Source organism: Platalea leucorodia, assembly GCF_965183815.1.
Source record: "Platalea leucorodia genome assembly, contig: HAP1_HAP1_SCAFFOLD_167, whole genome shotgun sequence".
In the NCBI taxonomy this organism is placed as follows: domain Eukaryota; kingdom Metazoa; phylum Chordata; class Aves; order Pelecaniformes; family Threskiornithidae; genus Platalea; species Platalea leucorodia.
The window spans coordinates 1,931-143,386 of NW_028121382.1; the positions used below are offsets into that span (position 1 = coordinate 1,931).

The window sequence follows — 141,456 nt, forward strand, 5'->3', positions numbered from 1 at the left end:
TTCTTCTTTTGTAATAAATGCCTGCAGTAGCTTGAATAATCAAAACAGGGGAATGGCTTCTATGGGTGGGGTGCGCATGGCATGCTGCGTGTGGGTCAGAGGCCTGTTCAATGCTACACCACCTGGGGTTCCCACCATCTAAATGGGACCTAAGATGATCTGCATGATTTTCTCTTCATAGTGTTAGTGCTTATGAACAGCATGTTAAATGATACCTTGCAGAGTCTGGCTGCCTTTCTTACTCGAATTACAATGAACCAGTGGTGAAAAACACTCTCTCGGCACCCTTGCATGCAGCCCCTCCAGTCCCATGGACTGGTAAGGGTGCAGTTTGCTCAAGGAACCCCTGGCTTGATCCCCATCCACTGCTGGTTGCCCTCATCCAGCGTCCTGCCGCAAAGCACCGAGGCCCGGGAGACCTCGCTGGTGGTTGCTGAGGCAAAGAGGATGTAGAGTATCTCAGATCCATCTACACCTACTCTTACTAAATTTAGCAGTGGTCTCACAGTATTTCTGACTCTTCCTTAGCTCTTCCTGAAGTAGCAACAGCTCATCTTAATGCCCTTGGATTCCCTTTGCAGCTTCAATTAAGTTTTGAGATGAACGCTGGCAGTGCTTGGATTATGCTGTCCTTGAAGACAAGATGTATCCAGGCACGCTCTTAACATGATTGGCCTGTTCCTTGATCGAATCGCCAAGGGAGGGAGTAAAGACCCCGGTGTGGGGTGCTTTGTGTTCATGCAATGCAGGCAGCTATTGCGTAGAGAAGGGACAGACCTTGGCACCTGATGGCTGATGCCTCTGACTGATGGCATCAGCCAATGGCACACAGGCACCAAATCCCACTTGCTGCGATGCCGTCAGGGGTGTCTGTCACACACCCGCCCTGAATGGGAATTGCTTTCCTGTAGGTGCTGTGCTGTCCCTGCCAGCCCCGGTGTCTCAGGTTGCTCTGTGGGCCTGGGTTTGAAAATTAGATTGACTCGACACCCAGAATTCTGTAAGGCAATGTGAGGATGAACATGAGGCAACTGCCAACACAGTGAGTGGAGACCTAGTAAATACAGCTCATGGAGAAGAGAAAGAGAGAGCCTGAGCTCTCCCTACGGCACATGACTCCATTCCATCATAGGAATACCTCCATAGGCCACCCTGAACATAATGAGTAGGGGCAGGTTCCATTGCCCTTAATTTGGGCATCAGCTGTCATTGTAGTTGGCCAAAGAAAACTCCCAAGAGCCTCCAAGAAGATGCTGTCAGTGTCTGATGTTGTCCTGTCTCTACATCTGCCAGCACCTATCTTCAATCCCTCTCTATTGCTTGCACCTATCTTTGACCACCTCTAGCACCTCAGCTGTGACCACACATTTGCACCTGAACAGCTCACTCCTGGCCTCCGCCACCATTAATGGGAGCTGAGGCAAGGAGCTCACACGCAGGTGCCTCTTTAATGCCCACCTGAACAGAGGCAAGAGGAATCCCACCTCCTGTGGGTTGGTGGTGTGCATGGGAGGGAGCAGAGTCCCCTGCCAGCCCCAGGACTACAAACCATGGAGAGGATGCCTTGCCTGCCTCAGTTGCATCCCTTCCCTCAGCAGGGGTAAAGGAGAGCCCTGTCTCCTGTCCTGTCTAATGATGGGCCAAGAAAAGCTGATATTTGCACCTAACTCTGTCTCTCAGCAGGGAAATGACACTGCTGGAAAGAAGTGTCCCTCCCCAGCTGAGGGAGGGAACATCAGTGATGCCTTCGGCCTGTTTCACAGCAGGTTCCCCTGGAGCCCCAGGGACAAATCAAGGGAGCCCAGAGGGGGCAGAGAAATTGCCACCTAGGGCTGGTCCTTTGCTGCTGAGCTGGGCCAGGCTCCTGGGACACAGGGAGCTCATGGGAAACAGCTCTGCCCAGGAGCAGCAGCTCTGCAAAGTGCAGCAGGGCTGAGGGCACTGCCTGTAGGCACCAAGGGGAGAGGGGCAGGGCAGGGAGAGCTTAAAGGCAGTCTGGGGTGTAAGGGAAGTTGAGAGCTCACTGGGGGAGAAATCTTCACAGCCCTCTACGTGGTAAGTACCTGCAGGAAGGGCAATGTATCTGCAGCTGGTGGAAAGATCTCCAAAAGCTGGCGCAGCCCACAGTCAGGAGGACTGCCCCAGTTTCTCTAGTGTAGAGGAGAAGGACGTGCTGCACAGCAGGGCTTCCCTGCTGCACCCTCAGAGGGACAGGGCATCACAGCTGCCTTCTCCCAGGGACAGCTGCAGGGGGTGACTGTGTGAGTGCAGCCAGGGGTGCCCGGGGCTGTCCTTCAGAGCAGGGTCCCTGTGCCCCAGGGGGCTGTGTGCCGGGGCAGGGACTCTGCTGCCTGCCAGGGTCAGCACTCAGCCTCCCTTGGCAGCTCCCCACGGCGCTGCGGAAAGAAGCTGTGGGTGGAAGGAACAACTTCTGGCAGGGCAGGGTCCTTCTGTTGTCGAGAGGGTGCTGCGTGGGTCAGGGCTGCTCACAGCTTCAGATCACCACCAGGAAACTTCCAAGGGGCTGTCTCAAGGGGAAGGTCAAGGCAGAGTTTGCTATAAAGAGATTTCCCGAGCCTGTGTTTTCATTTCCCTACTCTGAGGGCAGGGAACAGGAGCAGGGGTGGGGCTGGGGAAGGGAAAGAGAAATAGAAAAGGACCTGTCAAGTTTGGACAAGTCATTGAGAGTCCTGAGCTGTAACTTGGAGTGGCCAGTAGGTCATCTAACCGCCTCCTAAAGTGCCTTCAGCCCCTCCTCTGCCTAGGGACAGCACCAGCATCACCTCTGCTGCACCCCTCAGGGCTGTTCTGACCTGCCCTTCTGAACCTCCCGACAGGAACATGTGCCCAGCCAGTGCCCTGCAAACAGGCAGGTTTCTGTAGCGCCAAGGGGAGTGCACAGAGGTTGGCATGGGATCTGTGAGCACTGACAGGGAAAAGACATGGCACAGGGAATCACTTCCCAGGAGGAAAATCTCCAGGCAGCAGGGTTACGATCAGGGAATGAGAGGAAACTTACTTAAAAGAGCAATGTTGTGGGAGGGAGAATTCAGAAAACTCCATATCATCCCCTCCAATGCAGACCCCTGCCTCTGAGCAAGCCCCCTTGCCTCCTCTCCCACCCACCAAAGCCTCTGCCCTCAGGGCTGTGGGGTCCAAGCCATGAACCACCTCCTCTGCAGCCAGAGCTCCAGCAGAGCCGTGGTGCAGCTCTGCAGCCACGGGCCCAGTTCCCTCTGCAGAGCACAGGGGCTGAGAGCAGCTGCCCAGCAATGTTGGGGTCTGGGAGGTGGCGTGCACAGCTGGGGAAGGGGAACGCTGTCTGAGTGCCCCAATGCCTCTGCCCTGGCCTCTCTCAGCCAGACCCTCACTGTGTTTTTCCTTCTTTCTCCACTTGTCTGTGTGATTGCTCTTGTTATCCCAGTCTTGCTGTCACGCTCTCTGGGGGTGGCAGTTTCAGCTGCAGAGTCACACGCTGATCTTGTGGGGCCTTTCGTGCAGCTGTGTCCCTGGGAACAAGTGTCCCAGCCTTCCTCTCATCTGTGAGGCTGTGGACAATGCAGGCTGTGGGGCTGGGGCATGAGCTGGTTTGCCCTTAGTGAGATACCATCATGAAAAAACTGAGGTATCTCCTTGAGGTATCCTTCCAAGCTGTGAGCTGCCCTCCAGAATGCACATCTGTCCCATAGCATCTTTGTGTTACCTGAAAGCCCCATGGAGAAGCACAGAGATGCAATGGCCAAGGAAATGCTCTTGGGTTGGTGAAATGAGCCCTGTGTGTCCTTGGCTACAAGTGGGCTGCTGAGACCTTGAGAAAGGGTGGGACATTCAGTGGTCTGCACTGGATCCCTCTGCTCTCAGCAGTGTCTGCTGGCTTTTCACAGGAACACAGCAGTGTGATCGCCCTCAATCTCAGAAAGGTGCAAGGCCAGGGCCTCTCGGACTGAGGGACAGACCAGCTCCCCTCACTCTGCTCTAATCTCAAGGCAATCCTCTTGCCTTGCAGGATTTGCTCTGTTCTCCCTGAGTGCAACAGAAATACTGAGGGTTTCTGACATCCCAAAACAATCCTCAAAGAAGAGGGGAGAAATTATGTTTTAAAAAAACTTTTCAGTCTGCCTTCTGCAATCCTCATTCCTTAGCACTGGGAGTGCAGATGCTGACAAGCCCTTCTGCATTAGAGATGGTTTCATCTGACAAAGCTGAATACTAGGATTGGGCCGTGCTTCCACCGTTGCCATGAACTCACTGCTGCACAGCAGGGCTGACACCTCAGCAGCCAGAGGGCAGAGGCCCAGCTCCTCACGGCACATTCAACCAGCACCAAAGCACAGCTTCAGCCATGGAGCTGAAGGAAGGTCTCCTAGAAAAGGGAAATGTGTGTGTGTTTATGTGTGTTTGTGTGCAGCAAGGGGAGGGTCTGTAGGAAATGGCTTTTAGTTTTGCTCAGAAAAGTCTCCCCTAACTTGTCAATGACTTCTCCTCCTTGCACAGGTCCCCGTGCCCAGAGGCAGCAAATGTCCAATGCCAGCTCCATCACCGAGTTCCTCCTCCTGGCATTCACGGACACACGGGAGCTGCAGCTCGTGCACTTCTGGCTCTTCCTTGGCATCTACCTGGCTGCCCTCCTGGGCAACGGCCTCATCATCACCGCTGTAGTCTGTGAACAACTCCTCCACACCCCCATATATTTCTTCCTCCTCAACCTCGCCCTCTTCGACCTGGGCTCCATCTCTACCACTGTTCCCAAAGCCGTGGCCAATTCCCTCTGGGACACCAGGGCTGTCTCCTACCAGGGATGTGCTGCCCAGATCTTTTTCTTTCCCTTCTTGATGGTAGGGGAATATTTTCTTCTCACCATCATGTCCTACGACCGCTACGTTGCCATCTGCAAACCCCTGCACTATGGGACCCTCCTGGGTAGCAGAGCTTGTGTCCACATGGCAGCAGCTGCCTGGGGCGGTGGTTTACTCACTTCTCTGCTGCACACTGCCAGTACGTTTTCACTCCCACTCTGCCAAGGCAATGCTGTGAACCAGTTCTTCTGTGAAATCCCCCAGATCCTCAAGCTCTCCTGCTCAGATGCCTACCTCAGGGAAGTTTGGGTTATCATGGTTAGTATCTTTGTGGAATTTGGGTGTTTTGTTTTCATTGTGGTGTCCTATGTGCAGATCTTCAGGGCTGTGCTGAAGATCCCTTCTGAGCGGGGACAGCACAAAGCCTTTTCCACATGCCTCCCTCACCTGGCCGTGGTCTCCCTGTTTATCAGCACTGCCATGTTTGCCTACCTGAAGCCTCCCTCCATCTCCTCCCCATCGCTGGATCTGGTGGTGGCAGTTCTGTACTCAGTGGTGCCTCCAGCAGTGAACCCCCTCATCTACAGCATGAGGAACCAGGAGCTTAAACACACATTGAAGCAGCTGATTCAATCAGCTCTTTTCAGCAGCATTAACAAGCTCGTGTCTCTTCAGAAGTGATTTCAAATTCAGCTCCGGAACCTCCTGCGCTTTGGGCATTTTGCCTGTGATAACCGTGTCTGTCCATGTCTGCATCCACTCCGCCTCACCAGAGGCCTGAACGCAGCCTGTCTGACCCAGAGGCCTGTTCACATGTGGCTGGCACAATGGTACAGCTCACCTCCCATGTCGCATCTCTGGAATAAAAGGGGATTTCCTCAGTGCTGGTGCCTGGAGGTTGGGCTCTTCTGCCAAAGCTGAGGTCGGGCTGAACAAATTGCCCCCACAATGCCATGCTGCTTTGCTTGGCTTCTCCATGGGATGAGGGGAGGAGGGCATGGGGCAATGCGTTAGAGAATGGGCCTGGGCTGAGCCTTCACCTGTGGGTGCCCAGTTCCCCCAGAGATGGTGAATGATCGACAGGGATCTGCCTGGGACATCACCCCATGGCTTTCAGGCACCACGGCCCACTCGCTCTGCAGAGCAGTACCAACAGCCTGGGGCCCTGTGGAGAGCACGGGGAGGGGGTAGGAGCGGCAGGTCAGGCCAGCATGGACAAACTTCCCTGGTGAAAGGCTCTCTGGGGGCAGGGACATGCCTGGAGAAGAGCAAAGAAGATACTCCCTGCTTCCAGGGGGTTATAAATGGCAAAGAGAAATCTATTTCTGAATGCACCAGCTCGGGCAGGCTTTTCTATTGCTTGGGCAGCCGGAGCAGCCTGAGGATCCTCTGGGCCAGGAGTCTTTTCCTGGGAGAGGGGCTGGCACAGAGTGGCTTGCTGGCAGTGGACAATAAGGATGTCTTGGAGACAGGAGCAGCCACTGGCTTCCATCTCCTCATGCCATGGCTGGCCCTCAGCCCTGGGGCTGATGGGGAGGCTGAGACACCTCTCTGCCTCCCAGGAGCTACTGTGACCTTCAGAGGGGCTGGGGCTGTGGGGTTGAGTGTGCAGAGCTCTGCAGTACCCATCAATGGGCACTGCCATGGGGTCAGCCCAGAATGGGCTGCTTTTCTGGGCTGGACAGGGGGGAGATGGGTAGGGGGCGGGAAGTGATGGGGAGAGCCAGAGAGGGACTGGGCTGGGCTGGGAAGTGCTCAGGAGAGGAAGACACTGAAGTTAGCTGAGCTGCCTGACCTTGCAGGGTGAGGACTCACACGAGGGGGTTGGTGGTACAGAGCCAGGGCTCGTGGAAGGGAGCTGAGACTTGCAGACACAGGAGAGAGGAGGCTGCTCTGTGCCTTTGGTGCCATGGAGATTTGGGGCAGGTGCCCCAGGGCATTTGTAACCCCCCAGCCTTTCTCCCTGGCCATTTCCAGCACTGGCAACACACCCCAAGTTTATGGGTGAATTGTCCTGTTTGGCCATTTCCAGCCTCCTGCTGGGCTCAGTGCTTGAATCCCTCTGCTTGAAGCAAAGGACCTCCAAGATGGTCAGGGACTGGAGCACCTTTCCCCTGAGGAGAGGCTGAGGGAGATGAGTTAGTCCAGCCTGGAGAAATGAAGGCTGAGAGGACCTCACTGTGGCCTGCCAGTACCTACAAGGAGTTGATGGAGAATAGAGAGACAGGCTTTTCACCGTGGGGCATGGTGGGAGGACAAAAGACAGGGGGTGGAAGGTGAAAGAGGAGAGGTTAAGCCTGCAGATAAGGAAAGTCTGTTTCAGCGTGAGCTGAGCCAAGCGTTGGAGCAGGTCACCCAGAGATGCTGTGCAGACTCCGTCCTTGGAGGTTTCCAGACTCAGACTGGATCAAGCCATGAACAACCTGGTCTGACCCTTTTTTTTCTGGCAGGTTGGACTGCAGAAGTCCCGAGGTCCCTTCCAAATTGAACTGATCCTATGGTGTCAGGCCCTTTCTCTGAGAACTACAGAGCAAATGTTTATGGGGCAGGAATCTTCCTGTGCTGTATGTGACCACCTAAACTAACATCTCAGCCAGCGAAAAGAGTTCGATACCCCAGTGTGACTCTCTCTCGGCAAAGACTGAGGGGTATCGCTGACAGTCCTGGGCAGGAACTGTCTTGGGGGCACAGGGCTCTGGGCAAGACACAAAATGACCTTTTTTTTAAATGCTGCTAGCCTGAAAAGAAAAATGTTTAGAAAATGTGAGTAAACATAAAACAAAGAATTAAACACAAAGATGCAAAGCAAAGAAAATTTTTGAAAACACTTTTCAGCTTCTACATTTTATTGTGGTTGGATGTAGGACACAAATGCCTTCAGCTACAGGGACACAAACACCTCCTGCCAGTGCAGATGCCCTGGGAACCCCCTGCCCAGCCTCTGCCTGCAGATCCCGAGGGGCTCTGCTCTCCCACACGTCCTGCCTGAGAGCTGCCAGCCAGGCAAACACCTCAGGTACACGGAGGCCTCTAAAAGCCGCCCTGGATGTTTTATGGTCAGGCAAACAAGGTCTGCCTGGAAAGGTGAACAAATCTGCAACACTGAGAAAAAAATAGGAGCCCATTTTCACCAGCTGAAACAATTGAGTACTTTTAATATAGTGGCAGGGTTTTCCCATCATGCCAGAATGGGAATTTGCAGGGAGTGCATTAATCATAGGAGAAAAAATATTGATCTCCTGTACTTGCATTATGGCTGCTCTATCTATTATATTATGCTGCGTATTCCATCTCTCTTATCTTTCAGGTCTTCCCACCTCTCTTGATTAAATGACCATGTCTAAGGGCATCTTCTCAGCACAGGATATTGGGACATTTGCCCTTCCCATTGCTCTCCAGGCTCCCCCCTCCCCCTGCTTTTTGTTCATTCACATGCCTCCCAATTATCTCGTCGATGCTTTGAGCTTCAGGGACTTAGAAACTCGCCCCATCTTTCAGGAGTCAAATTCACTGTTTCATCAGCTCCTTCCTTGCATTTATATCTATCCCTTCCTATCTCTCTGTCAAAAACAGTTCTTGTATGGCTATCGTCATTGGCCATCTCCACCCCAGGATGTCCTACGCTGTCCCACGCCTGTGCCTGTTTCCCTGCAGGCTGTAGACACACGATCCACTTCCCCACCTTGCTCTCATCCTCCCATGTCCCTGCCTGTACCAATATCTCTGAAACAGAAAGCCACGGGCTGATCACAGACAAACACCACCACCACCAGTGACCCGTTGCACCACGCCACTACCCTTCAAGTGACATTTCATCTTCCTCATGCCCAGGCTCAGACTCCAAAGCTTTTCCTTCCTCATGCTGTTTCCTCTACAAAGGAAATCTTCATCTTCCCTGAAACCACCTCTCAAGCGATTGCAGGCTACTACAACCTTGCCCTTGGCCTCTATGCCATGAGGCCAAAGCAGCCCAGGTCCCTCAGTCTCTCCACACAAGCCATGTGATTCAGCCCCTTCAGCCCAGCTTGGCAGGCCACCTCTGGACCTTCTCCAGTTCCTCCCCACTCCTGCAGAACATGGAGCCCCACACCAGGACAGATTATTTCAGATGTGGCCACAACAGCGCTGAGTCAAGGTAACTCCCCTTCTCTGGGTGGTTACGCTCATCCTACTTCAGCCCCGTGTGCAGCTGGCCTTACTCATGGTCAGCATGCTCCACTGGCTCCTATTGCATCCCTTGTAGCGACCACAGCCTTCTCCGCAGGCTCACTCCTCAGCTGGTCAGCTCCAACCTTGCTCTGATACATGGGGTTATTCTTCCCCTGATGCAGGACTGGCCACTTCTCCTTGTCAAACTTGATGAGTTTTCTGTTGGCCAAATCCCAGAGTTTGATCCCAAGGTCCCCATGAACTGAATCTTCCTTGTGTCAGCTGTTCCTGTGTGCGTGTAGGTGGCTCACCCTGTCCTGTGGTGCCTCTAACAAGATGACAGCATGAGGAATTGAAGGCCCTGATGGATAATAAAAGGAGGTAGCAGTTTAACGGCCTTGCTGACCAAGGTAAGAATTCCCAGTGCTGGCAGCCCAGAAACACCAAAGGAGGGCAACAGGCAAGCAAAGCCAGGGCCAGCAGGTAAAGGGAAATCAGGGGTGGGCTTCTTGAATGAGAGGGATTGAGGATGACCAAAGGAAAGAACTCGGGATGGGGGACACAGGGAATAGGAAGGTTGGAGGTGAAGCAAAGTGTACAACCATGGCTGCTTGTGGGCACCTGTCAAGTAGCCCTCAGTCTCAGCAGGGAATCAGCATGGCTGGGCACACCTCTGATGGGCCTGCACAGGAATGCAGACGGCTTGGGGAGCAAACAGGAGGAATTAGGAGTCTGTGGGCAGTTCTTGAGCTGTAATCTCACTTAGGTATCAGAGACATGGTCAGATAGCTCACACCACTGGAGCGTGGCCATGGATGGAAGCTGCCTCTTTAGGAAGGATGGGGCAGGTCAGTGAGGAGGGGAAGGTGCCCTGTCTGTGGGTGAGCAGAAGGAAAGCATGGAGCTCTGTTAGTGATAGGTGAGGAGCCAGATGAGAGCCGATGGATCAGGATTAGTGGGCAGAGCAACATTACCATGGGTAATGTAGTTGGTGTCTGCTGTGGACCAACTGGGTTAGGAAGAAGCAACAGATGAGGCCTTCTTCTGATGAGTAGAAGCAGCTTCTCATTTGCAGGCCCTGGTCCTCATGGCAGACATTACCCAGCTGGACATCTGCCGGAGGGGCAGCACAGCAGGGCACAAGACACTCAGGAGGTTTCTGGAGGGCACCAAGAACCTCCCGAGCATTCAGAGAGGGTGTTAGGAAAGCCAAAGCCCATCTCGATCTCAATCTGGTAATTCCATCTGGACAGGAAGGGCATCAAGAAAGGATTTAACAACGATGCCAGCAGCAAAAGGAAGGCTCAGGAAAATGTGGGCCTGCTGCTAGATGGGGTGGGACCCTGGTGACAGAGAACACAGAAGAGGCCAAGGTACTCCATGCCTTCTTCCCCTCTGCGTTTACTGGTAAGACCAACCTTCAGGAATCCCAGGCCCCCAAGACCAGAGGCAAGGAGCAAGGAAGACTTACCCTTGGTGCAGGAGTCTCAGCTTAGGGAACACTGAAACAAATGGCACATGCATAAGTCCTTGGGACCTGAGGGGATGCACTCGAGTGCTGAGGAAGATGGCTGATGTCCTTGTAAGACCACTTGAAATCATGTTTGAAAGGTCAAGAGGATTTGGTGAGGTTCCTGAGGACGGGAAGACAGCAAATGTCTTGAAGCACGGCAAGAAGGAGGATGCAGGGACTTAGCAACAATGTAGCAACACCACTTAGCAACAACTAAAACATCAGTGTGTTATCAACATTACTCTCATACTAAATCCAAAATGCAGCACTATACCAGCTACTAGGAAAAAATTTAACTCTTTCCTATCTGAAACCAGGACACCTGGTATTTTTGTCTCTGAGGCAATTTCTAGCCCAGGTCATCTCTGCTCTGAGCTCTCCCTAACCCTCCTCTCATCCACCTGGCCGTTCCTCGCCCCCTCCCCACCACCCCCGCAGGGCCCCGAGCTGGCGATGCTGCTCTGCAGGGTGATTTGGCTGTGGTGCCTGCGGTCACAGGGCGACTCCACACTGGCCTTGCTGCTCAGGGTGTGGAGCAGCTCCAGCTGGATGGGGATGGCTGCTGCTCATCTCCCCACTGCACTGGGGAGATCCCGTTTTATTACAGAGAGGATATGGGGCAGTCAGCTCTGCCCCGGTGTTAGACACACTCTTACCCAGGCTCCAGGTGAGACAGAGCAGGTTCATGCCTCTGGAGAAGCGAGACAAATCCAAACATTTCTCTAGGAACATCATAACCACAAGTAACAATAATGGTAAAGTTAAATGATAATGACAAAAACAATGATAATACACCAAAGCACCAGGTTTGGATGGGATATCCTGGGAGTCGTTTGTGGAGAGAGATGGAGAGTTGATCACTATTGCAGAAACTTTCATGTAATCCTAATTCCACCCTTGAGCTCCTGGTTCCTCATGCTGTAGATGAGGGGGTCACTGCTGGAGGCACCACAGAGCCGCCGTCACCAGACCCAGGGATGGGGAGGAGATGGAGGGGGGCTTCAGGTGCTGACAAACAGGGAGACCACGGCCAGGGGAGGAGGCACGCAGAAAAGGCTTTGTGCTGTCCCTGCTCCCGGGGGATCCTCAGCACAGTTGTGCACATTTTCCCATGAGACCCAGGAGGGTCCCGCAGCGGATTTTTGGAGAAGGGTTGTGCAGCCTGGAAGCACAGGGAGGCGGGAAAGTTCTCACGTCAGGCACAGACACTGAAGCTGTGACACCGCAGTGACCCGTTCTCTGACAGTGGTTCAAAGGAGCATTTTTACCTCACCATGAGCCTTCCTTGTGCTCATTTGGGTAATGGCCCTGTGTCCTGGTTTCAGCTGGGATAGAGTTAATTTTCATCTTGGTAGCCGGTATGGGGCTGTGTTTTGGGTTTAGGATGAGAACAATGTCGATGATACACTGATGCTTTGGTTCTTGCTAAGTAGTGCTAAGCTGTTGTTAAATAGGTGCTAAGTGGTGCTCACACTGGTCAAGGACTTTTCAGCTTCCCCTGCTCTGCCGGGGGCACAAGAAGCTGGGAGGGGGCACAGCCAGGGGGGTGCTGACCCAGACTGGCCAAAGGGCTATTCCATACCATATGACGTCATGCTCAGTATATAAGCTGGGGGAAGAAGAAGGAAGGAGGGGGGACATTGGGCATGATGGCATTTGTCTTCCCAAGTAACCGTTACGCGTCATGGAGCCCTGCTTTCCTGGAGATGGCTGAACACCTGCCTGCCGATGGGAAGGAGTGAATGAATTCCTTGGTTTGCTTTGTTTGTGTGCACAGCTTTTGCTTTGCCTATTTAACTGTTCTGATTTATTTTACTTCAGTTCTTAAACTGTTCTTATCTTAACCCACGAGTTTTCTCCCTTTTACCCTTCTGATTCTCTCCCCCATCCCACTGGTGGGGAGTGAGCAAGCGGCTGCGTGGTGCTTAGTTGCTGGCTGGGGTTAAACCACGACACCCTGGAACACGCCAGGAGCACAGGCACCACCGCCACCGGAGGGCAGACACGCGCCATGCCCCGCCCACCAGCTGCCAGCAGAAGTCCCGCCCCTTCCCAGCTGCCTCAGGGGCCATTTGCCCCGGAAGGCACTCCCCTCTACGGGTCACATGCTTGGTTGTGATTGGCTGGAAGGAGCAGCCAGCCCTTCTGGTTGACCCAGAAGTACATCTGACCCAGAAGGCTCTTCCCCTGCATACACAGGGGCTGCCATTTTGTTTTGGCCACCATTTTGTTTAGGCTGCCATTTGGGGCGTGGTGGTGCCATTTTACGACGTGGTGCCACCATTTTACGACAGTGAGCTGCCATGATCTTAAACATCACACTGCTCTGTGATTGGCTGACAGCAATTGCTTGAGAGCAGCAAACCCACGTCTTCTCAGGAAATCCTGTGATTGGCTGGCAAGAGGAGCCTCCCCTCCCGCTGCGCCCAGAAGCAGTCGGCAAGGGAAGCCCCCTGTCATTACGTACAGGGAGGCCGCCACTTGTGACAGCCTCATTCCCCACGTGATCTCATACTGCACTGTGGTTGGCTGGCAGCCATTTCTTTGACACCGTCAGACCCATGCATTCCCATGCATCCCTTTGATTGGCTGCCTGCCTCCTTTGGACAAGAAAGTGCTCGGATAGAAAAAAATGTACATTTATGTACAATAGATACATTTTTAGAAAGATATCTAAAACTGAGTGGACAAATAAGTATATACTATATTTTTATTTATTTATGATTAGAGACAGTATTTTAAATACATATACTTCTATACACATAGACATGTGTATGCATTTATATATAGATATATGTTAACATTTATAAAGGCAGAGAAATTGAATCTATATAGCAATTGCAACATAGGTATAAAATGGATAACACCTTCTTTAATAAGAGCTACTGGAATAATCAGAGTTTAAATGTGAATAGACAGCAAAGTACAAGTGTGGTCAAGGTCCCCCACTTTACCAGGCGGCAGAAGCAGCCCAGACATGTCTGGGGTGGGGGGAAGCTCAAGGGGGTGGGGAGGACACAGACAAGCTGGAACATGCCCGAGGGCTATGGCCCCCTCCCAGGAGGCCACCAAGGGGCCCTTGGCCCAAATCCTGTCAGCATACAAAGAAGAGCCCAGTACTGTGAACTGGCTTAGGAGGACCCCACATCCCAGCCCGGCCCAGCAGGATCGCCACACAGGGTGAACTGGGGAAGACTCTCAGATTTTCTCTCTGCTGCAAGACACAGGCAAAGCTGTCTGCGAACATGAAAAAAAAAAAAAACGGACAAAATGCCAACTTCAGAAGAATATGTGCATGGGGACCATATGGAAAAGACCCACAGAAGATCTGAGCAAAGACCATGTGAACGAGAGGAACTAGCCAATGAGCCCATGAACAGCAAACTGGATTTTGAGGTGCCAAAGAGAGGGGAAGGGTGCTGGTGGGGAACTCCCTTTCCCCAGGGTTGTGGGGGATCTGACAGCTACCTGTAAGACCAGTGTGGGGTGTGGGCTGATGATACATGTGATTCCTTGTCCTGAGGTTGATATCCTGGTTGAATGTTTCAAAAAAGGTCTGGCTGACTGAGTGAGGGGAGAAGTCAGGAGTGCGCTGGGACTTGTCCAGGTCCACCTGAGCCAGACCAGGCAAACCCAGTATGCTGTGTCTATGTCCTGTCAAAGGATGGGGAAGGGAGTGGTGGTGGTGGATGGAAATGTATTGAATACTGTAGGAGCTGAGCGGGATGCACACAGTATGGAATAAGGGGTGGAGATTGTACTGGGTCCGGCTGGGATGAAGTTAATTTTCTTCTTAGCAGCCCCTGTGGTGCTGTGCTTTGCCTTGGTAGCCAAAACAGCTTTGACAGCACACCGACATTGTAGCTATTGCTGAGCAGTGCTTGCACAGCATCAAGGCCTTCTCTGTTTCTCGCTCTGCCCTGACAGCGAGGAGGCTGGCTGTGGCAAGAGGCTGGGAGAGGACAAAGCCAGGATAGCTGACCCCAACTGACCAAGTTGATATTCCATGCCATATGATGTCATGGTCAGCAATAAAACTAGGGAGGAGGGTGTGTTCTCCAAAGTATCCTTTACTCAGAGACTGTCCAGGCATCGATCTCCTGCTGTGAGTGCTTACTCCTCCACTTATTAAACTGTCTTTATCTCGACCCATGAGATGTGTTTTCTTGCTTTTGCCCTTCCCGTTCCCTCCTCCATCCTGTTGATGGGGAGTGAGCAAGTGATGGGGTGGGGGCTGCCACATGAGGTCACTCCACCATGTCAGCACATAGCAAATAGGTTGGTATGTGCTTGAGTAGATGATAGGCTGAGAGCTGGGACGTGGCTTGTGTAAGTGGTTGTGAGATTACTGATGCCTGAGTAGCTGATAGGCCAAAAGCATGCACGTGGCTTGTGCCGGAGCTTGTGAGGTCACTTGTGCCTTCGTATCGCATAGGCGAGTGGATAGCAAGTAGGTGGATATGTGGTGGTCAGGACACTGGTGCCTGAGTAGCTGCTAGGCAAGAGGGAGACACATGGCTTGGGTATGTACTTGTGATGTCACTCTTGGCTGAATAGCTGATAGGCCAGGACCAGGTGCATGGCCCTGATAGGTGCTTGTGAGGTCGCTGAAGGCTGAGTACCCCAACAGCAAGTACATGGCAGATAGATAGGTGTACATGTTCTTGTGCGGTCATTGGTGCCTGAGTGGCCGATAGGCCAGGAGCAGGCCAACATCAGAGGTAGATGCTATGACATCATCTGTGGCTGAGCAGCTCATAGGCCAGGGGCTGTGTATGAGCTTGTGATGTCATTAGCTCCTGAGTAGCTGATAGGCCAGGAGCTGGCACACAGCTCAGGTAGGTGCTTCTGATGGCACCAAAATAATATTTAGACCACACCCAAATACGACTTTTTGAAAGAAACATCAGCAGCCGAAGGCCATACACCGCACACACATGTGACAGTGTAACTCATGCGCACGCAGCGTTGGCAGGAGGAGGGTGTGAGGTCACTGTCAGTATAACCCATGAGCACACAGAGGTGGCAGTAGGAGGGTGGCAGTGGTCACATCACCAATGGCACCCCATGGCTGTGGGGCTCGGTGCAGAGCGGCCGTGTGCTGTCCCAAGGGCATCACAAGGGACGGGAGCTGCCCGGCCCCGTGTCTGCGAGGCCGAAGGAGCAGCCCCTGCAGCCCTGGCTGGAGCAGTCGGGGTGGGGGTGGCTCGGGGGCACCGCAGGGATGTGCCTGGGCACGGTGCCAGGAGGAAACCACAGACTTCCTGCCTGGGCGCTGCAGGGGGAGCGCGGGGAGCGCTGCGAGGCCACAGGGGCTGTGGTTTGTGCACCTGCAGGCTGGAGCTCCTGATCCGCCTGTGGGGAATAACGGCCCCTTGGTGACAGGCTGAGAGTCAGGGACATGTCTGAGCCTCTGGGCTGTGGGTCTGCTGCCAGGGCAGGGACATGAGGGACCTTCCATGGGGCTCTCCAGGGAAGGATGGGTGAGCCAGCACTCCTGGGATGGGGCTCTGGCCTGGGCTAAGGCCCTTTCCCAGCTGCTGCTCCCAGCACAGCGGGGTCTGTAGCAGGGTCAGGGGCTCCTTCCTTCCCTTCCTGACACAGCCTCCGGTGCAGTCCCAGCCCTGTGGTTCCCATGGCACGGGCATGGCTGGACACTCTCACCTTGGGCTCTTGGCTGTGCCTGGCATAAGAGATGCTCAGTGCTCCTGGTCAACACAGCAGGGTTCAAGGGATGAAAACCCCATTTTCCTCCCCCACAACCAGCCCTGTCCTGTGACAGCCCCCCACCACAGTGACGTGACACCTGCAGCAGAGCCGTCTCTCATATATGGTCATGAATGGCACTGGAGAAGTTCACTGGAGGGCTGGGCTGTGTCGGAGGGGAGATAGCTCCCGATAATGTCTAAAAAAGTCCTGCTGCTTTGATTGGCTCGTCCTGTAGCTGGGCTGGGATCTGCAGAGATATATTGCCCTCCCGTCATCATTGTCCCCATGAGTCCCCAGGAGCTGTGGCAGGGAGTGTGGCGCGGCAGAGATGTGCTGTTAGGGCAGGAGGCTCCGGATGGGCCCAGAGGGACTCCTGTCCCCTCAGATGCTGTGGCTGCTCCTCTGGGTACAGCTGTGCAGAGGTAAGTGCCAGTTCCATTGTCCCACAGCCCAGGGCCAGCGGGTACCCGCATGGTCATTGGGATCTGTCTGGGAATGGGGTTGCTTTGCAGGTGCTACTGAGATGAGGGTCAGAAGGTGCTCAAGTCCATGGACCCCGTGCCTGCCTGTCTGGGTTGGAGAGTACCTCCTTTCCAGGGGTCCAGTGTTGAAGGCAGACTGTGCCTGGCTGGATTCACAGAGAGCCTGTCCTGGGGTACCCTTTTGGGACCCCCCGTTTGCCCAGCACTGTGCCTCTGGAGGCAGTGGTGGCCTAGCTGGTGACGGCAGCACCCAGAGATCCCCAGGGCACTGCCAGCCTCTGGGGTACCCCGGAGGGTTTGTGTGCTGCTGACTGCCCCCTTGTTCCAGGGGAGCCCTGACCCCATGAGGGCAGTTTGTGCCCCGCAGAGAGAAGGGGACGGGGGCATCTGCGTAGAGACATCCTTCCTGGGGGGCCCGGCCCAGTGCAGAGGCTGGGCTTACACCAGGGGCAAGGAGGGGATGTGGGTGGGGGCATCATCGGAATTGTCTTGGTGGGAACACAGAAAGCCCTGGGGGTGGGGGTGGGTATGGATGGTGCTGGGGCTGGCAGTTTGCATGGGAAGCTGCAGGCCTGGGTACACGGGGCTGTCGAGGGGGTGCTGGGCTGGGGAAGAGAGGGTGCCCTGTGCAGGGCTGGGCACAGTGTGCAGGTGTGTGTGGGCAGGGGGCAGGTGGCCGTTGGGGTGGGAAAAGGTGCCTTGTGTGGTGGGATGGCAAATGACCCAGCGGGGCCAGAACTGCACACAACCAGCCTTGCGCAGCCCATGGGGATAGAAGGGACCCCTGTACTGTCTTGGGGACAGCCTGGGGGGGGAGAGGGCTCCCACCCTGGCACCTGTGACATGGCCTGGGCAGGGGCTTCCCCCAGATCTGCAGTGGCTTGGTGCTGTGCCTGACTGGTCCCATTTTGTTTTTGAAGGTGCTGTGGAGGTGAGGCTGGTGAATGGCAGCAGGCACTGTGCTGGGAGAGTGGAGGTGAGACACGGGGGCCAGTGGGGGACCGTGTGTGGTGACTACTGGAGCATGAACGATGCGGCAGTGGTTTGTAAGCAGCTGGACTGTGGGTCTGTGTGGGAATAAATGAGATAGTGTTTTACTTTGACGAGATGCAGCTGTGGCCTTGAGGCTTGTTACAAACAAGTTGGTGAAACTCAGAGGCAGAAAAATAAGGATGAGATTGGATACATCCCTGAAAGAGGAATTCGCATGCACCAGCTTGAAGAACCAAGAAGTAACGCTGAAGAGACGCATGGACGCAAGACAGTAGCCAATGAGATGGGTTTTGCTTGCTCGTGAACACTAGATCATATTATAAAAGGGATAGATTGTAAAAATAAAGTGTCATCGTCATTATCATTGCCATTGTCATTGTCATTGTCGTCGTCGTCGTCTTCTTCACTTGTCTTCGCTTGTCTTCCCCTAAACTCATACGCGGAGTCCGTGATTAAGTGCCACAAATGGTGACCCCGACGTGATTCGATCCTACGACGTGATTCGATCCTAAGAACTGCAGACCGGAGAGCTGAACTTTATTGCAGCGGACCAGAGAGCTGAACTATATTGCAGCGGACCAGAGAGCTGCTTGTTGACAATCAATTGCCTTGGGAAAAAGAGGTGAGCAGCTGGGAACGGGAAAATGGGGGCACAAATGCCCTCGGAAGAAAAATCTATTTTGTGTATATTTTTGCGAATTCTTGAAAAAAGGGGCATAAATTATGATGAAGGAAAGGTTTGGTTGTTGTTAACTTGGTTGCAAAAAAATGGGCAACAAGCGAACGCAGTGACCGCGTTCCAGGTGGAGACTTGGGAGGAGGCAGGAAAAGTGTTATGGGAAGCGGCCACCAGGGGGGACAGTAATGCCACAAGTGTTTTGACAACATGGCGTTTATTGAAAGACTCTTCAGAACAATTAGAGTCAGACCGAAAGGCTGCAGCTTCTGATACCACTCCGGAGCTAACCCCGCAGGGCACGCCAGAAACACCGACATGGGGTTCGTCCTCCGACATGCCCTTGCTAGTGGGCGCTCAGGCTGCACAACCCTCCACCCCCGCCGCGCCGCCGCTACCCTCTGCGCCGTTTTCCCCTTCACCTGCTCCTATGGCTTCAACACCTCTGCTAGGCCTCCCGATCCCTGCAACGAGTACTCCACTTCCCCGCCTACCCCCGGCCCCTGCTGCGTCGGCACTCTTACTGCCTTTCTCTACCGCTTCTAATGCCAATACTCCACAAACCCATAATCAATTGCCACTCGAGGAATGGGAGGCATCAGCCGCTGCTGCGAGGTGGCAAAAGATGAGACACCAAGCATTGCAAGTGGGGGATACAGCTTTTTGTTCAGCGATAGCGTGTCCTGTCATATGCAGCAACGCAAATGTCCCCAATGAGCAGGAACCTTTTGGCTATAATTTTTTAAAAGATCTACGACAAAGAGTTGCCGCACATGGACTGGATTCTCCTTTTACACAATCCCTGCTACGGGGAATATTTACAAATGAAATAGTATCATCATTTGATATCTGCACGCTTACTAATCTTATATTGACCCCAACGCAAAAGGTGATCTTTGAAAGCACCTGGCGTACCGCCTGCCAAAACGCCACAATTATCAATATGCAGCGACAACAAGGCGACCCTTTACAAGGGGCAGGACTCCCCCAGCTTATGGGGGATCCGCTGTTAAATCACCCAACGTTACAGGCACGATTACGACCAGAGATATTAGCACAAGGCAGAGACCTTGCTTTACAGGCATTACTAAAAGTGCCAGATGCCGGAAGAGCGACAAAATCATTTACATTAATAAAGCAAGGGAGAGGAGAGGGATATATCTCATTCTTAGATTGTCTTAAAGAAGCTTTGGAAAAACAAGTCAAAAATGCAGAAGCAAGAGAGGTCCTACTCTTAAAATTAGCCTTTGAAAATGTGAATATGGACTGTAAAAAAAGTGCTTTTGCCTCTAAAAAATCCCTCCTTAATGGATATGATAGAAGCTACCCAAAAGGTGGAGTCAATGTCCCATAATATGGAAACATTAGCTACAGCTTTTGCCACTGCAATGAAAGTACAGCAATCATGTTTCTCCCGTGGTAAAACTGGACATTTTAAAAGAGATTGCCCACAACTAAGAAAAAGAGATACGACGAGCTCTAAACAGATATGGCCTTGAAATAGCCCCTGAAAAAGTGCAAAAAACTGAGCCTTGGAAATATCTGGGCTGGAAAATCCTGCAACAAACAATTGAACCTGCAAAAACAAAAAGGGGGAATGCCAGGAGCCACTCCAGCAGACAGACAAAGTAAAGCCGTGTATGCGTTAAACTACCTGAATATGTCTGAAAATAATATTCCCGTTATTATCTCTCATTTTCTGTCTCTTCAATCAAAAGATTTAATAGCCACCGCCACAAAGGGCTTGATTGGAGTCGGCAGCCTTTCTCAAACCTTTCAAAGTACCCACCTGCTCAATATCAATACCCAAGAAGGGTCTACATTTACTGTATGGTCATATGTGACAAATTTGCCCATGAGCCTGTTGGGGCGAGATGTAATGTCCCAATGTGGCTTCACCTTAAATTGCCCTGAAAATTTTCAGTAGCGGCCATTGATGAGCGACCGACAATGTAACTTATTTGGAAAAAAGAAACACCCATTTGGATAGATCAATGGCCGCTCCCCAAAGAAAAGGTCGCTGCCCTTCAAGAACTGGTCAAAGAAGAACTTCAACAAGGACATATCACTCCTACAACCAGCCCCTGGAATTCTCCTGTATTTGTTATAAAAAAGAAGAGTGGAAAATGGCAACTGCTACATGACTTGAGACAAATAAACGAAGCTATGGAAGAAATGGGAGCGCTCCAACTCGGCTTGCCCTCGCCAACAATGATACCCCGAAATTGGGACATAATCATAGCAGACTTAAAAGACTGCTTCTTTACTATCCCACTACATCCTACGGATGCACCGCGTTTTGCGTTTTCGGTACCAAAAATTAACTGAGGCGAGCCAATGGATAGATACCTCTGGACTGTCCTGCCTCAAGGAATGAAGAATTCTCCAACAATCTGTCAAACATATGTGGCTAAAGCCATACGTCCTGTACGACTAAAATTCCTGGAAATGTATATCTATCACTATATGGACGACATTTTACTAGCAGGCCCCACGAACACCATGGTGCGTGAAGCACTACCTGTTTTAAAATATGCTTTGCAAAGCAAAGGACTGCAAATCGCACCAGAAAAAATTCAAATGGAAGCACCATGGAAATATCTTGGGTGGAAAATCTTACAACAAAGTATCCAACCTCAAAATGTGATCATTTCAGCAGACATAAAAATCTTGAATGATGTACAAAAACTATTGGGAAACATAAATTGGATTAGAGCGCAGTGCGGTATTGATAACTACACATTAACACCCTTATTTGAGCTACTTGAAGGAGATACCGATATTAACGCACCACGCCAATGGACGACCGAAGCAAAAAACACACTGAGAATCATAAATGAAAAGCTCTCACTGCAACAATGTCACCGATGACTTGAAAATTTACCCATACAATTATATATCTGCAAGCAAAACCAACAGCCTCTAGCAATCATCGGACAATGGGAGAACAAAGGAGTAGACCCTCTCATAATGTTGGAATGGGTGTTTTTGCCACATCAACCTGCGAAAACCCTGGCTACTCGTATTGAAATGTTCGCCACCTTGATAAAAAAGGGCAGAGAACGGATTGTAGAAATGGCTGGAGAAGAGCCTCATCTCATTGTCCTTCCTGTCATAAAGGACTACTTAGATTGGTGCTTACAAAATAGTCTAGAACTTCAAATGGCCTTGACAGGGTTTAGTGGAAGAATTGATACTCATCACTCCCCCCCCCAAATGTTCACCTTTTACAACAATGTGAAAATTGAAGAGGCGCCACTATACCTGTGGCAACCGGTTAAGGGTCAAACGGTGTTCACCGATGGCTCAGGGAAAACAGGAAAAGCAGTCATCACATGGCAAAAAGAAGGTCAATGGTTCACCTCAATTAGTCGAGTTGCATGCCATTACCATGGCTTTTAGAGAATGGCCTCTAACTCCATTAAATACTGTATCAGACTCACTATACGCTGTAGGAATTGTGCAACGCATTGAAAGGGCACAACTAAAACATATACTGAAAGAAGCCTTGTTTTTGAAGTTTAAGGAGCTATTATTCTTAATAGAACAACAAAAACACCCCTATTGTGTAATCCACATTAGAAGCCATACAAACTTACCCGGGTTCTTTACAGAAGGAAATGCATGAGCCGACTACCTAACAAACATTGCATTACATACCCCAGTACCAAACACACTTTCTCAAGCTCAATTATCGTATCAATTTTTCCACCAGTCTGCCAAAGCTCTTGTGAAACAATTTGCAATCTCTATGGGGGATGCAAAACTCATTGTGCAAACATGTCCAGACTGTCAGCAACCACCATCCCACCCATGTTTGCGACAAACCCTAGGGGACTCTCTTCCGTTCAGCTCTGGCAAACTGACGTGACTCATGTACCGGACTTTGGTCGGCAGAGATATGTTCATGTTTCCATAGATACCTACTCCCATGCAATCTGGGCCACTGCAATGACAGGTGAAACTAGCCGGCACGTACAAAGCCATTTCCGAGCTGCCTTTGCAGCGCTTGGTATTCCAAAAGAAAGAAAAACAGATAACGGCCCTGCATATGTCAGCCATGCGACACAAAAATTTTTCCACACATGGGGTATCACTCATAAGACAGGGATACCCCATTCCCCCACAGGGCAAGCTATTATAGAACGTGCACACAGAACCTTAAAAACTCTATTGCAAAAACAAAAAGAGGGGGAAGCTCAGGAATCTCCCCAAAACAGATTAGGAAAAGCTATATATGTACTAAACCATTTATCGCTGCCTTTTCAACATGAAGATGTCACACCCATAGTCAAACATTTTAAAGCTATGGAGTCGGGAATGGCACATATATCAGAGGAGAAGGCGATGGTAATGATGAAAAAATTTAAATACTGGGTGTTGGGAAGGGCCATATCGGCTACTGACTTGGGGTCGAGGGTATGCTTGTGTCTCAACAGATGTAGGACCTAAGTGGGAACCTGCAAGGTGCATAAGACCGGCTCTTGCATCGGATAACAAGAACGAACAGCAGAAGACACTGAACTCTGAGAAGACTGATAGGGAATGACTTATTAGATAACTCCAAATTAATCCGTAAAGCAATCAGAGATTTGAAGTTAGCAAATTACAAGTGAGTGATGGATTTGATTGGCTGAATCACTTAGTAACAAGCTGGGGAATTGGCGGGTGGGTAATACCTCTAATCGAAATGGTTTTTTTCTTGTTACTAATATTTTGCACTATAATAATGATAGTTTCTTGTCTAGTGTCTTGGGTATAGAAAATGCTATAGAATATGATTAAACAAGCTTTTGTGATAGAAAAACAAAAAGGGGGATTTGTGAGATTGTGTTTTACTTTGACGAGGTGCAGCTGTGCCCTTGAGGCTTGTTACAGGTTCGCAGGAATGCAGCTGTGCCCTTGAGGCTTGTTACAAACAAGTTGGTGAAACTCAGAGGCAGAAAAATAAGGATGAGATTGGATACATCCCTGAAAGAGGAATTTGCGTGCACCAGCTTGAAGAACCAATAAGTAACCCTGAAGAGACGCGTGGACAAAAGACAGTAGCCAATGAAATGGGCTTTGCTTGCTCGTGAACACTAAATCATATTATAAAAGGAATAGATTGTAAAAATAAAGGGTCTTCGCTTGTCTTCGCCTGAACTCATATGCAGAGTCCGTGTCTCATTCCCTTCATCCAACAGCAGCTCCATCACTGAGTTCCTTCTCCTGGCATTCACGGACACACGGGAGCTGCAGCTCTTGCACTTCTGGCTCTTCCTGGGCATCTACCTGGCTGCCCTCCTGGGCAATGGCATCATCATCACCGCTGTAGCCTGCAACCACCGCCTCCACACCCCCATGTACTTCTTCCTCCTCAACCTCTCTGTGCGTGACTTCGGCTCCATCTCCAGCACTGTCCCCAAACCCATGGACAATTCCCTCTGGAACACCAGGGACATCTCCTACGCAGGATGTGCTGCCCAGGTCTTTCTCTTTGCCTTCTTGGTAGGAGCAGAGTATTTTCTTCTCACCATCATGGCCTATGACCGCTATGTGGCCATCTGCACACCCCTGCACTATGGGACCCTCCTGGGCAGCAGAGCTTGTGTCCACATGGCAGCAGCTGCCTGGGGCACTGGGTTTCTCCATGCTCTCTTGCACATTGCCAATATATTTTCCCTCCCCCTCTGCCAAGGCAATGCTGTGGACCAGTTCTTCTGTGAACCTATGCAGATCCTCAAGCTCTTCTGCTCACACTCCTACCTCTAGGAGATTGCACTTCTTGTGGTTAGTTTCTGTGTGGGCTTTGGGTGTTTTGTTTTCATTGTGGTGTCCTATGTGCAGATCTTCAGGGCCGTGCTGAGGATCCCCTCACAGCAGGGACGGCACAAGGCCTTTTCCACGTGCCTCCCTCACCTGGCCGTGGTCTCCCTCTTTATCAGGACTGGCATGTTTGCCAACCTGAAGCCCCCCTCCATCTCCTCCCCATCCCTGGATCTGGTGGTGGCAGTGCTGTACTCAGTGGTGCCTCCAGCAGTGAACCCCCTCATCTACAGCATGAGGAACCAGGAGCTCAAATATGTAGTGAAGAAGCTCATTCAATCCGTAGTCTTTCAGCAGCAATAAGCTGCCCATGTATCTTCACAAGTGATTTCCAATGTATCTGGGGAATCTCCTGTGCTTTGGGCATTTTATTTGTGATAATTCTGTTTCTCCAGGAATGTCTGCATGCTGTCCACTTCTCCAGAGGCATGAACCCAGTCTGTCTGACACAAAGATCTTTGCACATCTGCTGGCACGATGGTACAGCTGGCCTTCCGTCTCACATCTTTGTAATAAAAAGGGGATTTCCCCAGTGTCAGTGTCTGGAGGTTGGGCTCTTCTTCCAAAGCTGAGGTCAGGAACAGGCTAAGAAAGTTGTCCCCCACGAGGTCATGCTGCTGTTCTGGTGTTCTCCATGGGCTGAGGGGTGGAGGGCATGAGGCGATGTGTTCGGGAATGGGACTGGAGGGAGCTTTCAGTGGTGGCCCTCTCCCCAGCCCAGCCCCACAGAGCAGCCCAGCCTGGGCCAGCCCCACAGCAGTGCCCCCCACAGCCCACAGCCCCAGCCCCTCTGAAGGGAGCAGAGAAGGGTCAGCCTCCCCATCAGCCCCAGGGCCGGAGGCTCACCATGGCATGAGGAAATGGAGGTTAGGGAAACGGCAGGAAGCATGGTCTCTGGTCCAGGAGATGCCACAGACTGACCATGCCCCATCATTGCCAGTCCCCCTCCCCAGGCCAGCACAAGAGTCCTGGCCAGGGCACAGAGCAGCGTGCCCCAGGTGGGTGCCTGCAGAAAGAGGTTTCTCTTTCTCATGGATTCCCCCCTGCAGGCACAGAAATGCTCCCTTGCTCTTTTCCCTGGCCATCCCTTTCCCCTGGCCAACTTGTCTTTGTTCCCACCCCGCGCTCTCCACAGGCCCCTGAGCTGGCAGTGCTGCTCTGAAGAGACCAGGTCCTGCTGTTGTCCACAGCCATGGCTCCAGGGAAGCAGCAGCCCCAACATGAAGGTGGCAGAAAGGATCTGTCCACTGAGGCAGCGAGGGGCAGCCCCGACGTCCACGAGTGCCTGCTCTTCCATGTGGCAGCTGGGCTTGTGGCTCCTTGACCCCTGCTGTATGCTGGGGCTGCACCCCCAGCTCCAGAGGAGTTGTATGGGATGGAAGCAGAGTCAAAGAATTTTCTGCTGGATTCTTTATTGTGTTTACTTAGACAGGGAGCCTGGCTCCATATCTATGTGAGGTCTTTTGCGTCAGAAAACACTGGCAGAGGGGTAATAATAGTATTATTTCAGTGGAAGTAATATATGACGTAAAATAAACAAAGAGAAAACCAAGAAATATATGATGCGATAAGGCATCCTTGATTTCCTTCTTCCTCATGCTGTAGATGAGGGGGTTCACTGCTGGAGGCACCACCGAGTACAGCACTGCTGTTACCAAGTCCAGGGATGGGGAGGAGATGGAAGGGGGCTTAAGGTAGGCAAATGTGGCAGTGCTGACTAACAGGGAGACCACAGCCAGGTGAGGGAGGCATGTGGAAAAGGCTTTGAGCCTTCCCTGCTGTGAGGGGATCCTCAGCACGGCCCTGAAGGTCTGCACATAGGACACCACAATGAAAACAAAACAAGCAAAAATAAAGAAGGTGCTAAATATGACAAGCCCAACTTCCCTGAGGTAGGCATCGGAGCTAGAAAGTTTGAGGACCTGCAGAGGTTCAAAGAAGAATTGGTCCACAGCATTGCCTTGGCAGAGTGGTAGTGAAAATGTATTGGCAGTGTGCAAGAGAGCATGGAGAAACCCAGTGCCCCAGGCAGCTGCTGCCATGTGGACACAAGCTCTGCTGCCCAGGAGGGTCCCGTAGTGCAGGGGTTTGCAGATGGCAACGTAGCAGTCATAGGCCATGATGGTGAGAAGAGAATACTCTGCACCAAACAAGAAGAATACAAAGAAGACCTGGGCAGCACATCCTGCGTAGGAGATGTCCCTGGTGTCCCAGAGGGAATTAGCCATGGCTTTGGGGAGAGTGGTGGAGATGCAGCCCAGGTCGAGGATGGAGAGGTTGAGGAGGAAGAAGTACATGGGGGTGTGGAGGCGGTGGTTGCAGGCTACAGTGGTGATGATGATGCCATTGCCCAGGAGGGCAGCCAGGTAGATGGCCAGGAAGAGCCAGAAGTGCAGGAGCTGCAGCCTCCATGTGTCTCTGAATACCAGGAGAAGGAACTCGTTCATGGAGCTGCCATTGGACGTCTGCTGCTTCTGGGCATGGAAACTGCCAAAGGAGATAAACCAGAAAAATTCAGAGAAGCTTCTCTGAGCAAAATTTGATTCCTTCATTGTGAAATACCTAAGGGAGCTTTTCTTTCCTGGGGGACTGTTATGCAGCTCCAGGGCTTCAGCTCTGGTTTGTGCTGGCTGAGTGTGCTGTGCAGAGCCATGCCCTCTCCCCAGGGGCTCCTTGAGGGTCAGCCCTGCCCTACAGCAATGACCCATGGAGGCAGCAACAGCCCAGTGTGTTTGGAGGGAGGGTTCCTGGGGAGGAGTTCCCTGTGCTGCACTACAGCACAGGGTGAAAGCTCCGAAGGATGCTTTCTTCTACAGAGGAAGGTGGGAGATGAGGTGCAGCAAATGTGTCTCGTTACGCTGTGGTTTAGTATTCAGACACCCCCATCCCGCTTGGGAAATGTTCTTGGAAAGGGTAAAATTGCTCTCAGTGTAAACTTGGGTCAGTGCTCCCATCCAGGAGGGCTGCTCTGTCCATCAGCCTGGTGCCCAGCTGCTCTGTGCTTGCACCGCTCCCAGCTGGAGGACAACTGCACCCAGAGGTTGCTCTGAAAAAGCCACTGGACTGTCCTGGGAGCAGAGGGGTCCTGTTCAAGGCGCAGATTTCAAAACACCTCTCCTTTCCAGCACAGCTCTGCAGAGTAGGATGGAGAGCACAGGACAAGGATGCTGCTTTGTTTGAGTAGATCAAGCGCTCTCAGACATCACCAAGGTCCTACAGGAGAGCTGTGCCGTTCTGGAGGGATGCTCACAGCCCCGCAGGACTCCCTGTCCAGCACAATCAGGTGTCTTAAGGTGCTGTCTGCTAAGGGAAGCAGTGTCTCATTGACCAAGCACTGAGTGCAGTGTCTCGAGCCTGGAAAATGAAGAGAGTCCTTGGGCACCTTGGTCCCATGGAAACACCTCCAGGGCAGCGTCCCCCAGGTCAGTGCCAGAGCAGGCACTCAGCACCCCCACCCCTTGCCCCACACCACCACTGTTACTGCCAGGGAGCCCACGAGCAGGAAGAAGAGCAGCACAAGCAGGTGGAGAAACAAAGAAAAGCTCTGTGACTCTCCTCCTAAGGGAAGCAAGCAGAGGAGAGGCAGCCGGGCACTCAGGAAAGCCTTCTCCTCACCCAGCAGAGCACAGCACCTCCCAGTTAGCAAAAGCCCAGGGCAGTTGCTCTCAGCCCCTTTGCCCTGCAGAGGGAAGTGGCCCCGTGTCAGGAGAGATGCCCCTCTGCTGTGCCAGAGCTCTGGCTGCAGAGGAGGCACCTCCTGCCCTGGACCACACAGCCTTGAGGGCAGCGGCTGGGCTGGGTGGGAGACGAGAGCAGGGGTCTTGCTCAGAGGAAGGTGTCTGCATTGGAGGGGCTGACAGGGAGCTTTCCAAAGTCTCCCTCCCATGACATTGCGGGTTGGAGTTTCCTACAACACTCTGCCCATGTGTTTGCAGCCTGGAGCTATCCCTGCTGGGAACTGTTTTCTCCCTCCAAGTTTTCCCTGTCAGGGATCACAGACCCCATCACCAACTCCTGTCTGCTCAGCTCTGACCTGAAGAAACCTCCCCGTTCCAGGCACTCTCTAGAGGTACTCCCCGTTTGCAGGCAGTGAGGAGCAGGTCAGACAAACCCTGATGAGGACAGCAAAGGTGATGCTGGTGCTCTCTGGAGGTAGAGGAGGGGATGGAAGCAGTTTACTCAGCTCCTACCAGACCTGCTGATCTCTCAGTGTAGCAGCTCAGGACTCTCAGTCTGCCTCTCCAAAGGTAGCAGCGCCTTTCCTCTTTTTCCTGAAACAGCAGGAAACTGAAAGCACAGCCTCAGGAAAGCTCTTTACCTTCAAGGGATCCTCTGCCTCTTCCTCTGGAAAAGTCCCCTCTGAAATGCCCTGGGCAGCTCTGGATGCACACCCTGCCTTCACCCCTTCCCCTTTGTCTACCATCAGCCCCTGGGCTGGGAGGCCTCCTGACAGATCCCATAGGCTGTAGTCTATGATAGCTTTAGGAGACCCTTCCAGAAACGGCAGCTGCATTGCCCTGCACCAAGAGACTCACCGTGACAAGGGCTGGAAAGATTTCTTCCCTTGCAGCTCTCCTCTCTCCTCCCACTCCAGGCTGCCTTTAATCTCTCTCTGCCCTACTCCTTTGCCCAGAGCCCTGCAGCGCTTGGCAGAGGAGTTGCTCCTTGGCAGAGCTGTGTCTCTGCACTGCTGCCTGCTACCCATGAGCTCCCTCTATCCCAGGAGCCTGTCTCAGCCCTGGAGGAGAGGACCTGCCCAAGACGTCACTTGCTCTGCCCCCCACCCCACTCGGCGCTCCCTCCAGGTGTCCCTGGGGCTCTCCAGGAACCTCCTTGGAAAGGGACTGAAGGAATCACCGATGCTGCCTGTCTCACCTCCGCAGAGACGTTTCTCTGCAGCAGTGCCCTTTATCCTCTCAGAGTCACAGTTAGGTCTGAGAATCACCCTTGCTTGGCCCATCATGAGATAGGACACCTGGGCACTGGCAGGGAGGCATCTCATTTACCCATGCTGAGAGAAGGCAATCAGCTGAGTCAATGGAGGCATCTCATGCTGGATTTGTAGTCCTGGGGCTGGAAGGGACCTCAGCTCCCTCCCGTGCCTGCCACAAGCCCACAGGAGGTGAGATTCCTCTTGCTTCAGTCATGGTGTCTGCTAAAAATCGGCACCTGCACTCCTTTTCTGTGGTCCTATGGTCACTGATGGAGATGGAGACCAGGAGTTCACACACAAACACCTGGTGACATCTGAGGTGCCAGATGTTGTCCACGATAATGGATCAGTACTGAGAGACTGGGAAACATCTCGGGGCACCACCAAGGCTCTCCACCAAAACTGCGTGTGGCTGGCAGGGACAGCACAGGACCTGCAGGAAAGCCATGTCCACTCAGAGCAGGTGCGTGACAGACACCCCAGGCGCCATCTCAGATTCCTTCGGTGCTTGTGTGCAAGTGACTGATTGCCACCCCTGCAGTGAGGCCAGCCCTGTCCCATCTCTATCCAGCAGATGCAAGGCACTGCACGAATAAGAAGCACATTGCACTGGGCTCTCCACTTGTGGGCCCGTGTTCTCATCTTCTTCTAGTTCTCCTCTGCCCCATCCTTTATTCACCCTCTTGACGATACAGTCTTCAATGATCCCAGTGAATTTAGAGTGTGCCTAGATCACAGGATGTCCACACCCAAGGACGCTTTCAGCAGCACCTTGTCCTTCCAGAAGATCAGTGCCTCTCTCCACCAAAGGCCCTCCAGGGCTGCAGAGACACCACAGGCAGCAATGGCCTCTCCTGCCAGGGCTGCCCAGCCCAGCCCTGTTTCTCTCGGACCTTGGGGACTGCAGGCATTGCTCTCTTTTGGGGCACCTCATGTCTTTCTTACAATGCCATCTGCCGTCCACTCCAGCATGTCTCTGTCATGCAGCAAAGCTTTTGTGCACATGGGCTCTTGGGTGCTTGGTGTCCCTGTTCACCATGACAAGGCTGAGCTTGGCCTGAAATGTTTGAATACTTTTCAGAGAGAGAGAATGTTTTCCCGTGCTGCCATCATGAAACTCTCCAGGATGTGTACTGCTCTCGGGAGAAGAAACCTTGATCTTCCCGGCACTTGCTTGACCACTGCTCTGTCCAGTATGGAGTGTACTGAATCTCACTAATCTTCTAGGTATTCCTACATGTCCTGACCATTTCTCAAGTCATCTTCTCCAGCAGACGGTCTGCACAGATGCCTTTTTGAGTGTCCCTCTGGTTTTCCTCCTCCCATTACTCTCCATTCCCTCAGACCCCTCCCAAGTACCCAGGTGCTGCTTGGAGCTTCAGGCAGTTGAAAGCTTGCTGCTCCTGTCTCCTGACTGTCTCTGTAGCCAATGCCTTCATTGCCTTTCTCTCTGTCCTTTCCTGCTAATCTCACTGAAGATTTTCCCCTCAAAAGTACAAGTGGGATTTAGTGGAGGCAATGTGGACTTGATGGGCAGCTGAGGAATGTTTTTTATTCTTCACTGAACGACTCTTCCTTTTTTTGTTTTTGTTCTTGTTACACTAAGAGAAATGCTGTGTGTCTGTGCAGCCACTTCTCCAAGGAAAGCAGAAGGAAATGGAGGCTGAGATATTCAGCTCCAGCCTGAGTGGGAAAAGCTTCGATTTGAACATGAGTGATGTGAGTTTCAGGTGACCGGTGAGAGAAATGGCAGGTTGGGGTGGGGTGGGTGGGATGAAGAGTGTCTCTAGAGTGTCTGACAGAAAGCGTCTTGCTTTTCCTGAATGTTCATACTTCACCATGCGACCCTCGGGATCAATATGACTTGGAGATTGTCTATATTGTTTATTCTGTAAGCAGAAAAATAATGAAAATGCACAAATCTTTTCAAAATGTTATTTCTTTTTGACATTTTCTCATTTAGACTATACTCCTGAACTCTCTCTAATGAACCACACAAGAAGGGAGGCATTAAAGAAAACTGCAGAGCGCCATGGCATGTTAGGGTACCTGCATTTCCATGAGCCCTCTGCTGCCAAGTTCCTGAACTGCAGCTACCGAAAGGAGATTGAACAAGCCGCTGAAGAAGCCTTTAAAATGTGATTCAAATCTCCAGGACTCTGAGGGTGTCAGTGGGCCCCCTGAGGGCCATCACAGATGAAGCCATGAAGGGAAGCACGGGTGGAGGTACCCCTCCCTGGGGGCTGCCTTAAACTGGCAAGAGGTCAGCACTGGTTCCAGGTGACCAAGGCAATGTGCAGGTGGCTCTGCTGCCACGTCAGCCCTTGATGGGTTTCATCCAGAAGGATGGGCAAGCTCTGACCCCTGGCACCTGGGAAGGGAGATCCTTTTCCTCTTGTGTTGCTCAGGGCTCTTGATGGAGCAGTGTGATATGGGGGTGTGCGATGACGTGTGCAGGACAACCCTAGGACTGCCTGGACTCTGTGGGGGGATGAGGAGGCACCAAGGCCATGGGGCTGTAAGGAAATGGTGTCCCCTCGTGGCTCTTGGTGGCAGTGACAATATTGATAGCTGAGAGGAGAGAGACCTTGGTTGTGCTGGGGAAGTCCCAGCCCCACCAAGGCCCTCAGTCATCCCCACCACCATGGGCTCTCCCATGCTGTCCCATGCCTGCAGCAGTTCTCCTGCAGACTTTGGCCACCCCCCAGATACCCCACCTCACTGTGTACCTAGGCTTTACAAATGTCTCTTTGTGCTCCCTGCCTTTTGCTTCTAACACAAAGCTGTGGTTTTGTGGGGATTTGCCAAAGCTGTGAATCCCCAAGCAACACATCCAGCTGCTTTCAAAGCTAATGCTCCTCAGTCACCTAAGATATCCCAGCACCATACTTACCTATCATAGAATCATAGAATGGTTTGGGTTAGAAGGGACCGTTAAAGGTCATCTAGTCCAAGCCTTCTGCAGTGAGCAGGGCCATCTTCAACTAGATTGGGTTGCTCAGAGCCCCGTCCAACCTGACCTTGAATGGTTCCAGGGATGGGGCATCTACCACCTCTCTGGGCAACCTGTGCCAGTGTTTCACTGCCCTCATCATAAAAAAGTTCTTCCTTATATCTGGTCTCAATCTCCCCTCTTTTAGTTTGAAACCATTACCCCTTGTCCTATCACTACAGGCCCTACTAAAAAGTCTGTCCCCATCTTGCTTCTAAGCCCCCTTTAATTACCGGAAGGCACCAATAAGGCCTTCCCAGAGCCTTTGCTTCCCCAGGCTGAACAACCCCAACTCTCTCAGCCTTTCCTCACAGCAGAGGTGTTCCTTCCCTCTGATCATTTTTGTGGCCCTCCCTAGACCACTCCAACAGCTCCATGTCTATCCTCTACTGAGCGCTCCAGAGAAAAACAAGTAAAAGCCTATTTTTTTCACTAATTTTCCAGGAGAAAACATTGCTTGGGGGGTATTATGAATGTGCATGAATACCTGATGGGAAGGAATGAAGACAAGGGAGCCAAACTCTTCTCAGTTGTTCCCACTGACAAGGCAAGGGCTGATGGACACAGATAAAAACACATGACATTCCATCTGAACCCAAGAAAACACTGTTTCATGGTGAGGGTGGTCAAACACTGGAACAGGTTGCCCAGAGAGGCTGAGGAGCCTCCATCCATGGAGGTATTCCAAACCCTCCTAGACAAGGTCCTGAGCAACCTGCTCTAGCTGACCATGTCTCAGCTGGGGAGTTGCACTTGATGAACTCCAGAGGTGCCTTCCAATCTCAACATCTCTGTCATTCTGTGAGTGTGAAGGAGAAAAAGTAAGACGGAAAGAAATGAACAACACATAGCCTTGACGGTGAACACAGTGGGATCCTGTGGAGCAGGGGAGAAGTGTGAGGAGGAAGGAGTGGCAGAGATGTTCTGTGCTGGCCATAACCCCCATTCACCATCCCCCCTGCTCCTCTTGGGGTTGGGGTGGGTAGAAGAATTGGGAGCAATGGAGTAATTTGAGCCTGGGAAGAAGGAGTGGGGTGGGGAAACGGTCTTGAATATTTTTGCTATGCTTTCTCTCTATCAGAATCTCTTTTAATTGACAATCTCAAAGGAGTGTTTAAAAATTGTTCGAGACAAGCACATGACTGAGCTGGAGCTGTCTGAGAAGAGGCTTGGCTGAGAGTCCAGCTGTTGCAATAGCTGTGGGACTTGGTGTGAAACGGCTGTCAGCAGGAAACTTGTTTCCTTTTTATTAGTAATGGTGGTGGAGCAGGGTATCACGGAGCCCCAGAGGACGATGTCAGTGACCATGCAGCAAAGGTCCCTCCTCAGGGATGGGGTGTATGGCCAGAGATGGAAATGGCCGGTGGGTGGGACTTGTCTGGGACAAATTTCCTGGGGCAGCTTCCCCAGGGTGTCCTGGAAATATGGCACAGGCCAGGACCCTCTCTTCTGTACCTTTGATGCCTTGCTTCCTTCACCATGACACCTGGCTCTGCACTGGGAGTGCTGGCTGCCCCTGCCCTGCACACTCACACACCTTAGCTCTGCACTGGCCTTTTTCTCTCCTGGGCTCTTTCCAGCCCAGCCCAGCCCCTCCCCACCTCTCCCCACCTCCCCTGCCCTCTCCCCAGCCCAGCCCAGCCCAGCAGAGCAGCCCAGCCTGGGCTGGCTCCGCAGCACTGCCCAACGCAGGGCCCTGCAGAGCTCTGGGTACTCACCCCACAGCCCCAGCCATCTGTCCTGTCATACATGAAACAACCTGAGGAGATAATGGGGAGCTCATGGACCATCTCCACTGTCATTAAACACCAAGAAGAGAGCTTTTAAAAGGAGAACATTTGATCCAATGGAACCCAACATTACCATGATCTTATCCCCCAAACTACTGATAATACAAGGAGAAGAGAAACTTTAAAAGACCAATTCCTTGGACATATTCTTGGAAGCAACTTTGGAGAAAGAGCCCAGCCTTCAGGCCCAGCACCCAGGAGATCCCCTTTTACTGAAGAGCTGCTATCTGACAGGGCAAATGTGACACAGTGTTGTGCAAGGGTCAGTCACAAGAAGATCAAACCTGCACAGACGGAGTATAAACCCAGAAAATTATCTCAAAGTAGAATTATGAAAAGAGAAAAAAGCAGAGTCATGGCCTAAGATAAACTCTGGGCAATGTGCAGAGGAGGGGAGGCGGGTTATTGTCAGTGAAACAGCACCCATTGGAGCAGTTTCCATAAGGCATCCTTGAGCTCCTGGTTCCTCATGCTGTAGATGAGGGGGTTCACTGCTGGAGGCACCACCGAGTACAGCACTGCCACCACCAGATCCAGGGATGGGGAGGAGATGGAGGGGGGCTTCAGGTAGGCAAATGTGGCAGTGATGATGAACAAGGAGAGCATGGCCAGGTGAGGGAGGCACGTGGAAAAGGCTTTATGGCGTCCCTGCTGTGAGGGCATCCTCAGCACAGCCCTGAAGATCTGCACATAGGAAAGCACAATGAAAACAAAACACCCAAAAGCTAAAGAAAAACTAAGCATAATAAGGCCAGCTTCCCTGAGGTAGGAGTGTGAGCAGGAGAGCTTGAGGATGTGGGGGATTTCACAGAAGAACTGGTCCACAGCATTGCCTTGGCAGAGGGGGAGGGAAAATGTATTGGCCGTGTGCAGCACAGCATGGAGAAACCCACTGCCCCAGGCAGCTGCTGCCATGTGGACACAAGCTCTGCTGCTCAAAAGAGTTCCGTAGTGCAGGGGTTTGCAGATGGCAACATAGCGGTCATAGGCCATGATGGTGAGGAGATAGAAATCTGCTGACATCAAAAAGACAAACAGAAAAACTTGAGAAGCACATCCCCCATAGGAGATGACCCTGGAGTCCCAGAGGGAATTGGCCATGGCTTTGAGGAGAGTGCTGGAGATGGATCCCAGGTCAAGAACAGAGAGGTTGAGGAGGAAGAAGTACATAGGGGTGTGGAGGTGGCGGTCGCAGGCTACGGCAGTGATGATGAGGCCGTTGCCCAGGAGGGCAGCCAGGTAGATGGCCAGGAAGAGCCAGAAGTGCAAGAGCTGCAGCTCCCGTGTGTCTGCGAATGCCAGGAGGAAGAACTGGATGATGGAGCTGCTGTTGGACATCTGCTTCTTCTGGGCATGGGGATCTGTTCAAGGAGGTAAAGGAAGTGAAATGTCAGGGTGTACATCCTTCAGAAAAATCTGTTCCATTTATTACAGAATCCCCCCAAACAGCCTTTCACTTTTCAGGAAGACCAAAAGAGCTCACCAAAGAGCTCTGGTTGGTGCTGGCTGAGGGTGCCCCAGGGAGCAGCAGGCTCTGCTGGGGGCTCTGCAGGCATCAGTCCTGCCCTACAGCAATAAGGAAATAGGAACATGGGGTGATCTCAGATTAAATCCACTCATGATATCAAAGAGCTTTTCAGCATTGTGGCTTCCAATTCACCTGACTGCAGAGCAGAGCTGTGGGGAGTTTGGGTTGTGCCTTCTGCTCTGGTTGCCCCAGCACAGCTGAGGAGTGGTTTGAATGCAGCAATGCCTGGCATTTCTGCTGCACTGCAAGGAAAACCTTGTGGGTGCTGAGACTGGGCACAGGGACTGTCCCTTAGTGCAGAGTGAGGACAGCCGCTCTGTCCATCAGCCCTGCTCTCAGCTGCCCTGTGCTGGCAGCTCTTCCAGCTGGAGGACTATCGCACTCGGGTGTTCCCCCCAAATGAAAGAGGACACAATTGGAAGCGAGGAATTCACTTTCCAAGTGCAGATCTCCAAACCCCTCAGACACAGTCAGACACTGAGTTTTTCTCCCGTTTTGTGGTCAGGCTGATGGGAAGGCAACTCATGGCCAAGTCTCCATGCCATTAAGGGCAGAGGCTCTGCTGTGTGAGTGAGGAGACCAGGGGGCTGCTCCCAGGAAAGCATCTGCACTGCAGGGATGCCAGGGAGCTGCCTGAATCCCCACTCCCACAGCATTGCTGGGAGCAGGTCTCCCTTCCTTCCTGCCCATGGCTCTCCTGCCTGCAGATATTCTGGGCCACGACCTGTTCATCTGTGCCCACGTCTCCTCCCTCTCCATGCTCACAGAGCCCATCCCACCTGCTGTGTGCTCAGCTCTGCCCTGCAGGCACCTCCTGGCAGCAGGGCACTGCCCAGGGGCATCTCTTTGTTTGCAGGGGCTAAGGAGCAGCTCAGAAAATCCTAATGAGAACTGGGGTGTCATTGCCTACTCCAGAGCAGAGAAATAAATTCCCATCTCCCACAGCCCACCCTGCATACCAAGAGGACACCACTCAAAGCAGACACTTCTTCCCTTTCAGGTAATCCCCTACCTTGACATCCATCATCAAAATAAAATCTCTGCAAATGTCCTCTGGGTGATGTAGAAGTCTGAGCAGCCCTGACCCACGCTGCACCCTCTGGACAGCAGAGGGATCCTGCCCTGCCTGGGATCCCTCCTTCCACACAGCTTTTCTCCACAGTGCCATGGAAAACTCCCTGGGCAGGCTGAGTGCTGACCATTGTAGTTGGCAGAGACCCTGCCCCAGCACACAGCCCCCTGGTGTGCAGGGACCCTGCTCTGAAGGACAGCCCTGGGCACCCACAAGTGTGCACCGATCTTCAAAACTCCAGAAGAAGGGAGCCATCATGCCCTATCCTTCTGATGGTGCACAGGGAAGTCCTCCTCTGCAGCATGTCCTCCTCTACATTACAGAAACTGTGAGAATCCTCCAGAAAATCCTGTGGGCTGTGGGATGTAGCAGCCTTTGGATATCCCTCCAGGAACACCAGTTACATTGTCCTGCAAGCAGAGACTTACCATGTAGAGGGCTGTGAAGATCTCTCCCATGCAGTGAGCTCTCACCATCCTCCCACTCCACACTGCCTTACAGTCTCTCTGCCTCACTCCTCTCCTCTCAGCACTTGCAGGCAGTGCCCTCAGCCCTGCTGCGCTTTGCAGAGGAGCTGCTCCTGGGCAGAGCTGTCTCTCTGCAGCGCTGCCCACTTGCCAGGAGCTCCCTCCATCCCAGGAGCCCAGCCCAGCTCAGCAGCAGAGGCCCAGCCCAAGGCACCACTTTCTCTGCCCCTCTGGGCTCCCTCCAGGTGTCCCTGGGGCTCCAGGGGAACCTTCTGGGAAACAGGCTGAACTCATCTCTGATGTTCCCTCCCTCCGCTGCAGAGAGACACTAATTTCTGCTATCAAGAAAAGACTTTGACATGAGAATCCCCTTCTTTTTGTCCCATCATTAGGCAGGACAAACAAGAAGGTGACAAGGAAAGATCTAATTTCTTCAAGCTGGGAACTTATCCTCAGTTAAATGAAACAAACATTTCATTCTGGGTCTTTAGACCTGGGGTTAGAAAGACATGCAGCTCTCTTTTGCCCATGCCATGTCTCTGCTCTGATGAAAAGCCTTTGCACCCACAGGGTCTTGGACCCTTGGTACCAGGATTCCTTACAGCAAGTCAGAGCTTGCCTGGTTGCACAGCTGCAGTGCTTCAGCCCAAATGTGCAGCAGTGCCCTCAGCCAGGGGCACAGGCAGGAGGAGCTGGAGCTGTTCCTGAGCAGACAGAGCTGTGACATGGTGGCAGAGCTCAGGACAGCTGCTCTTCAAGGACAGCATCCTCCAAGCTCCACAAGGGTCCAGGTCGAAACTCAGTCAGTCACTTGAAAGGCAGTTCAAGGGCAGCATAAGGAGTGTTTTCTGTTTCAGGAACAGTTAAAGGGAAAAACAAAGATCCTGTGTGGCCACTGCTGAATTCAGGAAGAGCAGGTGTAGATAGATGTGAGATTCTCGGTGTCCTCTTTGCCTCAGACTTCCCCAGCAAGGTCTCCCAGGCCTCTGTGACTCAGGGCAGGACTCTGGAGGAGATCAACCAGCAGCCGATGGGAAACGAAGTCAGGGATCACTTGAGCAAATGTTTCCCAGTGTATGGGACAGGAGGGGCAGCATGGCAGGGAGCTGAGTGAGCAGGCCAATGGCACAGCGAGGCCACTCTCCAGCATCTTTCAAAGGTCATGAAGACTGTGCCTACTCCCTGACAACTGGCAGCACTCACACCTTGCATGCGCTTTTCAAATATGGCCAATGGATGAGCAGGTTATCTAAACGCTGTGCACCAGACCATGTCCACTTGAATCCCATTTCTGGGTGTCTGAAAGAGAAGGCGACTGGATTTACCCAGGGGAGCTTGTCTCTCGCCATCGTCTTTGCTTTCTGTGATGAAAGGACAGGATTGCTGGATGCAGGGAGAGCAGAGATGCTCTTTTACCTGGAAGTCATCAAGGCTTTCAGCATCATCCCCCACAATATTCTTGTGTCCAGGATAGGGTTTTATGGCCTGCATCTACTGTATAAGTAGATAGGTAAAAACCAAGGTGTAAGGTTGGACTTGGAAAGATGCTCAGTAAAGGGAGAAACTTCTCAGTCATGGGGAGAGTCAAGGACTGGACGCTGTTTCCCAGGGAAATGTAGTTTCCAGGGAATGTAGTTTCATTTGACACAGTTAGGACTTCAGAGACTGGAAATGCAGGTAACGGTGTTGTATCAGTGTACAGCACATAAAGCTTCTGGCTGCCTTTGTGCCTTTGCGCCTTTGCACTAAGCTGGGATCTGTTCCTTGGCCACCTTGGGCTGAAAAAGAAAGAACTCCTCTATTCCAGCTGCCTCTCACAGCAGAAAAAAGGGAGAAAAGATATGGAAGAGGGATGATTTAGGGGCAATTCTGTCTGAGCGGTGTACTCTTGAAATGATAAAAAAGGTAGAAGTGAGAGAAAAAGCACTAAGAACTTCATGCAAGAGGCTAACTCCTGAAATGTAGTAGCTGTTTTAAGAAGTAAGAATGACTGTTGGGAATGAAATTAAAGAGCTTTAGTTCATCATCATCATCACCAAGAATAGGGAGTTCCCTGTTACTGATAGTAGTGATGGTACCATTCATTCAAAAACATGGTTGAAGCTTCTCTCTTTTCCCTTGGCTCCCAAGCTCAGCCTGCTCAGGTTTTGAAAGGACTACTTCAAACCTCTGCAACCCAAATCTCTGCAACCTTCTCTCATCGAAGGTCTTTTACCCCTGGAAGGGGAAAACTTCCAATGCAGGCATCACACCATTGCCCAGCCTGCCCAGAGAGCCAGGACAGTTGTGCCACACAACAGCCAGCCTCAGAGGGAAGCTGGAGGTAGTGTGAATTCAAATAGTTTTGACTCAAATCATAAAATCATCGAATCATTTAGGTTGGAAAAGACCCTTAAGATCACCAAGTCCAACCATAAATCTAACACTGCCAAGTCCACCACTAAACCATATCCTGAAGCGCCACGTCCACATGGCTTTTAAATACCTCCTGGGCTGGAAGCTTAAATCCTGAGCTGGCAGGACAACACTGCCTGCAGTTAGACATAAGATACTTGTCACGACCATGAGTCCAGGCCTTGTTGGCAGTTTCTCATACCCCTCACTGGGGAGGGCAGGGTGTTGGGGAGGTGGGAGCACACTTCCATTTCCCAGATCCCACAACAGTGCCCAAACCATCCTTCCCTTGGCTTCTGGCATCCCATTTCTTGACATATAAAGCCAGTGGGCCTTCTGGGGATAATCATGTTAAAATGCTTCAAAAATGATGCACGAACCTCCCGGAGTGATGGCCCATTCCTGCAGGAGAAGAGTGAAGGGTTTGTGAAACACATGGGAGCACAGCAAGAGAGTGGTGTATGCGTAGCAGTGTGGTAAAGGCAGGAAGAAGACCTGAAGAGCTTGGGCTGGGCATGCTAATGTGGAATAGATTGATTTTTTTATTTTTATTTTAGAGCAGCAGAAGAAGGAGCACGTGCATTTCAGTGCTGGCGGATGGATCCAAATTGAGGATTCAAGCAAGTTTGGGACTGGGACATCTTAGGTGATTGAGGACCGTTCTCAGGTCCATGAAAGAAGCTGAAGGGGTTGTGGGGACCTCACAGACATTGCCACATCCTCAGAAAGCCATAGCCTTGTGGTTAAAGCAACAGCACTTGGCACCAAAGCCACCCCCCAAAACACAAGTGCGCTCACCCTGACCACAGGCAGAGCCTTGAGAACCATTTGAGAGAACGAATCTTCTTTCCCAGGCCCTGGGGATCAGGGCTCGGCCATTCTGCTGGTAAACAAACCCCAAGGGCTTACACGGCATCAGAGCCACCTCCACCTTGCCTTTACCACCTGCAACCAGTGTCTCCAAGTTTGTGCTTCACCAGCCTCCAGGGACAGGCACCTCGACTGGTTGGTTCCTTCACAGCTGCTCAGTGATGGTCCTTCGTGGGGTCCCAAACACCCTCAAAATCTTGCGCTTTACTTCTGCCTTTCACTTCATTAGAGGTTTGTTGTGTCTTGCAGTATCTGCAGTTCAGGAACTTGGCACCAGAGGGCTCATTAACATGCAAAATGCCCTTACAAGCCAAGGCTCTGGGCATCATTCTCCTAAAGGCTTCAAGTCTGGTATGGATGATCAGAGAGATCTCAGGAGTGTAGCCAAACAGAGAACATTCCAGTAATAAATAGCAATAAAGTCGTATTTCTTCTGTTTCCATTTTTTTTCTTTTTTTTTTTTCCCCTGCTTACAAAGCAGGCGATATCAGCAATCTCCAATTCATATTGATCTGGAGCCTCTCCTGATGAGGTCTGAATATGTCAGAAGAGTGGGTGCCTGAAACAACACTTGAGTGAGGAGATAGGTGAGGTCATCTCAAGAGGAATCACACTCCTCGGGACCAAAAGGTGGGTGGTTGTGGGGCTCTCAGGTGCCATGGCATAGCGATACTTGTGTGCAGGGAGCCCCCCGGTCAAACGACCTATCTCCGTTTCTGTGATGGTGTCTGAGTTTGCTCAAGTAACCCCTGCCTTGAGCCCCATCCACGCGGGTTGTTCTCCAGACTCCTGCCTTCAGGAACAAAGGCCTGGGAGACCTTGCTGGTGGCAAGAGAAGCCATTAAGTACCTCAGTCCTGTCTGCTCCTATTCTTACAAAGTTCAGCAGCAGGCCCACGTTAGCCCTGTGTATTCTTTTACTATAAAGGAAGCTGGATCAGCTCATCTCGCTGCCCTTACCCTCCCCTGCAGGTCCGGGGGAGCTTTGGCATCATCCCTACATCCATGGACAAGGTTTCTAAACTCCTTCTTTGTAGCTTCCCCTGCTTCTAGCTCCTGGGTGATGCTTTTTTTGCCGTGGAGCTCTGTCAATTCAGACAAGCAGCCTCACACGATGAATGGTTCTTTTCATGGGTATCCAAATGTCCTTCAAGGAGGCTCTTCTGTAAGGCCTATCCGATTTCCTGAGCTCCTTCACCTTTGGATGGTGAGGGGAGGATTCCCTTTGGCGTGTGGTGTGCATGGGGGATTCCCTTTGGCGTGTGGTGTGCATGGGGGGAGCTGGATGCCACTTCAGGCCCAGGGTTTCCAGCTTGGGATGAGATGCCTGTGTTGCCTCGGCTGAATCCCTGCCTGGCACAGGGGAAGCCAACCCCTCCCTTTCCCTGTCTGTGTGACTTTTTGCTGTGGTACAGGAATGGGGGTGTCCAGAGGGGAACATTTACACCTCTTGCAGTCAACCACGCTCTGCTAGGACAAACCATGCTGCTGGAATCAGTCTCTCTCCACGGTTTAATGAGGGATTGTCCATGATTACTTGAGTTGACTTCAAAACACATTCCCCTGGAAGGACCAAGCTGCCTTGCAGGAGCTGTCGGCCCTTGGAGCCCCAGGGACATCTCAAAGGAGTCTGGAGGGGGCAGAGAAAGTGGTGCCTTGGGCTGGGCCTCTGCTGCTGAGCTGGGCTGGGCTCCTGGGATGGAGGGAGCTCATGGCAAGGGGGAAGCGCTGCAGAGAGACAGCTCTGCCCAGGAGCAGCTCCTCTGCAAAGGGCAGCAGGGCTGAGGGCACTGCCTGCAGGCACCAAGGGGAGAGGAGTGGGGAAGAGAGAGACCGCAATCTGGAGGGGAAGGAGAGCTGAGTGTTCACTACGGGAGAAATCTTCACAGCCCTGAATACAGTAAGTCTCTGGGTGTAAGGCAGCGCAGCTGCGGTTCCTGGAACGATCTCCTAAAGCTGGCACATGCCACAGCTTATGGAATGTGTCAGGAGGACCCTCAGAGTTTCTCTAGTGTAGAGGAGAAGGACATGCTTCAGAGCAAGGATTCCCCACTGCACCCTCAGAGGACTGGCTGTGATGGCTGCCTTCTCCCAGGGATGGCTGCAGGGGTGTGAAGGTGGGTGTGCAGCCAGGGGTGCCCAGGGCTGTCCTTCCGAGCAGGGTCCCTGCACTGCAGGGGGCTGTGTGCTGGGGCAGGGACTCTGCCGCCTGCCAGGGTCAGCACTCAGCCTGCCCGGGGAGCTCCCTACAGAGCTTTGGGGAGAAGCTGTGTGTAGAAGGAGTGAGCCCTGGCAGGGCAGGGCAGGGCAGGGTGCTTCTGCTGTTGAGAGGGATCTGCGTGCGTGAGGACGGCTCACAGCTCCAGATCACTCTGAGGACATTTGCAGAGGATCCTTCTGAAGAATATTGGAGCAGCATTTACCTGATAAGGAAGGATTCTGTGCTCTCAGTTTTTCTACTCTTTGCTGGGTGGGCAGTGGGAGATGGGAATTTATTTCTCTGCTCTGGAGAAGGCAATGATACCCCAGTTCTCGCTAGGATTTGTCTGAGCTGCTCCTTAGCCCCTGCACACACAGAGATGCCCCTGGGCAGTGCCCCGCTGCCAGGAGGTGCCTGCAGGGAAGAGCTTAGCACACAGCAGGTCGGATCGGGTCTGTGAGTACTGACAGGGAGGAGACGGGGGGACAGAGAAACTGCTGCCAGAAGGCACAGCTCTAGGCCTCAAAGACATGGGCAGGGAGTGAGAGGGAGCTGCTGCCAGCAATGCTGTGGGAGTGGGGATTCAGGCATCTCCCTGCCAGCCCCTGCAGTGCAGACACAGTTCCCAATGCAACCCCCAGATTCCTCTCCTACCCAGCAGAGCCTCTGCCCCCAAAGCCATGGGTCCAGGTCATGAGTCACCACCTCAGCAGCTGGACCTCCAGCTGAAGGCTTCTTGGAATGTGGTACACAAAAAAAAATGCTAAAAGCACTTGCCCTACAGTGTCATCAGCTGAGCAGCAGCGGGCATAGCTGGGTAAGGAGGCTTCACAGCGTGCCCGTAAGCCTTTCTGTCCTCGCTTCATTCTTTCTGGAGCATTGCAGTGTTCTTGCCTGTTTCTCCACCTGTCCGTGGTACTCTTGATCTCTGGGGTTGGGGTGGGGATGTGGGTCAGTTTTTGTTCTGACACGGACCCTGGGGTCCTGCCCCAGGGGTATCTTAATGGAAACTAGGTGCCCAAGCTGCATTTTGAGCTGTGATGGACCATGCCATTCAGTTGGTAGTAGTGGAGACTGAGCTGACACATTCCTCATTCAGCACAGGGAGGGAGTTTTCTGTGAGTAATGGCATGATTTTTCCTCAGAGAAGTCTCCTCTAAACTGTCAGTGTCTTTTCCTCCTTGGACAGGTCCTCATGTCCAGAGGCAGCAAATGTCCAATAACAGCTCCATGACCCAGTTCCTCCTCCTGGCATTTGCAGACACACGGGAGCTGCAGCTCTTGCACTTCTGGCTCTTCCTGGGCATCTACCTGGCTGCCCTCCTGGGCAATGGCCTCATCATCGCTGCTGTAGCCTATGACCACCGCCTCCGCACCCCCATGTACTTCTTCCTCTTCAACCTCTCTGTTATTGACCTAGGCTCCATCTCCACCACTGTCCCCAAAGCCATGGCCAATTCCCTGTGGGGCACCAGGGCCATCTCCTACCAGGGATGTGCTGCACAGGTCTTTCTGTTTGTCTTTTTGATGGCAGCAGAATTTTTTCTTCTCGCCATCATGTCCTATGACCGTTACGTGCAACCCCCTGCACTATGGGACCCTCCTGGGCAGCAGAGCTTGTGTCCACATGGCAGCAGCTGCCTGGGGCACTGGGTTTCTCACTGCTGTGCTGCACACTCCCAATACATTTTCACTACCCCTCTGCCAAGGCAATGCCTTGAACCAGTTCTTCTTCGAAGTCCCCCAGATCCTCAAGCTCTCCTGCTCACACTCTTACCTCAGGGAATTTGAGCTTGTCATGTTTACTGCCTTTGTATTTTGGTGGTGTTTTGTTTTCATTGTGCTGTACTACGCGGAGATCTTCAGGGCTGTGCTGAGGATCCCCTCTGAGCAGGGACGGCACAAAGCCTTTTCCATGTGCCTCCCTCACCTGGCTGTGGTCTCCCTCTTTCTCAGCACTGGCACGGTTGCCTACCTGAAGCCCCCCTCCATCTCCTCCCCATCCCTGGATCTGGTGGTGGCTGTTTTGTATTCTCTGGTACCTCCAGCAGTGAACCCCCTCATCTACAGCATGAGGAACGAGGAGCTGAAGGAGTCCATCAGGAAAGGTATTTTCGGGATGGTTCTCAATAGTGGTCAATTTTCCATCACTCGTCAGGAATGAGTCCCACTGTGCCCCATTGCAGGCCTGTCCTTTGTTTGCTGTTTTATCATTTTTTATCATTATCCATATTGTTCTTAGTTGTTATTTTTCTCCTAAATAAATGTCTGAATCGATCTTGCTTCTCTTGAGGAATGAACCTGCTCTGTCTAAGCTGGAGCTGATAGAAAAGTGTGTCTTTCTCTCAGGCAGAGCTGACACTTTCATATCATTTCTGAAATAAAATGGGATCACCCCAGTGCACTGACTGAGGTGGGGACTCTACTGATGTCAGCAACAGACCCAAGGAATTTCACCCCAAAAGGGCCTATTTCTCCTTGGAATTGGAAGAGATAAACTCGTGGTCCCATTAGAAGCTGTGAGAGAGCAAGGGCTGGAATTTGGACTCATCCACTGGTGTGTGGTGACCATGGAGATGGTGACTGGTCAGTGAGGTACATACCCAGGACTTTCTCGGATATGACAGTGCAGAGGAAATTCTCCTCTAAGGAGGCCATGATTGCAGGTAGGCAAAGGAAATGTGCCGGCAGCTCAGAGGCTGAGAAAACTTATTTTCTTTTCTTTTTTATGAAGCAGCAAGGCCAAACCCTCACCCCCAGGCAATGGGAGGGCAGATCCTGTCCCTCATGTGTGGGTCAGGACTCTTCCCGGCCCCGGTGGGATGTGAAGCTGAGCAATGCCAAGTGTAGGACAACTGTACACCTCCTGGTTACCCTAAGAAGAGGCAAGGAGCAAACCAAGTCCAGAGCCTCAAAATCAAGTTCTGCCTAGTCCAGGTGTGGCCGCACCAGTGCTGAGCCGAGGGGGATGATAGCCCCCTTGTCTGGGTGGCCACAGTCCTCCTACTGCAGCCCTGTATGCAGTTGGCCTTCCTCACTCTTTCTGGGTAGTGTTTGCTCTAGGAAATGGCATTTGAGATGCTACTTCACAGGGTCTGCGTGCCTTTCTTCAGGGGACATAGCAAACCAGAACCTCCAGGTACAACAGAACACCCAAGTCAGGTGCCTGCTGCTGGCACCTATCAGGTTCTCAGGCAGAAGTGATGTCATAGTCAACATCCGAGCCATGTGTCTGCTGATGGGCAATCACCCAAAGAGACTGGAGACTAAAGTGACCGCATGCTCACCTTCGTGGCCATGCGCCTCCTCATGGTCTATGAGCTTGTCAGACCCAATTGATGTCATAATGCCATCCCAACCCATCAGCCCTCTTGTGGCCTATCAACTGACCAGACGAAAGGAACCTCACCGTCATCTTCCAAGCCACGAGCCTGCTGCTGGCCTTTCAGCTTCTCTGGTAGACACAACCAAGCCATGTAGCTGCTGCTGTCCCATCAGGTCCTCAGGTGGAAGGGGTGTGACAACCCATATCCAAGGCCTCTTCCTGCATGGGCCTACCAGGTCCTTAGGGAAAGGGATTTCCACAATCAGCATGCCAACCAGGGGCCTTCTGCTGGCCCATCAGGGTTGCTGGCAGATGTGAGTTCAGAAGCACGTAACCCAGCCACCAGTCAAGGGCTGACCTATCAGCTACTTCCAAAAGAAGTGACCTCACAGTCCCTTTTCTCAGACATGTTCCTGCTGCTGGCCTGTCACCTCCAAAGGCAGAATTGACCTCACAGCCCCCTTCACAGCCTTGTGCCTCCTGCTGGCCCATGAGATCCTGAGGCACAGCTGACCACACCATAGCATTCCCACCCATCTCCTCCCTGTGGCCTGTGAGCTGACCAGATCCAGGTCACCTCACATTCCTTCTCCAACACCTTGAGACTGCTCCAGGACCTCATGATCCCTGGCCTGCCTTCAAGGGGCCAAACAGCTTAAGTTCGGGTTAGGAGGGGGTTGAAGGTGAGGGGGTTAGAGCACAGGAATGAGGGCTTTGGGGGTTAGGTGTTCAGGGTAGGGCTTAGGGCTCAGAGCTCGCCTTTCAGTGCTGGGGATTAGGCAGAGTCTTAGGGGGAGGGTTTGGTGTCCTTCTGAGGGTGCCTGGTTAGTATTAAGGCTGTGGGCTAGCTTCATGGCTGAGGGTGTTGTTTAGGGCTGGGGTGAGGGCAAAGATTAATCCTAGCACTTTAATGCTAAGGATAAAGGCTAGGGGCTGGCGTAAGCAATAGGGTAAGAGTAAGGGTAAGGAGTTAAGGGTCTGGGATTTGTCTTAGATGGAAGGTTTGAGGTGAGGGATAGGCTAAGCTCAATTAGGTCAGTAAGAGTGGATTACTGCCAGGGTGGGGAGTGGCATTTAGGGGTAGGGTTAGGGCTTAAGGTTACTGGTTAGAGATAGTGTAAGGGCTAAGCATGAATGTCTTCACAGTCTGTGTTTTCACAGCAACATCACCATAACCCCTTTTACTTCTTCTTTAGTGTTTGTTGGACAAGCCTCTCTTTCTTCTCCCAAATCTCCTATCTCTCTTGCCCAGGCTCCTCCTGACCTCCCCAAATGTGTCATCTTGTTGGGGGCAGCTTTCTGATGACCTTCGTGGCCTCAGAGTAGCTCTCTCCCTGCAGCTGATCAGTCAGAAGTGACCTCAGAGCCAGGACGCCACAGGACACATTGTGCTGCTGTGCTCGAGAGGCCTCTTCACAGCCTACCCAGCAGCACTGGAGGAAGGTGATGCCCTGCACCATCCCAGAGGTAGCCTGCCTGCAAACCAGCTCATGCACCAGAAGGGTTGCTGGATTACCTTTTCATGGGTGCCTCAGTTGCCCCTGGCTATCTTGGATGCAGTGGCGACCTCTGTGTGGACAACTGAATCAAGCCCAGAATGTAAATTTTACAAAAATTTGAAACCTATGCAGAAAAAAACCTCTCTGTAATAGCTGAAAAAAGTCTTCCTTTCCAGCATTGCTAGACTTTTAATGATTTTTTATGAAATTTTGCTCATCACTGAGGGATGCTGCTAGTATCCGGCTCCTCGGAGGACTTGGTACCAGTGATGGCATTTGGTCCTGAGTCTCCAGCCAACTTCCCACCCCACCGCATCATCCACTTCTTCAGTCCAGATCAGGACACCCAGTTCAAATGCACAAAATCGTCTTTCTCACTATGGTAGGTTGAGAAAGCTGGATTTGTTGACTCTGCAAAAAAAGAAGGCTTTGGGGACACCATTGGAACAGCCTTCCCACACCTACCAGGAGGTGATCCAGAAGAGTCAGGCTCTTCACTGTTGTGCATGATGGGATGATGAGGGCCAATGAGCAAGGAGGTTTCCCAGAGAGGAGGTGCCATCTCCATCTTCAGTGGGTTTGAAGCCCAGCATGAATAAAGTCCTGTGCAACACGGTGTGACCCCACGGGTGACCCTGCTGTCAGCAGGAGGTGGACTGGAAGCCTCCGGAGGTCACTTGCAGCCTGAAAGATTCCGTGTTTCCAGCCACCATGGCTTTTCTCTTGAGGATTTGAGGGAAAGCACTCAGGTTCCTCATGATCATGGAAGTCAGTCAGGCATAAATATGGTCAGAGCAAGTGCAGCTTTCTTGCCCCACTCCAATCAGTCTGTTGCAGGTGAAGGGCTGCTTGGCAGGTACCCCTGAACAGCCCTGGCCATGTCTTTGGCTTCACCTTGTATTTTCTTTTTCCCTCTTTTGCCCCTCCCAAGTTCTTCCCTTTGATCATGCTCATGCCCTCCCATACAAACAGTCCACCTCTGGTTACCCTTCCCTCATCAGATATGGTTTGTCTTGCTTTGTGCCCTCATGTGGTGTTTCTGGGATGGTCACCGCGGTAATACCTATCTCAGCCAGCAATTTCAATTAATTAGTATGTTGTCATCAAGGCAGGCTCAGACTGGGCTGGATGAGGAGCAACCTCAAAGAAAAGGGCCTGGGCATTACAAGGGGTGCCATAGCAGCCAGTGATGGTGCTAAATGTGAATATAGCCATGTGCATATTGGGCTGCACTGGCAGGACCATGGCTGCCAAGACAAGGGGAGTTGTCGTCCGTCTTGACTCAGCACTGGTGTGGCCACATCCGGAATAGTGTGTCCCAGTGTGGGGCTCCCCATTGTGGAGGAATGGCAAGAAACTGGAGATGATCCAGAGGTCTGCCAAGATGGGGTTAGGGGCCATGTGTAGAGAGACTGAGAGACCTGGGCTTCTTAGGCCTAGTGAATCGGAAGATCTGGGAAGTGTGGGATCATGTAGTCCATGACAGCTTGAAAGTTGTTTTCAGAGGTGGTGGCACCTGGGAAAGACCATGAAGAAAGAAAACCAGCAAAACCTGCAGTTTGGGAGGTCCAGACTGGACATGAGGAAGAAAGCAATGTCACTCCAAGGGCAGTGCTGTGGTGCAAGAGGTCACCCAGAGGGAGTCTGGATCAGGAAATGAGTCTGTTTCAAGGAAGAGTCACCAGTGAGGACAGAGAGACATCAGTATGGGGAGGAAGATGGTGTGTGGTGGAAGCAGGTTGGGTGTCTACAGCCTGAAGAGAAACAGGCATAGGCGTGGGACAGCCTAGGACAGCCTGCAGTAGAGATGGCCAAGGGTGCTGAGAAGTCCCTGACAGAACGGAGGCCTTGGTCCCCTGGGCTGTGGCTGATGCCTCTGACACCAAGGCCTGTGAGAAGACACATTGTCCTCATGCCACCAGAGCCCCCTTGCCTCCTTGCACCCTGGCAGAGAGGCCAGGCAGCGTGATACCGTTGTCCTTTACTTGACATCGCACAGCCCACATCCCAGTGCCCCAGGAAGAGCCCTGAGCCACACGTGAGGGACACGATCAAGGGTCAGGGCTTGGGTTTTGGCTTGAGAAACACATCAAGGCTTGACAAAGCATCAGAGCTGCTTGCACTCTGCCTTTGCCTGCCTGCCAGCACTGCCTCCAATTTTCTGCTCTAAGGAGTCCATGGGGAGGCCTTGTCAGTAATGGCCCTCAGAGGGACCCCTTAATGCTTCAAGGTAATTTGGGTTTTGCTTCTGACTTTGACTTCTGGAAAGGTTTGTGCAAATCTCCCCTCAGTATTTCACGCTCAAGCACTCAGCACCAAATGCACCCTGGGGCTCATTACAATGCAGAAAGCCCTACTGTGCCTTGCTGTTCCTGCACTTTTTTTCAAGACTTCATGTCTTGCACAGCTAATTGGAGCTGTTTCAGTGGGGTAGGCAAAGAGGAAGAGTTCAGTAAAAAAATCAGTTTTGCTTCTTAAGGGTATTTTGTCTGATTTTTCAGTCTACTGAAGAAGCAGCATGCTCCAGTGGATATTGATCTAAGATGACTCGTCAGGAGGTCTGGAAGGGAAGAAAAAGTAGTCCCTTGAGGTCTGTCTGGACGACCTTGCTCCTCACCTCCCCAAGCCCACCAGTTCCCTCATCGGCCACCTGGGACTTGCATCCCTTTCCTCATACCAGACTTCTCCACTGAGCACTGCAGATGGATGTTACAGCTCCTTTGCACCAGCTCCCACCTGCTTTCCTTAGAGAACTGGGCTGCACACAGCCGCTGAAAGGTTTCTCTTCATTGCCAACAAACAAAAGTTAAACGTGATGCAATTTAATCAACTTGAAAACTCTCTCCTCAGCTGTCTGCTGAGTCCAAGCAGCAGCTAACGTGGTCCGCCTTTCACAAGGGATTTCTGTACAAGAACACTTTTAGACAGATAAGAAAGGATAGATATAAACACACGATTAAGGTGTTGACTAAAGAGTTAATTAGACTCCTGAAAAACGGGGCAAGTCTCTAACTCCCTAAAGCTCAAAGCAGAAACCAGAAAGTTGAGAGGCATCTGAATGACCCAAGAGCAAGCGGAGGAGGAAACCTGACAACAATGGGAAGGGCATACATCCAGAGAGTCTGCTGAGAAGATGTCCTTAGGCATGGCCACTTAACTCAGGAGAGGTGGAAACACCTGAATGATGAGGGAGATGAGATACTAGACAGAGTAGTGGTAAGACAAGTCCAGGCGAAGATCAATATTTCTTCTCCTGCCATTAGTACACTTCCAGGAAATTCCTATCCTGTCATGGTGGGAAAACATTGCCATTTCTTGAAAGTACTCCAGTGATTCAGCTGATGCAAATGTGCTTGTATATTTTTTTTTTAAATTATAAAAAAAAAAAAGCATTGTGCACCTTTCCAGGCAGACATCAGTTGTCAGACCATAAAAAGGCAGTGCCACTTTCAGGGGTCTCAGTGTAGCTGAGGTGCTGACCTGGGATTGGCATCTATCCCAGAGGACCTGAGGGAGACCAGAGCACCTTGCAGGCTGCAGGTGGAGGCTGGGCAGATGTTCCCAGGGCATCTCTGCTGGCACCAGGTGTCTGTGTCCTTGTAGCTGAAGACATTTGTGTCCTACGTCCATTCCCAGTTCTGGAAAACACCGTCCTTTGCAAGAAATGGAAATCCTGCCCAAAGACACTGTCGTGGTTTAACCCAGCAGGCAGCTAAACACCACACAGGTGTTGGCTCACTCCCCACCCTCTCCAGTGGGATGGGGGAGAGAATAGAGGGGAAAAAAAAAAAAAGTAAAATTCATGGCTTGAGATAAAGACAGTTTAATAAGACAGAAAAGGAAGAGAAAATCGTCATCATCATCATCATCATCATCATCATCATCATAACAATAATAATAATAATGATATAAGAATATAAAAAAAAGGTGATGCATAATGCAATTGTTCACCACCCACTGACTGATGCTTGTCCAGTTCCCGAGCAACGGTTCCCTCCCTGGCCAGCTCCCCCCAGTTTATATACTGAGCATGATGTCATATGTTATGGAATATCCCCTTGACCAGTTTGGGTCAGCTGTCCTGGCTGTGTCCCCTCCCAGCTTCTTGCTGGCAGAGCATGAGAAGTTAAAAAGCCCTTGACTAGTGTAAGCACTACTTAGCAACAACTAAAACATCAGTGTGTTCTTAACATTATTCCCATGCTAAATCCAAAACACAGCACGATACCAGATACCAGGAGAAAAACAAATAAAATTACCTGTATCCCAGACGAACCCAGGACAGTATCCACCCCTCATTCTGTACCATATACCTCATGCCCAGGTCCCACACTTTCCAATACATTCCAATTAATCACCACCACTTTTCCTCTCTTTTGATATAAACACACAGAGATCAGTCCCTTAGTCTATGGGCAATCCCTCTAAAATGTCTGCTATGTTCATTTCAGAGGACTTACAGAAGGCTAGACAGGTGATGTCTGTAGCTCTTCCCTTGTCCATTAATGCAGTAACTCCATGGCAGAAGGCCACTAGAGTAGTCAGGCACAAGTTGCCCTTTGTGAAGCCATGTTGGCTTTCTCTAATCACCTCCCTCTCTTCAATATGCTTTGACATGTCTTCCAGGAATATCTCCTCCGTGATCTCACCTCTGTACAACACAAACATGGACTTCTGACCTAGTCATTTGGTGTGCCACTGTGGGGGGATAAACAACCTGTATGAGGTGGGGTGACAGTCCAGTGCTGGAAAGGGTGATTGTTATGGGCTGCTCTGTGACAGTTGCCTTGGGGCAGCTTCCCTGGGGTGTCCAGCGACCACGGGCTCAGCCCAGAGCCTGCTCTGCTGGTCCTTCCTATCTCCCCCAGGAGGCCTGGCTGTGCAAGGACACTGCCATGTGCTCCCACACTGAATACTCAAACAGTTTGGCTGTGTTTTCCTCTTGAGGGCACTTTCCTGGGTTTGTTCTTGAGAGAAAAAGTAGAAGACCTATGATTTCAGGCACTGCCATCAGGAGATCCCCTTGTATGATGGAAACTCTGTTCTGGAGGTCAGCTCTGTCACAGAAGTGCCCATTGCCTGTCCCTGCCTGCAGTCACAGGACTGCCACACAAAAGGCCTGTGACCAAGCTGCCAGAGCAATCCTTCCTTACACCAAGGGAGGGGCTCAGAAAGAGAGTGTGGAATTTAAAAGAGAGCAGCTTGGGAAAGACCAAGCGCTGGTGCTGCCTGGCTGTGCTGCTGTGCTGAGACTCTTTCCCCCTCCACGTCACCACACAGACAGTGCCATGCAGCTCCAGAGAAAGTCTCAGAAAAAGGAAAGTCTCAGACAAAAAAGTCGCTGCAGGGTCCTTTATTTTTTAAATGCACAGAGAACATGGTTCACATTTCAAGGCTCTGGGTAACACTAGAAAGGTAGATAGTGAATTAGACACTATTAGTATGAAAACTGACATTCTTTGTGCACAACATTATCACAAGTAAAACTGAATAAAAAAAAAAAAAAATACCACAACCACCAAACTTTCAGAAGAAAGGCTGAGCTGTAATGAGATACGTTATAAGTGGTATGCATAAGAAAATGGACAGTTTATTGCTTCAGAAAAAAATCCAGTCATCATTTTCCACACTGCATCTTTGAGCTCCTGGTTCCTCATGCTGTAGATGAGGGGGTTCACTGCTGGAGGCACCACCGAGTACAGCACTGCCACCAAAAAGTCCAGTGATGGGGAACAGATGGAGGGGGGACTTCAGGTAGGCAAACATGCCAGTGCTGATAAACAGGGAGACCACGGCCAGGTGAGGGAGGCACATGGAAAAGGCTTTGTGCCGTCCCTGCTCAGAGGGGATCCTCAGCACAGCCCTGAAGATGTGCACATAGGACAGCACAATGAAAACAAAACAAGCAAAGTCCACACAGAAACTAACCACAAGTAGCCCAGTCTCCCTGAGGTAGGAGTGGGAGCAGGAGAGCTTGAGGATGTGGGGGATTTCACAGAAGAACTGGTCCACAGCAGTGCCATGGCAGAGGGGGAGGGAAAATGTATTGGCAGTGTGCAGGAGAGAATTGAGAAACCCACTGCCCCAGGCAGCTGCTGCCATGTGGACACAAGCTCTGCTGCCCAGGAGGGTCCCATAGTGCAGAGGTTTGCAAATGGCAACATAGCGGTCATAGGCCATGATGGTGAGAAGACAATACTCTGCTCCTACCAGGACAGCAAACAGAAAGAGCTGAACAGCACATCCTGTGTAGGAGATGGCCCTGGTGTCCCAGAGGGAATTGGCCACGGCTTTGGGGAGAGTGGTGGAGATGGAGCCCAGGTCGATGAGGGAGAGGTTGAGGAGGAAAAAGTACATGGGGGTGTGGAGATGGTTGTCGCAGGCTATGGCAGTGATGATGAGGCCGTTGCCCAGGAGGGCAGCCAGGTAGATGGCCAGGAAGAGCCAGAAGTGCAAGAGCTGCAGCTCCCACCTGTCTCTGAATGCCAGGAGGAGGAACTCGGTGATGGAGCTGCTGTTGGACATTTGTTACCTCTGGGCATGGGGCACTGTCCAAGGGGGAAAAGGCAGCAACAAGGTAGGATAAACTTCTCTGAGCAACATCAAAGCCATTTCCCCTGGACCCTCTCCCTGGCACACACGCTCACCTTTTTCCTTTTCAAGGAGACCTTCCTTCAGCTCCGTGCCTGGAGCTCAGGTTGGCGCTGGCTGAGTGTGCCATGAGGAGCAGGGCCTCTGCCCGCTGGCTGCCGAGGAGTCAGCCCTGCTCTGCAGGAAACAGTTCATGAGAACGGTGGGTGCAGGGTCCAGTGCTGGTGTTTGACTTTGTCAGATGAAACTGCTCCCACCCCAGAAGGGCCTGTCAGCATCTGCACTCCCAGTGCTAAGGAACGGGGATGGCAGAAGGCAGTTGGAGAGGTTAGTTTTACAGCTTCCCTCTATCTCCAATGGGGAGTGTTCTTGGATGTCAGAAAGCCTCAGCATTTCTACTGCTCTCAGGGAGAACAGAGGGAGCCCTGCGAGGCAAGAGGAGTGCCTGTGGCTTAGTGCAGAGGGAGGGGAGCCGGTCTGTTTCTTCATCTTGTTCCCAGCTGCCTTGTGCTTGCATCTTTCTGAGTTGGAGGGTGATCACACTCCCACTTTACCCTGAAAAGCCACCAGACACTGCTGAGAGCTGAGGGATCCAGTGCAGACCACTAAATGTCTCACCCTTTCTCAAGGTCTCAACATCCCACATTTAGCCTAGGGCACACATGGCTCTTTTCACAAACTCAATAGCATTTTCTCTGTTGTAGCATCTCTGCACTTCTCCATGGGGCCTTCAGATAACATAAAGTGCTATAGGGCAGGTTTGCATCCTGGAAGGCAGTTCACAACTTGGAAGGACACCCCAAGGAGGTAGCCAGCTGTGCTAATGATGGCATCTGGTTAAGGGAGGGTCAGCTCATTCTCGAGCCTCACAGACTGCATTGCCCAGAGCGTCACAGGTTGGAGGAAAGCTGGGACACCTCATTGCCATAAACACACCCAAATGGGAGGACCCCCAAGATCAGTGCCTGACTCTGCAGCTGAAACTCCCATTCCCAGAGAGCCTGACAGCAACACCAAGAGCAGCTGAGGGAGGCAAGGAGAGAGACAGGGGGCACTCAGGAAAGCCTTTCGCTTACCCAGCACTGCGCACCACCTCCCGGACAGTGACAGTGCAGGGCAGTCACCCTCAGGGCACAGCACACCCTGCAGCTGCTCTGTGTGCACAGGTGCTAAAGAAGAGGTCACGCAAACCCTGATGAACCTGGAAAGGTGACGCTGGTGTTATCTGTGGGCTTGTGAGGGTGAAGGCACTTGCTGAAGTTCACAGTAAACCTCAGTGTAATGGTTTAGCTGTCTCAGCCCTGTCTCTAACGCACAAAACTGTGTTTCCATTCCCACCAAGCCGAGCCAGAGAAAAGTGGAAGCACAAATTGAGGAAAGCACAGACTGAAGCAGGAGAGCCCTGCCCTGAATGGACTCATGAAAAGTCCCCTCAGAAATGACTTGGGCACGAGCTCAATCTGTGAGCTGCAATGTCCCATGTAGCACCTTCTCAACATCATAAGGATCCTACACACCACAGCCCTGCCAGTGGTCCCTCCTTCCACCCGCAGCTTCTTCTCATAGAGCTGTGGGGGTCTCCTTGGGTGGGCTGAGTGCTGACCCTGGCAGGTGGCAGAGTCCCTGCCCCAGCACACAGCCCCCTGGGGTGCAGGGACCCTGCTCTTAAGGACAGCCCTGGCCAACCTTGGATGTACACCCTTGCAGCAATACTTTGGAGAAGGCAGCCATCATGTTCTGTCCTCTGGCAGTGTGGCAGGAGAGAGCATGTCCTTCTCCACAGTAAAGAAACCCTGAGAACCACCCTGCCAACTCCTATCTGCAGCATGATGTGCCATGTCTAGGAGACCCCTCCAAGACAAAGATGTGCATTGCCCCACTGTCAGAGACTTACTGTGTCAAGGGCTGTGAATAATTCTCCTCCAGTGAGCTCTCAGCATCCTCCCACTCCACACTGCCTTTAAGCTCTCTGAGCCTTGCAGATCTCCCCTCGCTGCCTGCAGGCAGTGCCCTCAGCCCTGCTGCCCTTCGTAGAGGAACTGCTCCTGGGCAGAGCTGTCTCTCTGCAGTGCTGCCCACTTGCCAGCAGCTCCCTCCATCCCAGGAGCCCAGCCCAGCTCAGCAGCAGAGGCCCAGCCCAAGGCACCACTTTCTCCACCCCTCTGGGCTCCCTCCAGGTGTCCCTGGGGCTCCAGGGGAACCTGCTGTGAAACAGGCTGAACCTATCTCTGATGTTCCCTCCCTCAGCTGCAGAGAGAGACACTTGCTTATCGCAGTGTCATTTCTCCTATCAGGAAAGGAGGACTCGGGCACGAGAATCCCCTTTTTTTGTCCCATCATTAGGCAGGATGCCCAGGAAGGTGACAAGGAAAGATCTAATTTCTTCAAGCCAGGGGGATATCTTCAGTTGAGTGAAATAGGCATTTCATCCTGGGTCCTTAGACCTGGGGCTAGAAAGACATGCAGCTCTCTTTTTTCCATGCCTTTTCTCTGCACTGACAGAAAGCTTTTTCAAAGTGTCTTGGACACTTGGCACTAGGATTCCTTATGACAAATCAGAGCTGGCCTGGTTGCACAGCTGCAGTGCTTCAGCCCAAATGTGCAGCAGTGCCCTCAGCCAGGGGCACAGGCAGGAGGAGCTGGAGCTGTTCCTGAGCAGACAGAGCTGTGACATGGTGGCAGAGCTCAGGACAGCTGCTCTTCAAGGACAGCATCCTCCAAGCTCCGCAAGGGTCCAGATCAAAACTCAGTCTAAACTTGAAAGGGAATTGAAGGGCACCATAAGGAGTGTTTACTGCTTCAGGAAGAGTTAAAGAAGAAACAAAGATCCTGTGTGGCCACTGCTGAATTTAGTAAGAGCAGGTGTAGATAGATGTGAGATTCTCGGTGTGCTCTTTGCCTCAGTCTTCCCCAGCAAGGTCTCCCAGGCCTCTGTGACTCAGGGAAGGACTCTGGAGGTGAACAGTCAGCGGTGGATGGGGATCAAGTAAGGGATCACTTGAGCAAACTCCAACCTTCCCAGTGTATGGGACAGGAGGGGCAGCATGGCAGGGAGCTGAGTGAGCAGGCCAATGTCACAGCGAGGCCACTCTCCAGCATCTTTCAGAGGTCAGGGAGTCTGTGGGAACTCCCTGACAATGGGGAAAATGCAAGCATTGCAGGCACCTTTCAAAATGCCCAAAGGATGTGCAGAGGAGTGAAAGGCTGTGCCCCAGAATGTGTCCACTCGGATCCCATTTCTGGATTTCTGGATGAGAAGGGGATTAGATTTACCCAGGGGAGCTTGTCTCTCACCATCCACTTTGCTTTCTGTGCTGAAAGGACAGGATTGCTGGATGCAGGGAGAGCAGTGGTTGTCTTTTGACCTGGAAGTCAGTGAACTTTTCAACATCACCCACTTGCTCCAATATTCTTGTGCCCATGTTAGTATATTATGGTCTGCCTGTTTGGAAAAATTGGTGGGTAAATAACCAGATGGATGGTCGGGCTCAGAGGGACGTGGTCAATGCATGGTGCTCTGCCTGGAGGCATCTAGCTAGCAGGGTCCTGCAGGGGTCTGTGCTGCCACCTGCCCTGTTTAATACGTTTTTAATGACCCAGAGGAGATGAGAGAGTGCTTTTGCATAACATTGAGGAGAGCAGACGCTACATTGGAGGGCAGGGTGGCCATCCCAAAGGACAAAGACAAGCTGGAGTAATGGGCCAACAGGAACCCCAGGATAGCCAATAAGTTGTGCCCTTGAGGTCGATTAAGCCCATGACACAACATAGGCCAGGGACTGCCCAGGTGGGCAGCAGCTCTGTGGGAAAGGCTTTGTGGTCCTTGGGTTCCATTAGGCAAAAGAGGAGCAATCAGGAAAGAAGGCCAACAGCATCCTGGGCTGTAGGAGTCGGAGCACAGCCAGTCTGCTCAGCTCTTTTCACACCATAGCCAGAATATTTTCCTAGGTTTGGACATCCCACAATGTCAGAGAGACCTGGACAAACTGGGGCCAGGTCAGTGGAGGGCCACCAAGGTGAGTAGGGTGGGAGAAATTGTACTGTGAGAAGAGGCTTAGAGAGCTGGGCTTGTTCAGACAGGAGTAGAGAGGATCTTGTGGGAAACATGCAGCAGCATCTCACGGTTCCCAGGAAGATGGAGTCAGGCTCATGTTCATGACAGAAGGACAAGAGGCAATGGGCTGAAACAAGAGAGGGTCAGGCTAGAGAGAGGGAGAAATTATTCCAGCATAAGGATAGTCAAGCGGTGGAAGCTGTTTCCCAGGGAGCATGCACTGGCTCTATCCTAGAATGTGATCAAGATGTTTGGATAAAGGCCTGAGTACTCTGTCTGACCCTGCTTTGAGCAGGAGGTTGGTCCAGACACCTCCCGAGGTCCCTTCCAAACGGAATGATGCTGTCTTTCCTTCCCCTTCATGTTTTCCAATTCGGGAGAGCTCTCAGGTTCTCCCTGACCCCAGAAGTCATGCACCTCAGGTTCAGGGCTGCTTGACAGGTGTCCCCAAACTGCCCTGACCACATACAGATTTTTTTTACCTTAGGTACATGGTTCAGCCTGACAGACAGGGAACACCCACTGCTTGGGGTGTCTGTGCTCAGTCATGCCCCATGACCTGACCTGGCTCTCCTCCCCTCCTCCACTCCTCACACTTGGGTGGGTGTCAGGAAACCCCCCTGAGCCTGGAGGATGCACAGCCCTCCTGGGGTGAGGTCCCACCACTGCAGGGGAAGAGGAAGGGTTGGTGAGACACAGGCGCATGCAGGGAGAGAGCAGTGCAGGTGCAGCAGTGAGTGCATTGAAGGCAGGAAGAAGACTTGACATGTCGGAGGCTGTCATGCTGAAGTGAGATAGGGTGAGTCTTCATTTGGAGGCAGCAGCAGAAGGAGGATGTGCAGCTGAGTGCTGGGATGTGGAGCTAAACAGAGGATTCTAGCATGTCTGGGGCTTGGAACTCTTGGGTGAGAAAGCAGCATTAGCAAGGCTTTGGAAGAAACGGGATGGGTTGTGGGGAGCTCAGAGGCATTGGCAAATGCCCAGAGACACAGAGCTTGGCGCTGGAAGCAAGGAAGCAGGCACAGGCACAGGTCAGTGTAGCTGTGGTGGGGATGGCCAAGGGCCTTGGTGGGGCTTTGACACCCCAACAGAACTGGGGCCCTTGTCCACTCAGCTATGGCTTCTGTCTCTTCCACTGAGACCCACGAGAGGACATGAGGTCCTTACAGCTCCAACGCCTCGTTGCCTCCTCCTCACCCAACCCTCCATAGAGCCTGGCAGGTGTCCTACCACTGACCTGCGCCTGCCATCACACACTCCCACATCACAATGCCCCCAGGAAGAGCCCAGAGCATCACAAGAGGGAAAGGATCCCCCTCTGCAGGGGATGGGGGTCAGGGCGTGGCCAGCCTGCTTGGTGAAACACATCAAGGGCTTTCACAGTGTGAAAACATCTCACATTGAAATGTCCTCCTGTCCCAAGGGCCTCCGACTCCCTGCTTCACCAGCCCCCAGGGACAGGAACCTTGTCTGCTCATTCCCTGCATGGTCTCTTCAGTGATGGCCTTCAGCAGGGCCTGCTAACACCCTCTGAAACCTTCAGCTGTGCTGCTTTTACTGCTCTGGAGGCTTGCTCAGTCTTTCAGGAGCTGCAGTTCAGGAACTCGGCACCAGAGGGCTCATTGCCAAGCAAAGCACCAGAAGGAGCCAAGCCTCGGCGTAACTTTCCTTTAGTCGTCAATTCTTATGCGGCTTCCTAGAGAGATTTCAGGAGTGCCGTCAAAGTGAAAAGATGTCAAAGCAAAGGGGCAAAGTGAATAAAATGCTCGATTTTGAATAGCCAGTTCTGCATTAATCCTAACATGTTTGGGTTACAGGAATGTAATCAAGTAGAGCCTGCGTCATTGAGACCCACCTGGATGAACTGGCACAGCCACCCCCGTCAGGGGGAATCCCCATCTGCTAGGCTGAGGCATGCATTCAAGATGCAAACCTCTGCAGTGCCCACTTGTTCCAGGCCTCCAGGCAGAGTGTGACTCATTCTGCATGGCCCTCTAAGCCTCTGTCAGCTCATTTTGCTTTTGCTACCCATCCCTGCAACTCTCAAGCCTATGGGAGCTTTGGCTTTGGCATCCTCCTTACATACAAGGGTAAGGCTTCTAAATAGCAAATCTATGAAGCCAGATGGTTTTTGTGAACTCACATCCATTGGGACATCTCCAGAAAACCACAGCTTTGTCATTCAAGAAACAGAATCTGCCACCAACTTACCTCCTTCCCCTGCCACAGCCCCCACTCAAGTCCAGAGAATCAGCCACCAGGGAAGCCATCTGAACTCCATACATTACCCCCAGAGCATGAGGTGCCTTTCAGCCATACCCAATGTTTATTTTGGCTCTTTCCAGCAAGCTCTTGATTCAGAACATTGGCTTACGTCACTGCTCTCCAATAGTTTAATTTTCTTCATTGACAGCACCAGCCATCCATCAAGATGACTCATTAGGTGGCCTTACTCATCCTGTGTCATGTGGATCTATGACATCCATAACAGCATGTCGGTGCCTCAGTCCCCTTATGATAATTTGAGGGTTTGCACTCCTTAGTTAATAATCTTCATGAGTAAAATTCACTTATTCTCCACAGATGTCTGTAGGACAGCTGTTTATGTTGGATGATGCCTTTCTAGACTCCCTATTCCTTAAAAAGAGAAGCACACAGTATCTGAACACTTTCAAAAAATCGTGCTTGGTAGCAACATTAACCTGAACTAAACCTTTGATAGTAGGACAAAATTCAGCTCTGTGTGTGGACTGCAAAAGCAGTGAGGAACCCTCTCCTTTCTTCCTTTCTCCCCATCACTTGCTCTGGGGAGGAGAAGAAATGAATAAAGGTGACATTCCTGGGTGCCAATGATTGAATTCTGCTCCCATGAGTCCCTGATGTCGAGACCCTCAGCTTCTGCTGAATCTCTTCTCTTTGGGAACACTGCAAGGCAGTGGCTCCAATGTCATGGTATGCGTGCAGGTGCCCGACACTCTGACAAGATAGCAATGTGAGCAATTGCAGGACAGTAAAGGTAATCTAAGGGGTGACCTGTTTCATGGATTTGCTGCCCAAGGTAGAAAATACCTCAGCAACCATCTCAGAGACACCACAGGAGGATGTAAAAGAAGACAAGCATGGCCAATGTGGAAAGGATTAACAAGTGTGGTGGCTTGACACCAGCCAGAAACTAATCAGCCACCCAGTCACTTGCTCATTCCCCCAACAGCAGCCTGGGGAAGAGAATTGGAAAGGTAAAAGTGAGAAAAGCTCATGGGTTGGAATTAAGGAAGTTTCATAAGTGAAGCAAAGCTGCCTTCACAAGCAAAGCAAAAAAGGAATTCATGCTATTGGCAGGGAAATGTTCAGCCATTTCCAGGAAACCTTCCAGGCCTTCATCTCATGTAAAAGTGACTTGGGAAGGCAAATGTCATAACCACAAATGTCCCCCCTTCCTATTCCTTTCCCTGATCTTATATAGCTGAGTGTGATATCCTATGAGAAGGAATATCCCTTTGGTCATTTGAGGTCAGCCGTCCTGGCTGCGTCCCCTCACAACTTCTTGCCCAACCCCAGCCCACTCATTGGAAGGGCAGCGTGAGAAACAGCATGAGAAGGCCTTTATGTTGTTTAAGCACTGTTCAGCAATAGCTAAAAGAGTTTTGGTCACAAATCCGAAACATGGAACCCTCTGGGCTGCGATGAAGACAATGAACTCCCTCCCAGCCAGCCAGGGTAGGCTGGCCTTTTTGGATGGTGTGAGAATGAGAACAGTGAAGAATTTGAGAGGAGGGAAAAAGGGAAGCAGTAACTTAAAGATGAGGCCAGGGATGTTATCGGGACTGTTTGTGGTGCCTGTGCTGCTGCCTTGTACCTGATGTGAATTATTTCTACAGTCAGAGGGACCCTGAGGGCTTTCCCTCATGTTGAGGACATGGAGAGGTGAGGAATGAGAGTGTCATTCAGGCTGGTAGGGACCTTGCTAGATATCTGTAGAAAAAATCCTTCTCAAAGCAGGGTCACACCAGGTTGCTCATGGTTTTATCCAGATGGGTCTGAGAAACTTCCAGGGATGGAGGCAGTGCACACTCTCTGGGAAATGGCTTCCCATGTCTGGCTGTCCTCACCTTGCAAACGCTTCTCCCTATATTGAGCCTGACCCTCTCGTGTTTCAGCTCGTTGCCTCCTGTGCTCCTGCCTTGCACCACGGTGTCTTCTTAGGAACCTCACTATAGGCAATGCAAGTCTCTTCCATCCTCCCCACAAAGCCCTCCATTCTCCAGGGTGAACAAGCCCAGCTCCCTCAGCCTTGGACAAGTGCTCCAGCCTTGACCATCTCTGTGGCCCTCCACTGAACTTCTGCGGATCCTCCAGCTTGCCAATGTCTCTCTGGCATTGTGGGCAACCAAAACCTGGGCAAGTATTCTGGATGTGGTGTTAGAAGTGCTGAGCAGAGGGAGAGAATCACTTGCCCTGGCTGTGCTCCTGCTCACAAAGCCCAGGATGGTGTTGGCCGTCTTTGCTGATGGCTCATCTTTTGCCTAATGGAACCCGAAGACCAGCAGACCCTTTCCTGCGGAGCTGCTACCCGCCTAGACACTCCTTGTCCTAGGACATTTCAGAGCCAGTCCACTTTAGGAGCAGGACTTTGTTTGAATCTTTACTGGATATTGTGAGGATCCTATTGGCCCATCCCTCTAAACTGTCTGTGTCGTTTGGGATGGCAGCCCTGCCCTCCAGCCCTGCCCTGCTCTCCTCAATGGGATGTCTTCTACAAATGGTATCAAAAATTACTCTCTCCTATCCTCCAGGTCACTCAAAAGATGTGAAACAGGGCAGGTTGCAAGCTAGACCCCTGCAGGACCCTACTAGCTAGATGCCTCCAGGCAGAGCACCACGCATATACCACAATCCTCCAAGCCCAGCTACTCTCCAGCGGGTATTTTACTCAGCTACTTATCCACCCATGAAGCCCATACGATCCTAACTTGGACACAAGAACTTTCTGGAGGGATGATGCTGAAAGCCTTGATGACTTCCAGGTAAAAGACCATCTCTGCTCTCCCTGCATCCAGTAATCCTGTCCTTTCAGCACAGAAAGCAAAGTGGATGGTGAGAGACAAGCTCCCCTGGGTAAATCTAATCCCCTTCTCATCCAGAAATCCAGAAATGGGATCCGAGTGGACACATTCTGGGGCACAGCCTTTCACTCCTCTGCACATCCTTTGGGCATTTTGAAAGGTGCCTGCAATGCTTGCATTTTCCCCATTGTCAGGGAGTTCCCACAGACTCCCTGACCTCTGAAAGATGCTGGAGAGTGGCCTCGCTGTGACATTGGCCTGCTCACTCAGCTCCCTGCCATGCTGCCCCTCCTGTCCCATACACTGGGAAGGTTGGAGTTTGCTCAAGTGATCCCTTACTTGATCCCCATCCACCGCTGACTGTTCACCTCCAGAGTCCTTCCCTGAGTCACAGAGGCCTGGGAGACCTTGCTGGGGAAGACTGAGGCAAAGAGCACACCGAGAATCTCACATCTATCTACACCTGCTCTTACTAAATTCAGCAGTGGCCACACAGGATCTTTGTTTCTTCTTTAACTCTTCCTGAAGCAGTAAACACTCCTTATGGTGCCCTTCAATTCCCTTTCAAGTTTAGACTGAGTTTTGATCTGGACCCTTGCGGAGCCTGGAGGATGCTGTCCTTGAAGAGCAGCTGTCCTGAGCTCTGCCACCATGTCACAGCTCTGTCTGCTCAGGAACAGCTCCAGCTCCTCCTGCCTGTGCCCCTGGCTGAGGGCACTGCTGCACATTTGGGCTGAAGCAACAAAGCTGTGGAACCAGACAAAATCTGACTTGCCATAAGGAATCCTGGTACAAGGAGTCCAAGACCCCCTGTGTACAAAGACTTTTCATCAGAGCAGAGAGATGGCATGGACAAGAAAGAGCTGCATGTCTTTCTAAACCCAGGTCTAAGGACCCAGGGTTTTCTGCTCTTGGTTGGCTGGGTGGGCAGTGGGAGATGGGAATTTATTTCTCTGCTCTGGAGTAGGCAATGACACCCCAGTTCTCTCTAGGACTTGTCTGAGCTGCTCCTTAGCCCCTGCACACACAGAGATGCCCCTGGGCAGTGCCCTGCTGCCAGGAGGTGCCTGCAGGGCAGAGCTGAGCACACAGCAGGTGGGATCAGGTCTGTGAGCGTGGAGAGGGAGGAGCTGTGGGGACAGAGAAAGGGATCGTGGCCAAGAAGAGCTCCAGGCAGCAGAGACATGGGCAGGCAGGAAGAGAGACATGCTCCCAGGAATGCTGTGGGAGTGGGGATTCAGGCAGCTCCCTGCCATCCCCTGCAGTGCAGATGCTTTACCTGGAGCAACCCCCTGGTCTCCTCACTCACACAGCAGAGCCCCTGTCCTGAATGTCATGGGGACACAGCTGTAAGTTGCCTTCCCATCAGCCTGACAACCAAATAGGAGAAAAATTCAAGTGTCTGACTGTGTCTGAGGAGGTTGGAGATCTGCAGTTGGAAACTGGATTCCTCTGCTCCCAGCACTGGCCTCTTTGGGGCAAGTCCCATGTGCGATCATCCTCAAGCTGAAAGAGCTGCAAGCACCGGGCAGCTGAGAGCAGGGCTGATGGACAGAGCGGCTGTCCTCACTCTGCACTAAGGGACAGTCCCTGTGCCCAGTCTCTGCACCCACAAGGTTTCCCTTGCAGTGCAGCAGAAATGCCAGGCATTGCTGCATTCAAACCGCTCCTCAGCTGTGCTGGGGCAACCAGAGCAGAAGGCACAACCCAAACTCCCCACAGCTCTGCTCTGCAGTCAGGTGAATTGGGAGCCACAATGCTGAAAGGCTCTTTGATATCATGAGTGGATTTAATCTGAGATCACACTGAGTTCCTTTTTACCTATTGCTGTAGGGCAGGACGGAGTCCTGCAGAGCCCCCAGCAGAGCCTCCTTCTCCCTGGGGCACCCTCAGCCAGCACCAACCAGAGCTCACCAAAGCTCTTCCTGAAAAGTGAAAGGCAGTTTGGGGGGGTTCTATGATAACTTGGGTAGAATTTTCTCGAAGCAGTCAGCCCTAACTTCTCCCTTCCTTTACCTCCTTGAACAGATCCTGATGCCCAGAGGGACAAAATGTCCAACAACAGCTCCATCACCCAGTTCCTCCTCCTGGCATTCGCAGGCACACGGGAGCTGCAGCTCTTGCACTTCTGGCTCTTCCTGGCCATCTACCTGGCTGCCCTCCTGGGCAACGGCCTCATCATCACTGCCGTAGCCTGCGACCGCCACCTCCACACCCCTATGTACTTCTTCCTCCTCAACCTCTCCCTCCTTGACCTAGGCTGCATCTCCACCACTCTCCCCAAAGCCATGGCCAATTCCCTCTGGGACTCCAGGGCCATTCCGTACTATGGTTGCACTGCACAAGTCTTTCTGTTTCTCTTTTTTATTGCAGCTGAGTTGTATCTTCTCACTGTCATGGCCTATGACCGCTACATTGCCATCTGCAAACCCCTGCACTACGGGACCCTCCTGGGCAGCAGAGCTTGTGTCCACATGGCAGCAGCTGCCTGGGGCACTGGGTTTCTCAATTCTCTCCTGCACACGGCCAATACATTTTCACTACCCATCTGCAAGGGCAATACTGTGGACCAGTTCTTCTATGAAATCCCCCAGATCCTCAAGCTCTTCTGCTCACACTCCTACCTCTAGGAGATTGCACTTCTTGTGGTTAGTTTCTGTGTGGGCTTTGGGTGTTTTGTTTTCATTGTGCTGTCCTATGTGCAGATCTTCAGGGCTGTGCTGAGGATGCCCTCACAGCAGAGAAGGCTCAAAGCCTTTTCCACGTGCCTCCCTCACCTGGCTGTGGTCTCCCTGTTTATGGGCACCGCCATGTTTGCCTACCTGAAGCCCCCCTCCATCTCCTCCCCATCCCTGGATCTGGTGGTGGCAGTGCTGTACTCAGTGGTGCCTCCAGCAGTGAACCCCCTCATCTACAGCATGAGGAACAAGGAGCTCAAGGATGCCTTATGGAAACTGATCCAATGGGTGCCGTTTCACTGACAATAACCTGCCTCCCCTCCTCCGCATGTCTCCCCGAGTTTATCTTAGGCCACAAGCTTCCTTTTTTTCTCCTGTGATAATTCTACTTAGGGATAGTTTTCTGGTTTTATACTCCTGTGGAAGTTTGATCCTGTTGTGTCTGACCCTTGCACAACACTGTGTCAGATGTGGCCCATCAAATTGTAGCTCTTCAATAAAAGGGCACCTCCTGGGTGCTGGGCCTGAAGGCTGGGCTCTTTCTCCAAAGTTGCTTCCAAGAAAATGTCCAAGGAATTGGTCTTTTAAAGTTTCTGTTCTCCTTTTGTTCTCAGTGGTTTTGGGGTTAAGCGCATGGTAACACTGGGTTCCACTGGACCAAGTGTTCTGATTTAAAGGAGCTCTTCTTGGTGTCCATTGGCAGGGGAGATGCTCCATCAGCTCCCCATTGTTTCCTCAGTTTGCTTCATGTATGACAGGACTGATGGCATGTACCAGGCTCTCTGGAAATGAATTTGGAGGGGTCAGGAGAGGATGGGGACTCACCACATAACTGATGTGGGATTGCAATGACTGGAAACGCAGAAGATGGAACACCCTCAAAGGTGAAGTCCCCCAAAAGTAAAGCACTAAATGGAGGTATCCACGAAGAAGGACTCTGCAGTGCCATGGAAGTAAGCGGGGACTCGGCAGGCACAGGGGAGGAAGAGTGGAGAGCTGCAGGAGCTGCCTGAGGACCCCCAGGGTCAGGACTCTGGTGCTGTCCTGGGGAGTCAAGCTGGTGGCAGCAGAGGAGGGGGAAAATTCAGTCAGGGTTGGGGATCACCTACAAGATGAATTGTGGAGAGCCAGAGAGTGCCTAGCCTCTGTTTCCTCATGCCCTTGTGGCCAGCACCAGCCCTGGGGCTGATGGGGAGCCTGAACCCTGCTGTCTGCCCCCCAGCAGCTGCTGTGCCCTTCAGAGGGGCTGGGGCTGTGGGGTGAGTGCCCAGAGCTCTGCAGCAGCCTGCGCTGGGCAGTGCCATGGAGCCAGCCCAGGCTGGGCTGCTCTGCTGGGCTGGGCTGGGCTGGGGAGAGGGCAGGGGAGGTTGGGAGAGGTGGGGAGGGTCTGGGCTGGGCTGGAAAGAGCCCGGGAGAGAAAAACACCAGTGTAGAGCTAAGGTGTGTGAGTGTGCAGGGTAGGGGCAGCCAGCACTCCCAGTGCAGAGCCAGGCGTCATGGTGAAGAAAGCAAGGCATCCAAGGTGCAGAAGAGAGGGGCCTGGTCTCTGCCATGTTTCCAGGACACCCTGGGGAAACTGCCCCAGGAAATTTGTCCCAGACCAGTCCCACCCACCGGCCATTTCCATCTCTGGCCATACACCCCAGCCCTGAGGATCTCTTGCCGCAGCTGGACTCTCAGCCAAGCCTCTTCTCAGACAGCTCCAGCCCAATCAGGTGCTTGTCTCAACCAATTCTGAAAATCTCCATTGACTGAGATCTCCCCAGCTGGCCTGGGTCCTTGCTCTGGTGTTTGGCTCTGAGGGATTTCTGATAAACCCAGCTCTCTCAGCCTCTCCTTCTCCATTATGTGATCCAGGCCCCAGCCATCCTTCCGGCCTCTGCAGCACTTGCTTCAGTCTGTCAGGATCTTCCTTGTGCTGCTGAGCCCCAGGCTGGACACAGCAGTCCTGCTGTGGTGGTCCTGTAGTGGGTTAGCCTTGGCCAGCAGCCAGACACCCACCCAGCTGCTCACTTGCATCCCCAGCTCAAAAGTACAAAGGCAGAAGATAAGGTGGACTAGCTCATGCGTCAAGATAAAGACAGGGAGATCACTTACTCATTACTGTCATGGGCAAAGAAGAGTTGACTTGGGGAACATCAATTGAACTTATTGCCAATTAAAAGAGATTCAGATAGAGAGAAAGCATAGCAAAAATATTCAAGACCATTTCCCCACCCCACTCCTTCTTCCCAGGCTCAAATTACTCCATTGCTCCCAATTCTTCTACCCACCCCAACCCCAAGAGGAGCTGGGGGGATGGTGAATGGGGCTTACGGTCAGCACAGAACATCTCTGCCACTCCTTCCTCCTCACACTTCTCCCCTGCTCCAGCGTGGGTCCTCTGCACAGAATCCTACTCTGTTTGCCGTCAAGGCTGTGTGTTGTTCATTTCTTTCCATCTTACTTTTCTCTTGCACACTCACAGAATGACAGAGATGTTGAGATTGGAAGGCACCTCTGGAGTTCATCAAGTGCAACTCCCCAGCTGAGACACGGTCAGCTAGAGCAGGTTGCTGAGGACCTTGTCTAGGAGGGTCTGGAATACCTCCATGGATGGAGGCTCCTCAGCCTCTGGGCAACCTGTTCCAGTGTTTGACCACCCTCACCGTGAAACAGTGTTTTCTTGGATTCAGATGGAATGTCATGTGTTTTTATCTGTGTCCACCACCTCTTGTCTCGTCAGTGGGAACTACTGAGAAGAGTTTGGCTCCCTTGTCTTCATTCCTTCCCTTCAGGTATTTATGCCCATTCGTAATATCCCCCAAGCAATGTTTTCTCCTGGAAAATTAGTGAAAAAAACATACTTTTTCTAATTTTTCTCCAGAGCGCTCCATACAGGAAAGACATGGACCTGTTGGAGCTGGTCTAGGGAGGGCCACAAAAATGATCAGAGGGATGGAACACCTCTGCTATGAGGAAAGGCTGAGAGAGTTGGGGTTGTTCAGCCTGGAGAACAAAAGGCTCTGGGAAGGCCTTATTGCTGCCTTTCGGTAATTAAAGGGGGCTTAGAAGCAAGATGGGAACAGACTTTTTAGTAGGGCCTGTAGTGATAGGACAAGGGGCAATGGTTTCAAACTAAAGGAGGGGAGATTGAGACTAGATATAAGGAAGAACTTTTTTATGATGAGGGCAGTGAAACACTGGGACAGGTTGCCCAGAGAGGTGGTAGATGCCCCATCCCTGGAACCATTCAAGGTCAGGTTGGATGGGGCTCTGAGCAACCCAATCTAGTTGAAGATGGCCCTGCTCACTGCAGAAGGCTTGGACTAGATGACCTTTAACAATCCCTTCCAACCCAAACCATTCTGTGATTCCATGATTCTTTCTGTGATTCTATGATAAGTAAGTACGGTGCTGGGATATCTTAGGTGACTGAGGAGCATTAGCTCTGAAAGCAGCTGGATGTGTTGCTTGGGGATTCACAGCTTTGGCAAATCCCCACAAAACCACAGCTTTGTGTTAGAAGCAAAAGGCAGGGAACACAAAAAGACATTTGTAAAGCCTAGGTACACAGTGAGGTGGGGAATCTGGGGGCATGACCAAAGTCTGCAGGAGAACTGCTGCAGGCATGGGACAGCATGGGAGAGCCCATGGTGGTGGGGATGACTGAGGGCCTTGGTGGGGCTGGGACTTCCCCAACACAACCAAGGTCTCTCTCCTCTCAGCTATCAATATTGTCACTGCCACCAAGAGCCACGAGGGGACACCATTTCCTTACAGCCCCATGGCCTTGGTGCCTCCTCATCCCCCCACAGAGTCCAGGCAGTCCTAGGGTTGTCCTGCACACGTCATCACACACCCCCACATCACACTGCTCCATCAAGAGCCCTGAGCAATGCAGGAGGAAAAGGATCTCCCTTCCCAGGTGCCAGGGATCAGAGCTTGCCCATCCTTCTGGATGAAACCCATCAAGGGCTGACGTGGCAGCAGAGCCACCTGCACATTGCCTTGGTCACCTGGAACCAGTGCTGACCTCTTGCCAGTTTAAGGCAGCCCCCAGGGAGGGGTACCTCCACCCGTGCTTCCCTTCATGGCTTCATCTGTGATGGCCCTCAGGGGGCCCACTGACACCCTCAGAGTCCTGGAGATTTGAATCACATTTTAAAGGCTTCTTCAGCGGCTTGTTCAATCTCCTTTCGGTAGCTGCAGTTCGGGAACTTGGCAGCAGAGGGCTCATGGAAATGCAGATACCCTAACATGCCATGGCGCTCTGCAGTTTTCTTTAATGCCTCCCTTCTTGTGTGGTTCATTAGGGAGAGTTCAGGAGTATAGTCTAAATGAGAAGATGTCAAAAAGAAATAACATTTTGAAAAGATTTGTGCATTTTCATTATTTTTCTGCTTACAGAATAAACAATATAGACAATCTCCAAGTCATGTTGATCGCGAGGGTCTCATGGTGAAGTATGAACATGCGGGAAAAGCAAGACCCTTTCTGTCAGACACTCTAGAGACACTCTTCATCCCACCCACCCACCCAAACCTGCCATTTCTCTCACCGGTCACCTGAAACTCACATCACTCACATTAAAATCGAAGCTTTTCCCACTCAGGCTGGAGCTGAATGTCTCAGCCTCCATTTCCTTCTGCTTTCCTTGGAGAAGTGGCTGCACAGACACACAGCATTTCTCTTAGTTAACAAGAACAAAATCAAAAAGAAAGAAAAAACAAGAGTAGTTCAGTAAAGAATAAAATATATTCCTCATCTGTCCATGAAGTCCAAGCTGCCTACACTAAATCCCACTTGTACTTTTGAGGGGAAAATCTTCAGTGAGATTAGCAGGAAAGGACAGAGAGAAAGGCAATGAAGGCGTTGGCTACAGAGACAGTCAGGAGACAGGAGCAGCAAGCTTTCAACTGCCTGAAGCTCCAAGCAGCACCTGGGTACTTGGGGGGGGGTCTGAGGGAATGGAGAGTAATGGGAGGAGGAAAACCAGAGGGACACTCAAAAAGGCATCTGTGCAGACAGTCTGCTGGAGAAGATGACTTGAGAAATGGTCAGTTGAATCAGGACATGTGGGAGTACCTAGAAGATTAGTGAGATTCAGTACACTCCATACTGGAGAGAGCAGTGGCCAAGCAAGTGCCGGGAAGATCAAGGTTTCTTCTCCCGAGAGCAGTACACATCCTGGAGAGTTTCATGATGGCAGCACGGGAAAACATTCTCTCTCTATGAAAAGTATTCAAACATTTCAGCTGATGAAAATGTTTCCATATTACATAAATGTTGAGAAAGTTGCCTCATCTTTGCAGGCCGAGCTCAGTTCCTGACCACAAGCCTCCAGTGCCACTTCAGGAGGTCCTGGTGTGCCTGATACACTCACCTGGGACTGGGAGTGACCAGAAGGGACTGTGAGAGACCTGGACCCTCCAATGAAAACTGCAGATGGAGGGTGACATCAGGCATCTCTGCTCCTGTTACTAAACCCTGGTTTCCAAAATTGTTCTTTTTTTAAAAAAAAGGCACTCCTATTTCTAAATGCCTCCAACTGAAGTGAGTCTCTGCACCCTCCTCCTCTCTGCTTCCATTACCTATGGAGCTTCCTCATCCAAGAAGTTCCCTCTTCACCCAAGCTGGTCTTGTCAGCTATGTACTCACTGCTGCTCTTTGTGGGTGATTCTCTCGTTAAAGACCAGCTGTACTGAGTTGTGCTGCCCTTCCCTGCTGCCCATGGGATCCCCACTAAAAGCCCCCTGAACAGGCCAAAGTCTTCCCCTCTCAGGTCTGACACCTGCACTCTGCTCCTCTCCCTCCTCAGGCTGCTCAAGAGCTGCACCCCCCTATTTCATGGTCACTACAGTCAAGAATGACCCTGGTTTTCACATCCCTGACCACTCTCCATGGTTTGCAAGGACCTGATACAGGTGAGCATCATCTCTGTTGGTCCAGCTGGTGGCTTTGTAAAGAAATTACTCCAACACCCTCCAGAAACCTATTGGTCTGTTTTCACAGTGCTGTGTTCCCTCTTCAATGAATGTCAGGGTCATTAAAGTCCCCTCAGAGAGCCCCATGTTACTGATCTGGAGACCTCCTGGAGTTGCTTAAGTAAGAGCTTGTCCACCTCCTCCCCTTGATCACCAGTTCTTTATCTCCCACCACAATGTCACCCTAACTGGCCTCTCCTCCGATCCTCACCCACAAGGGCTCACCCAACCTGTTGAATTCCCAGCAAGGAGCTCCATACATCCAAGCAACTCCTTCACACAGAAAGTATTCCTCTTCTGGTGCTCCCAGCCTGTGCCTCGTGAAGAGCCTTTACCCATCCATTGCAGCACGCCAGCTGTGGGAGGTGTCCCACTGTGCCTCAGAAGTCACAGCTTGTGACAGACCTCGGGGCTCCAGCTCCTCCTGGCTGTTCCCAGTCAGAGGACAGTGTTGCACATCTGGGCTGCAGCCCCTGAGTTGTGGCTCCAGGCCAACCTCACCCTTGTCATGGTGAACAGGGACACCAAGCACCCAAGAGCCCATGTGCGCAAAAGCTTTGCTGCATGACAGAGATGCGCTGAAGCAGATGGCAGATGGCATTGTAAGAAAGACTTGAGGTGCCCTAAAAGAGAGCAATGCCTGCAGTCCCCAAGGTCCGAGAGAAACAGGCCTGGGCTGGGCAGCCCTGGCAGGAGAGGGCATGGCTGTCTGTGGTGTCTCTGCAGCCCTGGAGGGCCTTTGGTAGAGAGAGGCTGTAAGAGACTGAAGTGTTAAGAACAATTGTCTCAAAGCTTGCTTGTGTGTTTATCTGATAAGACCGGACAGTAGACCACTCTTTTGTCTGACAAGACCCGAGGGCAGAGCACTCTTTGGCTTATAAAGTACCACCATCTGGCAAGGAAACCTGTGCAAACTTGCTGAAGCAGCAGGCCATTCTTTGGCTTATTGGGCACCACCAAGAAGAGGACACCAACTGGTATCTGGTCAGGCCGCTTGCCCCACCAGTAGATGTGCATGTGTTGGGTACGTGATGTTGCCCTGGGTAACCAAACGGAAAGGAGAGGGCAAACTCCCTCTCCAACACCCGATAAAAGACGGCACAACGAAACCTGAGTGTGGCCATCCACCACCGAAAAACTGAAGACAGGACCAACGGGACACCGCTGGATCCATGGTGGTGACTATTCTTTGCTTCTCTCTCTCTGGATGCTTGCTTATATTTCCTCCTAATATTTCCTGCCTTTCCTATCGCTTTACTCTTTTATATTTACCCAATAAAATGTCTGATTGGCGGCATATGACCTCGTTTGTGTCTTAATTTCGCCCTTGGGATCATTACAAACCTTCCCCGAGCCTGACAATCAGACCAGGACTTAACATTTTATTGGTGTCACGGACAGGATCCCTTGGAGTGAAAGTGCCGCACCTCTTGTTTGTCTTACCTTTAAACTTACTTGTCTTACGTGTGCGCCTCTCAGGGAAGTAGAGGGTGAAACCTTTGTGAAAATTAACTCTTACGTGTTGCCTCCCTGGGACGACCACCCTCACCTTTTTGAATGTTGAACTTGCTTTGAATATTGAACTTGCTTGTCTTATGTGCGTACCTCTCAGGGAAGCAGAGGGTGAAACTTTTGTGAAAATTAACACTTACGTGTTGCCTCCCTGAGAAAACCACCCTCACTTGTTGAATACTAGACCTGCTTGAAGTGTGCTGTTGTAGAAAATGGGTGATGATAACACTATCCCTGTGGACAGGGAGGTGCTGTATAACTTTTTGGAAAAACATAATGCACGCCCTTCAGTACAAGGTATTGATTGGGCACGAGATAATTGGTATAATCTGCAGAGTATTACCGACCGAATCAGCGCCCTGCAAAAGGACGCTAAACTTTGGGCTGGAAAAGGAAAATCAATTATATGCGCCGTTTTGGGTGCCAATTTAGTTGTAGCTGTGGAGGCAAGAGACCGGCAGCATAGTGCCGAGTCTCAACCATACAGTGCTTACAAGCCCTTGTCCAATCTTTGCAAAGACAAGTTGAAAACCTAAAAGAGCAATTAGAGCAGGAGAGAGCCCAGGCAGACTATCTGCAATCTGCTCTTAAAGAGCAACTCCTCATGGGCGAGAGTGGTGACAGCCATTCGCCCCCCAAAAAGAAAATTGTATATCCTTGCGAGGAGTTAGAAGAGATGAAATTAAGATTAGACAAATTAGAGATGCCTCCTTACTCTCTCCGACCTTTGGTTAAAACTGAATTCACGTATGACAATGAGCAGGATGACTCCCCTCAAATTACTACAAAAGAAGTGCCATATACCGCTACAGAATTAGCTAAATTAAAAAGGGAGTTTGGCCGTACCCCTAAGGAATCAGAAACAGAATATGTATGGAGGGTGTCGTTGTCAGGTGGGGACCAAATATTACTAAGTGAAAAGGAAGCTGAAGGATATTGGGGGCCCGGAGTGTTTTTAACTACCGGTGATCACCGCGCTCCCTGGTCCCTAACCCAAAGGGCAGCTTACTGGGCTGGAGGCCTCAATCCCTTGGAACGAGGAGACCCTCTTGCTATCACAGGATCAATTGATCAGTTGGTAGAAAATATACAGAAAGCGGCATGTTTGCAAATGATGTATGATCGTGAGCTAAAGCTCAAACAGGAGTCCCCGATGATGATGCCGGTGGACCCTGAACGAATGACCCCCCTGATAAGGGGCCTCCCTGAATCTTTAAAACCTCTGGGCATACAATTACAAAGTACAATTAACGCAATGTCCCAGGGTGAAAAGGTCTCAACCGCACTAGCTGGACTGGCGACTTCTGATCGCAGGAACCAAAATTTTAAAGTATGGACTTGGGGAGAGGTTGCTTAGGAATTAATGAATTATGGGCGAAAATATGGCCCAATTAGCACCCCGTCCCCAAAATCAGACCTGAAGGGTTTAAGACGTACTGGAATAAAGCCTCCCTCACATCTTGAAAATGAAAAAAGAGTGTCCTTCGTTAAACTTTCTGGCGGAAGAAACATCTCAAACAAGCGTGTTAGCTTATGGACCATAGGGTGTCAGAAAGGTGTTCCTCAAGATCTTATGGACGGGTTACCAACTTATAGGCTTGAAAAATTAGTTTTAGAGTGGCCGGAAAAGCCAGCAGCCAAAGTAAAAATGTTTGAGCGTCCGGTTCCTAGTGCACCCCCACCCATAATTAATTTGACTGACTCGACTGCCCCACAAAGGTTGACGGGAAACTAATTCCTTCGCCCCTTTGTAGTGAGCGGGGGTGCGAAGGGTGGGTGTATATTAGACAGCTCACTATAGGTCATCGAGGTGATTTATTAATCACCTGCCTTGTAGGGTTTAAACGAGTACCCATTACATTTTTAGTGGATACTGGTGCTCAAATTTCAGCCCTCAAGACAGAGGATGCACCTCGCGGAGGTATATCATTGTCTAAGCGACGTTTGTTTGTGGCAGATGCGTTCGGTAATGTTCAAGCACAGGCACTGGCTACGGTCAATTTACAGCTACCAGGGGAGGAGACAGCCACTCCAGTGGAGATGGTTGTGGGCCCACTCCTGCTTAATCTTTTCGGGCTTGATGTCCTGAAGGGTAAAGTATGGACAGACAATAAAGGGGGAAGCTGATCTTTTGGTGTGCCACTGATAAATATACGGCTTTTACAAGCTGCACCTTTACTTCCCCCTTCAAGATTAACAAATGTTAAACCCTATCCCTTGCCCCTGGGGTCACGAGAGGGGATTTCCCCAGTACTGGAGGAATTAAAGGAACAGGGGGTTGTAGTTTCTACTCACTCTCCCTTTAATTCCCCTGTATGGCCAGTCCGAAAACCAAATGGGAAGTGGAGACTAACAGTCGATTACCGAGGGCTCAATGCAAACACGGGCCCATTAACAGCTGCTGTACCAAACATTGCCGAACTCATAGCCACTATTCAGGAACAAGCACATCCTATTATGGCAACTATTGATGTTAAAGATATGTTCTTTATGGTCCCTCTGCAACCACAGGACCAAGATCGGTTTGCTTTTACCTGGGAGGGGCAACAGTTTACTTTTACAGGGCTCCCTCAAGGATATAAACATTCCCCCACCTTAGCCCACCACGCTTTAGCACGAGAATTAGAACTAATCCCATCAGAGGAAGGGGTTAAAGTTTATCAGTACATCGATGATATGCTAATTGCAGGGAGTCAAACAGAAAAGGTCCAGACAACAGAGGATAACATTATCACTCATTTAGAAAGCCTAGGGTTAAAGATCCCGCCTGAGAAAATTCAGACTCCTGCAAATAAAGTTAAATTTCTAGGGATTTGGTGGAAAGGAGGAATGACATGTATTCCTCAGGATACCCTCTCCACACTAGATCAGATAAAAATGCCCGAGTCAAAGAAGGAATTGCAGTATGTGCTAGGAATACTTGTATTTTGGAGAAAACACATTCCAAACTTTTCTATTACATGCTGGCAAATCAGCAAAAGAATGGAAAAGACCTTTTGCTAATGGCCATCGAGCCTTAAAGGGTCACTACTGGGTGTGTGGTCACCATGCATACAAAGTGTTACCAGCAAAGTGGTCTGGAATATGTTATGTTGGAATAATTCGTCCCCTGTTTTTTCTGCTTCCCAAGAATGATGATAATAATTTGGGTGTTAAGTTGTATGATGGTCTTACACGAAGCAAACGATCTATTAATACTGCTATAGCAGGCGGTAGTAGCCAATCGTGGGGAAAGGATGAGTGGCCCCCAGAACGAATTATCCAACACTATGGGCCTGCCACCTGGAATCCCAATGAAGTGATTAGCGGTGCTCGAGAACCTGTTTGTAATTTAAATCGCATTATTCAACTACAAGCCATTTTAGAAATTATTACCAATGAAACCGCTCATGCCTTGGACCTATTGGCAGATCAAACCACACAAATGCGAACGGCAATTTTGCAACATCGTATGGTTCCCGACTACCTGCTAGCTGAAGACGGAGGTGTTTGTGGTAAATTAAATGATTCTAATTGCTGTTTAAAAATTGATGATAACGGTCAAGTTGTTAAATGAATAACCTCTGGAATAAGAAAGTTAGCCCATGTTCCTGTTCAGACCTGGAAAGGTTGGGAATTTTCATGGCTTCCAGGTACCCCTTGGGTTAAGCGTATCTTGTTCTATATGTTGTGTGGTTTAGCAATGCTGTTATTTTTACCATGTATCATTCCATGTTTTGTTCAATTAATTCAACATGTTGTGACTAACATGCAATTTGTTGCTGCCCCATCACCAGACAATGTTAAGTATATCCGTGCAGTGTACCAACCAAAACCTTTAGTTGTAAAAATTGTGTAAACAAATGCTCTCTTCTTACCTTACTATCCTCTCCCTCTATCACCACCATGGGCCACGAAGGCAGAGATCTGCGAGTCAAGACAGCGATCTTTGAGCCACAGGGTGGTGTAAGAGACTGAAGTGTTAAGAACAATTGTCTCAAAGCTTGCTTGTGTGTGTTTATCTGATAAGACCAGACAGTAGACCACTCTTTTGTCTGACAAGACCCAAGGGCAGAGCACTCTTTGGCTTATCAGGTAGCACCGTCTTGCAAGGAAACCTGTGCAAACTTGCTGAAGCAGCAGGCCATTCTTTGGCTTATTGGGCACCACCAAGAAGAGGACACCAACTGGTATCTGGTCAGGCCGCTTGCCCCACCAGTAGATGTGCATGTGTTGGGTACGTGATGTTGCCCTGGGTAACCAAATGGAAAGGAGAGGGCAAACTCCCTCTCCAACACCAGATAAAAGACGGCACAACGAAACCTGAGTGTGGCCATCCACCACTGAAAAACTGAAGACAGGACCAACGGGACGCCGCTGGATCCATGGTGGTGACTATCCTTTGCTTCTCTCTCTCTGGATGCTTGCTTATATTTCCTCCTAATATTTCCTGCCTTTCCTATCACTTTATTCTTTTATATTTACCCAATAAAATGTCTGATTGGCGGCATATGACCTCGTTTGTGTCTTAATTTCGCCCTTGGGATCATTACAAACCTTCCCCGAGCCTGACAACCAGACCGGGACTTAACAGCTTATTTCTCCAGTCACAAGGAGAAGAGGAGAAAAGACACATGTACTGGTGAGGAATCTGAAGAGGAGTTAGCAGCGTGCCCTGGAGGCAAAGGCCATTGACCAACTGGCTCAGACCACTGAAAAAACTGAGATCTGAGGAGAACCAGGTTGCAATGACCATCCCTGCCCTGGGCCCTGGATGAGTTGGGTGGAGTAGGTTGACCCTGTGTCCTGGTTTCAGCTGGGATAGAGTTAATTTTCTTCTTAGTAGCTGGTATTGTGTTTTGGATTTAGGATGAGAATAATGTTGATAACACACTGGTGGTTTGGTTCTTGCTAAGTAGTGCTAAAAGTCGTTTCTAAGTAGTTGCTAAGTAGTGTTTACACCAGTCAAGGACTTTTCAGCTTCCCATGCTCTGCGCAGTGCACAAGAAGCTGGGAGGGGGCACAGCCAGGACAGCTGACCCAGACTGGCCAAAGGGTTATTCCATACCATATGACGTCATGCTCAGTATATAAGCTGGGGGAAGAAGAAGGAAGGGGGGAACGTTTGGTGTGATGGCATTTGTCCTCCCAAGTAACCGTTACGTGTGATGGAGCCCTGCTTTCCTGGGGATGGCCGAACACCTGCCTGCCCATGGGAAGTAGTGAATGAATTCCTTGTTTTGTTTTGCTTGCGTGCGCAGCTTTTTGTTTTACTACTATTCTATTTTATTTTACTTCAATTATTAAACTGTTCTTATCTCAACCCATGAGTTTTCTCCCTTTTACCCTTCCAATTCTCTCCCCCATCCCACCAGTGGGGGGGAGTGAGCAAGCGGCTGTGTGGTGCTTAGTTGCTGGCTGGGGTTAAACCACGACATCACCCCAGTAGGATGGGGGCAGAGAACAGGAAGAGCAAAAGTGAGGAAAGCCATGGGTCAAGATAAAAATAGCTTAATAAGGGAAGGAAAGAGGAAGAAGGAAGAACGAAAAAAAACAAAACCCCAAAATAATAAGTGATGCAAAGGCAATCACTCACCACCTTCCACAAGTACACCGATGCTCAGGCAGTCCCCAGGCAATGGCAACCCACCCAAAAAGAACGCCTCCCCTCCTTCTTTATTGCTGAGCTTGATGCTATATGGCGTGGAAGATCTGTTTGGTCAGCTCCAGTCACTTTTCCTTGTTGTGTCCCCTCCCCACATCTTGAGCCAACTTGCTGGGGGTCAGAGTGAGAAACAGAGAAGGCCTTGATGCTGTGCAGACACCTTTCAGCAACAGCAAATTCACTGGTGTGTTATCAGCACTGTTTTTGTCACTAGTCCAAAGCACAGTACCTTGTGGGCTGCTATGAAGAAAATTGACTTCATCCCAGCCAGACCCATTACACTGGGCCAAAGCTTTCTAGTAGGGAAGGAGGGCTGAGGTGGAAAGCCTGATCCTCCAAGGATGAAGAATCTGGGGCAAGGGAATGGGTGTTGCAGTCTCTGCCCAAGATGTGGGGTAAAGACAGAAGAGGAGCTTGAGCTGGAGCCAGAGGAGCCCAGCTGGAGCAGGAACTTGCTCATTTTTCTGGGAACAGGGAAGGAAAAGGTGGGGGGAGGGAGATGCAGGTGATGATCTTGTTTTAGCCCTCAGAAAGAGGAACTGCTCCCCTTATTCCAGTCTCTCCACCTCCCCTTGCAGCAGGAGAAGCAAACACTTCTTGCTCTGCTGCTCAGCTGCTGCAATCCCCAGCTGGTTCCTGAGGCATGCCTGCAAAGGGCCTGGCCAGTGGATGGAAGAGGGGTGCGTGGCTGTAACCCACATGAGCCCCGCAATAGAAATAGTCCATTTTTCCTTTGCGGTGTAGTGAAAGTGGACCTTCATTAGTGGCTGACATGCAAGATTCACGCTCTTGAAATGTACCCCACGGGGGGAGATGGTGCCCATCCTGGGAACCCACAGTGGGAAAGATGCCCTCATGATGGCCCTTGGAAAATATTCACATATTAAGCCAAACATGCTTTCTTATCTCCTCCAGAAAAGAAAACCTTGACACTTCAACAGTTCCCACATTTAAGCCTACCAAGGTGTTTGTTATTAACGAAAAGGCAAACCCATGACATTTTCAGCATTGCTTTCTAAGCAATAATATTTCTCTACAAGGACCTTCTGCTTTCTTCCCCCTGCCAGTCCACAAGCAGTCTCAGCAGCATGCACATCTGAAGGGCCAATTGGTATCTAGAGCTTTCCTATTCAAAGGAACAAAACTGTCTGTGTCACCAAGGAAGCTGTGGGTGCAGGCCAGGGCTTTCCTGAGCACTTTCCTGATGGCCTCCCTGACCTCCCTGTTCCGCAGGCTGTAGACGAGGGGATTGACCAGGGGGGTGAGGACAGTGTAGAAAAAGGAGAACACTTTGTTGAGCTGCCTCAGCGGGGCTGTTCTGGGCAGCATGTAGACAACAAAGAGGGTGCCATAGAAAACAGTGACAACGGTGAGGTGAGAGGAGCAGGTAGAGAAGGCCTTCTGTCTGCCCATGCCGGATGGGATCCTCAGGATGGCAGCTATGATGCACATGTAGGAGGCCAGTGTGAACAGGAATGGAAAGATTAAGTCCAGGAAGGCCAAGAGGAACCCAATGAGCATGAACACCCTGGTGTTACTGCAGGCAAGCTCCAGCAATGGAGTAAACTCACAGAAGAAGTGGTCAATTGCCTTGGGGCCACAGAACTGCAACTGGGATAAGAAGACTGTGACAACTACCAGCAGCAGTGAACCCCATAGCCAAGATGCAGCTGCCAGGTGTAAAGAGACCTTCCAGGTCATGAGGCTTGCGTAGAGCAAGGGCTGGCATATGGCCAAGTACCGATCCTAGGACATGGCTGCCAGCAGGTAACACTCAGTAGTCGCAAACGAAGCAAAGAAGTAGAACTGAGCCATGCAGCCGTGAGCAGAGATGCTGCTGTCCCCAGTCAGGAAGCTGGCCAGCAACCGAGGCAGGATGGTGGAGCTGTAGCAGATCTCCAAGGAGGACAGATTGCCCAGGAAGAAGTACATGGGGGTGTGCAGATGCCGGTCTGCCACCACCAGTACAACGATGAGGATGTTCCCAACCATGGTGACTGAGTAGATCATAAACAAGAGGAGAAAGAGCAGGTTCTGGAGCATGGGGACATCCCGTATTCCCAGCAGCACAAAATCCATGGATGATGTCCCGTTGTCCCTTTCCCCTTCAGCCATGCAAAGTCTTTTATTTCCTCAGTTGCCACAAAGAGAGGCTACGAGAAAGAAACTCATTTCAGCATTTACCTTCAACATTTTTTTAGGTAGGACATTGTTCTCTTCACATTAGCTTTAGGTCTTTCATGCCCAGGGAAAGCATAAAAGAAATGTTCTTCCTGAGGGGTAAAGAACACCCATCCCAGCAGAACCACTGCAGACTTGAGAAGTGAGCTGCCCAATGGAAGTTCTTCTTTCTCACTGCAGAATAAATCTATGATGTGCATTTGCTCACACAGAAACAGACAACTTTCATATGCCTGTGGGTATGCCTAGGAAGACGCATTATAGGTGTTGAGGATCGACATCTTTCTGCTCTCAGGAAAGACAAAGTGTGCCAGAGAAAACAAACCCCACTCTCCAAAAAGCCCCGTTGTGGGAAACGTCATGCCAGACACCACCCTTCCTCCAAAGCAAGGGTTGGGCACATTGCAGGGGGAGTGGCCACAGCTCTCGGAAACACTCACCTGAGAAGGAAAAGATTCCCACCGCACTCCTACCCCATCACCCAACAGGCCAATTTCTTCCATTGAGAAAGGGCAGATCAGGAGTTACTGCTTCAGATGACCAAGGGACTGTGCTGCGGGATTGCCAGGGAGCATGCTAAAAACCACGTCGTAGGTCAAAATGCAGCATGAAAAGTGACAAGGAAGTGATCTAAAAAAAGAAGGGGAAGGGGCAACTGGGAGTCAACCAAGGCCCATGGGAGACATTGTGCAGGGAGGAAGGGTGGGAGGGAGAAAGGAGACAAATCCCAGGCTCTTTTCAGTGGTGCCATGAAGAAAGGACACATTGAAACACAGGAAGTTCCATTTAAAGGTAGGGTGGCCAAACACTGGAACAGGTTGTCCAGAGAGGTTACAGAGGCTCCATCCTGGTGGGTATTAAAAACTTGACTGCACATGGTCCTGAGCCACCTGCTCTAGCTGACCCTGCTTTTAGGAGGGCGGGGGTTGGACCAGATGATATCCTGGGGTGGCTTCCAAGCCCAGCTACTCTCTGATTCTGTGACTGAAAGCTGCTGGGCAGAACTATTTTCTTCACATTTTTCCCTCATCAGCAGTGGTTCCTGAGGGCTTTGAGGCTGCTTGCCTGCAAATCCCAGCCCGGCAGCAGCACCTCAGCATGGACAGCTGTGCATGTGGGGCTCCCTGAAAAAGTAGGACATTGAGTGGGGTGTCCGCAGGGTGCCTAGGGGTGAGGTGGGAGAGGATCAGGGTCGGGGGCATGGGCAATGTCAGGGACATGCCTCAGTGCATGACTGGAGAAAGCTCATGCCCGAGAAACACAGCTCTCTGCAACAGCCGTTCTCTTCAAGTGTCTGACACCCACCTCTTGGGCTGGAATGCATTTCTTCCAGCAGTGATCATCACGGGAACTGTTCTGAGAGTTTGCCAAAAGCTATTCAGAATGACTGACACCCCAGCCCTCTCCACTGCATGGGAGTGAGAAAGCTGAGAGCTGGAGAGCAAAACCTGCATGATCGTACTTCTGAGAGAGTGAGAGTACAAGCAAAAGCCAGCAACAACAAAAAAGAAAAACAAAACAAGAGACAACGGAAAGAGCCCTGTGAATGATGAAGTGAAGGGCACAGGGCAATCTGGCCTCACACAGCCTGCCCAAATACTCTCCCACCCACCCAGCTAGGGTGGGAGAGTGTCCCAGGGCTGTCCCTGGGCCTCACTGTGCAGTGCCAGGGGCTCAGGGGTGCCTGGGGGAAGGCGGGAGCTGGGGTGGGAGGACATGCAGGAAAGGAGAAGGCTGAAACTCAGGTCTCTATGCTCTCATTTCTTCTGTTCAAAGACCCAGCAGATTGACTAATAAGACCCAGCCTTCACTCACCCTCAGTACATCCAGCCCAAACCTGCGGTCCTCATCATGAAGCAGTGACGTCTGCTCTGATGGATCAGGGCAATGAAGTCCAAGGTCAGGGTCTTACCTTCTGCCCTTTCCCTACCATGTCCTTCACTTCTTGGGCCTCACTGCAAGCCCTGAACCAGGGCTCATTCCTTACTCTGCCCTTGCCCTCTTCTCCCAGCAGCTCCGAAGGTGAGTCTCCAGCAGTACCTGAAGGCTCGCTGCTCTCTGAAGTGTCCCAGGGTTTATAGCAGAAAGGAGACTCTAAAGGTTTTGACTGCAGTGTGTCCCTCCTGAGGGTTTGCAGAGAGTAAAAACAATCATCTAATGGACTCCCTGGTGAGATGGAAGCTCTGAGGTGGTGGAGACTGCGTCAACAGCTCCAGGCAGTGCTGACGCCCTGGAAACATGATGTAAACTGAGGCAGGGCAACTGAACCAGGGACATCTCTGAATTTGGTGAGCAGGACAAGAAAGTCCCCAGAAATGGCATTCACCTCACTTCCCTTCAGATGACTGCATCTTCATCAACTCACATAGAATTAGAAAGCCTCAGACCTTCTGAGGCAGAGGGACCTGGCTTGTTGGGAGCTGAAGGCAGCAGAGCAGTCGGTGTGTCCTTCCAGAGAGGATTCCTCTCTTCAGCAGGGGAGGTGCACAGGGGCCTGCCGTGCTCTTTTGCTTGCCAAGGGGAGCAAGTGGGCATGACTCCTTCCAGTCCTGTTGGACATGCAGTTCAGGACAAGCCCCTGCCCTGGCTGGAAAGGCAGGAGAGGGAGGCCCAGTGGACACAGGCATTTGTGCTGTTGCTCCTACAGACAACGGATAGGAATCACGGTTTATCTTGGGAGCCTCACACTGAAATGTAAGTGCTGGGGGTCCAAGTCCAAGCTGGGCATAGAATCATAGAATGATCATAGAATGCTTTGGGATGGAAAGGACCTTTAAAGGTCATCTAGTCCATCCCCCCTGCAATTGGCAGGGACATCTTCAACCAGATCAGGGTTCACAGAGCCCCATCCAGCCTGGCCTTGAATGTTTCCAAGGATGGGCAACCCGTTCCAGTGTTTCACTACCCTCATTGTAAAAAATGTCTTCCTTCTATCTAGTCTGAATCTCCCCTCTCTTAGTTTAAAACCATTGCCCCTTGTCCTATCGCTACAGGCCCTGCTAAAATGTCTGTCCCCATCTTTCTTATAAGCCCCCTTTAAGCACTGAAAGGCCTCAATAAGGTCTCCCTGCAGCCTTCTCTTCTCCAGGCTGAACAACCCCAGCTCTCTCAGCCTTTCCTCATAGCAGAGGTGTTCCAGCCCTCTGATCACTTTTGTGGCCTCCTCTGGACATGCTCCAACAGGTCCATGTCCTTCCTGTGCTGAGGACCCCAGAGCTGGAGGCAATGCTCCAGGTGGGGTCTCCCCAGAGCAGAGTAGAGGGGCAAAATCCCCTCCCTCCCCCTGCTGGCCACGCTGCTTTTGATGCAGCCCAGGGTACGGTTGGCTTTCTGGGCTGTGAGAGCACATTGCCAGCTCATGTCCAGCTTTTCATCCACCAGTACCCCCATGTCCTTCTCCTCAGGGCTGCTCTCAATCCCTTCATCTCCCAGCCTGTACAGATACCTGGGATTGCCCCGACCCAGGTGCAGGACCCTGCACTTGGCCTTGTTGAACCTCATGACGTTCCCACAGGCCCACCTCTCCAGCCAGTCCAGGTCCCTCTGGATGCAATCCCGTCCCTCAGGCGTGTCAACTGCACTGCTCAGCTTGGTGTCATCGGCAAACTTGCTGAGGGTGCACTCGATCCCACTCTCTGTGTCATTGATGAAGATATTGAACAGCACTGGCCCCAGTACGGACCCCTGAGGGACACCACTCATCACTGATCTCCATCTGGACATCGAGCCATTGACCACTACCCTCTGGATGCAACCATCCTGCCAGTTTGCTGTCCACTCAATGGTCTGCCCATCAAGTCCATATCCTTCCAATTTAGAGAGAAGGAGATTGTGGGGGACCGTGTCAAAGGCCTTAGAGAAGTCCAGATAGATCACATCCATAGCTCTTCCTTTGTCCACGGATGCAGTCACTCCATTGTAGAAGGCCACTAGGTTGGTCAGGCAGGACTTGCCCTTGGTGAAGCCATGCTGGCTGTCTCAAGTCACCTCCCTGTCTTCCATGTGCCTTAGCATAGCTTCTAGGAGGACCTGCTCCCTGATCTTCCCAGGCACAGAGGTGAGGCTGAGAGGTCGGTAGTTCCCAGGGTCCTCCTTTGTACCCTTTTTAAAAAGGGCTGCAATATTTCCCTTTTTCCAGTCCCCAGGGACTTGACCTGACTGCCATGACTTTTCAAATATCATGGAGAGTGGTTTGGCAACCACTCAGCCAATTCCCTCAGGACTCTGGGATGCATCTCATTGGGACCCATAGACTTATGGACGTTCAGGTTCCTCAGGTGGTTGCAAACCTGATTCTTCTCTTATAGTGGGAGGAACTTTTCCTGCCTGATCCTCCTCAAATGGCCCATTGACTCGGGAGGTGTGAGGAGAGAGGTTGCCAGTGAAGACTGAGGCAAAAATGTTGTTGAGCACCTCAGCCTTCTCCTCGTCTGTTGTTACCAGCTTGCCAGTTTTGCTCATCAGAGGGGGTACGCTTTCTTTAACCTTTCTTTTCTGGTTGACATACCTGTGGAAGCCCTTCTTATTATTCTTTGCATCCCTCGCCAGGTTCAGCTCCAGCTGAGCCTTGGCCTTCCTGACCCCATCCTTACACAACTGGGCAGTGTACCTATACTCTTCCCAAGATACCAGTCCCTTCTCCCACTGCCTGTGTATTCTCTTCTTGCTCTTTAGTTTGACCAAGAGGTCATAGCTCAGCCATGCCGGCCTCTTCCCTTCCTTGCCTCATTTCTTGCACCTGGGGATCGAGAGCTCTTGTGCTCTATGGAAAGTGTGCTTAAAGATCTGCCAGCTAAATAGAATAGAACAGAACAGAAGAGAATAGTTCAGTAGGAAGGTATCTGCAGTGATCATCTAGTCCAACTGCCTGAGCACTTCAGGGCTGACCACAAGTTAAAACATGTTATTAAGGGCATTGTCCAAATGTCTCTCAAACACTGACAGGCATGGGGCATTAAGCACCTCCCTAGGAAGCCTGTGCCACGTTTGACTACCCTCTCTGTAAAGAAATGCTTCCTAATGTCCAGTCTAAACCTCCCCTGATGCAGTTTCGAGCCATTCCCATGCATCCTGTCACAGGACACCAGGGAGAAGAGATCAGCACCTCCCTCTCCACTTCCCCTCCTCAGGAGGCTGTACAGAGCAATGGGGTCGCCCCTCAGCCTCCTTTTCTCCAAACTAGATGTCCTGGTTTTGGCTGGGATAGAGTTACTTTTCTTCCTAGTAGCTGGTACAGTGCTGTGTTTTGGATTTAGGATGAGAATAATGTTAATAACCCACTGATGTTTTGGTTCTTGCTGAGTAAAGTTTAAACTAGTCAAGGACTTTTCAGCTTCCCATGCTCTGCCAGGTGCACAAGAAGCTGGGAGGGAGCACAGCCAGGACAGCTGACTCAGATTGGCCAAAGGGCTATTCCATACTGTGAGCAAGTGGATATGTGCTGCTTAGTTGCCGGCTGGGATTAAACCACGGCATTAAACAGACCCAGAGTCCTTAGCTGCTCCTCACAGGACATTCCTTCCAGCCCTTTACCAGCTTTGTTGCCCTCCTCTGGATGCATTCAAGTACTTTCACATCCTTTTGAAATTATGGGGCCCAGAACTGCACAAAGTACTCAAGGTGAGTTCGCACCAACACTAAATCCAGTGGGATAATCACCTCTTTTGACCAGCTGGTTATACTGTGTCCTCCTGTCCCCTGAGACAGTACAGCACCTCTCTGTTTAGTATTGTCAGCAAACTTGCTGATGGTGCATTCAACTCTGGCATCCAGATTGTTGATAAATCTCTTGAACAGAACCAGCCCTAGGACTGAGGTTCCCTGAGGAACACCACTGGTGACCAGTTGCCAGGCCCCATTCACTTGAGTGGGGTCCCTTTGAGCCCGACTGTTCAGGCAGTTCTTCACCCAGCTCACCGTGAACCTGCTCATCTCACAGTTGGACAACTTGTCCAGAAGGATGCTGTGAGGGACAGTATCAAAAGCCTTTCTAGAATCCAGAAAACCTCCATCCACCACCTTTCCTTCATCCACTAGGCAGGTGGCCTTATTGTAGAAGGATATCAAAGGCATTAAACAGGACTTTCCCTTTGGGAGCCCATGTTTGCTGTGCCTGACGATTGCGTTCTTCTTTAAATGCCTTTCAGTAGTGCCCAGGGTGATCTTCTCCATAATTTTTCCAGGTGCTGACGTTAGACTAACAGGTTTGTAGTTTCCTGGGTGGGTGGGTGTGTTTTAGAGCCTTCAGAAGGGCTTTAGAGATTTAAATTTGACCCCCTCTGCCCTGAAATCACTCTGCAGTGGGAAACTTGCACAAAGGCTGGGTTGGGAGGGGGTGTTTGGTTTTTTTTCTTTTGTTGTTGTTAGAATGTGACCAAGAACCGTAGGAGGAAACAGGAGAAAGTCTGGGCTGGGGCAGAGGTGATCAGCTGCCCCTTGCCAGGCAGCCCCAGGACGGGAGAGCCAGGTGCACCTCACAGCCAAACCTCCCAGGAGCTGCTGGGTGAGTCTCCAGGGGAGAGCTTGGGGACAGCTCCTCTCCCCAGCCCACAGAACAGGGACAAGCTACAAGGTGATGCCCATCAGCCCCACTCACATCCTACTGGTCCCGGGGACTCTCGGGTCCCTCCCCCAGCCCCCTGGCAAATCTTGCCCTGCAGTCGACCCCACTGAAGACATGAAATGCAGTGGCGTGAGGGGAAAGTTCCCAACATCAAAGTCAGTGGTGACTCAGTGCATGCCTGGAGAGATGAAACCACAGCCAAGAGATAACGAACACTGTTCACCCTGGAGGGAGATTATCAGTGAAGTCCCACAAGGCTTGACGCTGGCACACATCCTTCAGTCCCCCTTCACACAACCCTGCCACTCTTCTGAGTGTTTGGTGGTGACAAACATGCAGATGGGTCCAAAGAAAGGTAAACGAATTGACAGGAAAAGATTTCCCAGCTCCTTAGTGCATTGGTACAGACACTTCTAGGCCACAAGTCCTGTAACCTCCAGCTGCTGCAAAACAGGGAAAGGCTGACTGCATTGCGTTTACACAGCAAGGTTTGGAGAGGGGCCAGGGCTGCAGGGGTGGCTTCTATGAGAAGAGAGGAGGGGCTGCCCCTATGTCGGACAGAGCCAGTTCCAGCCAGCTGCAGGATGGATTCATTGCTGCCGAAACCTGGATCCATCACTGACCAAAGCTGAATCCATCAGCAAAGCTGGTGGTGCTCTCATGATAACATAATTAAGAAAGCTTAAAAACCTCTGCGCCACAAGAGCTGGGAGACAGGAGTGAGAAAATGTGAGAGGAACAGCCTGCAAACAACAAGGTCAGTGAAGAACGAGGAGATGGAGGTGCTCCAGGCGCAGGAGCAGAGATTCCCCTGCAGCCTGCGGTGAAAACCATGGGGAGGCAGGTTGTGTCCCTGCAGCCCATGGAGGTCCACAGTGGAGTAGATATCCACCTACAGTCCCTGGAGGACCCCACACCGGAGCAAGTGGATGGGCCCTAAGGAAGCTGCAGCCAGTGGCAAGCCCGTGCTGGAGCAGGTTCTCTGGCAGGACCTGTGGCCTGTGGGGGACCCACTCGAAAGCAGTGTACCCTGTGGGGAACCCATACTGGAGCGGCCCATTCGTGAAGGACTGTGTCTTGTGGAAAGGACCCATGCTGGAGTAGTTTGTGAAGGGCTGTATCCCATGGGTGGGACCCCACACAGGAGCAGGAGAAGAGTGTGAGGAGGAAGGAGCGGCAGAGACAAAGCGTTATGGACTGACCGCAACCCCCATTCCTCATCCCCCCTGCGCTGCTCGGGGGGAGAAGCTAGAAGAGTCAGGAGTGAAGCTGAGCCTGGGAAGAAGGGGTGGTGAGGCAAAGGTATTTTTCGTTTTGTTTTTGTTTCTCGCTCTCCTACTCTCTTGTTCACTGGCAATTAACCTTGGCCACTTCCAGCCCCCCAAATCACCTCAGAGCAGGCCTCTGGGCTGGAGGGAGCAGCCCTGCCTGTGCCTTTTTGTGGAGATACCAACTGCAGCTGGTGCAGAACCTCACTTCTAGACACCAGAGAAGTCCCACGGAGGCTCAGCGCCAGGGAGCCAGCTTCTCCCACTCCCATGGTGATGGAGCTGGGCCACACATCCCGGGGGGATTCTCTGCAGTATCCGCTGGCCCCAACATGCCTTCCGGGCCTGTGCTGGGGGCGTGTCCGAGAGAAGGGTGTGGGCTGGGGGTCTGGGAAGGCACACGGGCCCAGCATGGGGCTCTGAAATCTCCTGTGAAGCCAGGAGTGCTGAGTCCATGGGGCAGGGAACCACCGCCCCTCCCAGAGCGGGGCAGAGGACCCAGGGATCCGGACTGCCTGTCCGTGCTCCTCTCCTGCCCCGACACCCAATGGTGCTGTTTGAGGGATGGTGCTCACTACAGCCCCAGTAAGAACCTGTTTCCCACTGTGCCTCCAAAACAGCAGGTGCCCCAAGATCACCCTGCCCACTGTCTGCCCCTTGCCTTGCCCAGCCTCCTGGGGGGACACTCCAGCTTGCCCTAATCTGCCCGTATCTGGCGGCACATGCTGGGTGGGAAGGGGATCTCCTTTCCAGAGGCACCCCAGACATCTGGGCTTCCTCAGCCGCTCTGCTCATCATGGTGGTGCAGCCAGAGAGGACTCAGGTGTCTGGGCACTGGCAGAGGAGAGGGGACATGGACACGCACACACCCACACATGCAGAGCATAGCTTTGCTGAAGGGGTTTATTGATCATGAGAGGGAAATGGCCCAGGGCTCCCAAGGGATCAAGTGGGGTCATCCAGGGATGATCATCTCCTCATGCCGCTGGAGGGGGACAGGACAGGGGTGTCACCACCGGTTCTGGTCCTGAAAGACAGAGCCTGAAATGAGACCCCCAATGTCCGCTGGAACATGAGAGGAGCCTTGTCCCCACCATCTCTCTCTGCAGAGAGCTGGGGCAGGAGAAGGGAGTTGGAGCCCTCAATATCCCCAGGACAGGACTTGGCTCTCCTGAGATCCATATGGCACCCAGAGCCCCTTGCCCAGTGTGTCATTACCCCGGGATGTCCCTAAACCTCCCAGAACCCTGCCCAGCCCTCACAATGACCCTGGGGGTCTGTATGGCACCAGAGCCCCTGCCTGGCCTGCACAGCAACACGCTGGGTCTGCAGAGCCCCACTGGGTGCAAGGAAAGGCATGGGGGTGGCTCTGTCAGCTCACCCGGGGACATGGATCATGGACAGTCCCATCTCTTTCCCTCTCACAGGGAGAAAGCAATGGGGTCCTTGGGGAAGGTGCGCTCAGGGATCCCCTGGGGCCCAGGATCCTTTGTGGGGCTGGAGATGCCCTGATGCTGCTCACCTAGACATCAACGGCTACAGGCAATGCTCTCCGGTGCAGACGTGCTCTCAACAGCTGAGGCGCAGAGGACTGGGGAGAAAGAGAGGGTTAGGGACTCGCTTGGGTGCACTGGGGTGTACTGGGAGGCAGGGGAAAAGCAATGGGGTCCTTGGGGAAGGTGAGTCAGGGATCCCCCGGGGCCCAAGATGCTTTGTGGGGCTGGAGATGCCCTGATGCTGCTCACCTGGACATCAACGGCTACAGGCAATGTTCTGCGTTGCAGAAGCGCCCTCAACAGCTTAGGCGGAAGGGACTGGGGAGAAAGAGAGGGTTAGGGACTTGCTTGGGTGCACTGGGGAGTACAGGCAGGCAGGGGAAAGCAACGGGGTCCTTGGAGAAGGTGCCTCCATGGAAACATGGGGTACGTGAGTTTGTATGGTGGTGCACAGAAAGCAGTGGGGTCCTGGGGAAAGGGCCCACCTGGGTGCGTGGCTGTGTACTGGGGCACCCGAAGGTGTAGTGGGTTGTGATGGGATGGATGGGAATGCAACGGGGACCCTGGGGAAGGGGGCCTGCGTGGGAAAAGAGTGGGTGCAGGGGTGTTCTCTAGAGTTGCAGTGGGGTGCACTGGGGTGTACTGGGATGCCCTGGAGTGCCATGGACATGGAAGGGCAGGGTCTGGGCCAGCAGAACTCCTGGTACCCACCTCATCTTCCAGTAGTCCCTCAACTTCGTCCCCCACCTGCAGAGAGACCATGAGACCTCACTGGTCACTGGGATGTCCCCAGTCCCAGCAAGGGATGGGAGGACCAAACTTTCCTGCAGTTCCCCAGACTAGACGCTCTCCAAGTCCACCCCACTACTTACCTGCAGGGTATTACTTCCACTTCCCTCCAAGACCTCCTAGGGAAGGAGAGCAAAGGAGTGGTCTGGATCGGACCTTGGTGTGGGTGCATGTGGGGCACAGGTGTCCCCAGTCCCCCCAGGCCCATGGTTTCCCCCTGGTCTGAGGGGGTAAATGCCTTCTGCTCCCCTCAGCCCCATTCTCCCATGTTTCACCTGGGATTCCTGTTCATGCAGGGACCAGGGATAGGGATGGAGACAAAGCTAGCGGGGGGAATTTGGGGTCTCCAAAGAGAATGAGAGTGGGAGAGATCCAAAGAAAGGGCACTGGGGTGAATTAGTGGGGCCCAAGAGACTGGGCCGGGGGTGTTGAACGGGCAGGACTGCGTAGGATGCAAGTGAACGGTAAAGGCATACAAGTGGAGGGGATACAGGGACATCAAGTGAGGTGGTTGCCGGGGCCAGAAGGAAGAGGACTGGAGAGGACCAAAGCGAGAGGACTGGGAGAGTGTTTGGGATTGGCGATTCAAGGAAGGGGATCTGGGGACACTACTGCAGTGGACAGGATGAAAGGCAAGGGCCTGAGCGGAAAGACTGAAAGAAAGGCATTGGGAGTGACCAAAGGGAGGGCATTTAGGGACCCTAGATAGGACACGGAGGAGATCCCGGGGAGGAGATGACTGAGGGGACCAAAAGGATGGGATGGGGAGCCCCAAAAGGGAGGGATGTGGGGGCACCAAGACAAGAAAGCGGTGGGGGCCCTCCCAGGAGTTTGCAGTGGACCCTCCCAGGGAGGGAACAGGTCCAACCATTCACTGAGGAACTTGGGCTCTGGGCACAAGAAGTTTAATTTTTGTGGGCAAAGTGGAGGGAACAGGTGGAATTGTGCAAGGGAGAAAGCTGCATTGCCCCGGGCTGGAGATGCAGGGGAGCCTGGAGGAGCTCCTTGCTTGGGAAAGGGAGAGGCCAAGTCACGGGGTTTCGTGCTCACCACTATGATTCCATTCTGCAGGAGAGCTGACGTCCTGCAGCCAAGAGCCGTCCCCAGACTTGAGCCCCTCCCCGTGGCATTGAGGACTCACCTGAGCATCTGCCGGGGTGCACAGCAGGATGGTGAAGAGCAGGGCCACGCTGAGCACTGCGACCTTCATCTTCCTCTGCAGTGTGGTGAGTCCTGGGTGAGGGTGCAGAAGGTAACGGGCAGATTTATCCCTCCCAGGACTCCTCCTTGCCCCTCCCTGCCCCAAGAGCCCCCAGGGCAAAGCCAGGCTTGGCAGAGACACCAGCCCTGGCAACAAGCCCAACTCTGGCACAGAGTCGCCCCTGCCTCGGCACTGATCCAGACACCTTCCCCGGCATCAGTCCAGCTTCCTGCATGAGGCAGCTGCACGGGGAAGGGCCCAGGCATCTGCAGGTGGCGAGGGGGGTGGGCACTGCACCGCCAACTGCTGGAAACCCTACGGTGACGACCCACCGCTCCAACACAAAGCCACCCTCCAACAGCCCCCCAAAGCCAGATGCCCCCACCTCCCAGCGCCCATCAGCTCCCAGCACTGCCATCTCCCAGTGCCACTCGCCTCCCAGGCCAGTCTTTCCTTCTGGGACTCCCTTGAGATGATGCCAGCCTCAAACTGGGGATCCCTAAGCAGAATTGTCTCTGAGCCCTCTCCAGCCCCTTGGGTACAGACGGGGCTGGGACTGACCCCTCTTCTTGGGGCACCAGGGACCCTGGGATTAGGGAATACTGGAAGGTGGGAGGACAACTTGGGGCATGGGCAATGGGCACTGCTGTGTGACTGGGCTCTTCAGACACTGGAGGCACTGGCAGTGGGGAACACTGGTGAATGCTGGGCAGCGGGAGACGAGGGCTTGGCTTGGGGGAAGTGCTGGGGTGGTCGCAGTGCCCAGCTACAGCCCACCCCATTTCCCCTGCACTGCAGGCCCCAAACTGCTGCAGTCCCCAGCCACGGCTGCCCCAAAGAAGAAAACGGAGGGGAATATTCCCTGCCCTGGCCCTCACCCTGCCACCGCCTGGGGCCACCGTGCCCTCCCAGACAACATGGGTCCCACTCTGCAGAGTTGCCCCCAGACAGGGGGTCCCAGTGACCCCATCCCCAACAAGGTTCTGGCTTCAGCCCTGTCCCTGCCTGGGACTTGGCCACAGCTCACCAAAGGCCTTTGTGCCAACAAAGTGTCCCTTCAATGCTTTCGTCCTTGGTCCAGGCCAGCGCTCTCCCTGAGCAGGATGTGGTCATCCAGAGGGACACGATGAAGCGGGCGCTTGTCCCCAGGAAGCCACTCAGAGCTAATTGTGGGGACAGAGCTCCCCTGGCCAGGGGAGGGATGTTTGTCCCCACAGCATCTCTGATAAGCTTTGTTTGCCCAGGGCCCGTGGCATAAGGAACCCATTTGGCAAGACTGGTGCTTCAGGAGAGTGCCCGATTAGGGGGAGTCTGGAGGGGGTTAAAGCAGCCTGGAGGCCTGGGCTCCCTCCAGCCCTGGCAGCGGGCAGAGCCCACAGAGGAGGGCAGTGCTGGGGGAAGTGGTGAGGAGCAGGTCCCAGGGCACTGCGCACGCTGGAGCCCAGAAGCGGGGGCAGTCCCGGGGGAGCAGCCTGACACCCGGGGTGTTGCTCTCCTTCGGGAAAGCCTGGTGGCAGGGGAGTCCTGCGGGAGCGGGGCTTAGAGCAGCCTGGGCGATGGAGCTGTCTCCCTAGGGGCACTGCGGCCCTTTCCCTCTCCCCCGCTGCCTGCCCTGCAGCTATCCCTGCCTTTCCAGGGTGGTTTCCTTCACAGCACCCCTGGTCCAAACATCACCATCCTGGGGGCCCTGGGCAGCACCCTCTGGCCAGTGTGGGGCAAGGGCGGTGTGGGATTGTACGCAAGTGGTTCAGCTCTCTGCGCTGAGTGGGGAGAGCTGCTGGGTGAAGCTGCTGGCCTGGCTTGCACAAGCCAAGCAAGATCTTCTCCAGCAATCCGGCATCAATGCACCCATTCTTTCCAGTCGGGATGCTCACGCAATCTGCCACCGTTGCTCTCTTCAAGGCTGCAGGTGCCCCAAACAGCAGAGGGAACAGCTGGTACCTCTGTTAGCAGGGACATGCTCCTAATGAAGATGGGCCTATTTTGGATCAAGAAGCGCAGGCAGCCCTGTTTTGCCTCCCTGTAGATGCCCACAACTATCAGAAGAGATAGACAACAGGGCAGGTATTCATTCATTTCTGCAAATGGAGAAGACCAGCCTTTTCACTGGTGGCGTGAGTTAGCACTGGGAGGAGTCTCAGGTCTCAATCAGGAGATGCAGCACGCATTTACATAAAAATGATCAGAGGGCTGGAACACCTCTGCTATGAGGAAAGGCTGAGAGAGCTGGGGTTGTTCAGCCAGGAGAAGAGAAGGCTGCGGGGAGACCTGATTGCGGCCTTTCAGTACTTCAAGGGGGCTTATAAGACAGATGGGGACAGACTTTTTAGCAAGGCCACTAGCGATAGGACAAGGGGCAATGGTTTTAAACTAAAAGAGGGGAGATTCAGACTAGATAGAAGGAAGACATTTTTTACGATGAGAGTGGTGAAACACTGGAACGGGTTGCCCAGAGACGTGGCAGATGCCCCATCCTTGGAAACGTTCAAGGCCAGGCTGGATGTGGCTCTGAGCAACCTGATCTGGTTGAAGATGTCCCTGCCAATTGCAGGGGGGATGGACTAGATGACCTTTAAAGGTCCCTTCCATCCCAAAGCATTCTATGATTCTACGATACGTGTCTCTCTCAGCAGCTGATAATCAGAAGTAACCACATGTCATCACCAGCAAATCCACTAAGCGCACAGAAAAACAGCAGCATTGAATGCACTGGACTCGTGGCCTCTACTGGCTTCATGGGACATCAGCATTATGATAGCAGATCCATGAATGCTGCTGCCACGTTCCTCTCTAAACTCAGCCGCTGTTTGTTATGTGCCACAGGAATTCAAGCTACCACGCTGTGCTTCCCAGTTGCCATTCACTTCCAAAACCATCCAGCAGTCCACCTCACGTGTCTGAAAGTGAAACAGTGCTCTGCTTTAGCCCTCTGTCTCTGAGGGGGTGAGGGTAATTCATTTTTAGGAGACACAGGCTGGGAATCAAAGGCTGATGGTAAAAGTCTGGTTTAGGTTGTGAAGTCAGCGGGAGGTTTGCCTCCGTGTCAGTGAATCCAAGGTGTCACTGGTTTTGTTCTGATGACGATACACACTCCTGCCACAGCTTCAAAGAAATAAAAGTACACTGATAAGTGGTTCACGAGAACTGTAAATGGCTCAGATTCTTCACTGACATTCTATGTCATTTTTAAGGGTTAGGGATATGGTTATATCTTTACAGGACACTACCTATAAATAAGAGATCTGTTGTGGATCGGTTACGAAAAGATTTAAGGCAATGACTTGAATATTTGCTTTGGAAATTGCCCAAAGGGCAGGCAGTCACCTGGAAGATTTTCAGTTTGACTGCTTCTGCTTTTGCGCTATTTATTAGATAGCTAAGTTACACAGTGTTATCTATCATGTTTAAATACGCTGTGAGCTATTTGTATTCTGAAGTTATTTTTAAAAGAGTTGACGAATTGTATCTGATCTGATCTGAATTCTCTCAGTGCCAGGAGGCACACAAGGCGCGAACATCGTTCTTCCACTTCAATCGGTCTGTGGCTGCGTGCCGTGCCGCTTCCGTCCACCCAAGGGCCACAGCGCAGTCTTCTGTTGTTTTTTTTCCTCAGGACATGACCGATCCAATTCCATCTCCTCCTCCTCACTTCATTACTGATTTTCTCCATCTCCGCCATTTCGGGTTTTTTTTGAAAGTTGATGCTCATTGTTTCTGCAACTTTTTATTTTTTTTTTCCGGGAGGAGGTAGTTGGATGAATTGTATGCACTGTCATAATTGAGGAATACTGAATGAGGAGAGGTCAAGGCTGCCTTTGAGACAAATGCAAATCAGGTGGATGGCGTTTGATAGCCACTTAACATTAAAGGTGCTCCTCAGGAAGATGCCATCTGCTGATTTAATGGCATCTAAAAGGACGTGCTCATGGTTTTGTAGCAGTAGCGTATTGAAAAAGGAAAATGTCACGAGGTTGCCGGTTTGACAAAAGGTGGACAGGAGACTTTACAGGGCTGGTCTAAACTGTAGCTAATCTCTCTCCGCCTCCTCCGAGCAGGGCTGAGAGCACTTCTGGGAGTTTCTCTGTTTTTCCTGCAGTCGCTTCTGTGAGGCAGTGGACTTTGGACCACATTTATTTCCCAAATAAAGTTTTAGCAAGGTTGTTCTCCTCAGGCTTTGACCTGCCTACAGGATACCTACAAAAGGTATGCCATTGTTTTAGAGAGAGAAAGGGGAGAAAAAGAAAAGTGATTGTGCTACTTCTTCTTTGGTGGAAACACTTGGTTTATCTGTCCATCTTGCCTAGTTATACAGGGTTGGAGCCTAAGCTATGAGCCCAGCTCTCCCCTCTCCCATTTGGAGATGCATCTTCCCCTGCCCCATTGTAGGAAACCCAGGGATGGATGCAGGGAGGGAGAGAGAGAGACCAACAGAGGCAGGCACGAAAGGGGAGAAGGGATGGGAGGGTTAGAAGGAGAGGGGAGAGACCGCTCTGCAGCACTGGCAGGCATGTCCGTTGCCTTCTCACCAGGCATAATCCCTGTGGGGAACACAAGCTCCCGCAGCCATAACTCATCAATGTCCAGCTGGAAGATGGATCTGCAAGCAGCAAACACCACTCCTTTGCCGTGGAATCACTCTTGGACCATAGCAAAGGTCCCGAGTCCTGCAACCAGGACACCCTGCCCAGGGAAAAGACAAAAGGGCTGATGAATGAGTACTTTAGAGAGGAAAAGTGAAAGCTTTGGTAAAAAAAAAAAAACATGTTCTCCATTTTTTTTACTTCCCCTCCTCAAAATATTTGCAACCATCTCTTGGCTAGAGATGATCCCAGGCATTTCCAGCACAAGGAATACCCCTGGGATTTATTCCCAGGGATTATCCGTGGCACAGACCCAGGATAGAATCATAGAATCATAGAATCGTCAAGGTTGGAAAAGACCCTTAAGATCATCGAGTCCAACCGTCAACCTATCACTGCCAAGTCCATCTATACCATGTCTTCGAGCACCGTATCCATCTGTTCTTTAAATACCTCCAGGGATGGAGATTCAACCACTTCCCTGGGCAGCCTGTTCCAAAGTTTGACCACCCTCTCAGTGAAGAAGTTTTTCCTAATGTCTAACCTAAACCTCCCCTGGCGTAGCTTAGGTCGTTTCCTCTCGTTCTACAACTCGTTACTAGGGAGAAGAGACCGACCCCAACCTCGCTACAACCTCCTTTCAGGTAGTTGTAGAGAGCGATAAGGTCACCCCTCAGCCTCCTCTTCTCCAGACTAAACAACCCCAGCTCCCCCAGCCGCCCCTCATAAGACTTGTGCTCTAGACCCTTCACCAACTTCGTTGCCCTCCTCTGGACACGCTCCAGCACCTCAATGTCCTTCTTGTGGTGAGGGGCCCAACACTGAACACAGTATTCGAGGTGCGGCCTCACCAGTGCCCAGTACAGGAGCACTATCACCTCCCTGCTCCTGCTGGCCACACTATTCCTGATACAAGCCAGGATGCCACTGGGCCTCTTGGCCACCTGAGCACACTGCTGGCTCATGTTCAGGCGGCTCTCAACCAATACCCCCAGGTCCTTTTCCGCCAGACAGCTCTCCAGCCACTCCTCCCCCAGCCTGTAGCGTTGCATGGGGTTGTTGTGACCCAAGTGCAGGACCCGGCACTGAGTCTTGTTGAATCTCATGCAGTTGGCCCCGGCCCATCGATCCAGCCTGTCCAGGTCCCTCTGCAGGGCCTTCCTACCCTCCAGCAGATCCACACTTCCACCCAACTTGGTGTCATCTGCAAACTTACTGAGGCTGCACTCGATCCCCTCGTCCAGATCATCAATGAAGATATTGAACAGAACTGGCCCCAGTACTGAGCCCTGGGGAACACCACTCGTGACCGGCCGCCAGCTGGATTTGACTCCATTCACCACCACTCTCGGGGCTCGGCCGTCCAGCCAGTTTTTAACCCAGCGCAGAGTGCGCCCATCCAAGCAGTGAGCTTCTCACGGCTTCCCAGCATTCTCCAGGAGAATGCTGTGGGAGACTGTGTCAAAGGCCTTACTGAAGTCCAAGTAGACAACATCCACAGCCTTCCCCTCATGCACTAAGCGGGTCACCTTGTCATAGAAGGAGACCAGGTTAGTGAAACAGGATCTCCCTTTCATAAACCCATGCTGGCTGGGCCTGATCCCTCGGTTGTCCCGCACTTGCTGCATAATGGCACTCAAGATGACCTGCTCCATGACCTTCCCCGGCACCGAGGTCAGGCTGACAGGCCTGTAGTTCCTGGGATCCTTCTTTCCACCCTTCTTGTAGAGGGGCGTCACGTTTGCTAGTTTCCAGTCATCCGGGACCTCCCCAGTTGACCAGGACTGCTGATAAATAATGGAGAGAGGCTTGGCCAGCTCCTCTGCCAGCTCCCTCAGTATTCTCAGGTGGATCCCATCTGGGCCCATGGACTTGTGCACATCCAGGTGGAGGAGCAGGTCAGTGACTGCCACCTCTTCAACAACTGGGACTTCACTCTGTGTCCTATCTCGGTCTCCCAGCTCAGGGGCCTGAAAAACGCGAGGATGACGAGCTTGACTATTAAAGACTGAGGCAAAGAAGGCATTAAGTACCTCTGCCTTCTCCTCATCCTTCATGGCAAGGTTACCTTCTGTATCCAACAAGGGAGGGAGATTCTCCCTGGCCCTCCTTTTGTCACTAACATATTTATAAAAACTTTTTTTGTTGTCTTTAACGGCGGTGGCCAGTTTAAGTTCCAGCTGCGCCTTCGCCTTTCTGATCTTCTCCCTGCATATCCTCACAACATCCTTGTAGTCCCCCTGAGTCACCTGCCCCTTCTCCAAAGGCGGTAAGCTCTCCTTTTTTTTCTGAGCTCTAGCCAAAGCTCTCTGTCCAGCCAGGCCGGTCTTCTCCCCCGCCTGCTCGACTTGCGGCACATGGGGATGGCCTGCTCCTGCGCCTTTAAGATTTCCTCCTTGAATAACGTCCAGCCTTCCTGGACTCCTTTGCCCTTCAGGACTGCCTCCCAAGGGACTCTGTTAACCAGACTCCCGAACAGCCCAAAGTCCTCCCTTCTAAAGTTCAGGGTAGCGGTCTTGCTGACCCCCTTCCTTACCTCTCCTAGAACTGAAAACTCTATCATGTCATGGTCGTTGAGCCCAAGACAGCCTCCAACCACCACATCGCCCACCAGGCCTTCTCTGTTCGTGAACAGCAGGTCCAGCGGGGCACCTCCCCTGGTTGGCTCGCTTACCAGCTGCATCAGGAAGTTCTCTCCCACACACTCCAGGAACCTCCGAGACTGCTTCCTCTCTGCCGTGTTGTATTTCCAGCAGATATCTGGTAAGTTGAAGTCTCCCACGAGAACAAGGGCTAGGGATTGTGAGACTTCAGCCAACCGCTTGTAGAATACTTCATCTGTTTCCTCATCCTGGTTGGGTGGTCTGTAACAGACTCCCACCATGATATCTGCCTTCTCCTCTACACTAGAGAAACTGTGAGAGTCCTCCGGAAAGATCCTACAGGCTGTGGGATGCCAGAGTTCTAGGAGAACCCTCCAGGATACTCATCCACATTGTCCTGCAGCCAGAGACTTTCCACACAGAGGGCTGTGATATCTGCCCAGTGAGCTCTCAGCATCCCACCACTCAAGACTGCCTTTAACCTTTCTCTGCCTCACACAGAGGCGGCACACGTTCCTCCTCCACATGAAAATCCTCCCAGAAGATCCCATAGGCGGTGGGATGTACCCGCTTTACGAGATCCCTCCAGGAACCACAGATGCTTTTCCCTGCAGCCAGAGACTTTCTGTGCAGAGGGCTGTGAAGATTTCTCCCCCAGTCAGCTCTCTGCATCCTCTCACCCCACACGAACATTAACCTCTCTCTGCCTTGCTCCTCTCCCTTTGGTGCCTGCAGGCTGTGCCCTCAGCCCTGCTGTGCTTTGCAGAGGAGCTGCTCCTGGGCAGAGCTGTCTCTCTGCAGTGCTGCCCACTTGCCAGCAGCTCCCTCCATCCCAGGAGCCCAGCCCAGCTCAGCAGCACAGGACCAGCCCAAGGCAGCACTTTCTCTGCCCCCTCGGGGCTCCCTCCAGGTGTCCCTGGGGCTCCAGGGGAACCTGCTGTGAACAGGCTGAAGGAGTCACTGATGTTCCCTTCCTCAGCCGGGGAGAGAGATTTCTTTCCAGCTGTGGCATTTCTCCTGCCAGGAGAAAGATTTGGGCATGAAAATCACGTTGTCTTTTCCCATCATTACACAGGACACCCAGAGAGGGACAGGGAATGATCTCCTTTACCCGTGCTGAGGGAAGGGATTCAGCTGAGTCAGTCAAGGCATCTCCTTCTGGGTTTGTAGTCCTGGGGCTAGAAGGGGACTAAACTTCATCCCATGCCTGCCACAACCCCACAGGTGGTGGGTTTCTTCTTGCCTCAGTTCATACATGTGCACAAAATAGGCTCCTGCATGTGAGTTCCTTGTCTCAGCTGCCATGCTCATTACTGGGGCTGGAGGCCAGGAGGGAGTTGTTCACACACAAACACCTGGTGACACTGGAGGTGCCAGAGGTGGTCAGGCAAAAATGCCAGGAGGCCTGCATGGAGGAGCAAGGACCTCCTGGCCAAACTCAGACATGAAAAGGAAGCATAGAGAGGGTGGAAGCAGGGACAGGTAACCTGGGAGGAATACAGAGAGACTGTCCAAGCATGCAGAGAGGCAATCTGGAAAACCAAAGCCCAAGTAGAACTGAATCTCATGAAGGATGTTAATGGCAACAGGAAGGGTTTCTGTACTGACAGAGCTGACAAAAGCTATGACAAAAGCTCTGAAAACAGTGGGTGCACTGCTGAAGGAGGTGGGGGAGCTATTGACACAGGACATGGGAAAGGCCACGGTACTGAATGCTGCCTTCACCTCCTCCTTTACTGGCAAGACAGGCCTTCAGCAATCCCAGGTCCCAGAGACCAGTGGGGAAAGTCAGGAGCCAGGCAGCCATACCCCTGGTGCAAGAGGATCAGATCAGGGAATACGTAAGCAAACTGGACATACCGAAGTCTCTGGGCCCTGATGGGATGCAGCCACAAGTGCTGAGGGAGCTGGCAGATGTCATTGCGAGGCCACTCTCAGTAATCTTTTACCAATCATCAAAACTGGGGGAAGTGGCCGAAGAGTGGAGGAAATCAAATGTCAGTCCTATCTTCAAGAAGAGCAAGAAGGAGGACCCAGGGAACTAGAGGCCAGTCAGCCTCACCTCTCTCCCTGGCAAGGTGATAGAGCAGCAAATCCTGGAAATTGTATTTCCAGGCACATTGTACTGGTTTTGGCTGGGATGGGGATAATTTTCTTCATAGCAGCCCGTATGGTGCTATGTTTGAGATTTGTGACCAAAACAGTGTTGACAACACCCCAATGTTGTAGCTAGTGCTGAACTGGGTTTGCACAGCATCAAGGCCTTCTCTGGTTCTCTCCCTTCCTCCCCAGCGACTAAACTCTATTTGTGGATGAGGGAAGAGCAGGGGACACCATTTAGCAAGGCAAAGCTTCACACTGTGTCTTGGTGTCCAGGTGCAGGTTTTGGTAGCGGGGGGGCTGCAGGGGTGGTCTCTGTGAGAAGAGACCAGGGGCTGCCTCCATGCCATACAGAGCTGCTTCCCGTTGGCTCCAAACAGACCCATCGCTGGCCAAAGCTGAGCCCATCAACGAGGATGGTGGAACCTCTGTGAAAGTGTATTTAAGAAAGGACACAACTGCCAAAGTGGGAGAGGAGTGAGGGAAACAATAGTGGGAGAAACAGCCCTGCAGGCACCACGGTTGGTGAAGAAGGAGGTGCTTCAGGCACCAGAGCAGGTTCCCTGCAGCCCATGGCAGAGAGCACGGTGGAGAAGGAAAGCCCTGCAGTCTGTGGAGGACCCAGCACTGGAGACGTAGGATATTTCCTGCAAGAATGGTGGCTTGAGGAGAGCCCATCCTGGAGCAAGTTTGTCTGAAAGGACTGTAGCCCACAAGACGGACCCCATGGGAAAAGTGTGAGAAGGAAGGAGCAGCAGAGAGGACCTGTTCTGGACTGACCACAGCCTCCATTGCCCATCCCCCTGCACTGCTCAGGGGTAGAAGAGTTGGGAACAAAGGGGTGAAGTTGAGCTGGGGAAAACAGGGTGGTGGGAGGGAGGCCTTCCATGGGGAAGGAGATAAGGTCTTCCACCAGCCCCACGCTTCTTCCACCTCGAGCCTTTGCTGTTGCCCATGCCTGGCCTGCCCACTTACCCTTGCCACTGTCACGTTTGTAGAAGGCCCCCACACATCTTGGCACAGCCAGTGCGAGCTGGCCTCCACCAAACGTGGAGCCCACGGGGCCTTGGAGGCAGGGAGGGGCCAGGTCCCCTCTGCCTGAGGCTGGGCACAGCTTTTCCCTGGGAACCTCCCTGAGGAGCCTCCTCCTGTGTGTCAGCCTGGGGCCTGGCACCGCTGCCACAGGGACAAGGGCTGGGGGGGCAAGGCAGGGCTGAAGTAGCTCAGCTGGGAGAGCGTTAGACTGAAGATCTAAAGGTCCCTGCTTCAACCCTGGGCTTCAGCAATCATTTTCTCACTTACATTTTTCCAGATATCGCTTTCCTTCTTCCAGCCTGCCCCAGCCCTGCTTGCTCCTTCACCTCTTGCCAGAGCACCATCGCGGCTCTGTAGCTGTAGATCTGTGGCTTAGAAGGAGCCTTCCTCCAGCACCAACAGTCCCCAGCCCCTCCTGGGTCAGGACTCACCCTTCAGAGCTCCTCTGGGGTGGTCTCCAGCTGTCCCTCCTTCCCTGCTCCACAGGGATCGAGATCTCTCCTCTGCGGGGTCTCTGCAAAGACCCTGTCTCTCTCCTCTTTGTCATTCTCAGTGGTGCACAGACTGGTCCCATCCTCACACACCTCCTTCATCTGGACCCCATTTCCCAGACCAGAGGCCACCGTCCCCGCAGTCCCAGGGAGACGCACTCCCTGGAGCTGAGGCCTCAATGGCAGCATCCTCCCTCCAGAGCTCTGTCCCAGTAAGACCTCTGATGTGCCCAGGACAGCTGACAAAGCCGTGCTGAGGATCATTCAGCTGGTGCTCTACAGCACCTCCAGAGGACTTCGGCTTTTTTCGTGACTGAGCGCAAGTGAGAGGACGGGGAGAGGGAGAGACTGTCTGTCCAAGCAAGGTTACTGTCTGGCCAGCTTTGAGCATGAGCTTGAAATTGCTTGGATGCAGGGACAGTGCCTGCAGGACTCTCACTGCTCCCAAAGAGTCCTTCTAGGTTGTTGCTGAGCAAGAATAGGAGAGTCACTGATAAGGATGGGCCCTGGGGCCATGTGTGCAAAGCAGACTGGATGAGCAGCCCATCCCCTTACCTCCTCCACTCAACCACTCCAGAAGTTCACGGTGACTGCGGTCTGGTTTTGATTCCCCCAAACCCTCTCTGCCAGGCAGGGGCTCACTGGGGAAAACATCTATGGCACTGGGCGACACAACTGCCCCAGCTGTAGCACCACGAGGACACCACCCCTGCGTGTGGCCAAACCGTCGGCCTTTCAGTTAACAGCTGACCATGCTCACCCACCCTGCCACAGAGACCCTTAGCCCCAGGGAGACGGAAGCTTGCCCTTCCCTCCACCTCCAGGGATGCTGGGGGGCAGAGGGGTGCATGGGGAGGCCCAGTGCCTGGATGAGGGGCTGTGAGCTTTCTGCTCCTCTGTCCCCTCCACCGCATGCCCTGGGCTGCCATCAGAGCCTGGGGGCACCTCAGCCCAGGGAGGGCATTTCCCTCAGCCTGTTGCTCTGCTCCTGCTCTGGAGTTGGGGACAGATGTGACACAGAGGGCTGTAGCCCTGGAGGGCAGAGGAGGCTCAAGGGAAGGGCTTTGCTCCTCTCCATCAAAACACCCCAGGGTGGGCCAGAGCGTGGGAGCAGCGCCTGCAGCAAGAGCCTGCTTCTGCCCCATTGCCCTGCAGAGACGTGGAGGGGCAGTGCTCTGTAGCACAGCCCTGTGCCAGGATCAGGCCCCAGTGGAGAGGCAGTCCAGACTTCCTCCATCTCAGGAGGGTTCAAATGCTCTTTTCTGCACACCTGAGCAGAGAGAGCCCGTTTCATGGCATTTTGGGGCCTGAACCATCTGGCCTTGCAGGCTGGGTCTGTGCTCTGGAGCAATGCAGGATCATCCCTGTGCCCCAGATCTGGGCTTGCTCCTGCAGCTCCCGAGGACCTCCCCGAGGGTGTGACAGTGGGACCCCAACCCTCTGCACTGCTGCCCCACCCTGGGCAGAGCACGGCTGTGGGAAGTCCACGGGAGAGCAGTGTTTCCAGGGTGAGACCCCCAAGGGGACAGGTGACACAGACGGGCACTGCAAACACAGCCTCCATCCCATGAGAAACCCCCACCGGGGCAGGCTCCAGCCCTGCATCTCCACAGGGAGAGATGGGCCCAGGGCTGGGGATGGAGGGGCTGGCTTGGGACCGGGGGCTGCCAGCAGGAAAGCTCTAGGGACCAGGGCAGAGGGGTGTGTGAGCCTGGGCTCCCCCTGGGACACCCCCAGGGTCACCCCAGGGGTGGAGGAGCTCCCAGCAGCGAATGGGGCAACACTGCTGTGGGAGGGGAAAGAGCAACTGGGGAACCCCGAGGTGAAGAGATGGGCACTCATGGGACCTTGGAGAGAGACATTTTGGCTGGAAAGTGTGGCTGGCAGGACGGAAATGTCTCTGTCAGCAGGAATATCCCCAGGGACCATGGGCTCTTGCAGCCTCACAATCTGACCCCGAGACTGCTGTCCCTGAGACATGCCCCTTCCCCACCACCATGTCTTTGTGCTCCGCTCCTCCTGATCAGCCTCAGGGAGACACCCCGACATCACACCAGGCAAGCACCAGCTGTGGCTCAGACCCCTAAAGGCTTTTAATAAGAACAAATATGGAGGCATGACGCAAAAACAGGGGAACAAATATAGAGGAATTGCCCGGCTATTTCTGCTGCCTGTGGGAAAAGGGAGATGGTTCCCTGGTGCTCACGGCTCTCCCAGCTGCACAGACCTCTCCTCCCTCCTGGCTGCACCCAGCTGCACGGCAGGGACGGGCTCTCCTGGCGCGGGCCTCAGGGACTGTTGTGCACTGAGCTCCGGTGGCACAGGCTGTGTGTCCTCAGGGGGATGTGCCAGAGACACCTCTTCAGCATCGTCATAGCCTGTGCTCTCTGGGGACAGGAACCAGGCATCTCCCTCAGCTGCAGGGGCCCCAGCGCATCTCTGGGAGCACAGCTTTGCCCCTGCAAGCAGCAAGGCAGCCATTGCTCGTTCGCCGCATGGGGTGATCCTCCTGCTCTGTACATCACCTTCCTCCCTTCTCCCCACCAGTCTGGAGATGTTCAGCTCCCTCTCCCTATCCCGGGCCCCCAAGGACAACTCCTGGCGCACGTTCCCCCACCCAGAACGTTGGGCTCTCAGTACAGGAAGGATTCATCTGGCACCAGGGATAGCAGCCCAGGAACCAGCAGCGCTCTTTTTCCCTCTCACCTCCAGGTGCATCCCTGGGTCCTGCTGCCTCCTCTGGTGCCCTGGCCATTTCCCAGCCTCCCTGCCCAGGGGCACGATCCTCCCCAGGCTCAGAAACCTCCCTGGCATCATCATAGCCATCCGCTGGGTCACCTCCAGGCAGGACAGGGACGTCTGAAAGGAGAGGGGAGCTGGTGACAGGGAGAAGATACATTTGCAGAGCAGAGGATGGGAGGATGCTCAGGGACATGGGGCTCAGACACCGGTGTTGGCAGCACCACAGGAGACACCCCTCCATGTCCTCCCCAGCTCCGACGGTGACACTGCTGTTCTTCACATGTCTGCAGGGAGGAGAGATCCACTCCTTCCCGCACCCTATTACCTGCTGCTGATCCCGGACCACCCTCCTCCTTGCTGTCCCCGGGGTAGGGCTGCAGCTTGGTCAGCGACCCCTCTGAAGAGGAGCCTGGAGAGAGGCGCAGCGGCTGTTAGGGCAGTGCGCTCTGCTGACCAGGCCTGTGGTCAGTGCTGCTGGGGACGGGGGACCCCCAGAGGCAGGGCTGAGTGGGGAGAAGAGCTCAGGACTCACCCTGCTCCCCTGGGACAAATCCTGTCTCAAAGGGGCTCCCAGAGCTGCCCTGGGACAGCCCCTTCCCTCCCCCCTCAGGTGTCCCATAGGGGTGCAGGGACAGGCAGAGAGGGGCTGTCCCCAGCTGGGACGGGAAGAACTGGTGGGGAGGAAGCTCCTCACCTGGGCCCAGGACCTGGCTGCTCTCCCCACAGCCCCCACAGCCCCAGCACTGCAGGGACCATGGGCCAGGGGACTGCAGGGGGTCAGTCATGGGTGGGGGGTGAGGGGGAAGAGCCTGGCAGATGTGCCCCCCGGGAGGAACCCACACCCACCTGAGCCACTGAACCTCTCCTGCTTCTCCCACGCCGGGCTGTAACCGATCTCCTCATACACGGCCTCAGGGAAGGGCTCCCAAGCTCTCCCAGAGCCTGTGGACAGCAGCAGGGCTGGCCCAGGGACAGGCAGAGACGGGACAGGATCCCATTCTGCTCCCCCACCTTTGGTCCCCTGGGCCAGCAGACGGCTACTGCCACAGCACAGTCCTGCTACTCGAGCCCAGCTCTGCCATTTCTGTCCTTGCCCCATCCCTACCTCCCCCCATGTCCGGACCCTCTCTACCCCTTGCTGCTGGTGGACCATGGTCAGGCAGTCAAGGAGGCGGTGCATGGGAATGAAGGCAGCACACACCCTTATCCCCCCAGCTCTGCCTGTGCCACTCACTCACACCTCACAGCACCCCTGGCCTTGCCAGGAGGCATCTTTCCCCGCCACCCACCTCTGCGCCCAGCGCTGGCGCTTCGCACTTGCCCGGCCAGGAGGGCCAGGACAAGGCAGAGAAGGGCCCCCAGGATGATGCAGATGATGACGGGCAATGAGACTCTCCCGCTGGCAGTCGGATGGCCCCGGGTGGGATCTGCATGGCAGGAGCACAAAAACGGCAGCACCAGGCCTGGGAGAGGTAGGGGCTGGGACACCCCAGTCCTGACCCCCATTACAGCAGGGGTAGACAACCCCAGGAGTGAGTCATGAGGAAGATCCCACCCTGATGGGGAAATGCCAACCCCCCCGTCCCACTGCTGTCCCAGTGCCTCCTCCTGGGAGTTTCACATCCTGGCAAGGAGACACTTCCTTCCCACCACGGGTCACAGCTGGACATGAGAAGAACCAGCGCCAGCGGGGAGGACAGGTTACCTGGTCGGGGGGTTGCAGCTGCTGTCCTGGGTGCAGCTGTAGAAGACAAGAAGGAGAGCTGGGCTGAGAGGGTGGGTGTTCAAAGTCTCCTCTCTGACATGCTGTGTGTGCAGGTGTGCACATGTATCCCTGACACATCCCACCCAAATTGCCCCTCCTGCAAAAATCGTCAGGGTGGCCAGGACAGGGCCCAGGGCCCTGCTCTGGGTATTGGGCAGGGTGGCGCAGGCAGCCCAGGAGATGCGCTTGGGGGTGCAGGGCCCTGCAGGCAGAAACCACAGGACATCCAGCCCCACAGAGGCTGCTGCCCACTTGGCACCAGGCTCCCATAGCAAACGACCCCCACGTCCTCTGCAATCCCTGCTGCCAGCGCGCTCATAGACAGGGAGATGTTGCAGAGGGTCGGGTTGGCCTTGTGCCCTGCGCACCGGACCCCTCGCAGCCCCACGGGACCCGTCCCTCTCTGAGGCTTCGGGGGGTGGTAGGCTCTCTCTGCCTCTCCGCACCGCAGCTGCCGGCACACCACACTGGCCTCCTGCATGTCCCACTGCTCATCCAGGACTCGGCCCCACGTCCCGCGCTGCAAGATCTCCACTCGACTGTTGCACCGGCTCCCTCCACCCACCAGCCGCAGGGATGTGGAGCTGCCTGGGCCTGGGGAGAGCAGCCATGCCCCAGCCCTCAGCAGCACCAGGCAGCCCACAAACCTGCAGCACCTCTCCAGGCTCTCCAACCCTCACAACCCCCTGCAGCTCACCCGCCTGCCCCCAGCCCTCTGCGGTCAGCTTCAGGAGCAGCTTTCCACAGGCTTGCTTCCCCAGTCCCTGAGCCTTCCTGAGCAAGACCCTCTCTTTGCTCTTGGTGGGGCAGAGCCACCCAACACGGCCCTGCTGAGGCAGATGGGGCAGCTCCCGCAGGAGGGAGCAGCAGCCGGCGGTGGCCTGGGGACAGGCAGCCCCAGGACAAGCCTTGCCCCACCTCAGCGCTGCCATTGGCACTGCTGAGCCATGGGGCAGAGCACACACGCCTCTGCCCCTCTGCATCCCTGGGGATCTGGGCCTGGGAGCCTGTGTCCCTGGCAGGGAGCAGAGCAAGGGGGGCCTTTCCGATCAAACAGGACAAGATTGGGTCTTGTGCTGACCAGAAGCAAGGGCACAGCCCAGTCCTGCTCTGCAGCTCACACCCCTTGTGGGTGGGGGATTGGGCTCTCTGGGGCTGGGACATGGCTGTCTGCAGCCAGAGGGATGGAGCTGAGCCCCACAGCCCTGTTCTGGGTCTGTCCTGCAGCAGGAGAGCAGAGGACTGCTGGCCTGGTGGTGGCCCCAAGGCCTGAGCCCCTGCCCTGGGTGGGGCAGAGAGGCCTGACCCTGTTAAGTCCTCAGCTCTCCCACATCAGGGTGGACAGTCTGAGCAGCTAAAGCTCTCCAGAGCATTCCTGGTGAAGCTAGGGTTTCTCCAGGGAGAAATTCACTCTGGTGCTGCCATGAGGTCCTCTGCTTTGGGTGGCCATGCAACACCCAAGGGGCAAATGGAGTTAACACAGCATTGTCCCAGCACTCACCTGAGCAAATGACAGCAGCTTCGTTCTCATGGGAGCACGGTGAGGCCCCCAGGGTGATCACTGGGCACTGTCCCAGGTGGACTTCAGTCCCGTCACAGTGGAATGAGTCTCTCCAGACAGGTCCTGTTCCTCTCCCAAAACGCTCTACTCTGGGAATGGACTCAGCAAACCCACAGTCAAGGTGACGACAGAGAACATGGGCATCCAAGAGATCCCAGCGGGAGGCACAGAGGGTGCCCCAGGTCCCCAGCACCTGGACCTCCACCCTCCCCTCACACGCCGTGCTGCCGTTCACCAGCCTGAACCCTGTGTACTCTGGGGACAGAGAAGGATGAGACAGGGCAGAATTGTGCTCTCGCTTCCTCAGGAGCTGGAGGAGCAGCCAAATGGAGGAAAGCCTGTCTTTCTCCTCCTTCTGCCTGATTTTAGGGCTGCAGACAACCACATCACCCCTCCAGCCCTCACACCCAGCACAGCATGGCACTGTCCCGGCCCTGCTCCCCTTGGCCCCAGCACACCCCCAGATATGGAACACCCCACCCTCAGTCCTTACGGGTACAGGTGACACCAGCGGCGTTCGTGTGGGTGCAGGGCTGGTCTCTGCGGGATCCCCTGGGGCAGGAGATGAGAAGGGATTCATTCCCCACACACTGCAGCTCTCTGTCCCACATGGCACCAACACCTTCTCCAAAGTGAGCTGCCCTGGGCACAGGCAGGGCTGCGCCACACTGCAAGTCCCCGCAGACCACGTCGGCAGCTTTGGGACCAAAGTCTGAGTCACAGACAGTTTTCCACTGGTTCCCATCACGGATCTCCACGCGTCCTGAGCAGGGGCTCTCCCCTCCGACCAGCCGGACAAATCCTGGAGCAATCAAAGTCCCCAGAGAGTTGCCAGAGCCCTCTGGCAGTTACATGCCCACGTCCCACCTGGTCTGCAAGGTGGCCACAGGCACAGAGCCCCACGACCCTCCCAGCAGCTCCCAGTGGCTGCTGATGGCACAAACACACCAGGGACACCCTGCCACTCCTCAGCCATCAGCACAGCACTTGTGGCCTTGCTTCTCTCCCAAACCCCCAGCCGTAGGCACTGCTCGGACCAACTGCTGCCATTTTGGAGACCCTGGGCTTCCTGGCAGCACTGCGAGCACTTGGGGCCCAGGGAGACTGGCCAAGGCACTGTTGGCTGCTGCAGCCTGATCTGCCCACCGAGCTCAGGGCCTGGCTGAGGAACCCCTGGAATTCCCAGTAACACACCCTTCTCTCAGGGTGGTCTCAGGCTGCTGGGGCACTGCTGTTAGATGGGCCATTTCACGGGGTACAGCTATGGCACAGCTCTATGTACAGTCAGTGTCTGTGCCAGCCCCCACTCTGGCACCTGCCCAGGGAGGGGGTCCTCAGCCAGGGCCAGAGTGCACTGCCAGGCACGCCCATCCCCATCAACGGCCAGGCAGAGGGCAGGAGAGCGGGCAGAGGGGCAGCCCTGGGCTGACATGAGCTCCTGGTGCAAGGACAGGCACCGAGGACAGTGCAAGGGCTGGCAAAGCCCCTGGGGCACAGGGCAGCCGGGGCTGGGGCAGGCAGGAGAGGCTGGGCAGCGGGTCAGCACTGACAGCACGGGGCCATGTCCACGTGGGCTGGCTCTCATGGGGTGACCCTGGGAGAGGAATGGGGTGCTCTGCGCCCCACCCTGCTCCTCTGCTCAAGGCCAGCGCTTTCCCCCTCTGAGCAGCCCCTTTGCTTAGGCCGAGGGACTCATGCCTGCCAGGAGGCACAACCCAAAAGTCCCCGGCCACTCTGCGCCCTTCCCTGGGGCTGTGGGTGGCCGCATGAGCCACTCTCAGTGCCTCTGGCATGGGGGGACCTGGCCCCTGGCAATGCCAGACAGGTCCTGGCTGAATGGGAGGAGAAAGATGGGCACCAACAGACACCAAGGGGCAGGGAGGGGGTTTCACCTGAGCCCCAGGCACCAACGGAGTCTGGGCTGAGCCCCCTCAGGGACCAGGAAGGGTGTGCGCACCCAGGGTGGGCTCTCACGGGGCTTTCCTCAGGGACTGGCAAAAGCAGCAACATATGTCCCAGCTCAGCAGTGAGAACGGCCACACTGGGCCCTGCTGTGGCATCCACTCATTGCTTCCTGAGGGCACAGCCAGTTCCCTCCCCGCATCCTGGCCTCAAAGGCGGGGAAAGGGCTGACCCCTTACCTGAACACGTCACTCCAGCATCCTCACGGTGATCACAGTTGTGTTTACCCCATCCACTGTGTCTGCAGTCAGACAGGGCAGACTCGGTGCCAGCACAGGCAACATCATCCATCCAAATGTGGCCAGATCCTTGCCCAAAGTGTGCCCAGGAATGAGCTTTTACAGCAGACCCACAGCCCAGCTGCTTGCAAACCACTGCAGCATCGGCCATGTCCCAGGAGAAACCACACACGGTCCCCCACTGGCCCTGGTGTTTCACCTCCACTCTCCCAGCACAGCGCCCGCCGCCAGCCTCCAGCCTCACCTCCGCAGCTCCTTCAAACACCAAAACACGGGACCGGTCAGGAGAGGGCCGAGCCCCAGGCTGCAGGTCTGGGAGTCGAGTCACAGCACCAGAGGCTGGGAGCCCTCTCCTCTCTGAGCTGTGCCTGGGGAAGTGTGGGGGTCCCTCCTCTCCCCACGGGCTGTGCAGGCTGGGGGGGCCAACCCCAGCCCTGCTGGGCCATTCACTGCCCCACAGCCCTTGGCACCTCCTCCCATTCCAACAGCCCCCTGCACATGCCCACGCCCACCCACACACGGTGCCCACAGGCCCTGCACAGGGCACCGTCTCCTCCCCAGCCAAGCACACCCTGGAAAGCCCCATGCCCCCAGGCCCGCAGCTTCCCCTGCCCACCACCTGCCCTGCCACCACCCAAACCCACACCACCCCCAGGGCTTCCCATGTCCTCAGGGAGCACCGAGATGATCCCAAGGATCCCCCGAACCCATATCTTCTCCTTGCCCAGGCATCAGGCCAACTCTTGTGCTTGACCGAGGCCCCCAGGAAGGAAACTTCTCTGCCACCTGTGGGTGCAGACAGCCCGGGCCCCTTCTCTCTGTGGGGCACAAACTGCCTTCCTGGGGTCGGGGTTCCCCTGCACCCTGGGGCAGGGAGCAGCACACAAACCCTCCGGGGCACCCTGGAGATTGGCTGTGCCCTGGGGGTCGCTGAGTGCTGCCATCACCACCTGGGCCACTGCCAGCCTCAGGGGCACAGACCTGGGGGACAAGGGGTCCCAAAAGGGTCACCCAGGATGGGGGTGTCCATAAATGCAGCCAGGCACAGGCTGCCTTAAACACAGAGAGGCACAGGGAAAGGCACAAGGTCCATGGACCTGAGCACCTTCTGACCCTTGTCTCAGCGGAGCCTGGAAAGAAACCCCATTCCCAAAGGGATCCCGATGACCCCGCTGGTACCCGCTGGCCCTGGGCTGTGAGACAAGGGAACTGGCACTTACCCCTGCCCAGCTGCACCCAGAGGAGCAGCCACAGCACCCGAGGGGACAGGAGTGCCTCCATCCCCATCCTGAGCCTCCTGCCCTGCTGCCACAGCCCTGCTGTGCCCCACTCCCTGCCACGGCTCCTGGGGACTCACGGGGACAACGACGATGGGAGGGTAATATATCTCTGCAGATGCCGACACAGCTGCAGGAGGAGCCAATCAAAGCAGCAGCAGCACCTTTTGAGACGTTGTCGGGAGCTATCTCCCCTCCGACACAGCCCAGCCCTCCAATGAACTTCGCGAGCGCCGTTCATGACCATATATGAGGGACATATGTGTCCCGCTGCGGGTGTCATGGTCGTTACGTAAGGGGATCGTCATGGGAGAAGCTGAGTGTGGAGGGGAAATGAGTCCGTCACCCCTTGCACCCTGCTGTGGGGACTGGGAGCACTGAGCATCTTCTACGGTGGGCTCATCCAAGAACCCAAGGTGTGAGTGTCCAGCCACCACTGAGCTGTGGAACCACGGAGCTGGGACTGCACCGGGGTCTGTGTCAGGACGGGAAGGAAACAGCCCCTGCCCCTGCTACGGACCCCACTGTGCTGGGAGCAGCAGCTGGGCAAGGGCCTTGGGCAGGGGAAGAGCTCCATCCCAGGAGGGCTGGCTCGCCCGTCCCTCCCTGCACAGCCCCACCCTGGGTCCCTCGCAGGAGCCCGAGCTGGGCCATGGCCTGGCCCTGGCAGCAGACCTGCAGCCCAGAGGCTCCGTCAGGCCCCTGACTCTCAGCCTGTCCCCGAGGGGCCGTTCTTCCCCACAGGCGCATCGGGAGCTGGAGCCTGCAGGTGCACAAACCACAGCCCACGTGGCCTCGCAGCGCTCGCCGCGCTCCCCGCGCAGCGCAGCGCCGGGCAGGAAGTCTGTGGTTTCCTCCTGGCACCGTGCCCAGGCACATCCCTGCGGTGCCCCCGAGCCACCCCCACCCCGACTGCTCCAGCCAGGGCTGCAGGGGCTGCTCCTTCGGCCTCGCAGACACGGGGCCGGGCAGCTCCCGGCCCCCGGCATGCCCCGCTGATGCACACGGCCGCTCTGCACCGAGCCCCACGGCCACGCGGTGCCATCGGTGACAGGACCTCAGACCCTCCTCCTGCCACAGCTGTGTGCTTCTGAGTTACAGTGACGGTGACCTCACACCCTCCTACAGCCACCACTGGCTGCTCAGCAGTTATAGTGACGGTGACCTCACACCCTCCTACAGCCACCACTGGGTGCTCAGCAGCTATAGTGACGGTGACCTCACACCCTCCTACAGCCACCACTGGGTGCTCAGCAGTTATAGTGACGGTGACCTCACACCCTCCTGCTGCCATCGCTCTCTGCTCAAGAGTTACTCTGTCACACGGGGGTGGGTGCTGTGCACGGGCTTCTGCTGTTGATTGGTCTTCCAAAAAGCCATGTTTGGGTGGGGACTAAACATTATTTTGATGACATCAGAAGCACCCACACAAGCCATATGCCTGCTCTTGGCCTATGAGCTGATCCAGTACTCGTGAAATCACAAGCTCGTACACAAGCCATGTGCATGCTCCTGGCCTATCCGTCACTCAGCCACAGGTGATGTCATAACATCTAAACCTGCCATGTGCCTGCTTCTGGCCTATCAGGTATTTGGACACCAATGACCCAACAGCCAACCTATCGGCTACTCAGGCACCAGTGACACCACAGCAGCCTACACCACCCATGGCCCTGCTCCTGGCCTATCAGCTACCAGGGCAGCAGTGACTTCACAGGCACGCACACAACCCATGGGCCTCTTCCTGGCCCATCAGCTCATCAGTCACAGATGACCTTGCAAACACCTACACAAGACAGGTGCTTACTCCTGGCCTACCAGCTTCTCAGGCACCTCTGACCTCAAAATATCCAGCACAAGACATGCTTCTCCTGGCCTACCAGCTACTCAGGCACCACTGACATCACAAAGACATTCACAAGCCATGTGCCAGCTCCTGGCCTATCATCTCCTCAGGCATGAGTGACCTCACAAGCACGTACACAATCCATAGGCCTGCTCCTGGCCTACTAGCTCCTCAGGCAGGAGTGACCTCAGAAGCACAGACACAAGCCATGGGCCTGCTCCTGGCCTAGCAGCTACTCAGGCAGCAGAGCCCTCACAACAAGCTGCACATGCCATGGGTCAGCCCCTGGCCTGTTGTCTGAGAGCGACCTCACAAGTACGTATCTGCCCATTTGCCATGTACGTCCTGTTGAGGTACTCAGGCTCCAGTGACGTCACAAGCACATACCAACGTATTTCCTATGTACTCGTGCGGTGATATATTGTATATATATGGTGATATATTTTATATATAATATATATCATTAAATATATTATAATATAGCTTAATATAATATAATAATTATATTTTAATAATTATAATACTTATAATCATATTAAATATATTGTTATAATAATTTATTTTATTATAATACTTTTGATAACAAATGTCATAATTATCCTAATAATTATAATACAATACAATACCATACAATATAATATAATAATTGGTGTAATAGTATACTATAATATAATATAATCTAAATATATAATAAATTTATGATATATTACAATATCATTATATATTATATATATTGTGGTATATATAATATTGTGTATTATTATATATTATAGATTTTATATATTTTATATATATATATATATATATGTGGTGATATATATTCAATATCGTGTGGCAAAGGAGTCTTTTATTCCTTGGAGGTGGCCGTAGCCCTTGGGCACGTTCCAGCTTGTCCACGTCCCACCACCTTTCGGGCACCCCTCTGCCCTCCTGAAGCACCCCCACCCCAGACCTGTCAGGGCTTGTTCTGCAGCCTGGGAAAGTGGGGGACCCCCACCTGGCCTCTTCCTTTTGTTTCTCTTCACATTTAAACTTTAAGTGCTCACTCCAGTAGCTCTTATTAAAAACAGATTTTATCCGTTTTATACCTATGTTTTTAAGGCTATATATATTTACTTGCTATAGCTTTATAAATGTTTACATATACATAAAAACTTCTATACTTAAATACATATACAAAAGTATAGATTTAAAAATACTGTACTTATTAAATAAAAGTAAAATAGTTATATGTACTTGTACACTTACTTTTAAATACATATATATTAAATAAATGTAGATATTTTTATATTTGAGCACTTCCTGGACCAAATGAGGTGGGCGGCCAATTCAAGGGCTCCCTGAGAACATGTGGATATGAAGGTGTCATGAAATGGCTGTCAGCCAATCACAGTGCAGGATGAAAAGACGTGGGGAATGAGGCTGTCAGAAGTGGTGGCCTCCTTGTAGGAAATGACAGGGGGCTTCCTTTGGGGCGTGCCCCTCGGGACGGCAGGAGTGGTGGCCGGTCCTGCCAGCCAATCCCAGCAGAGCACATGGCCGGTAGAGGAGAGCGACTTCCGGGGCACAGGGCCCCTGCGGGTGCTGGGAGGGGGCGGGGCTTCCAGCGGGAGCGGGTGGGCGGGGCCCCTGTCCCGCCGTGTCTCCCGCAGCAGCGGTGCCCGTGCCCTGGCGTGTTCCAGGGCAGGGATCCCAACAGGCACCGGGAAGGCCCGTGGGGAGGTGAAAATGCTTCTCGGGAGCCGTGGGCAGAGAAGGGCTCACGGTGGGGTCAGAGCTCCCGGCTTTGTGCCGGACATAAGACCTTTCCCCGCCTCCCAGGGCTTCAAGGCCGCACCACCTTCCCCAGCAAAATAATTACAGAAACACCTCCTTCCTTAGCCAGTATGGAGAGATTCATAGAATCATGGAATCGTTAAGGTTGGAAAAGACCCTTAAGATCATCGAGTCCAACCGTTAACCCAGCACTGCCAAGTCCACCACTAAACCATGTCCTCAAGCACCACATATATCTGGCTTTTAAATCCCTCCAGGGATGGAGACTCAACCACTTCCCTGGGCAGCCTGTTCCAATGCCTGACTACCCTTTCAGTGAAGAAGTTTTTCATAATATCCAACCTAAACATACCTCAAAAATACAAGTTTACTTGAAACAACAGGAAAAGAACCTTCCCAAGAAGAAAGATGTGAGTTTGGTGCCTACACTCAGTTTGCGCATGCCGCTGATTAGTACCACAGACACTGGCGTAGCAACAAAGCAGACCAGTTAACAAACAGCTTCTGGCAGATAAATGCCTCAGGTCAGAAAGAAACTTCCTCTGTGAACAGCTTGGTGTCGACAGGGAATTCTTGCAGCTTCACAGGAAGCATCTGGTAGAGGCTAACACAGAAGGGTAACTCAACTTAATGGATCACTGGTCCCTCTTCGTTTTCTACAGTACCTTCTCTCATAGCTAGAAAACATTTTTGTACAGCAAGCATCAGTGAAAAGCCATTTATCTCCAGGATGGACTTCGACATTCTACACTTACATTCTCCAACACGAAAAAAGAAAAAAAAATCCTGCCACCCTTACTTGGAGTTTACTCTAACCTAAAGACAAAGTAAATTCTGTAAATAATATGATGTATCCCCAGGAAGAGCGTGAGAGCCTCCACTGCCATGCTGCCTGTGTGTTGGGATGTGCAGGAGTGGCACTGCACGTGTTTGAGCTGGGGGGTATGTGCGCACTTTATTCCTTCCTGCCCCTACAAGCAGTTCTGGGATCACACATGGGGTGTGTATAATCCCTTTAGACCGATCCATCTCCAGGCACAGGCCAGTCAGTCCAGCCCCAGAGCTCTTTATTTTGTATTTTTAGGTGGATCTTGACAGCTGAGAAGCCACCCAGCCCCTTTGCTAACAGCCAGTGCTACAGCCGCCGCTCCCGGCACCTTCCCCTCTGCTGCGGTACCAGCATCTAGCGCTAGGGAGGAAGAAAGAAAAGCGTATGATCGTCTGACCAGGGAGAAGGCAGAGAAATGCTGCAGGCGTAGCTCAGGCCGCCTGTGATGGGATCTGCTTGCGATGAAGCCTCAAGGTGTCTGTGAAGTGGGAGAGGCCCCTTGTGCCCCAGCCCATGAGAAGGTCCCAGGTGCAGCTGATCAGCCTGGGGCTGAGTCAGGTTGGGCCAAGACCTTGAGTGTCCCATACAGGTGTCCCCCCTCGGGGCAAGGTGTCTTGGCCCAGGACTCTGCAAGGGAAGGACATGCTCTCTGGTTTGGAAAGGGGAGAGCCAGCCATCAGAGGGATCCCTCGGTCTTCAGCCAGGACTTTCACATCGCCCATGGAAAGCCAATCCTGGGGGCCCAGGCAGACCCCTCGGGTGTCAGGGAGGTCCAGCCCAAAGCCAGCCTCCAGAACCTGCTTTGGTCTTGCGAGGGATGTCAGAGAAATCCCGCTTTCCCACAGGGCTGCCCTCAGTGCAGGGATGGGCCTTGCAGCGGGGGGAAACACCACCCCTTTCTGGAGATAGTTACCAGGGGAGCTGCCTCTGCTGCTCTTGCCGCCGCCTGTTGTTCTCAGCGACGTGCTGGAAGATCTTCCTCTGCACCTGATGTGGCTCCAGCCGTCTCAGGACCTGGACCGCTCGTGGGGAAAGGTGGCTGCAACAGCAGGGAAACATCATCCCTCAGCCCCTGCCGGAGACCCCTTCTGCCTCTCCCCTCGTCCAGCCTCTGCACGCACCCGGTCCCGCATGTGCCCACCCTTTCACCCTGTGGTGAGTTTTGGGCCTTGGCTGTGGGGGTAACCCACGTCATGCCCGTGTTAGGAGACATCAGAGGGTGTCCTACACAACCCCAGGGCGCAGGGATGGGGGTCCTGGACATCTCTGTGGGGTCACGGCTGCTCGACTGCCCCAGGCTGTGGCCAGAGCCAACACACACTTACTCAGGCTGGAGTCTGTCCAGCTGGGCTGCTGCTGCCATCTGCTCTGCTGGGAGAGGCTTTGCAGCCCTTCTCCACCTCTCGTTGCCCTCCTTTCTCCTGGGCTGGGCTGGAGGGTGGGGAGTCCAAGTGCCTCCAGTGCCGAGTGCCTGCCAAGGAGGAGACGCTCTCAGCAAAGCAGATGGCAAAGAGAGGTGCTGCTTCCCAGAGGACCTCTTGAAAGGGGCCTGCAGCAGGACCTGGGAGCTGGGTAACTCAGCACCACGTGCCCGTCATCACAGCTGACGGCTGCTTTTGCCCCTTGGATCCTGCTGCCGATCTCTCCCTCACGGGGGTGAGCAGGCAAACCCCTGCCCTGCAGCTGGGTGTCAGTCCTGCTCCCAGCCCCTGGATGCCGCCTGGGTGCCTCGACAGAGAGGGTCGCTGCTGCTCTCAGCGATGTCAATCACTGCCCGTACCTGGGGCGGCTGTCGGTCCTCCCCTGCAGCCCAGGCTTCCCACGCCGCCCATTCTGCCTGTGCTTGCTGTCGCCGCTCTTGCCAATGGGTCTTTGCTTGCTCCCACTCTGCAGACAGCTGCCAGACCTCCTGGAGGGCATGGAAACGCAGCAGCAGGCAGGATTAGTCTCAGCTCCTGGAGGGGGATCCCTCGGGTCTGACCCGCCTTGGTGCCCCTTGCCTCAGCCAGTCGGTCAGCAGCGCTTTGCCCCTGCCAGATCAGGGGCCGTGGAGTCATGCCAGGCTCCTCAGCTCAGGGCAAACACAGCTGAGTGACCAAAGACCTCCCCTGTCAACAACCTAGAGAGGACTTGTACATTTTCCATAGCCCCTGGCCAGAATCAAGTGTTTCACGACAACCCAGGGGGCAATAACAGGCGGGAAGGACGCGCAGCACCTTCCTTTTCATGAAGAAGAACTGAAGGAGGTGACGGACAGGTTACAATGAATGCATGGCAAGGGATCCTTTCAGGATGGCTCTCTGCACAAAGAGGCTTTTGCCCGGTCTCAAACAGCATGGTCGTTACAGCAAGGCAGAGCACGTACCTGCAACGCTCTCTTGCAGCCTTCAGAGGACGGGAGTGCAGCGGTGCGCCTGGCTGGAGGAGCTGGCTCCTGCCTGCCTGCCTCCTTCGTCCTGGGGGAGCTGCCTGGACATGGCGGGAGCACACTGCAAAGAGAGACCAGGAGGAGTCGGCGTGAGCACGGGGCAGTTTGCTCTCCCATTTCCATCTGCTATCGAAGCTCCACAGGCTGGCAGAAGCAGCAGGGCAGGTGGGGCCATTTCCCATGGCAAGGGGGAGCCTTTCCTAAGCCCCATCAGATGGATGGGAGAGGACTGCACCTCAGGTCTGCTGTAAGGGCAAGCAAAGTGATGTGGGCTGCACTCAACATCCGCCGTCTTCCCTACTAAGGAAGGGGCCTGCGATGGGGCAAGCAAGCTCCTAAAAACCATGGGGCATGTGTCAGGGACCTTCCCGAGTCCCTGCAGCGGGAGTGTCCAAAAGGGATGTCTCTCCTACATGGCTGCAAGCATCCCTTTCATCCCTTCCCACAAGGGGCTCACCTGGCAGAAGTCTTCTTCCCCACGTCTTGCTGCCTTGGGCCTGGCCCCTGGCTTGGCAGCACGGGGAAGGAAAACGTCTCTCGCCTCTGCAGCAGCTTGTCAGGACGCCCCTCTGTACCTGGGAAAGGAGGAAGCTCTTCAGAGCAGCCCCGTGGAGAATGCCTTTTAACCGGGCTGTGGTCACCCCGCGTGGGGCAGGGCCCCACCTGCACAGCAGGGACCCGTTCCCGTACCTCTTCTCGTCCCACGCTTTTCTGCAGCCTTCTTGTGCCAGGTGGAGAAAGCCTTGGCCACCCTTCTGCTGATCACCAGGAACTTAAACCTGGAAAGCAAATGATGACACAGGCTTGAAGAAGGATGACCCCCTACCCTCTGCAGCTTCCCAGCACTAATCCTCCTGACTGCCGTGCCAGGCATGGCATCCCTTTTCCTCTGGGGCCATGCACGGGTTTTATGGGCAGTCTCCCCCCAACACCAGAAAATACAGCTTCAACTCCTCTCCTTGTGCAGTTGGTTCTCTCTGATGGGAATGACGGCAGGCCGGGCGTGAGAAACAGAATCACGACGCCTGGTCACTCCAGGAGAACACGCATGGAGCCCAAACTCAGCATTAGTTAACCAGAAACCAGTCAGGATTGATCCCTGACTCAACGCTGAGTGTCAAGTCCCAACAACGTGCACTGCTCAGCAGGAGCTGGGAAGCCGCCCGCTCGGTCGGTCGAGGGCTGCAGAGGAAACGCACTCACCTCGGGAACGCGCGGGCAGGAGCAGCCTGCATGCCCTGAGCGGCGGTCGCTCCACTGGAGACAGCTGCACCTGGCATCCACAGCCTCTGCAAAGTGACACAGAGCTGTCAGAAGGTTTCCAAGGCGGTTTTCCCTTGGCTCCCAAAGGACGCAGACCTGTCTCCTGCTCCAAAAGAAAGCCATTTCTCCAAACCCCTCTTCCAAATCCTCCTCCAGGAACTTTAGCCCTTGCTCTGCTCTCCAGAAGCTGCACAGCAAACACTGAGACTGCACAACAGTGTTGCTGGGCTTTTTGTAGGCAAGGACCCAGAAACTCACAAGAAACTTTCTTTGCTAACGGAGAAGTCCGTGGGGGTGAGCATGGGGAAGGGCGTTTGACTGGCCTGCCACGTCCAGGCTGGCCAACGGCGATTGGGTTGCTCACCCTTCCACAGGCTTCCCAAAGACACTGAAGCAGCCCTCAACACCTGAGCAACTCACACTGTGAAGCAGCGCAATCCGGCTGGCCTTGCTCTCCAGCCCTGTGACGCAGTCGTAATAAAACCGCATGCACAGGACATCGTCTTTGCAGGACAGAACGCCAATGTCCTTGAAGGCGAAGGAGAGGCGCTGCCTGTTCCTCAGCTGGAACGAGTACAAGAGTATGGTCTCTTGCACACAGCCCTCCACCACGTGTCGCGGGAAGGAGGTGGCTCGCGACAGCCACCTGTAGTCCAGCGGCTTGATCTTGACATCGCCTGTAAGGAGGAGCAACATCGTCACTGCCACAGCAGGCCAAACAGCCATGTAAGATGCATAACAAAACACCACAGAAAACAGCTCTTGGGGGGTGGTTTGTTTTGGGGGAGCTCAAGCCGTCCCCTGACCTTTGGAGGCAATTCTCGACTTCTCCCAGCCCTTTCCAAAGAGCAGAGAGCACGCACCCCACCCCCAGACACGGAGGGGCAGAGGGGAGGGTGGCCGCTGCCTTCTCACCGGGGATAACCACTGTGGGGAACGCAAACTCCTGCAGACGTAACAAATCAATGTCCAGCTGGAAGACGGGTCTTCGAACCACATACACCTCTTCTTTGCCCTGGAAGCGCTCATGCACCATAGCGAAGGTCCCGAGTCCTGTGACCAGGACACCCTTCCAGGAAACAGACAAAAAGGCTGATGAGTGAGGACTTGAGAGAGGGGAAAAGTGAAGGCTTTGGGAAAGGCCCATGATCTCCATGTGTTTTCTTCCCCTCCTCAAAAAATTTGCTAACATCCCTTGGCTAGAGAAGATGCCAGGCATTCCCAGCACAGGGAATACCACAAGGATTATCCTTGGCACAGACCCAGCATAATCCCCTGTCTCTCTGCTTGTCCTCTCCACTCTGAGCACATGGAAGAGTGAAGCCCTATCGTGTGCCCAATGCTTTCTCAGACTAGACCTGGACTTGGTTTCTCTCCGGGTTGACCAAGCAGCAGCTCTGGGCACATGGGGTTGTCTCGGTGTGCTGCCACGATGCTCAGGGAGGGATCGCTCCCCAGGGCCCAGGCTCCCCAGGGCAAAGGAGGACCGAGACGCCAGCCCACCTTGTCCAGCTTCAGCTGTCCCAGGATGTACGCAGACACAGCATCCCAGATAGCCACAACCTCTGGAAAGCAAGGGAAGGAGGTGTCAGGCTCCGGGCCAGCCAGCTCACAGCCTCTCGGCAAGCTCCTCGCCCAGGGGGTGATGGATGCAGGTGTCCACCAACAGCCCAGACAAACACTGCCACGGCTGCGGAGCTGGGCTGTGCCCCAATTTCAGACTGCCAGCCTTACCCTGCTCCCGGGGCAGGGCTGGAGCAGAAATGGGCATGTGGGAAGGGCTGAGGACCAGGGCTGTGACCATCTAACCCCCAGCAAGGGATGGCGCCCCAGAGCCCAGGACGTCATCTGCCAGCCTGGTGGCATAAGAGGATCCCACGGGAAGGAAGAGAGGTTCTCCCAAAGGAGACTAGTTCAAGGCAAAGGGCTGATTTACAGCAGAGGCATTTCCAGCTGGCTCGTGAGAGCCCTGTGCGAGCTGAAGGACACCCCAGCCTCCGGGACACAGGACCCCTTTTCATCCCAGAGCCAGAACCCCAAGAGGTACCAGCTCCCAGGGGAAGCTGGCCCTGGACGGCCCCCCTAGCAAGGGGACCGAGCCATTCCCATGGGGACCTGGGGGCTCAGGGCAGCCGGGCGTCCTGGTTGCCACATTGTCCCCCGAGCCCAGTGGGACCCTCAGGCAGGGCTCTCGCGGCAGCCCCCAGCCCTGTCCAGCCACCCCCACAGCCCAGCAGCTGCAGCTTTTGACAGTGGACAGCCCCGGTGCGACCCCTCGCGAAGGAGCTCCCAAAAGCCTTACCCTCGGTGGAGAGATGCAGGAGCGTGGGGAACAAGCTGCTCAGCTCCAAGCTGACGGCCACGCTGCAGCAGCCCTCCATCGCGCTTGCTGCTTGCCCTCAGCTCAGGGAAAGGGATGCTCTTGGCAGCTCCTCGCCCAAAACTCCTCACCGACGTGCCCCTGCTCTGCCTGTCAGCAAGGGTCCTGCCTGTCAGCGAGGGTCCCCCAGCGCAGCCCCGCTGCCTCCCGACCCCGCTCCTGGCTGTGGAGCAGCTCCGAAGGGCAGCAGTGGGGAGCCCCTGAGCAGTGCCCAGCAGCACCCAGGCCTCGCCGGGAAGTGCCGCGGGCAGTGCCAGGGCGCTGGGGAGACCTCCCTGTCATGTGGGGCATCCCCCTGTGACATCAGCCCGCATCATCTGAAGGTGCATTATGACGCCAGCAGGGAGACGGCACAGCTGGGTACAGAGGATACAGATCTCCCCTCTTGTCCTGGGAAACACTCATCCCCTTTCTCGCCGGTCCTTTCCCAAAAACCCCTCTGCCCCCTGCACCAATGTCTCTGCTACGGGGAGCCCGTCTGGGCAGGTGGAGTTTGGGGGCTGGCTGCGGTTGGGCAGTTACAAGGGATGGGAGCGAAGGCCTGTGGGATGCAACAGCCCCTCCAGCGTGCCCAAACACCCCTCTCTGCTGCGTGTCGCTTGCGTGGCAGGAGCAGGATGGGCTTTGCTGCACTGGTTTTGGCTGGGATGGAGTTAAGTTTCTCCAGAGCAGCCCCTATGGTGCCGCGTGTTGGACTGGTGACCAAAACAGCCCTGAGAACACACCGATGTTTTAGCTGTCGCTGACCAGTGCCTGCACAGCATCAAGGCCTTCTCTGTTTCTCACGCTGACCCACCAGCAATGAGGCTGGGGGTGGGCAAGAAGCTGGGAGGGGACACAGCTGGGACAGCTGACTCCAACAGCCAATGGGATGTCCTACACCATGTGATGTCGTGCTTGGCAATAAAAGTTGGGGAAAGAATGAGCAAGGTGTGTGTGGGGTGTATGGTCAAGGATACGGCATTTGTCTTTCCAAGTTACTGTTGTGCTGATGAAGCCCTGAACATAATGAGCAGCGCAAGGTTCAGTTGCCCTAACTTTTGGCATCTGCTGTCATTTCAATTGGCAGAGGAATTTCCCAACAAGCTCCAAGAAGTTGCCCCCAGATGCTGCCCTGTCTCTCAGAGCTGCTCCAGCAGAGCTTGCAGTTACCTGCACATACCCTGGACCATCTCCAGTACCTCCTGTGTCCCCAGGGGTTTGTGTCTGAGCAGCTCACTGCTGCCCTCCATCTCCATTCATTAGCAGCAGAGCTGAGACAAGGAGCTCACATGCAGGTGGCCATTTGGTGCACCCCTCAGCTGAGGCAAGAGGAATCCCACCTCCTTGGAGGGATTTGTGGGTTTCTGGTGTGCATGGGAGGGAGCCAAGTCCCTTTCTGGCCCTAGCACTAAAACCACAGGAGGAGGTGCCTCCACTGACTCAGCTGAATCCCTTCCCTCCGCAGGGGTAAAGGAGATCCCTCCCTGGCACTGTCTGGGTGTCCTGCCTAACGATGGGACAAGGAAAGGCAATTCTCGTGCCCAGTTTTTCTCCTGAGAGGAGAAATGGCACTGCTGGAAAGAAATCTCTCTCCCCAGCTGGGGAAGGGAACATCAGTGACTCCTTCGGCCTGTTTCACAGCAGGTTCCCCTGGAGCCCCAGGGACACCTGGAGGGAGCCCCGAGGGGGCAGAGAAAGTGGTGCTTTGGGCTGGTCCTGTGCTGCTGAGCTGGGCTGGGCTCCTGGGACAGAGGGAGCTCCGGGCAACTGGGCAGCGCTGCAGAGAGACAGCTCTGCCCAGGAGCAGCTCCTCTGCAAAGCACAGCAGGGCTGAGGGCACTGCCTGCAGGCACCAAAGGGAGACGAGCGAGGCAGAGAGAGGTTAAAGGCAGTGTGGAGGAGGAGGACACTGAGAGCGGACTGGGGGAGAAATGTTGCAGCCACAGAAGGAGTTGAAACGGGCAGATGCAAGCAGAATGAGGAAGAAAGGGACCAAGGAAACAATTCCAAGAGAATGAGGGAACTTCAGAAGGCGGCCAGCCCAGCGACCAAAAAAACCACTAAGAAATCAAGAGACCATGGACCAGAATGAAGTGATTGGGCTTGGGGATTGGGTGATGGGTGGTACGTTCCGGGAAATCTGTCTGTAAGGGTAAAACTGGGGTCTGCTATCTGCAGTAGGGGTCCCTCCTTGGAGGCACCCAGCTCGAGCTGCTCTGCACGGCGGATAAATAAACCCCTGATTTACTCAGCGGATTGGTGACTCGACTTCTGCGAGCAGGAACCCAGGGCCAAGCCCTCTTGAGGTGGCACCCACATAATTCCTACCTTCGTCTAGGTGGTGGCTGTGTAATTCCTGACACAAGAAGCCAGGGACCTGCCTCTGCCCTGTCACGTACTCAGGCACATGTGACATCACAAGAAGCTGCAGGAGCCAGGTGCACGCTCCTGCCCTAAGAGCTACAGAGCCACCAGGGACATCACAAGCACCTGTACAAGATGGGCACCTGCTCCTGCCATAACTGAGCCACCAGTGACATGAGAACCAAGTGCACAAGCCAGCTGCGTGCTCCTGGCCTATCAGCTACTCAGCCATCACTGACAACAGAAGCAGCTGCAGAAGCCAGGGGCTTTCTCCTGCCCTGTCAGCTACTTGGGAATTTGACATCACCAGCAGCAGCACAAAGCAGGGGCCTGCTCCTGCCCTAACACCTGCTCAGCTACAAGGGACATCACCAGCACCTGCACAAGCCAGGGGCCTGCTCCTGCCTTGTCACCTACACAGCCACCAGTGGTGTCAGAAGCACCTGCACAAGCCAGGGGCCTGCTCCTGCCCTAAGAGCTACAGAGCCACCAGGACATGATGAGCTCCCGATAAGCCAGGTGTCCCTGCATACCCAGTCAGGTACTTAGCTACCAGTGACATCAGAAGCAGCTGGAAAAGCCAGGTCCAGAAGCAGCTGGAAAAGCCAGGACCTCCTACTGCCCCATCACCTCCTCAGCCACCTATGACATCACAAGCGCCTTGCAGTGATGCATTGCCCCCCTCCTTTGCTTCTTGTGCACCTGGCAGAGCATGGGAAGCGAAGCTGCTTTACAGTCTCAGTAACTCCCAGCAGAGCTTGGCCTTTGTGTAACGAGTTTGGTGGTTAAGCGTCCCTTGACTGTATAAAAACTCTGCCATGGCTGAGGTGGGAGCAGCACTGTCTGTACCAGGGAGGCAGCCCTGACAACCTTGGGACGTATTTCTCGTCTGTGCTAGTTGCCATCTGGCAGCCTTGGGGCCTTGCTTATCTAGGCTGTAACTCAGGAGGAGCTGTACCGGCATCACGGGAATTTTTGAGAACTGCTGGAATCTTCAGCACGGGCTGTGAAAGTAGAAGGGAAATTGACTGATGCCTAAAGTCAATCATCTCACGACCCTAGAAACAGCAGTACCAAGCTGAGGCCCTTGGAGCTCTCCTGGCCCGCAGCGGGCTGCACCAGAATCTCTCTCTGAGGGGGACGCCTCTCAGAGCAGCCAACTCGAGCTGATCTCTGGCGCTCCTTGCTCCTCGAGATTCGACCCTCGCCTGATCTTCGGCGCTCCTTGCTCCTCGAGATTTGATCCACGCCCGTTGAGACAGTCATTGAAAGTGAGTATTTCGCTAAACCCGGGGCAATTTTTATTGGTACCTTTACCTGTGCTGATAATGAGTACTTAGGCCTGTTGTGCGTGTGCAATATAAATATTATAGTAAACCTCATTTAATCACTTTGTAGATGCTAGATTAATTCAGGATTAATTATTGCTAAAATTTGTGATTCTCTCCTTGCTGCAAACAAACCTTAAACTGTTGCTAAACATACAGAATCCTCCTTTTCCTCCTTGCAATTTCTTCAAACTCAACTTTCTCTTTTCTTCTCTTTATATATATATGTTCCATTCATTTAATAAGTAATAGAGTGAACCTTGCAACCGCACTCTATTAACTCACACTTTTATAGATTTCTATTAAAATCGCTATTTGCAAATATCTTTGACGGTGATTTTTTAAGCGGCTTAACCACTCATCCATGACACACCTGCACAACAGGAGCATCCGCACTGCCAACACCCCGGCTTTTTCACCTCCATCTTCATCTCCCTTCTCCCCAGCTCTCCTCTCTCGCAGGCACCTTCCTCACCCACTCCACCACCTCCCAATGCCTCTGTCTGTCTCTGTGTCTGTGTGGCAGATGTCACCTCGGAAGCATTGTCCCAGCCAGGTCACCTGCATCTCCTTCTCCCTCTGCTCTCATCCTCACTGTCCCAGCTGTCTGATGTGCTTTTGGACCTCACAGGCCCTGCCTCCCTTCTGCTGGTCAATCCTCTTCCTGCAAGAGAAGTGACCATCAGTCGGTGTCCCCTCTGTCGCATCTTACCTGCATCTCTCTGACCTGGACAGCTGCTGGGAACTGTCACCATCAGCCCCGGCTCTGCTCGAAGCCTCTCCTGGCACAGGCGCAGCTCTGGCTGTGCTTGGTGCGGGCCATGCTTCCTGAGGGAGAACAGCAACGCTCACAGTTACTCCTGGGCAGTGTCCTGCTGGGAAGAGCTGATTGCAAGGCAGGCTGGCAGCAGACCCTGAGGCCGTGCTGGGGGTGGCCACATCTGGCTCCTTCCAGCAGGATTTTGGAAAGCCCCTTCCCAGCTGGCAGCGCCAGGCCAAGGCCACGGGGCAGAAACAGCCCCCTCCCCCGAGGGCCCCATCCCCCAGCTGGCCTCTGCCCCCAAACTACTAAAGTTTCCAAAGAGGCTCGCCCTTTAACTGAATTATCTTCAGTTTTAGGAAAACAAACTGCATGCTGCCAGATTCACTCGTCTGACTAAGACTAAGGGCAATTTGGGTTTCAGCTCCCCAACAAAAGCGTTTCCATTACAGAATCCCAACCACCACCTCCATGACTGTTGTCACTGACTCACAAAAGCTGCGTTGTAAAAAAACCTTACAGTTTATGAAAATCATCCTCTCCTCTCCAAAGCTTTGTTCTTCTCCTACCCTCAGACTACCGCAGTAAGAATTATGTCATTATTCTGTAATTACCGCCAATCTGAAACCCCTCCAAAGCATTACTCCCTGACGTGACTGACGGCACCGCTGAGAAGGGAAAACCCTCACTCACCACGCACCCACCCGTTAGGCCGTTTGCCTCTGCGACTGAGCACGGCTACATGGACACCTCTGCCTGACAGGAGGTCACCGCCCCGAAAATACATCTTACATTGCCTTGGCTCTACAGTAAGCAAGAACAGTGATCATGATAGTGACAGGAACAAGTTCAAGAGAAAGCAGGAGAGCGGAAGAAGCAGAAAATGTGCTAGGTCTCACCCACCTCTAATTTCAGAGGGGGTTTCAGGGGTGGGTTTTTGTGTTGGGCTTTTTTTTGTCTTTTAAATCACTGCACAGCACAAGTGAAAACCACACGCCTGTGTTTTAAGGAGAGCTGTAAACCCCAAGAGCAAAACGATCCAGTCTATGTAATGACACTTCTTTCTAGGATACATTGGTCATTTTTTTCACATTTCAGTGTAGAGCTTTATGGTAAAATCACTGAATTCTGATACGGAAATAGGAAAACATCGTCTGTAAATCTTTAAAAGAGCACTACATTGAAGGAAAACAGTTCATATAAACTGTAAATGACATGTTTCTTCTCTCAAAGGTTATAATGCTTTGGAGTATCTTTCCTGTGGAATATCTGAAAAGCCAAGGACATGTAGTGAGCAACCCAGGCTGAGACTATGTGGACTTAATCTGCATTTAACGCAACAGGAATTCAAGGATGCTGCGAAGGTCGACTGCGGTTTGGAAGACATGAAACAAGCAGATTAAGAGGAAGAAGTTATTGGCTTGCAATGTTGAAAACAAGATATGGGAGAAGCGGGCGGTGCGTGTGAACTATTGTTATGAACAAGTCAGAATATCGCTAGTAGCGCATGAACAGCATATTGCCAACCATAGTTAACCAATTAGCGATAAGTTTATTCATGATTAGGAAGGCAAGAAACTATATTAACTAAGCTGTGTGTGTAATAAACCGACATTTTGCTTGATCATATTGATCGTGTGCTGTGTCCGTGACTTCCGCGTCAGCAGGCTAAGGCCCTTTCCCAGCTGCAGCTCCCAGCACAGCGGCGTCTTTAGCAGGGTCAGGGGCTCCCTCCTTCCCTTCCTGACACAGCCTCCGGTGCAGTCCCAGCCCTGTGGTTCCCATGGCACGGGCGTGGCTGGACACTCTCACCTTGGGCTCTTGGATGTGCCTGGCATAGGAGATGCTCAGTGCTCCTGGTCAACACAGCAGGGTTCAAGGGGTGAAAAACCCATTTCCCCCCGCCCACAACCACCCCTGTCCTGTGACGGCCCCCCACCACAGTGACGTGACACCTGCAGCAGAGCCGTCTCTCATATATGGTCATGAATGGCACTGGAGAAGTTCATTGGAGGGCTGGGCTGTGTCGGAGGGGAGATAGCTCCCAATAATGTCTAAAAAGGTCCTGCTGCTTTGATTGGCTCGTCCTGTAGCTGGGCTGGCATCTGCAGAGATATATTGCCCTCTCGTCATCATTGTCCCCATGAGTCCCCAGGAGCTGTGGCAGGGAGTGTGGCATGGCAGGGATGTGCTGGCAGGACAGGAGGCTCCGGATGGGCACAGAGGGACTCCTGTCCCCTCAGATGCTGTGGCTGCTCCTCTGGGTACAGCTGTGCAGAGGTAAGTGCCAGTTCCATTGTCCCACAGCCCAGGGCCAGCGGGTACCAGCATGGTCATCAGGATCTGTCTGGGAATGGGGTTGCTTTGCAGGTGCTACTGAGATGAGGGTCGGAAGGTGCTCAAGTCCCTGGACCCTGTGCCTGCCTGCCTGGGTGGGAGAGTACCTCCTTTTCCAGAGCTCCGGTGTTGAAGGCAGCCTGTGCCTGGCTGGATTCATAGACAGCCTGTCCTGGGGTACCCTTTTGGGACCCCCTGTTGCCCAGCACTGTGCCTCTGGAGGCAGTGGTGGCCTAGCTGGTGACGGCAGCACCCAGAGATGCCCAGGGCACTGCCAGCCTCTGGGGTACCCCGGAGGGTTTGTGTGCTGCTGACTGCCCCCTTGTTGCAGGGGAGCCCTGACCCCACGAGGGCAGTTTGTGCCCCGCAGAGAGAAGGGGACGGGGGCATCTGCATAGAGAGACATCCTTCCTGGGGGGCCGGCCCAGTGCAGTGGCTCTGACACCAGGGGTGAGGAGGGGATGTGGGTGGGGGCATCATCAGAATCATCTCAGTGGGAACACAGAAAGCCCTGGGGGTGGGGGTGGGTATGGATGGTGCCGGGGCAGGCGGTTTGCATGGGAAGCTGCAGGCCTGGGTACACGGGGCTGTCCAGGGGGTGCTGGGCTGGGGAAGAGAGGGTTCCCTGTGCAGGGGTGGGCACAGTGTGCAGGTGTGTGTGGGCAGGGGGCAGGTGGCCGTTGGGGTGGGAAAAGGTGCCTTGTGCAGTGGGATGGCGAATGACCCAGCAGGGCCAGAGATGCACAACCCCAGCCTTGTGCAGCCCATGGGGATAGAAGGGACCCCCACACTGCCCTGGGGACAGCCTGGAGGGGAGAGGGCTCCCACCCTGGCACCTCTGACATGGCCTGGGCAGGGGCTTCCCCCAGACTGCAGTGCTGGGGCTTGGTGCTGTCCTGACTAGTTCCATGTTTGTGTTTGAAGGTGCTGCGGAGGTGAGGCTGGTGAATGGTGGCAGGCACTGTGCTGGTAGAGTGGAGGTGAGACACGGGGGCCAGTGGGGGACCGTGTGTGGTGACTACTGGGACATGAATGATGCAGCAGTGGTTTGTAAGCAGCTGGACTGTGGGTCTGCTGTTGGAGCTCCTCAGTATGGACACTTTGGGCAAGGATCTGGCCCCATTTGGATGGATGATGTAGGCTGTAATGTCACCGAATCTGCCCTCTCTGACTGCCCACACGGTGGATGGGGTAAACATGACTGTGATCATAATTTGGATGCTGGAGTGATGTGTTCAGGTAAGGGGACAGCCTGTTCCCCACCCTCAGGGCTGGGACGGGGGAAGGACCTTGGGTGTGCCCTCAGGGAGCAACAGATAGGCAGCAGAGCACTGCCCAATGTGGCTGGTCACACTGCCAAGCTGGGACTGTCATTGCTGGTGTTCCCAGTCCCTGGGAAAAGCCCAGAGGGAGCCAACCGCAGGGTGAACTAACCCTGCCACAGTGTCTCAGCCCCTCTTCAGTCAGTGTCTTGGGCTGCAAATGAATCCTCCATCCCTGCCCCGGGGTGTCCACTGATCTCCACTGGTCTCCACCCATTCTGCCAGTTCCCAGCCAACAATGCTGAGGGTGCCTGTGCTGGAGAAACCAGGGGGGACTTGCTTGGCACTCCACACGTTGGAGGAATGCCGTGAGATGGCTGGTCCCCCAGGTCATTCCCCTCGACAGGCATGAGTACCTCAACTGAATCAAAAGGGCTTTTTGGAGAGCATGAGTGCTGGGCCCTGGGAGAGGAGCAGGGTGGCACACGGCCCTTCGCTGCCTGTCCCCGGGGCTCGGCTGTGTGGTCCAGCACTGCGAGGCTTAGGAGCGTGGCAGCTGCTTGACTCTGGCAGCTCCCTTCTGCATCACGGCATGCACAGGCTCGTACTGGGAGGTCCCTGGGGCTGTGACAGTCCCACAGGGGCACAGCCCCATGCAGGCAGCACTGACCTGCTGCCCAGCCTCGCCTGCCTGCCCATGGTTCCCCACACTGCCCCATGAAACAGAGGCTTCCCCATCACTCACCTCCCCCCTTCCACCCTCTGAGGGTCCCTTCTGACCCTCATCACTCAAGGCCTTTGTTTCTTCCAGAAAACTGTCTGTGACTCCCACTTTGGTCCCAAAGCTGCTGACGTGGTCTGCAGGGAGTTGCAGTGTGGCGTGGCCCTGCCTGTGGCTGGGGCAGCTCACGTTGGAGAAGGGATGAGTCCCATGTGGGATGGAGAGCTGCAGTGTGTGGGGAATGAATCCCTCCTCGCCTCCTGCCCCAGGGGGTCCCCCAGGGACCAGCCTTGCACCTATGTGAACAGTGCTATTGTCACCTGCACACGTAAGGACTCAGGGTGGGTGTTGAACACCTGAGCTGTGCCTGGGGTCAGGGTTAAGAGCAAGGACCATGATGGGCTGGGCGTGAGGACAGGAGGGGTGATGGGTTTTCTGCAGCATGGAAATAGTGCAGAAGGAGAAGAAAGGCATGCTGTCCCTCTGGCCTCTGCGCCAGCTACTGAGGGTACAAGAGCACCAATCCACCCTCAGCCCTCCTTCTCTGTCCCCAGAGTACACAGGGTTCTGGCTGGTGAACGGCAGCACGGCGTGTGCAGGGAGGGTGGAAGTCCAGGTGCTGGGGACCTGGGGGACCCTCTGTGCCTCCCGCTGGGATCTCTCGGATGCCCACGTTCTCTGTCGTCAACTCAACTGCGGGTTTGCTGAGTCCATTCCTGGAGGAGAGCGTTTTGGGAGAGAGACTGGCCCTGTCTGGAGAGACTCATTCCACTGTGACGGGACTGAAGCCCACCTGGGACAGTGCCCAGTGATCACCCTGGGGGCCTCACCGTGCTCCCATGGGAACAACGCTGCTGTCATTTGCTCAGGTGAGTGCCGGGAAAATGCTGCATTAACTCCATTTGCCCTTTGTGTGCAACACGGCCACCCAAAGCAGGGGTCCCATGGCAGTACCAGGCTGAATTTCTCCCTGGAGAAACCCTTGCTTCCCCCCAGGAGCCTTCTGGAGGGCTTTGCCTGCTCAGAGTGACTGCTGTGCTGTGGGAGAGCAGGGGACTGAACGGAGGCAGCCATCTGCCCCCAGGGCAGCGGCTTAGGCCCTGGCGCCACTGGCAGGCCCGGGCTCCTGTGGTTTTCTGCTGTGGGATGAGCCCAGGACAGGGCTGTGGAGCTCTGCTCCATCCCTCTAGCTGCAGACAACCGCATCCCATCCCCACAGAGAGCCCTGCAAAGCCTCATCCCGCCACCTCATCCCGCCTGGGTGCCCCCAGCAGCAGCAGCCCTGGGTATGAGCTGCAGAGTGGGCCAGGGCTCTGCCCTTGCTTCTTGTCAACACAAGGATCAATCCTGTCCTGTTTGATCGGAGAATTCTGCCTTGCCCTCCTCCCTGAAGGGTGCCATGCTCCCCAGTGCCACCGATGGCTGTGGCATCTCTGCTCTCCCCAGGCTCAGCCGGCTTTGCATCCCTGCGGCTGGTGGGTGGAGGGAGCTGGTGCAACGGGCGAGTGGAGATCTTCCAGCGTGGGACGTGGGGCAGAGTCCTGGATGACCAGTGGGACGTGCGGGAGGCCAACGTGTTGTGCCAGCAGCTGCAGTGTGGACAGGCAGAGACAGCCTACAACCCCCCAAAGCCTGAGCGAGGGACGGGCCCCGTAGGGCTGCGAGGGGTCCGGTGCGCAGGGCATGAGACCAACCTGACCCAATGCAACACCTCCCTGCCCGAGAGTGCACTGGCGGCAGGGGTTGTGGAGGACATGGGAGTCATTTGCTGGGGTGAGCGGCACTGCATAGGCCCCCCAGATGATGAGGTGGGTGGGCAGCCAGCCCCTGACAGCAACTGGGGTTTCTCCCCACTGCAGGGAGCCGGCAGGTGCGGCTGGTGAATGGGTCTGGGTGCTGCACGGGGAGAGTGGAGATCTACTGCCAGGGCAGCTGGGGGACCGTCTGCGACGATGGCTGGGACCTGTCTGATGCTGCCGTCGTCTGCCACCAGCTGGGCTGTGGAGGGGCAGTGGAGGCGACTGGCTCTGCTCGGTTCGGGGAAGGCTCTGGGCAGATCTGGCTGGATGGCATGAACTGCTCCGGGGATGAAGCTGCTCTCTGGGACTGCCCTGCCAGGCCCTGGGGGCAGCATGACTCTGGGCACAAAGAGGACGCAGGAGTCATCTGCTCAGGTCTGTGGTGGGACCCTGGTTCCTGGGGAGGCCGGGATGTGGGGAGAGCCTGGCACGTCCAAGGCTGTCCCTGGCTGCTTCTGAACTCCTGCCTGAGCCCATGCTGCAGACACCCATGCACGGGCACCCTCAGTCCCACTGGGGGTCCCTGGGGAGCTGAGTTGTTCCCCAGTGTTAGCGGGAAGGGCAGGGGTATCAGTGCATCAGGGACTTCTCTCTGCCCCTGGGTGCAAGAGGGATGTGCTGGCCGTGCCCCTGCCTGGCTGAGGGCACGGGGGGTGCAGAGGCGTCCCCTCTCCCACAGGCCCAGACCAGCCTGTTCCCCCTTGGTGCCTTTCCTCCCAGAGTTCGTGGCCCTGAGGCTGGAGAACAGCGACGGCTGCTCCGGGCGCCTGCAGGTTTTCTACAACGGGACGTGGGGGAGCATTTGCTCCAACTCGATGACTCTCGACACGGTGTCGCTGGCATGCAAGGAGCTGGGCTGCGGGGATGGAGGATCCCTGGAAACACAGCTGCCCTATGGCAGGTTGTCTGGCCCTGCGTGGCTGGATAACGTGCAGTGTGGGGAGAAAACCAGCTCCTTCTGGCAGTGTCCCTCCACTCCCTGGGACGCGCAGTCATGTGAAGACTGGCGAGATGAGATCCAGATCACGTGCAACGGTAACTCTGAGCCACTCGGGCACCAGTGTCACCCCAGCTCCTGCTCCCCACTGGACACAGCCAAAGGCAGAGAAAGGGTTTGGAGGGGCTTTTCTTTCCATGTCAGACCCTACTCCTGCCGGTGGCACAAATGTGACCCCAGCCACACACTTCCAGCAGCAGTTGCCACCCAGGTTGCCAGAAGCGCCTGGGGAAGGCAGAGGCATCTCCAGGTGAGGTCTCAGAAGAGACCAGATGGGGTTCAGAAGAGCCTCCCCTCCATAGACACACGACTGCTGCTCTGTGAACCAGGGACCTTTAGAGGCTGAGCAGTCAGGGTCCCCCTAGATCTGCGCGTGTCCCCTGAATGACTGGGGTTCAGATGCTGCCATGACCAAGATGGTACAGGGAGGCACAAGTAGAGCTCAGCCTTGCTGTGTTCTGCACGATCCCCTGAACCAGCCCCCTTCACTACAGGGTTTCTTTCTTCAGGGTGACACCCAGGAATGTCCCTGGCCCCGTTGGCCCCATGCCCCAACTCCACGAGCTGCACAGGTATTGAGCTGCTCCTCTGTGTACCTTTCTTGTCTGGCAGGGCTCTGCCTGCTGTCTGGGTGCCATGGGAGGTCTTTGCCTTCCCCAGACAGGGAGAAGATTCGTGCCGTGGGAGGCGAGGACGGGTGCTCGGGCAGAGTGGAAGTCTGGCACCGCGGCTCCTGGGGGACGGTGTGCGATGACTCCTGGGACATGCGGGATGCCGAGGTGGCGTGCAGGCAGCTGGGCTGTGGCCCTGCGGTGTCTGCCCTGAATGAGTCTGCATTTGGGATGGGGCAAGGCCCCATCTGGCTGGAGCAGGTGGAGTGCCGGGGGACAGAGCTGTCCCTGCAGCACTGCTGGGCCCGTCCCGGGGATGGTGGTGCTTGCCGGCATGAATAAGAAGCTGCCGTGTGCTCTGCTCAGGTGAGTGGCAGGGCTGGGACCCCTTGCTTGGGTGTTGGCAGGGAGCTGGAGAAGGTCTTTTGCCCACTTGGACCTGGCATGGCCCCTGACCTCCCAGGAGCGAGACCATTCCTGCAGAGTGCAGGAGCCTGGAGCCAGGTGGGGAGCAGCCTCAGTGGAGCTGGGTGTCCTCAGGCCACTGCCTGTGGGGCCCTGCAGCCCCAGGGCTGTCCCCTGGGCTGCCTGTGCCATCCTGCCTGCCGCCCAGAGCAGAGGCCGTGGGCCCTGTCCCGGCCTCCCTTTCTAGCACTACTGGAGGGGCAGTTTGGGTGGGATGTGTCAGGGACATCTCCAGACACACCCAGGACATGTTGGGAAGGAGGCTCCCCAGTACCCGCACACCCATCCTCTCAGCCCAGCTCTCCTTTTCCTCCTCTGCAGCTCCAGCCAGGGCAGCAGCATCCCCACCCTGAGCAGGTAACTTGTCCTCCTGCCCGAGGCTGGGTATCCCCAGCACCAGGCTGTGACCCACAGCTGGATGGAAGGGGCTCCTTGCTGGGGTGTGAAACTCCCAGGAGGAGGCACTGGGGTGGTGGTGGGAGAGTTGGGGAGGGTTGTGATTTCCTCAGCAGGGTGGAAGCTTCCCCATTACTCAGCCCTGGGGTCTTCCAGCCTCTGCTGCCTTGAGCGATGGGAGTCAGGACTGGTGCTGCCCTCACCTCTCCAAGGCAGATCCTACCCGGGGTCGTTTGACCAGCAGCGGGAGAGTCTCAGTGCCCGTCATCATCTGCATCATCCTGGGGGCCCTTCTCTGCCTGCTCCTGGCCCTCCTGGCTGGGCAAGTGCTAAGCGCCAGGGCTGGGCGCAGAGGTGGGTCCTTCCATAGCAGTCCCAGGGACCATGCCTCCTGGAAGGGCTGTGGGGTGCTGCGGGGTGTCGCTGAGGGGTACAGGCAGAGCTGGGGGGATGAGACTGTGTGCTGCCACCTGTCCCATGCACCACCCCATTGACTGCCTGGCCATGGGGCACCAGCAGCAAGGGGTGGAGAGAGCCCAGAGGCGGGGGGAGGTAGTGATGGGGCAAGGAGAGAAATGGCAGAGTGGAGATGGCCAAGGCTGGCAGTGCTCTGAGTAGCGCTGGAGGGGGTTCTGGGGCAAGGGAGTTGGCAGAAGGAGCATGGGGCAGTAGAGTCCATCTCCATGGTGTCAGGCCCCCAAGCTGTCCCTCTGCCCAGCCCTGCCCATCCTCGCCCATCCCCCGGCAGGGCAGGGGCCCTGCTATAGGCCCATGGGGCAGATAAGGGGCAGCTCCAGGTGGCGAGGAAACATGGGAGCTGCTCCAAGGTCAGGCAAGGGGGAATGACCCAGGGGCCAGAGGGGCATGAGCGCTGTCTCCGAAAGGATGATGCGAGGGTGACGCTGCCCCAGATAATCTCCACAGCAATGTTGCCCTCACTGGGGATGCGGCAGCTGTGCCTGGACAGAACAGTGGGGCTGTGCTGTCGGACCAGTCCTGGGCTGGCCAAAGGAACAGGTTTGGGGGAGCACAGTGGGGTCCCATTGCCCCTCTGCCTGTCCCTGTGCCAGCCCTGCCTCTGTCCCCAGGCTCCAGGAGGGCTCAGGAGCTCTTCCCCGAGGCTGTGTATGAGGAGGTTGGTTACAGCCCGGTGTGGGAGAAGCAGGCAAGGTTTGGTCGCTCAGGTGGGTGTGGGTCCTCCCTGCAGGCCCATCTGCAGGACCCTTTCCCCTGGCCCCAACACAGGGCTGATCCCCTGAAGCCTCCTAGCCCATGGTCCCTGCAGCGCTGGGGCCGTGTGGTCTGTGGGGAGAGCATCCAGGTCCTGGGCCCGGGAGAGGAGCTTCCTCCCAACCAGCTTTGCCCATCCCAGCTGGACAGCCCCTCTCTTCCTGCCCCTGCACCCCATGTGACACTCGAGGAGTGAGGGAAGGGGCTGCGCTAGGGCAGCTCTGGGAGCACCTTTGAGACGGTGTTTGTCCCGGGGGAGCAGGGTAGATTCCCAGCCCTCCTCCCCATGCAGCCCCAGCTCTGTGGGTCCCCCTTCCCCAGCAGCGCTGACCATGAGACAGGTCCGTGGGGCTCGCTCCATAACACCCTCTGTGCATCTCGCCAGGCTCCTATTCAGAGGAGTCCCTGACCCAGCTGCAGCCCTCCCCTGGGGACAGCGAGAAGGAGGAAGGTGTGGGATCGGCACCAGGTAATGGAGGCAGGAAGGGGCTGATCTCCCTGCAGCCATGTGGTGGACAGAGGTGTCACAGAGTGTCACCGTCAGAGCTGGGGAGGACATGGGGGTCTCCTGTGGTGCTGCCACCACCAGTGTGTCAGCCCTGTGTCCCTGTGCATCCTCGCCTCCTCTGCTCTGCAGGATGTGTCTTCTCACTGTCACCAGCTGCCCTCTCCTTTCAGATGTTCTTGTCCTGCCCGGAGGTGACCCAGTGGATGGCTATGATGATGCCAGGGAGGTTTCTGACCCTGGGGATGATGCTGCCCCTGGGCAGGGAGCTTGGGAAATGCCCGGGGCACCAGAGGAGGGAGCAGGGCCCAGGGATGCATTCGGAGGTGAGAGGGAAAGATAGCGTTGCTGGTTCCTGGGGTGCCATCCCTGGTGCCATGCAAGTTGCTACCGTACTGACACCCAAAGCTCCTGGGAAGGGGGAACCTGACCCAGGACTTTTCCTTGGAGGGACTGGGGGTGGGAGAAGGAGCTGAATGTGGTGAGGAGTGGAGAGGAAGGTAATGTACAGACCCCATGGGGTGAACTGCAATGTCCTGCCTTGCTGCTTGCAGGGAGCAGCCTGTGCTCCCAGAGAAGTGCTGAGGTCCCTGGAGCTGAAGGAGACACCTCGTCCGTGTCCCTGGGGAGCATGGGCTATGATGATGCTGAGGAGGTGTCTGTGGCACATCCCCGTGAGGACACAAAGGCTGTGACAGCGGAGCTTGGTGCCCAACAGTCCCTGAGCCCCAGGCCAGGAGAGCCCATCCCTGCTGTGCAGCTGGGTGCAGGCAGGAGGGAGGAGAGGCCTGTGCAGCTGGGAGAGCTGTGAGCACCAGGGAACCGTCTCCCTTTACCACGGGCAGCAGAAATGTCCTGGGTTTCCTCTATTTTTATTCCCATTTTTACACTGTGCATCCATATTGGTTCCTATTAAAAGTCTCCGGGGGCTTTGACCCAGAGCTGCTGCTTGCCTGCCCAGGCGTTGGGTCATCTCCCTGAGGCTGATCAGGGGGAGCAGAGAACAAAGACCCAGTGGTAGGGAAGGGTTGCGTCTCAGGGACAGCAGGCTTGGGGTCAGGCTGTGGGGCTGCGAGAGCCCCTGGTGCCTGGGGAATAATCCTGCTGACAGAGACATTTCCATCCTGCTGGCCACAGGCAGTTTCTAGTCAAAATGGCTCTCTGATAGGTGCCGTGATGCACCCCAGCGGGAGCACCCATTTCCTCACCCTGGGGTTTCCAGCTGCTCTTTCCCCCAGACCCTGCCTGAGCCACACTGGCCCCACAGTGCAGAGGCCATGACAGAGCTGCCATGTCAGGGTAAGCCCTGGGTTGTTGCCCCACAGAAGTGAGCCCGAAGGTGGCCGCAGTGCCCTGAACACCCCAGCCAGCCCCAGCGGGGATCATGGCCCATGGATTACCTCCCATAAAGGTTAGGAGGCAGCTGTGCTCCACACTGTCCCAGCACAGGGTGCAGAGCCACTTTCTGGGACACGCGGGGCTGGAATTCCCTCTCCTCATGCTCTGCCAGGACCCCAGTCTCCATGGGCTGTTCCTGCTGCCTTGGGCCCTCATAGACCCCCAAGCACTCTTGTCACAGGCACAGAGCTGCCTTCTTCCTGAGCAGGGGCTGTAAGGCCCCACGGCAGCCCTGGGACCCCCTCCTCCTGCTCCCCTCCAGCCCCCACCCCTGCCCTCCTGCTGCCTCGCCAGGGGTGTCAGTTTGGATTTGTGTCAGGGCAGTACTTGTCTGCAGGTACAGGAGGGATGGGAGCAGGGGGGATGGGGGCACCTTTCCCTCAGCGCTGTTGGAGGGCCGGGGGATGGAGAAAGGATCCCCACGAGACGTGTGCTGCAGCCAAAAGCCGTGGTCTGGCCCCTGGCCTAGAGAAGGGCCCATCCAGGAGGATGCTCATGTGGGCACGTTTCCATGGCAGAGGAGATTTTGTGTCCCTCCCCTAAAACAGGTGCTGCTGGGAGCTGAGCCCGGGTCCCTCTCACTTGGCTGGGGGTTTCAGCAGTCCCAGCACCCATGGGCAGAAAAAAACACAGAAGCCAGGAGGGGAGAAGAGTTTAATACTTGGGCAGGACCTGGAGCCCAAACTGCCCTCCCTGCTCCCACTGGTGGGTGTCCACACCCCTCCAGCTCTTCCCTGAAAGGCTCCTCTGCTGCAGGCTAGAAGGTGTGTTGGCTCCCTATGGGGAGTTGCTGCAGCTCAGTACTGCTGCCAACGGCAGGATCTGGCCCTAGAGGAGAAGAGGGGAGGAGGCAGCTGTCGCCAACATCCTCTCCCACTTCTGCATTGCCCCATTCCCTGCTGGGAGCTCCTCCACCCCTGGGGGGACCCTGGGGGGATATGGAGGAAGCCCAGGCTCACACATCCCTCTTCTCCATACCCTTGGTTGCATTGCAACCACAGCCTCCATCCCCTGGAAAACTCCCACTGGGATAAGCTCCAGCCCTGGCATTTTGGGACCTGAAGAGTCTGGCCCTGTGGGCTGGGTCTGTTCTCTGCAGCAAAGCAGGATTGTCACTGTGCCCCAGGTCTGTGCTTGCTCCTGCAGCTCCCAAGGACCTACCTGAGGGGGGTCACAGTGAGACCCCCAACTCTCAGCACTGCTGCCCCACGCTGGGCAGAGCATGGCTGTGGAAAGCCCCCGGGAGAGCAGCCTTATTTCTCTTAGTTTGGGCTCACTGTTACCAGGGGCTGAGCACCCTGCAGTGAAAGGCCGTGTCTCACACTCCGTTTTGGTTGCGGGTGTTTAAGCTGGGGGACCAGCCAAGGCACCATCTGGCCCTTCCCGCCTGTACATGGCTGTGGACAGGCCTGTGCCCCCCTGATCCCACCAGTGCAGCATCAACAGAGACACCAAACACCCCAGGAACAAGAGGTGGGCACCAGCCCCATGTCTGTGGGCTGTGTCTGGCCTCAGGAGCTCCTTAAGCTTAAGCCAGTGATGATGGTGGAAGCAGAAGCACTTGGAGACAGGGTCAGGATAAGAAATGTCAAAGCTGGGAGTCCCACAGCCCTGCCCAGGCTCGTCCAACTCAGACAGCCCTACCTGCTGGCACAGAGGAGAGCTTCCCTATGCAGTATGGGATCTCCACCTGGAGACAGGACAATCTCAGACCCTTATCCCTGGAAAGCCACCAGGGCAGTGTGGCCCTGATCCCAAAGGACGCCTGGGCTGGACCAGCACCCTCACACCACATCTCTCAGCACAGCCAGAAATGATTCCTAGTGTGCTGCTGACACCTCTCCCCTCCCTGAGGTCTCCCCACACTCTGCTGCCAAGCATTGTCCCTGGGCGGTGGGGTGGGCCTGTGGTGCAGGGCAGTGACCTGAGCTCAGGTCCAGCACAGCTGCCTGCTTCTCCTCCAAGAGGGGGCTCAGCAGAGCCAGCACCCACAGCCCTCCCACAGCCCTCCTCACCCCACAGGCAAGCCCTGGGTGGGCAGGGCAGGCCCACAGGGCCTGGAGAGGACCAGTGCCCGAGCTCCAGCCTGCACCTGCCTGAGGCTGGGGAGTCAGGGCAAAAGTACCCCTGGAGATGCTGGGGATTGAACCCAGGACCTCCCACATGCGAAGCAGGTGCTCTGCCACTGAGCTACATCCCCTGGTTTAGTCTCAGAAAATTTCCC

The 141,456-nt window shown here is 53.9% G+C and overlaps 3 protein-coding genes and 3 pseudogenes across 6 annotated transcripts; 3 read left to right on the plus strand and 3 right to left on the minus strand.

Moving 5' to 3' along the window:
• Nucleotides 1–4,659: 4,659 nt before the first annotated feature.
• Nucleotides 4,660–5,477, plus strand: LOC309603698 (olfactory receptor 14C36-like; the record flags this gene model as incomplete). Its single annotated transcript, XM_082338629.1, has 1 exon — nucleotides 4,660–5,477. A coding segment is annotated over one exon (818 nt), but the record flags the coding sequence as incomplete, so codon positions are not given.
• Nucleotides 5,478–34,249: 28,772 nt separating this feature from the next.
• LOC309603688 (olfactory receptor 14C36-like) lies at nucleotides 34,250–35,179 on the minus strand (the record flags this gene model as incomplete). Its single annotated transcript, XM_082338624.1, has 1 exon — nucleotides 34,250–35,179. One exon carries the CDS (start codon nucleotides 35,177–35,179, stop codon nucleotides 34,250–34,252), a length of 930 nt encoding a protein of 309 aa, XP_082194750.1.
• Nucleotides 35,180–52,753: 17,574 nt separating this feature from the next.
• On the minus strand, nucleotides 52,754–53,375 carry LOC309603690 (olfactory receptor 14J1-like; annotated as a pseudogene). The gene has a single exon. The product of its transcript is annotated as an olfactory receptor 14J1-like (transcript).
• An 11,579-nt stretch (nucleotides 53,376–64,954) lies between these two features.
• LOC309603691 (olfactory receptor 14I1-like) lies at nucleotides 64,955–65,884 on the plus strand (annotated as a pseudogene). Its single transcript has one exon. The product of its transcript is annotated as an olfactory receptor 14I1-like (transcript).
• A 13,899-nt stretch (nucleotides 65,885–79,783) lies between these two features.
• Nucleotides 79,784–80,782, minus strand: LOC309603692 (olfactory receptor 9G19-like; annotated as a pseudogene). The gene has a single exon. The product of its transcript is annotated as an olfactory receptor 9G19-like (transcript).
• A 44,355-nt stretch (nucleotides 80,783–125,137) lies between these two features.
• Nucleotides 125,138–135,608, plus strand: LOC309603693 (antigen WC1.1-like; the record flags this gene model as incomplete). Its single annotated transcript, XM_082338625.1, has 5 exons — nucleotides 125,138–125,183; nucleotides 130,773–130,912; nucleotides 133,771–133,848; nucleotides 135,338–135,474; nucleotides 135,605–135,608. The coding sequence occupies 5 exons, from the start codon at nucleotides 125,138–125,140 to the stop codon at nucleotides 135,606–135,608; spliced, it is 405 nt and encodes a 134-aa protein (XP_082194751.1).
• Nucleotides 135,609–141,456: the final 5,848 nt, after the last annotated feature.